We start from the raw sequence: 108358 nt of genomic DNA, 5'->3' as shown, positions 1-108358 counted from the left end.
AAATAAACTGAGACAAGATGCACACACACACACGCGCACGCACAAACACACACACACACACACACACACACACACACACACACACACACACACACACACACACACACACACAGTCCTGACCTAAACCAGGCCTAAATGAGTTCTGCCAGCTTCTCTCATGTGGTCTCTCTGTGACGCTAGCTGGTCTGACTGCTAGCTTCGTTTCCCCTCACAGCTGCTCACCATCCACAGGCCTGATGAAAGGCTGCCTGTCAACACAGGGACAAAGACAGAGAGGCCTTGCCACATGTGTAATTAGCATTGCTTCTTTCACGAAGATTATAGATTATCTTGAGGAGATAAATGACTGGTTCATTGTAATTTGTCGAACCCAGAATAGGAAAGTTGACAGAGAGAAACCACAGAATGTAGGATAGCAGCCATCCCTAAAGGGATTAGATGCAAAACATATTTAATTTCAATCAAAATATTCTTTCGGTCATTCATTGCAATAGGTTTGATTGATACGTACATGATTATTATAAGGCTGCATACATATGTTGAGGTTGTAACTGAACAGTCCCTTACAACTCCTACAGTGTGTTTTGCCTGCTGTTCATGGCTCCACATCCATACCTCAAATCAAATGAGAGGACGCACAAGGAGAATGTTCAATCTTGTTTTACAAATTTTACAAACAATGATCACATATTCATCTTCTGAAAATAACATAAACAATCTACTTTGTAAAATGAATTAAAATATAAACAAACTGACATTTGAATTTTCTTCATTAAGGCTTGCACATTAAAACATTATGAAAAAAAACAGTAATAAAATAGCTTATCAAATGCATAGCATTTTTTCTTAGATACACACTGCACTTGTGGTGCAATTAGAAGACATAAAAAAGTCTACATATGGGATAAAGCATACATCATCATACCAAAGCTGGATGTGTCTCTTTACTGTAAATTAGCTTTTGGCAAACCCTGCAAACCATAAAAAAGGAACATTCACTCAGTAAAATGCCAGATCTTAATGTAGCTTGTAGATTGAATTTTCTACCATAAATATATTTACTTCCATGGCATGATTTTGTAAGACCAAACACAATTATTTCCACATGGTGGATATTGTGTTATGCAAGGAAACTCTTGAATTCCTCCAAATGTCAAATTTAGAACCGTTAAAAAGCAGGAGAGTACAGACTTTAACCTGGGCTAGTTAATGATGGAAGGTGGGACATGAAAAATGTTCTAACTCCTTTATATCAAGACCCAGCTGCAATTTCCAACAATAAAAACACAACGTTCTTCCAGTCTGAACTCTCGTTCCACATCCAATTCCCAACAAAATCCCCATCATTGTCTGGAATGGAGGGAGTTTCCATTTGAAAAAACATGCAGCCTTCCAATGGAAAATGAAAAAAGGCACTTTAGAGATGCCTGAAGCGAGATTCATTGACTAATGTGTTAAAATGGAGAAGTTATAGAAGATTACATTCCAAACAAATGATGAAGGCATAGATAGATAGATAGCTTCACATGCCAAAAAGTTGCTCTCAGATCTTGCTCTCTTAATTAAAAGCCTCCCTTTCCTTGTGTTTGTACAGAAAGCTGGTATGGTAGACAAATTGTGTGTTTTTTATTTATTCAGGTATTTTTGTAATGTAATTGGGAGCTAAGATATATAAGGTGAAGTAACCAACAGAAATGACCAGAGATCATTTTTGCATTGTCAAATGGAGATGATCACTACTGTACTGTACTACAGGGGTCCATGGGGACTTGGCTTGCCCTAGAGCAAGGCACCAAACCCCAAGCTGCTCTGGGCACCTGTCCATGGGTAGCCCCCTCGCTCTGACATCTCTCCATTAATGCGTGTCTACGTGTTGTTTGTGAGTGTGTGTATTTTGGGCTGGTGTGTGTAATGTGTGAAAACAACAGAGTGAAAAAAATGTATTTCCCCTTGGGGATCAAAAAAGTATGTAATAAACAGCCATTGGTCACTTTTCACTTTCCCAGTGGCCGCTCCTCCATCACTCCCTGGACAAGCAGTGTATTATCTTGTAAGGTGCTTTGGCAAATGGAGTCCCTTTGTGACCTCAGGCTGCTTTGGAAAAATGGGGCCGTCTCATTGGCCTCTTCCTGGACAGGTCTCCCGAACACATCGTCCTGCCCCGCCCCGTCACTGCCAAGAGACGTCTGGCTGACATAGACGACGATGACATCCCCGCTAAAGTTCATCACCTGACCGCTGGAGATGAAGGTGGTGTTGTGGTCCCCAGACACCTGAGCTGTACGGAAAAATGTGGGAGGGAGAAAAAGAAGAGACTGTGAGAAGTAGAAAACACATCAAGACGGGGGCTCAAGAGTAGTAAAAGGGTGAGATGTGGGACACAGTTTTTGGAAAATATTTGCCTGGTACATAATTTTTTTTTTGCCTTTTAAAAAAAGTAAAATGCCGGGCTAGAGAAAAGTGGGCTAGAGTGACAAAAGCCTTGGTTTCATGACAAATGAATCAACATTTCCCACTCTAACTGGTATAGAAAATGAGTGGAATGACACCATATTGGAAAATGAGATATATATATATATATACATATACACACACACACACACACACACACACACACACAACACACACATACACACATATACAACCGGTCAAAAGTTTGGGGTCACTTAGAAATTTCCAGAAATTTAGAAATGTCCATTCCACTCTATTACAGACAGAATACCAGCTGGGATCAGTTGCATTGTTTTTTTAATCAGGGCAGCAGTTTTCAGATTACATTATGTGCTTACATAATTGCAAAAGGGTTCTCAACTGTTGTAGAAAGAAGTGGCTGATCTTTAATTTAATATCTACATTGCCCATTATCAGCAACCATTCATCCAATATTCCATAGGCACATTCTGTTTACCTATCTGATATCATTTTAAAAGGCTAACTGAGAAAAAAACAATGCAACTGATCTCAGCTGGTATTCTGTCTGTAATGGAGTGGAATGGACATTTCTAAATTTCTGGAAATTTCTAAGTGACCCCAGACTTTTGACCGGTAGTGTGTGTGTGTGTGTGTGTGTGTGTGTGTGTGTGTGTGTGTGTGTATATATAATATATATAGTACAATTGTGTAAGAGAGACTTTTTTTCCCCTCAACACACAGGCAGATAGAGCTTTCCCTATTCATGATGTCAGTGAAAAGGGACTATATCTTGGCTAACCTCGGATGACAAATGGACAGCGGGTGGGATGACCATGCAGGATGACCACAGAGAGGCCACAGCTACATAGACCGCCATATCATATCCTTTCTGCCTTATTTGTTTCAGATTGTCCAGCACTTTTAGCGTGAGAAACTCAAGACCTCTGAAAACAAGTCATTTATCAAGGGTTTAGGGTTTCACAGACATGGCTGAACAAATGCAAAAAAAGTGCCGTTCAACTCTCTCTAACCTTTATGTTCTTCCAGTACTGTAACATGTTTCTCCAGAAGAGAACGTTCCATGGTTTGTCTCAACATTATACCTGCCGCAAAATAATTTGTACAAACTTGCACTGATCTACTGATGTACTGATGAATGTAAGGTTCATATATGGATTTTAGCCCACCAGGTGAATTAGGAAATAAACTGTTTTTCTTTCGTAAGCCATCTTTCACCACATTAAGCCTGTGGTTCCTATTTTATCCAGCATCCTGTCTGACTTTCCAGCCGGCAGAACAAGCCGTGACTCACAGCTCATGCCTCATATGTTCACACATGTGCATGGACACACACATAATCACAGTAAATCTAAGCAAACAGGCTCTAGCAGACACTTTAACACATACACACACTCACACACACACATACACTAAAAAGCACACAAAGCTCTAAAAAGTTGCAAAGACAGACAAACACAATCACACACTCACAGATGTGTATTTCTTGTGTTCCCCATCTGAGAGCCTTTCCCGGAATACCAGTCTGAGAGGTCTAGCTCAAAAATATGTCATTTCACCACAACTTTGAAAACAAAGCTTGATGGAATCTGCTTGGGTTCTTCTGTTTATCCTTTCTTAATACCAAGCTGATTTTTCTGGATGCCCAACAATTGTGTCATTAGAGTCTCCTGACAGGGTTTTTAAACCAAAGACTACAGTTGAACTCTTGTAGAACCCCTTTCCTATTCACACTCAAACAAAACCGCAATTGTACACAGTCCTCCCCAAAAAATCTTGCTCATTTTATACAGCTTACAGTTTAATTCCTTGACCAGTAAAATATATCTGGGTCATTACTACTTTTGAGGTGTCCTTGAACAAACACATTTAACCCTCAAAACTTCTGCAGTGGAGTATACTGTACTTTCTTCTACAGTATGCGCGAACTGTGGGAGACAAACAGAAAGAAATGAAAAGTGAGGAAGAAAATTCTGTTGGACAGGTGAAACCTCCAACCCCTTGCTTGACCTTTAAATAACACATACGGGAAGTCCATTTAATCGGCTGTTATTACTGCATGATGGGAAATGGTGTTAATTTCAGGCCAGCCAGACTGTAATTAAAAAACCCAGTCATCAGTGAGAGTCGAAAAAACTCTTCAGATGCTTGTGTGCTTGTGTGTGTGTGTGTGTGTGTGTGAATGCCATCTACAAAGCTTCTGTTTACCCAGAGTTCCATAGGGTTGCGCAAAGTGACCACAGCTTTAATTGAAGCAAGATGTGTGCAGCTTGAGTAATACTTTTATAACCCTGCCCACCCAACAAAACACACACACTCACACACACACACACACACACACACACACACACACACACACACACACACACACACACACACACACACACACACACACACACACACAACTGTATGTTAGAGTGTGGTTCTGGTGGTTCTCTAGTTCATCAAACACTCACATATCTTATTCCTGCTTCCTGTGTGGTCCCCCAAAATTCATAGTCCAGCTATCAATACTGGCTTTAATAAAACATATTTCTTGGAAACTAGCACACACATCTTACACTTATGCTGAAACCAATCCTGTTATTAGTTGTGTTCAGCATGTTCACCTAATAATGCCCCAGTTTGAGCCAACCTCTCTTCCCATCAGGCTGTTCCGATAATTCTGCTTGGATAACTAACCATAACCACTCAGTGTTTGAGGCACAATACATAACTATGTTTCCTGGAGATTTTTCACTTTGGCAGTGTGTAAAGGTCTCAGTGAGAACAATACAAGTTCAACCATGTGACAGTAAAACTTTCCATTAAAACCAACATGAATTTCATTCTGTTGTTCTTGGTCGCTAACCCCACCTATTCTGGGGAGAGAGAACTCTTCTATGTAGTATATTAAATCATGTATGGGTATGACCCTGTGGTTATACCCTGTGTCCACCTGGCAAACACAACTGTGGTCCCACAGTCTTTGTAATGAGCCATTATCCCCAAGCACACAACCTCTGTGCATTCAGTTTTTATTGATATTGTTTAGTGGTGATATACAGGAAAAAATCTAGCTCCATAGCATCTCTTTGCATTGCCCCAAGAGAGTTAAAAAAATTAGCTTGACTTGAAGCTTGAGCTTGAAGGTGTGACTTTTTAAGTCACTATCACGATACACAAACTTATATTGTGAATTTTGATGTTAAGTCAAACGTACTACTAAGATTATTTACTTTATTTATTTTAAGTTAAAAGTATGACTTACAAAGACGATGAAAAAAAGCCAAGATTATAAAAGAACAAGACTGTATATCATTATTCCGACTTTAGCAAGTAAACCTTTTTAAGTTGTAGTATCTCATTATATTTAGTTAAACTTTACCAAGTATCTCATAATTTTGACCTGCCATTTTATAATTTGAAATCATTATCTCATAATGGGCCCTATCTTGCACGCAATTGCCTTCGTACACCGACGCAAGTATCATTCCTATTTTGCACTCGACGCACAGCGGACTTTTCCCTCCACAGACGCACGTCGGTAAATTAGGGAATGTATTTGCGCTTCCCGGGGCGGTTCAGCCAAAAGAGGAGGCGTGTTCAGGCGCAAACGTTACGTGGTCTTATTTTGCAGTTTCAGAAAACAATTCCGCCACTGACCAGGAAAAACCTGGTCTAAAGTCAGTGGCGCTAGTCTAAAGTCAGTGGCGCTAGTCTAAAGTCAGTAGCGCGTTATTCAGATGCTATTTTAGGGGCGCATGCTTGGCCATAATGTAGTGTGTGCACAACGCGCATACACTTCTCTCATCTACAGCAGTTCCCATTTTTGAAAACCATACATAATTACAAAGAAAAATATTACTGAAAATGCGCTTCAGGTGTTTGGATAGGTCAGGAGGCACTTACAGTCCTCAAAAAGTCGCAGCATTCTTTGTGGCTTGTTGTGTTTTACACATTTCCATGAATCATGGATGTGTTGATGACATAAATGAAGAAATATTAGAGGACTTAAGGAGACGTGATGTTGAACTACAGTGGGATTGGACACTCCGACGGAATCTGGTCCGGGAGTTATGCGCAATGCGCTCCTGATGGAGCGGGTGGACGGAGATGGAGTGGAGGGGGGGGAGGAAGGGGCACAACAGGTGCAGGTGGTGCGTTTGGAGCATTGACATATATAAAATGGACCAATAGACCCCGTTGCTCTGGACGGAGACCAGTGAAGGCTATTAGAAGCACTTTTCCGGTGATCTCTTCCTTTACTGCGCAGCCTCCAACTGACAGAGACAACGTAAATGTGACGTGAGCAATGTGTCTGAAAGTTGTAAGTCTTCTAGTAGCTGTGCCAAGAGAAATCTCAATCATTTCCAATCTTACAGAGACGGAGAGTGTAGGTATATGTAAGGAGATAACATAAGCACAGGCTAATTATTGCTAACTAACATGCTAGTTAACATTCGTAATTAAACCTAAACAGCTAATGTAAGTCGAAACTGCCTGCGAGCTTCTCCTGTACTATACGGTAATTCCTCTACTGTGCGACAGTAAGTCACTTAGTTATGACACAATCGTTAGCGTATTTTTACAAAAACGTCTGCTACGGAGCCATAACGTGAGGTACAAGGTAATGGAGCCTTTTATACATTGTCGTGTTTCTTTAGAACTAAACAATGGACAAATAGAGTCTTTAAATGCTTCAGATGTAAAGTTATTCGCAGTCAAGTGACGTAAAAAAAAAATGGCAGTGGAATGCTAACAAGAGGTGATACCTTTGTAGCAACAAAATGGCGCCATCGGAGGTTCGCATTCAGAAGCGAAGCTTACCCCCTTGGTTTGGAGGCCCACGCTCCATGGCTGCAGCAATCCTCTCCAGACTTGAGGAGACGCGCCCGAGAGGCCGCAGCAACATCGCCACCCGGTCAAGACGGGCATTTATTACTTTGCCGCATCCCGGACAGCTCCCGCTGGCGTGCGCCAGGCAAATCCGCCGTCATAATAGCAGTCCGCCATGGAACAAGCGCGCCTGCTCTTAAAGGGAATGAAAGATGACGCTCTGATTGGTTATTTTCACGTTACGCCCAAACCACACCTAGCTACTTCAGACCAACCCATTTAAGATTTGCGTCGGGCGCAAGAGTCATTTATCCCGCCGTTATAATAGCAACAGCGCCAGAGATCCGCCCACAAAGCTACTTGCGTTTGCCGTTTCATACTTGCGTTTCAGATCGTTAAAATAGGGCCCAATGTCTCACAATTAGTATTTTATTTTGTCATTCCTATTATTTCAACTATGTTTTAATTTTTCTGGCACAAACATACATTTATTACTCTTTTATTATAAAGCAGCTGGAGAATGACAAGCAGGAGGAGAGGGAATGACACGCAGCAAAGAGCCACAGCTCGGAATCAAACCTGTGCCGCTGCTTCAGCCTCACCTTCTACCTTCTACCGTGCAAGCTAGATTTCACCCCAGCATATTTGACCTAAGGGGGGACCAAGTCAAGTTTTGCATTTTCACCCACCTGAGGTAAGAGTTGGTTCAGCCAGCTGACTATGGAGGCTCTCAGGTGAGCACTCCAGTTCTGACTCCCCAGAGGAGAGCTTGTTTCCCCTGCTATCCCCCCAGGAAAGTCCCTGGCCTTGCTCCAGGCTCAAGCCTTCAGGGGGCTTGTCCAGGTAGAGATCTCCAACAGATGAGGAAGTCATCAAGGGGCTGACAGAGGTCATGACAGAGATTGTACTGTTCTCTGTTGAGGTGGAGTCTGTGCTTGCCAGTCTGTATAATTCCTCCTGTTTTACCAGTGAGCTGTCAGTCAGCTGAGGTTTGAACTCTGCTCTCACCTGAGCCTGAGACAATGGCAGGCAGAGTTCAGGGAGTGTACTGGAGGGAGGGATTACAGAGGAGTTGTGGAGGAGTGGAGGAGAAAGGGAGACAAGAGATGCAACACCTGTCCCACTCCTGGACAAAACCATCTTTGTTTGATTTCCCTCACCCCTTTCTCCACTACTGTCTGCTCTTATAGTCCCATGTTTCTCCTCTTTCCCACTCTCATATCCATCCCTTTCTCCATCCAGCCCTCCACACGAGCAGGTTCCTGGAGTCCCGGAGCTGACAGCCTGGCTACAGTCCTCATTCTCCCCTACTTCCAATGGCTCGCGGACGGGAATGACGCACACACAGGAACCTGCCAAAAGAGGAGACACACTCACAACCTCCTCTTCCTCTGACACCTCCTCAGGTTCTCCAGACCCTTTACTCTGATTGGCCATCACTGTCTTCCCCTTGTTCCCTCCTTCTTCTTTCATTTCCCCCAAGAATGGCAGTGAGACCCTGACATCGGGAACAGAAGTGGGGAAGATGCATGGGAGCTCATCAGCGGGGCTGTGGGGTGCTTGGCAGATGAGTTTGGTCGTCTCACATGGTGAACATTTGGGGCCTCCTCCTGTTCCTCCTCCTGATCCACTGTGGTAAAGAGGGGCCAAGGTCTCCTAGAAGGACAGGAACAAAGAAAGGCTCATTGTAAATAACTAATATTTTGTGCATGAATAGTAAGAAATATGTGGTTTCCCAAACCCTACACCATGTAGTAATAGACATAAGAGCTGCATTTGTTTCTATTGTTTCATTTGATGATATATTTCCTAAACAAATCTAAAACGTAGGTGGGATCACTTGCAATAACTTTGGTTTCTGTGTATTCCCACAGCTTTTTAACTGAAATTCCACTTTACCTGTTGTATCCTAGTCCTCTTTAGATTCTGGACACAGGATCGCAGATTTACTAGACAAAGAAACAACATATTTAATATAGGCCCAGTTTGTACCTCAAGTAAAATCTAAAGAAAATATTTCCTTTTGATATACCATAATGTATAGTTAGTTGTGTGCAATGTGTACCACTTGAGTCAGTTTTGATCCAATGTCTATGATGTATGACACCTTGAAATCATAAACCCTTGTAATGAACAATAATAAAACATCACATCATAGCTAGAGGAGAACTTCAAGATTAATATGATTGTAACCTACCAGAGAGTAATTTCAGTTTGTCCTTGTAGCAGAAGAGGAGCAGGATAAGGAGACACAGAACAGTGATGACTGAGAGCACGGAAACGATAACCCAGGAGGGTGCTGCAAGAAAGACGAGTTCAGAGCTTGCTTTTCTACTCTACATCTACTGTCAGTCGTAAACGTCTGCCATAGTTATAAAAAGTCATAAATATCTGTCAAAAATGCAATAAATCAGACACTTTCTACATTTACAGCAACATTTAAAGTAGCAGAAATTATATTTGCTCTATAAAAGTTAAATGTGCATTAAATTAGCTCTGTATGGTGACAGTCTGCGGTGAGTGTGTCCATGTCTTACCAGGGGTAAGTGGTCCACACACTGCATCAGCCTGAGCGCTGCCTGGCTGTGTTTCACTCCTGCCCTCATCCTTACAACTAGAAAAGAGGATGAAATACAAAAACACAGAGTGAAGGGGAATATTTGTTTCCATGCTGTTTTGCTGCACCTTTTTAATATTTATCTCTAGTTGTTATTTTTATACTGATCTTGGTATTGTTTTTTTTTTGTTCTTTCCTTGTAAAGTGCCTTTGAGTACCTTTATAAGCACTATATAAAATAAATGTATTATTATTATTATTTGTACAACTGGAGATACTACTTGTTTTTTTCATTCCCTCTACATCTTACAAACCAATCTGCCGGCCTTTACAGTTAGATCTGCATTGACAAAGGTAAGAAAGAGGAACAGATGAAGAGAAAAACCTCTCCCTCCCTTTTTTCATCGTCATCATCATTATTATGGATCCGGACGGCAGTGGAAGCTGGTGTCTGGTCCAGGGTTCCAGGGGAAGTGGTGTGAGCATTACTCATAACAGCTGGCTGGTGGTTAGGTGAACGACAACTACACAATTGCATTTTCCCTTCACGACACCAAGAGATTCCAGGCTAAAACTCTGTGTGTGTGTGTGTGTGTGTGTGTGTGTGTGTGTGTGAGTGTGTGAGTGTGTGAGTGTGAGTGTGAGTACACTTACTTAGTCCATTGTTTGCATTGTTCGGCAGTGTTGCCAGCAGAGAAGAAGCCTTTCTTACATGCAACACATGTCTGCCTTCCATTAGTAGAATCTGGAATGAATGACAAACATTGGAGTATATCTCTTAGTGACACTCCGCTTTAATTGTTTAAGGTGTGTTTTGTGTTAGTGTGTCTCACCGGGGTCCACCTCAAGTCCATATCCAGCACTACAGGTGGGTATCCTCTCACAGTACTCACAGTTGATGGGGTGGCATTGGAGGCCGGCAAGGCAGCGACACGGCTCCTCCGCCACAGGGTTTTCAGGCCTCTCCATGAAGCCCTTAACTGGCGGTCAAAGGGGAGAGTATTTTAGTGCAAAGGTAGTCCAAATCCTTGAAAGGAATGATCATGTGTGTGTGTGTCATCTCAAGTTCCATGCCGCAGGCTGATCTGTCTATCTGTGTTGCTGCTTGGGTTTGGAAGTTTTGGAAGTGGCTTACAAGTAAGTAGAGATCAGTTTGATAATGACACAAATTGGTGCAATTTTATTTTAGCATGTTCAGGCCAAGAGACACTTTCCTGGGGTTCACCTCATCATAATTATACACAGGGACATTTTCTGTGATGTTCAAAACATTTTTGAATACAAAAAGAGAACATCAAAATCAATACAATGGTACTCCAATAATTAAATACTTTAATAAACCCTTCATCTTTATTTTTGTTGAGATTGTAGTGTTCTTGAGGGCTTTGTTGTACAGGATAGTTTTATACTCAACATTTTTGTTCTCCAATGCAAGTAGACATGGGTCGACAAATTATTTGGAAACAATATGGTTAAAGACTTTTTCTTATTGTATTGTTAAGGCATAAGTAACAAAACTGTGTTTACACACACTTTTTAATACTTTTTTGTTATATTAATATGCTATCCTTGTTCCAGCTGCAGGTACTGACCTGGGTCACAGAACTTTGGCTGAAGACAGCGCTTCTCTTCAGTCAAGCCGGGCTGGTATTCTCCACGAAAACATTTAACACATTTAGTCTTCTGGGAATCAGTACAGTCGTTAAACACACGGAAGCCTGACCAAAAAAAAAAAAGTGAGCGAGAAAGATACAGAAGGAGAAAGAAAGACAGATGGAGTTAAAAACCCATACATAATCACAGTAACCACTAACAACTTAATGGAAGAAGAGAAAAGGAAATTCACAAAATTAGAGCTCTTTTCCTCTTTTAAATAAATGGGTACTTCTTGTGGATCAAATGTCAACCCAAATTGTGTGTGTCAGTGTGGTAGTGAAAACATGTGCACATCTGAGCAATTTTTAACCAAAATTTTCCATTTTTAAACATCCTTCCTCTTATGATTTAATTTGATCTTTGTGAATGGAAATCTATTTTTACATTATGCTGCTTCCACTGAGTAAACCAGATATGCAATATACTCTCTTAGGTTTTACTTCGATCACTTTCTGTATCTGTTTGTGTATGCTATTACCTGGTTCACACTTGTTGCAGCATCTGGAGTCTTTTAAATAATGTGTTTCCTCACACTGGAGAGATTTGGAGACAGCATTCTAAAAAATAACAAGACATGAAATGTTTAGTTTTTTTATGTAGCAGGAAAGCCCTTTTATGACACATATTCAAGGAGAATATGTAAAAAAAAAAAAAAAAAAATGACTATCATTCTTTCTGAAGATTACCAAATTATATGATTTGCGTGATCAAAAACAGTGATTATCCATCAGTGCTTTTTTCCTCAATGCATGCCACACTTTTCTATGACAATCCTTCTCCTTCTTCAGTTCATCTTTCAAATCCATACGTGATATTTTGAGATGGCGGTGAGTAATGAGAGGAAGAGGATGGTTCAAACATTTCCAAGACATGCCAAGGAATTATTTCCACATTCTCAGAAGCACCTGACCACAGCAGTGCACCGCACACCCTCCGAACCAGCCAACGGAACCCCAATAGCAACCAGTTACATGAAGATAACCAACTGGAACTAAACACAATCAACTGCTGTTGGCTCAGAATTGATAAACTCTCAGGAGATATTCTCCTGATCCCCACTAGTGAGCGGTTGAAGGAAAATGCAAGGATTGGTTAAACTTGTCCATTAAAGGTCCCATGACACGGTTCTCTTTGGATGCTTTTATATATGCCTTAGTGGTATGCCATACTGTATTTGAAGTCTCTTTCCCGAAATTCAGCCTTGGTGCAGAATTACAGCCACTAGAGCCAGTCCCACAATGAGCTTTCCTTAGTATGTGCCATTTCTGTAGCTATTGAGAGGAGAGAGGGGGGGGCCTTGACCAACTGCCACTTTGCTCATTTGAAAGCCATGATGTCTCTCTCTCACGGGTGGGCCAAATTCTCTGGGCGGGCAAAGCAGAGAAAGGGGAGGTAACCTTGCTCCTTATGACCTCATAAGGAGCAGATTCCAGATTAGCCCATCTGAGCTTTCATTTTCTCAAAGGCAGAGCAGGATACCCAGGGCTCGGTTTACACCTATCGCCATTTCTAGCCACTGGGGGACCATAGGCAGACTGGGGGAATGCATATTAATGTTAAAAAAACCTCATAAAGTGAAATTTTCATGCCATGGGACCATTAAGTAAATAATGAGAATAGACAGCTGTTAAGCTACCTTGGGGGATCATTCTATTCTAACCTATAATGCTAAGTCTCCTGCTGTCATTCAACAGTGTAAGATTTAGCATTAGCATGGAGTACCAGAGCTCATAAACATGGAAGTAAACAGTGAAACATCTGTGCATGTTTTAAACAATAAATGGGAACTGTAAAAGACCACGAAGGTAAGCCATGCAGGCTCTCACACACACATAATGTACACACCCTCCTGCCACCCTAAATTAGAGGCCAGTAAACTCCTTGCCACATTGCTGAATTAGAGAATCTGGCTGTTATGATAGAAAGTAAAACAAAGCCACAGTGTCTATATATACACATGTAGAATAATACAACCTATAGCCCTGACTAATCTCTGACCAAACTCCTTTTTCTCATTCAGCCCTTCTGAAAGATTTTTTTCCCCATGAAATTATAGACTTATTCAGTCATTCACACTACATGCACAAACATGCTGACATTCATAAGTCTGTCTGCCATCAACTTATCATCAATGCTATATTTTCTTTCCCACAGTGAATCTGTTTGACCGTAACTCAAATGTCAACGGTCCAAAACAAATGACACTTAGTTTTACAAAAAAGTTTCATGTTAAAATATTAACAAACACCATATCAGTTTTGATAAAACAATAAAATTATGTAATGTAACTCTAACACTGTCTTTCACACCCTTTCCTCCTCTTCCCCGTGTATTTGTTTCTCACACCTTCACGTTAAGCCCTGTTTAGTCTCAGTGTCTGTCTGTCCAGCCTCAGGCTACAAGAGCACAACATGCACACTGGCAAGCGTTTAATTACCTCCACTAAGCCTCTCACACATCACCCAGTCTTTGTTTTAAACTCTAACCAGAGAAATAATGATGCACAGCGCTCATAGCTCGGACTGCAACATTAATGAGGACCATGTGCTGAAGCAGACACAAGTGACAGACGTAGGGAAGGTTCCCATGCTAAGAGGTTCAGGTTTGTGTACTGTAGATAGATAGGCAGAGATGTGGAGAGACGTAGAGAGACACATCTGTAAAGCCAGTGGTGGTCAATCCGTACAACTGGGCCAGAGTGCACAGGAAGCCAAAAGAATGCTGGAAATTTTATTTTTGTTACCGCCACATCTAAACATTGGGTCTTGGTTATGCGAGGCAGTATGTTTTAAATCACTAAATACATATGTTAGAGGAAAAGAGCTGATCCACCCTATATGATTATAGGTTATTATGACGGTCAAGACAGAACATCCAACCTCAAAGCTAACTTTATCTGCCGTATGGATTCAAATATACACTTATGTTTGAGTGTGTGTGAGTCTAACAGAAAGAAAGAACTAGGGGAGGGAAAGGGGGAAATAGTCTGATGAATGGATAGAGTAGGGGGGATTGAATGGAGAGAAAAAGACAAGGAGTATTAAGTGACCTGTTGCTCCGGTGATATTCAGTAACTACCCTTTTTTAATCATCTTTTCCTAGCTGTGTGTTTATCTTAATACACTTCACCAGTTGTGTGATTCTATCAAACAGGAGCGTGATACAGAGTGCATTCCATTTGCTCACAGAGTACCAGAGAATTTGCATAACGGCCACAGCAGCCATTGGCACTGAGCCAAGAGAAGCACAGTGTGACTTTATCCAGTGTCACTTTATCCACGATAAGGTGCTGTAAAAGAGTAATGCACAATTCAATCTTTTTACAATACTTGAGCCTGTGATTATTCTTTAAAAGCCATAAAAACAAATCCTTTAAAGTGCCACCTGCATTATTTGAAAAAAATCCTCCTGATAAAACTTCCAAAACTTAAACTATATGGGCATCTAAAAGATTTAGTGGATTATTACTCAAGTCATAATCAAACAGTTCGCATTGTCTTATCTATAAAACCTGTTTGTGCTTTTCATGCCACCCAGCCAATAACAAATTGGTATCAAGTGACACTGTAGGATTTTCCAGGAAAAAAAAAAATCCTCTACAGTAGTGCGAATATATTGACGAATGATGATGAATTGCAGCAGGACAAGTGGCTTAATACTAAAGAAGAGCTGGGAAAGACTGCAGTCTTTATTAATCATTTGAATGCCTCTGTTGTCTGTGTAGGTAAATCAAGTTTGGATCTGCAGGCCTGAGGCAATATTCTGTTATTGCTCAAGCCGAGGTAGACATAACACTGCTTACTGACGTGCCGGTGGGGGGATGAATAAATGGATACTAGAGAAATGATTAAAATGAATCAGCGATTTTTGTGAATGTTAGATGTAGGGAGTTAGGAAATAGGTAAATTGCTGATGGATGATTGAATGACAGATGGTCAGATACATGAATGCATGGATGGCTAAAGAAGCCGGCTAATAAAACGTACAGGAGCCATGTGGGTAGGCAATTAAATGAATCCACCAAAGCTCTGCTTATTCACAATGTATTGACTTTTAGGGTCTTGACATCTTGAAGTAATCTTGTATTGCTCAATGTCACACAGGCAGTTTGAAATGAGTTTGGAATGGATTGGATGAAGTGGTTGAAAACCAAGAAAAATGAAGGGGAATTCTTTGGGGATACTGTGCGTCAGTAATGGCAAGACCATGGTGAGAACAAACCAAAGCCAAAGGTTTGCAGTGTCACCTTAAAACGTAGGTGAAAAATATCTCTTCCCTTCCACACACTGACTCGCTTTCCAGGCATTACACGCTTGCCACTACTTGAACAAATGTGACTTGTGGAAAAAAAACAGCTTTCTGTGCCATTACCTCTCTGGAACTCAGGATAGATATGGATGCAATGCTTTTCCTAAGCATTATCTCTTGCAACACATTTTAGTGAAGCAGAGAAGAAAACAAGGGAAGAAAGAGCGTCTGTTCCAGACTAAGTCAAAACGATGCTGGTTTATGGTAATGCAGGCAAACATGCAGTGATAGATCACTGGTGCCCAGCAGTCCCACCACTACAACCACATCTCATAAACTACTCCACCTGGACGGAGTTAGCTCCTTGGACTAAACAACATGGACAACAACATGTCATGGGCCATTCACTTTTTTTCCTCAAATTAAACTGTGTGCTTTACATAATGGTGATAGTGAAACATAATTTGATCACATTCTCGCAGTCCTTTCTTCTAGGGAATAAATCCCTAGAATATTTTTGGTTTCAGTGGCTATCCTTCTGGATCTCGGTTAGGACCCTTTAACCCTTGTGTTGTCCTTCGGGTCCCAGTGACCCGAAGGACAACACAAGGATTATGTACTTCCGTTTACTTTGTTGAGAATTGCTCTCTAAACCATGTTTCTTGTAAAGTAAGTAAGTAAAGTTTATTTCTAGAACACATTTAAACACAGTTTAAGCTGACCAAAATGCTGTACAAACAAGAACTAAGGTGCTGTATTAACCCTTGTTTAGAGAGCAATTCTCAACAAAGTAAACGGAAGTACATAATCCTTGTGTTGTCCTTCGGGTCACTGGGACCCGAAGGACAACACAAGGGTTAAGGACTCTGTTCCTCACTTTGGAAGCCTCTCCTTTGGCAGAGCTAATGAGGTTCCTGATGAGCCATTTGGCCAGCGCCGGGGCCCCGCTGGACCGGGAGAGAATGTTTGGTAGAGGGAGAAGAGCATCCAGTTGCCAGCGGCGTTTTTGCGGTCAGAACAGGGGAGGTGGACTCGACCCAAACACAACTGTTTCCAGTCAGTGTCCGGGCGTAAAAAATCCAACCTCCCCATTTCTCTCCTTCTCTCTCTGACCAGTTCATACTAATCATAAGACGTGATGACATGTTCTGGTTTACTGTTACATACCTCCATTGCCCTACTCACGAAAACAAAACATCATGATTGTCAGTATTTTGGCATTGCCTCACATTCAAATAAAACTTTAGCGTATACAATAAAGAGTATAAGTAATACGTAAATAGTAAAGGCAGAGTATACAAAAAAGTAATTATCAACTCTTGTGACTATTAAATTCACTCCCTCGTTATGTTATCAGGGAAATTAAACCTTCTTTTTATAACCAGAAGTGTTTTACCTGTGCGTAAAAGGTGACGAGGACGCATGTTATCCAGCCTCGGACTATCCAACTTGTAGACAAGTTCAGTCTCATCTCTGCTGGTTAATGAACACTACTTCTGAGGCAAACTTTTCTTTCTTATTCAAGATGACGACCCTTTATATCGAGATCCGATTCTTCTTTAGATTTCCTCACAGTAAATCACTTATTCTTGTGTGCATAAATGCGGCGGAGCCTCCACACCGTCTCACTGGGCATTCTTGCGCCTTCATTCCCGGTAAGGCAGCTGCAGTTCCCACCTTTCTTCTCCTCTCATCTTCCTCCTGCGTTCACCCACGCGTTGTGGAGTAAGCTGCATGCAACAGCTTGTAAAAAACTGGCTGACTTAGGGAGGGAGGGATCTCCTCCCACGTTGGTAAAAAAAAAAAAATAACACAAGTTCACCGCGCACCTCCCTTTTCCCTCCTGGCTCTAAACACTCTCTCTGAAGGAATTAGTGTGTATATGACAGTTAAAGTAAGTTGGCCTGATTGTTTTCAGTGATTATCATGGTAACAAACTTTATACACTGGAATTAGAAAAGTACTGTTACTATGTGTCTCTGATAACCAACATGTTTAGCTGTCCAACAGCCTGCACAACTTATTTACTTTGTCAAGGGGCACTTTTCATGTGATTGACCAAACAAGTTACATTATGATCTCATTCCAGAGATGAATACAGATGACCCCACGCACAGGAGGCAAATCATGTGGTCACTTTCATAGATAATTCCTGCATTTGCCATTCATCATAGAAATGGATGGGCCGGTCCCAGCATAGTTCATGGAGCGTGAGTCCTGGAATAGCCATGACCATTTCTACAGTCTCAAAAACCCATTTATTTAAAAAAAAATGTGACTGCCTCCAGGAAACAGTTGTTCTCCGCCCCCATGGGAGAAAGAGGAGATACAGTACTGAATTTGCATGGCAGATTAGATCAGCCCACCTTGGCAAGTCAAGAGAGGGAAGGTTTGAGAGAGTGGAGAATATGTTCTCTTGAAGGTGACAGTTATGCAAATATTATATTGCATGCGAAGGCCCTAAATGGAATAAACAGGGCACGAGAGAGAAGAGGATCGGTGCGGTAAAAGGAAAAATAGGAGATGCAAAATGAAGCAATCTTCATTCCTGATCAGAGTTAAAGTTTTTAAAGTGGACATAGAAAAGAAAAAAAGTGACTAACATGTCAAAGAATGTGCAGTAAATGTTGCATACTGATATTTCAGAGGTTTAAAAATAAGCACACATTATGACTAAAGATCAACATTGACTGATGTTCAATTGAGGTGTAGGCTATAGACACACAAATAACTTTTGAACACATAAGAAGTTCAATGGGGAGAGGAAGAAATAATGAGGCTTTTAAGCTGAGCCAATGGAGGTAATGGGCTCTGTCCTCCCTCTCCCCCTCTTCCCGTAAGAACATGCTGAGGAAGCTGTTTTGTGGTGGAGCCTCTGCAGCTCCCACAGTAGCAATTAGGAGCCATATTCAACTCTTATACTGTAGCATTCAGAAACCTCTGCTTGACTCTGAGCGCACCTCAATAATTCACACCAAAGTTGACCCCTAACAACAAAACTGAACTAAAAAACAGAGAAGTCACTGTTAGGCTCCACTTCAAACTTAGAAGTTGGAATGTAGCTTGTTTGGATGTATACCAATTTGGATCCACTGCAGCAGACACCATGCTGGTTAACAAGAATCACACTTCACATGACCTGGGTCAGAGGGTTGTGTTGCTTAGCTTCACTTAAAACAAGTCAAAGTTCATAAAGTAGGCCTATTCCAGCTCATATAGGCTACACAAAACCCACACACACACGGCCACTGAATGGTTTCCATTAAGGTAACACACACTCATTCCATAAAAGAAAGCAGCCACAGCCTGTTTCGGTACCATGATTTTGGAGGAAGCTTCAAGGGTTTTTTAAAACACTGAAAAGGACAGGGCTGAAAAACATGCATATGGCACTCACACACAGAACAGAGCGGAATAATAGCATTAAGGCTTAGCCACCATGTTCCGGTAGGTTTAGGGTTGGATCTGCATTGCTTCTGCTTGCTTTGGAAACAGATGTGATCTGTGAGTCACCCAAGTCACCAATGTGAGTAAGAGCTGCCTGCTGACGCCATTTCTACACGACACAAAAATGCTGGGAGAATTTTGAACACACGCAGAAATACAGGTTCACACCCAGATGTGCATGGTATAATCACCCTGAAAAGTCAAGGGTCTTGGCTAACAGTAGGTTGCTTGAACACACAAAGTCCAAAACTAGGAACGCAAATCACCTATCAGGCATCTGTCTCTACACACATATCTACAGACACAGGAATGGGAACGAACAAACACAAACACATGCTCAATGATGTTTTTTGCCCCCAACGGCTCCTTCCAGGCAGCGCTGCGACCACTGCCTCCAAGGCACCTAACCCTAACCAAAACTAGTGCCTAATCCTAGTTAGCTCCTTCCAGGCAGGAAGGAGCTGTTGGGGGCAAAAAAACACTGACACACACACACACACACAGCTGCAATGTGCTCTAGTTCCACCCTGTCATGTATCAATTATTTGTCCACCTGGCACGTTATCAGTGATGAGTGTTGAATATTAGCCCAAATATGCAAATTCTGTTCTTTATCAAGAGGCGTTCACTTACTCACGTAATGTTCAACCACTAAATGAGTGCAGCTCCACAATGGCCTGCCTTACCCATTTATATTTTCAACACTTAGAAGAAATGTGCTGGATTCCACTACAGGTCAATCAGACAAAACAAGTCTGTTATTGACAAGGTTGAAATTGCAACATAATCTTCTGCTAATTAACTTTTTTTTTTATTCTTATGAGGTCCTTCTGAGGTGCACAGGTGTTTGAATGAGATCAATTGTCTTCTCTTGATGATTTAGGCCAAAGTTAACCATAATGATACTAAGTCGGAATTTACTTAAGGACAGAAAGCATGTATTGAGAGATAGTGCAATCTTGATGGCAGATCTGAGCTTTTACTTCTGTACTTATTTGGAGTAAGTTGTTGGGAATGTCCCTTAAAATGGACTTTGGTTTGTTGTATTAAGCAGACAATAGACCACATCAAAGGGTTGAATGTGTGGGGCAAGGACAGCAGGAGTGTGTGTTTGTCTGCGTAATGACTTTGTTTTACAACCTTCAACACCTGTCGACACTTTGAGCCATGAGCCATAATCAAAACTTGAGACACCAAGAAGACTAAAAGCATGCAGACATTCAAGGAGGCATCCAAAAGTATATTTAAGTACACAACTGATCTCCATCTTTTATTACACCATGACACCGATTTCAAATATACATGAGTACCATCCTCTTCAGTTCAGTGTATGATACAGTTATTTACTGTTTCTCATAGCGCATATTGAAAGAGAACAAAAAAAAGAACCAAATACCCACTTTAGAAAAAAAAGGTACAATTATCAGAGACACTGCAACACAGAGACAAGATGCAACGGACAGAGAGGGAATAATTATGATCAGTGTTCTCTTTAACTTCACATTGCCAAAACGGATAAACAATAACAGTAGTGATAATGTTCATTATGTATAAGACTCTAAATCAAAACAAATATATACTGTATAATAAAGAACAAAATAGTAAAGTGAAGTGCAAATTTCTTTGGATGTCAGAATAAGTTTTTTTTTTTCATTTAGACATAAATAAGTTATAAAATAGAAGCTGTCAAAACAAACCAGCGACAGACTTTAAAGAAATAAAGGCAAGACAATTTTCCTCGTAGCTTCAAGTATGCAATACTTCTGAACCGTACAGATACACTGTACAAGGCATTCTAAACAGAGCCATTTAGTTGTCTTTCAGTTATTCTATAACAAATGCAAGTGAATGCATCTATCGCACAACTCTTCTCTCCAAAATGTCGTTTTAAAATTCTAAATGAAATCCAGCATCCGGCAGAGTTTTGTTTCCTAGAGACGAGTGAAGCTCTTCTGACACAAGAAGTACTGCGCTGAAATCAAATTTTAAGTTGGTGATACTTTCGAGTCCTGAAATGTCCAGGACACAAGTCCCTTGTTGTCACTTTGGGTGCATCTCAATACTGTTCAGTGTCTTCCTCTTTCTCCCATCTTTCTGAAATGACAATGTTGACAACACTGATTCAAAAAAGCAAACCCCCTAGTCCTGGACAATGCTTTCGCCATGATTAAGGAGAGGAAAATGAGCAGAGGGGAAAACCTCAGCTTTCACTGCAAAAAAACATTGCTTTTCATCTTTGAAGAGCATGGAGTCCTGCTGCACTGGAGATTTTAAATCAACACAACTTTCAGCAAACCTTGATTTCTTGAAATTGAATAAGCAATACACGTGGTTTTCTGATATTTAAAGCTGAACCAATGCTTTTTTTCCCCCCAGTAGAATGAAATGCTCCCGAAGACAGCAGGAAATCATCAGTTAATTGCAGTGGTCGATCAGTTAGTATTGTGATCACTTCTTTCTCTGGAAGACGTTGGCCAGCATTGCACCAGAGGTAGTTAGCTGACCCATCTTGCTCAGGAACTTGGTTTTGGCATCCTCACCCACCAAACTGGAGGCGATAGACATGGAGCTATGGGGGGGGAAAGGGTGTAAAGGTTGAATTTGGGGAACAAGGTTAACCCTGTCTTATTACCATATATGGACTGTAAGACAGACACACGCAGAAATACAGTATAAGCACAAAAGTAGATAAAAATACTTCTGCCCCGATCTGTTGACAAGCTTATGTCAGCCTTTACTCTACTTCTTTAGAGAGGAAATACTGTTTGCTAATACAGCCCCTCCTGATTTTACAGTCTAACGGCTCCATAACTTCCTCTTTTGAGTTAGCTGGTATTCAGACTGAAACAGTGGCCGGTTACAACCTCTGCAAAGCTGCTGCATTGCCCAACAGAAAGACAAACATCATATCTTAACACTCAACTAAAGCCAACGAATGTAGGGAGTTCCGACTGCATTGAATGGTGAACAACATCACATGACTTTATACCATATAACAACTTGACAATTTCTTTTCAAAATGGCTTGTGGCATAAAGGTCTCAACTTTTCCTGTGTACTGTGTACCAGTTTGACTATTTCATATATCTTTCTGAAGAAATGTGCATAAGCATGTTAAATGTAATACACTGGAGAATGGAAACAAAGGCTACAAAGAATTACACCAATGGTATGTGATGCCACTTCAAAGTCTTTCTGACTGCATTTTTCACTAAGCTGCGATAGCCACAACATATCAGGGCTTCCAAAATATTTCATACTATGAATAAAAATATATTCTAAAAGGTCAAAACTCCTTAGAAGATGCTGCACATGCTGTGAAAATAACGATCCAAATGATCAATTATAGTATGAGAAGTCAAAGAAAGACTTGACAGACCAAAATGAAAGAGGAACAAAACAAAATCTCTCGGCACAGAGTTTTGAACCTCAGAGTTTAACTTAGGGTTTTTGGGGTGGAACACACCCAAAACAGAGCACATGTGTGCAGAGAGAAGCAGACATATACACACTTCTTACATCCATACTGTATATGCAAACTTCTCTTTTTAATGAGCTCCAAAACACATGTTGACAAGATGGGAGAAACATCTTTTAAAAGACACCCACAGTATGGCCCATGTCCCAGCCTCTTAGCTTTACCAAAACAACTCCCCTCATTTTTCTGCTCTCTCTCTCTCTCTCTCTCTCTCTCTCTCTCTGAAGATACCCACATAATGAGTGTGGTTCCAACACTCTACATGTTCTCCTCTTCCCTGGGGATAAACCCACAATACGGGCCCAGTTCCAACACTGTTAAATGCCCCCTCTCCTCACAGTAGGACTACTTCTTCCCCCTCCAAATTCTTCTTAACTACTGCTTTAAGGCCATCGCTTGTTGCTGTCACTGGCTCTCATGCAATAATAACCAATATTTTTCAAATTATTTCAGACAAAGTGGCAGTGTGAATGAGATGTTCTCACCCTTGTGCGTCTGCCATTCCTCTGTTTTCCACCTTGATTTCACACTCCTTGATCATAGAACTCAGAATAACCTGTGCAGGATATGACAGAGACAGAACAAACTGAAAGGTTAACTTCCCAAAAAGTTCTTTGTAAAAAAAAAAAAAAAAAAACACCACCTGAATCTCATGAGTTACTAAAAGCATTTTAAACTACTGGAGTGGTAGACAGAATGGCATATGGTCTAATTCTGTCCCAACGGGACTTTTATGCATTTGTATGTTTTTTAATGCTTTAAAAGTTCCAGTTTGGAAAATAATTCCTGTCTTAGAATCTGGTATGCAGACTTCACAGAAAGAGCGGATGTGTACAGAGGAAAAGAATCAGCTGATCATTAGTCAGCCTCGGGAAAACGCTCACATGAAATGGATCGCGTGAGATTCTGAGACACAAATAAAAATGGCAGAGGTGTGTGTATGAGTGTGTCTGAGAAAGAGGTGAAGAGTCAGGCTGTCTGTCTTCACCGATATTATGCGAGATCCGTTGAGAAAAACAGACAGAAAGAGGGAGACGGTCCGGCCCATCAGTGCGTGAGTATGCGGACGAGAGACTAAATACGCGCGTGCATTGTGAGTTTTAGATACAGTGTCAGTCTTAATACGTGTACGGAATCCCCCCCTCTGCGTGCAGGAGTGTTTGCTGACCTCGTGCTCAGGAGAGAGCTGCTCCATGTCGGCGCGGAGACACCTGAGGCCAGGCAGGAAGTGGTTGACCATCACCTCCTCAGAAATGACTGCACAGGAAGTTAAGGACGGGAATGAAAAACTAGTACAGTTTCAAATGCCAGTTGATCCAAATCACCTTGCAGCCCCATGAATGCATTATTATTGAGTAGGAATCAAAATGCTATCTTGTCACTATCTGGGCGGGTTTCAAAAAGCCAAATGTGGGTGTTCCCTTTAAAATGAAATGATCTGGGAATTTAATTAATGAGAAAAGACAGCAAAACCAACACATTTTTAACTGAAAATAGCTGTATATATAGCTTTACAGTGCTAAACTGCTCATGGTCACTGTAAGTAAAAAAAAAAAGTAAAAACCCTATTTTATACATTTTAATAACTCTCTTATGTATAAATCTCAGAGTGGAGATGTAATGCCTTATCTATCCAGACGTGGATATGGAAACTAAAAAGATGGTGTTTTTAAGGCCAAGCAGTTGCAAATACTTTTTTTTGGATAGTGCTTCCAGGCATTACAGAGGGGTGGATTTTACTTAAAGATAATTTTAAATATAAAAAGAAAATCTGCCAGTGAATGAAGTGAAAATATTTTCATTTGATTGTACAAACCTTAACATATATGTATTGCTATATGGCACCAAAGTAGGTTGACACAAACTCAAATTTTCAGCACAATGGTACTTTGTCCAGGATTGTATGTATTCTGCCACCTGTCATAGCCAGTGGAACTATACGCAACACAGAGTGAACAAATCTATATATATAGAGAGAGAGATAGGAATGCACAATTTCAGAGCTTTTCACACTGATTACACGAGAAAGAAGTGCAGTGGGAGGTAAAGCCTCTGAGGTTAGGGCTATACCTCCTGGACACTACTGCACTGTGAAATCACAGCCTGACAAAGATCCACAGGAATGAACCTCAGACCAGCTGTCCTCTACATGTGTATGTATGCATGTGTGTGTGTGTGTGTGTGTGTCTGTGTGTGTGTGTGGGGTGGGGTTGACTGAGAAGAGTGGAGTAGAGAGAGGAATAAGAGTGTGAGAAAAGGGAAATAGTAAGAGGAGAAAATCACAGAAGAGAAGGGTGAAAGAGACAGAGCAGAGGTAATGTAAACGTGAGTCCTATCCTGGGAACTGTTACAAACAATTGAAGTTGATGTTCAGTCCCTCTCTCTCATCCTTTCCTTTGCTCAAACAGCCCTGTAATTACCTCTAGCCCCAAAATAGTGGCAGCTTATTTTCCCTTTCTCCTCCTGCCAAATGACAGGCAAACTCTGCCAACACACACAGCGAACCACAAACTCAGGCACCGGGGCCACGCTGATACGTACCATACAGGCACATTCAGGAGAACATCTAACCAGTGCAGCTAGCTTATTGTAACGGACCTTCCCACTGACTCACAGTTACAACAGCTAACCCTGAACCCAAGCCAACCATGAAACAGACTTCTAGTAAATCCTTTGGAAATAGATAAAAAAGTATGTGTGAGCTGACAAGGGAACTGCACATTCTTTCCCCCTTAAATTTCACAAGATTATCTGGCTGTTAATTTATAAGTACAGTATATAGCTAGTATCAGGACTTTAAATAAAAGTCCTCCTAGAGGAGGTAAATCTAAGCTGACCAATATGTGGGCCCGCTTACACAGACCATTTGGTTTGACCTATAGAAGGATACAGCAGCAGGAGAGGGCACTGTAGGCCTCAAACAGCTGGGTGGCGATGTCAATCCTCTTGCTCTCCACCGTCTGGCTGTTGTTAGCCAGCGCAAGCTTGTGTAGATGCGGTAACACGACTGGAGGAATAAAAACAAAATACAGACAAAAAGTTAGTGCACACGAGAGGCAGAGTCCAATAAAAAGAAATAGATTAGACTTAGTTCACTATTGGAATCTTTTTTTAATTGTATTTGTGTCCTTACACTCATCTCTAAAGCGTGGCTCTGCATTAGGTCCAACCCTTCCAAACGTCCTGATGATCTCCATGTGCAAAGAGTGCTGATCATGATACTGAGGGTCTTCCAGGAATGATGCCAGCTGCATTTTTACACGCTCCAGCAGCTACACACACGCACAGAAAGGATGTTTGTACATGTTTTATAGTGATTTGTCACATTATTTATTTAAATAAATTCATCTTCAGCATATTAGCCACGTGTGCAGTCAGTTTCCTACCTCTTTTTGGGTGACTGTCTCCATGATGGTACCAAAGGCAGGGATAGTAGATATCCTCACTGAGCTAAAAGCAGCAGGAGAGCAAGACAATGGTTTGACCATTCATAGTCACTGTTACACTATTTTAGGCAGTCTCCAATTTCTCAATAAGAGTGCCTTTAAGCAGGAATCAGAATTAGTAAAATATTATCTGCACATCATTTGCAGATTTATTTGAAAAGGTTTAAATCATGGGATTGTTTAACCACATCAACCACAACTAGTGAGCCTCAGGTTACATCAATAGTAGGGAAGCCCCAATCAGGTTTCCTGGGGCTATTTTTGCACCTAAACAAAGTTTCCTTTTCTTTTTGTCTGTCACGTAACCTTGTCTTGTCCGTCATGTACCTTTTGTCTGTTTGTAACCAAAACTGTAAAGCGTCTTTGAGTGTCTAGAAAAGCACTATAAAAATGAGTGTATTATTATTATTTTCAGATTTTTTTAAATAATGTTACTAACTCATGCCTGATAAACATTAATTCTAAAACCACAAAGAAATAGTACTACTTTGGTTTACACATGTTCTAGGTTTTATTTAACTATAATAATGACATGCTAGTAACCACAGCGATGACTGAGTTGGTTGCTCACATATTGGAGAGCCATACAATAACATTTGTAACTTTGTTGATCTACTAAGTTTATATTTGACTGGGCAGTTCTAATGATCATCTGATTTCCATTGATCTATTTAGATGTTATTTTCTTAAAATCTGGCCAATCAATTGACCCATCAAATATATAAAAGGTACACAATAGGGATTATTTGCCTGATAACCGATAAAGTTAATGAATTAAAAAGTGCGCTACTTAGGCTCCACTACAGCTACACTCCTCTGCTTGGGTTTCACTCCCCACTGAGTCTGACTTAATGTCCCGCCCACAACACTATCGGACTATCTTTTACTGTATATTATGTTGAAAGTTTCCAATGTATTAAATAATTGCTTAAAGCATTTAAACAAAGTTTTGTGTTGGAGTTTGTAACATTCCAAAATCTTAATTTTGACTTTAACATTTTTATTTTCACTATAAATGCATATCGGCTCCAAATATCGGTTATCGGGTTCATTAACCGGTATCGGCCTGATCGGTTGATCCTTAGTACACAAAATTACCTATGTTTCAAAACCTTCCTCGTATCGTAATTCTCTACAACATAAAACTAGCTAAATGGTGCTAATAATAATTTGACCCTGATCTCCATTGAACCCTAGATTAGATCTTTAAAGAATATTCATCACATTATAGTTGAGCTAACAATCCCAATAAAAGCTAACAAAAAATGTTTTAAATTAAAAATACTAAAACATAATAATGCATAATAAAAAAATATCTGCCATTACTCAATGATTATGAAGAACTGCGATAAGCAAGATTAATGGGTGCTGGTAGGGTGATGTTAGATAATCATTCCACTGTCAGGAGAAGCAGGAAAGACCAAAAGATACACTTGAGCCATCTTGAACTCTATAGTCCACTGATCGTGGACACAGCAAGATACGTGAAGGATACCATGCCAAAAATGGTACAATTTTAAAATAAATATATGTTGAATCTACAAGTCGGGTCAAGTGTGTACCCATTAGCATGTGAATTTCAATACAGAGAATGAGATGAGAAGGGCTGCATTCCAACAGTGTTACCACTAATTTCATCAAATTGTCTAATCACAATCATGAAAGCCGGATGTACACTGGCAGCCCAAAGGGTTTTCTTTTTGCTTGTAGAAGAGATAATCTTTGAACAACTGTCAAAGCATTGCATGTTTATACTGCAATTAAAAAGACAAATGTGTGCCACAAGATCAAACTAGGGGAGAATTAAATCTTCATCCAACTTAAAATGTTGTAGCCAATCACTGGGGATCCAGATCAGAGGATCATTGAATGATGATACAGGATACAGGAAGAGAGGCAAATTACATCAGGCTCTAGTCTCCTCTCCCACTACATAGTTGTGGTGGTTAACGAAGCTGCCTCTGATTTACCCTCAGATGTACTGAACGGTTTTGTTGTCACAAGAGCTTTTTTTTCCATTCAAGCTCAGCGAGACACATTTCTAGGAGGACACTGCTTCACACTGTAAGGATGCAGCCCATAAAATGACAATGTTTACAGAGAGGTTTTCTTGTGTCGATTGACTCACAATTCAGGCCCACTGCACAGAGTTATAAGGGCCGGAGCCGCACGGCGATCTACTAATGCTTCACTCATGCCTCGGAGAACCAACTGCAAACCCACCACAGAGCAGGATGAGAGAGAGGGAGAGGCAGGGTGGGAGGAGACAGAGACAGGAGGAGGGAGGGAAAGATAGAGGGGGGAAGGGAAGAGGTAAAGATGATATGGAAGATAGAGAGGGAGAAAGAGGGGGAAAATAGAGTGACAGGATAAAACTGAGAAAGACGGGGTGAAAATAACCAACCACTAGCTGACACATCGGTCAGGAGGAGGGGCCCTGCTTGAACGGAGTTGGGTGGGGAGGAAGAGGGTGCGGGTTACAGATGAGCATGCTTGGACTGTGCTATTGACGAATGCAAGCAATGTGCACGCACAAATCTGAACTGGTTAGTATTGCAGACTGATGAGAGCTGGCGTGGGTTAGTGATGCAAACATGCAAAGTGTTAGGGTTAACAGGGGCTGTGCTGATAAACCACCCCATGGCCCAACCTAAACCTACACAGGAGCAACTCCACACAACCACTGACAACTATACCATTCAAAAGGAGAATTATATGGAGAACATGAAGAATCTGAAATTGTAAGAAGTTGATATCAAATGGAATAAATAATTTATCAATGAAGGTAGTGTCTTGAGAAATTGTTTTGTGCTGGATTTGCGGCTGGCAGGTACAGACTTGTTTCAGTGTGATAGTTCTCAGGCGGCAAAGAGAAGGGGGGAGAGAGACGCGGTGCGGTTTATTGTTGTTGTTGTTCCACTTACATTTCAGGGTCGGAAGACAGTGTGATGAGAGCCGGCACCACTCTCTGAGCTACCAGCGTCTCATTCACCCCCTTCACGAGCAGCTGTTCGGATTGGACAGAGCCAGGCGTGATGTCACAGAGGTGGGCGGGGCATTGGGACAAGAGCGAGCAACACCGCCAATAGATAGAGAGAAAAGGGAGGGGAAAAAAAGAAGCAAAACACAAAAGGAGAGGGGAAAAAGAAAAGAAAAAACAAACACAAAAAGATAGGAAGAAAGTGATATACAATGCCAAAAACCATAGCTGCAAGGCACGGAACGGCACTGCATGTATCGAGCAAGTGTGTACACACACACACAATCACTATCACAGACACGCAAACAAAAACACACACACACACACACACACACATACATGCACACGTATGTATGCAGAAGGAATGGCGAAGCCAACATAGCTAAACTGCACAAATAATTTTACATCTCTTTCCACAGACTCCAGGTCAGATTAGTATTTAATACATTTTAAATTGATAAAATGGTTGACAAATCTGATCTGAGATCTGTGGTAGAGGACCACAATTCAACCCACAGTTTCAGCAATGGTGGACAGCTAGTCACTATGGAATGGTGACAGTGGGGTGTGTTGGGAAAGGGCAAGTACTTCACAAAACGGGGGCATGAATACAGCCTACCACTCCTCCTCCCCCAAGTTTAGAACAATGATACCTAGATCATCATTCCAATATTTGACCTAAAGTGTGCACAGATCTCAAAAGGACAGGGAGATGTGATATGTTATGGTGGTTTAGGCCAGGACTTTTGCCTTGACAACGTGGCAAGAACAAAAACAAGGAAACTGTTGTCGCCCTTGACAAATAGTAGTAGTATTATATTTCAACAAGAAGAAAAAGTTAAAAACAATATTCATGAGAAAACATTTCTGATTGAATTATACTTTCCAACAACACTGAAAAGGAACAGGCCTTGAACTCTTTTTGACTATATGTTCAGGTTGCTGACTTTAGTCTTTCTCTGACATGCAGCAGATATTTATATAGTCCACTCTGAGACCAGTGCACAGTGAAATGTCTGATGTCACTCACTGACTAGGAGGGTCTAGTCATACAGATTGAACCAGGCCACTTATGAGCTACAGTAGACTTTATTCACCAATTGCATGTTAAACAGCAGGAATAGCAAGCAGAGCTAGCACATGTACAGCAAAAAGGTAAACATGAATATAGTATCTATAATGTAGGACTGCACAATTGTGTATGACTGCAATTTTGTCTCAATAATACACTACATATAATTATATTAAAAATGCATTGTCTATTGTGAAATTTAGATGCTTTAATAGGATAATTAAATAATTACAGATAATCACACAAAACACAACTAATTAATCTAAATGACCATTGTATCCATAACTGTGCAGCCGTGTTATATTCTACTACTATATATAGCGTAAACATTTACTCTTATGTCTTGCTAACATGTAAAAAAGAACATGTGTCATTGTTGATACAAATTAAGGTAAAATTTATATCTGATAAACAATCCAAACATCTGTGTGTGTGTGTGTGTGTGTGTGTGTGTGTGTGTGTGTGTGTGTGTGTACGTGTGTGTGTTTTCTACCTCAAACATCCGTGCTGCAGTACACCGTACTAGTGCAGAGGTATGGACTACCCCATACCACAGAACAGTGAGCAGCAGTTCATGGTACACTGGGTTGGCACTGAAAAGAGAGCATAACATAAATACTGGGTAATATTGTGGCAGCTGTCAACCAACAACTGACTTTCAAAACTGTGAGAGAATAGTTTTTTTTTTCCTGCATTTCAATTAGTCTATACAGAAGGAAGTGTGTGTTTAAGCAAGTCGTCATATTTTTTAAGAGGAGATATTTTGTATCACAAAAAAACAACAAGTAAATACAAATGCAACATATTCAATCTGCTGTTGTAAAACTCATTACCTAGACCATTGTTAACATTGTGAATGTGTGAAGCTTGAATCTAGCATCACTCTGAACTTCACCATCATATTACATCAATTAAGATTTTCAGAGCAGTTACATTACTCAAGCATGTTAAAATTTGTTTGAAACCATCTGTAATAGTTTTTAACATATCAGCTACTAGAATTGATCAGCTTTTATGTGTGTCAGCATCGGTTTTTCTCAAAGATTATGCCATTTGTTGCGTGCGTGCGTGCGTGCCTCACCCCAGCTCTACAAAGGAGGCCTTCAGGCTGTCAAGAGGTGCATGGGACAGAGACAGGGTTGTCATAACATCCTCCAGGAAACCCACCAACAACTTGCGATCTTCATCCTGTACAGAAATCATAGAATGTTTATCAGTTACATCATGTAGGCAAGAAATACATTAGAATCTACATTATAATATGTACATATGTGTGCACGTTTCTACAGATCAGTTACAGTATTTGGGGACAGCATAAAATCTTTTGTCAGCATGAGTTGTAATGTGTTGCTCTGAACAATGTTTTGTTGGAAGTGTTGTGTTGAAAGGTAAATTAATTTATAAATACATTTTGTGAACCTAAAATCAAAACAAGAAACAAAAACATGTGGTGGCTTGATGTGTTTTTAGTTTCTTTTAAGTGGAATTTCCCTTGTGACAAAGAAATGACTCAAAATGTAATGTAGTTCACACTCTACATAAATACTATGACATAAACGAAAGAATAGGGGCCAAAAATACTCAATACATCAACTTCAATTCACTCACTCTATTATTTGGCTGAAATCTGCTATTAACTTACCTGGTTATAACAAGTAAGTACTCCAGTGGCATAGATGGGGACTGTAGCTTTAGTGAGAATATCGTTCCCTGCTGAAACATCTGACAGAGGAATAAAACAGAACAAAATAGGTAAACATTTCCCTGTATGCACAATTTTGGGTCACGCATGCACGCACGTACGTATTTTAATAACTTCTTTATTTTTGTTTTAATGATTTAGTTTTTTAACTATTTATCTGATTAATTAGTCAAAATTCTTACTGTCGGTTAACAGTTAAACAGTTAATCATTAACTACCCTAACCCTATATCATGTGAATTACCATTATCTGCTTTGCCCAATTAATCAGGGACATTACAAATACACCAACGTACATTTAAACATGACAGGACATGATTAGGTAAGGTACAGTCTAGTATATTGTACTAGGCATTTGGTAGCATGACGGTGTCTGTAACAAAGTGTCTAGCATGCATTACATCCTTGTGGTTTTACAAAAATCTACTGAAAAGGATGACTGGGTCACACTGACATAGGGCTGGGTGATAAATCGATTTCATCGATTAACTCGAATGTGTAGTTAACGTTGATTTGTTTAAATGAAAAAAAAAACGACGCTTCCCTCGTCCCCTGCCTGTCATGATAACAAATTTTGCTGGACGATAAATTGTCCCAGAAATTATTGCGATAAACGATAATATTGTCGTTGAGAGACCATTTTCATCTAATATAATGATAATGGCATAATAATGCAGGTACACCTTTTCAAAGATCAATAAACTTTTATTTCTAAAGAATATTTAACACTGGAACTGGAAGACATTTTAAATATCCACAATATGTCTTTGATCTCTTTAGTATGTCGTCTTTCACGCTATTGTTTGCCGTTTGTGACACGTATGTTCTCCCAGGTAATTCATAGCCTGCTGGCTGTCAAATGTTTGCAGCATTCCTCGAGTGTTTGTGGGATAGACTACAGACTCTGTACTACATTTAACAATTATTTAACACTAAATATTACATTTAAATAATATATAATAAATAAATTAAATCTATCTATATGGCTATCTGCCACATGGCGAGTAAATGTTTGTAGCAAAATAGTTCTGTTTTTCAGTCTTCATTTTGGCGAAGGTGCGGCTTCTGCTCCTCTGCAGGTCGGGCCCACACACACACACACACACACACACACACACACACACACACACACACACACACACACACACACACACACACACACACACACACACACACACACACACACACACACACACACACACACACACACACACACACACACACACACACACACACACACACACACACACACACACTCCGTGTCCGCGGACAGCTGTAGGCTTGTACCGTTAATGTTCTGTGCATTGTCAAACACATGCAGCCACTTTCCTGAAACCGCTTGCGAGACTGACACAAGTCCACAGCGGTGTGTATGTCCGAGCCTAGTACCCTATATTTATCCGAGCCTGTCCCCCCCCCCAAACAAACAAGCATGCAAATGGTAATTATCATGGCCAGAAAAATTATCGAGCTCATTTTTTTTATCGTGCGATTAATTGATTTATTGACTATCGTGACAGGCCTACCCCTCGGGGCTCCCGTAGTTCTGAATGGGCTCAGCCCTCCCCCCGCTAGGGGGGGGGGCGATACTGTGAACTTTTTACTTGTAACGTCACCATCATTGAATCATTTTGTCATTTCGCCTTTAGTTAGTTGATTATGATTAGGATAAAACACAGGACAAAGATTTTAGGCAAATCGAAATGTTATTTACTAACTAGAACAATATAAAACAATGTAACGGTATAAAAATAATAAAATAATATATGTGTATATTTTTGAGTTCCAGTGAAACAATTATGATTTTTTTCAACTGGCTGAATTTATGATAGTAGTTCTATCAGTCTGCTAAAATTGCCTCTCTGATCACTGTGAACAGCATTGCTTAATGCTGGAGATTACCTGGATACCTGAAAATCCTCTGCCAGAGACTCTGTCTCTGTGTTGGGGGTCTGGTTTGGGGTTCTGCCCCCTCCTCAACTTTTTTTGCAGCTCGGAGTTCTCTCTCGGGTGACTTAATGCTTTAATGTGTTTATGCAAATTGGTGGTGTCACCACAGTGGCAAATTACTTTTTTTGCACACATCACATGTGGAAGTGTCTGTATCAGCTGGAGTGAATACTCAACACAGCGCTTCTCCGGCAGAGCAGGGAGCGGGAAGGGGCAGAGAGAGAGAGAGAAAGAGAGAGAGAGAGAGAGAGAGAGAGAGAGAGAGAGAGAGAGAGATGCGCTGTTTGCACACTGTGCACAGATTTGGAGAGACGCTGTGCTCGCATGAACTCGGATAGAAACTAGAACAAAAGTATCGATCTCATCACAACAGTATCGATCCGATACCAATACTCATCTTGGTATCGATACTATCGATATTTAGATCGATACGCCCAGCCCCACCCCCCGAACGTTTGCCATAGAGATACACAAAAAACATGGCAGCGACAGGGACTAACATTAGTTCTTTTCTTACTAGTCATTTCATTACTTACTTAACCGTAAGGACCGGCAGCTCGTGGTGCTCTGTACCTGGCTGACAGTCACCTATTCTCGGATAACTGAACCACCAACTACAGCTGACCTGACGGAGCACCATCCGGAGCACCAGAGCTGGTATTGAGGAACTCTGTTGCGGCTCAACACATCTACTATACCGCTGGTACGACGATCTGTGACGGAGGTCTGTAGCTGCTTGAACAACTAGCAATCGCCGCTTTGTAGCACGGAACTCCTCTTCGACGTTTTTTTTTACCGCTAGTTACTATGAAGGAGCTTGCTCCAGGTATGCTGCATTCAAGAGACCATGGGACTTTAATGTACGTTACTCAGCAACAGGTGAAAATAGGGGCAAAGTTGCGCGACTAAAGTCAAAATGATTTGAACTTTTGGCAAGGAACGAGAAGTGAATTACCTGTATGTGTGAAAACAGCTTTATTGAATATATATCTTAATTATATAATTTTGTCATTCCCCCCCAAAACAATGGTAGGGAAAACACTCAAAATAATTTATATTTCCACACATTTGGCATGAATAATCATAATGGTATACATGCCCCATGTGTGTGTATGAGTCATAACAAAATAAAGTTAAAACTTGTTTTGAACAATTTCTTTGTCATCTGCAGATTGATTTTAAGGAGGGAGGGGGAATCCATTTAAATCTTAAATCAGATTTTTTGTGAAGAAATTGGGGATTTTTTTTTTTTGGCCATATCACCCAGCCCTACACTGACATAAACACAGACTAGGAACCAGTACAAAACACATTTCATAAATGGCCACAATACCAAAGCTAAATCACTTGGCAGCCAGTTCAGACCAAGCACCTCTTATAACTACAGAAACATGTCCGGAATCCATAAAAAAAAAAAGAGGGGAACACCCATAACTGACTCCAAATAGCTTGTTTACATCAACACTGTCTGCGCCTGAACTCCACCTACCAACATTCTCTTGAGAGAGCTGAGAACATCTTACAACAAATGCACATCTGTGTGTTTATGTGTAGGTTTAATCTGCACTCACCAACATTCTCTTCAGATAGTCGGAGGATCTCTTGAAACTGTGGTTTAACCTATAAGGGTCATGAGGATAAACAAAATGTCATCACTACATTTATAAATATCATTGAAATTTAAATGAAAAAGTTACTCTGTAGTGAGTACTAAACAAATATTTCAGAAAAAAATAAACAGTATTTTGCATCATTTCTGACAGGTCTAATGTTGCTTAAGTGAAAAGTGAAGTATTGCTTTGTGAGAATTTTAGATAAATGTGTGAATGCTAGGACATAATAAAACAAAAATAGTGCATACATTTCAAACTTAGAATTTAGACACTTGAAATGGCTGAAAATGTATAAATAGTAGCACAGTATTTTGCGTTCTCAGGGGAATGTTTAATTTCTAGTCATATAGGGCTGGATATCGTTCAAAAATATTCGATACCAATACCGTGACTTCAATACCTGTTCCTACACTATGCTTTTTTCTATACCAATTTTATAAAACAAAGATAAATTACTGTGCGTAACAAAGTTTTTCCTGCGCGTCCCTACGGCGTGTAACGTTAGACAGCCAATCATAAACATTACATCTTGGTAGATGCATGTTGCATGCTTATTGGCTTACTGACGCTAATGAGATTTACACCTTGTGATGAATGACCAGGCATTTTTTGATACCCTGTACTTTAGAGGCAATTCGGTCAGTGCCTAAAAAGTATTGAATTCGGTACCCAGCCTTAGAGTCATATGGCTCTACCTTAGTGTTGGTAAAAATCTTGCCGAAGGTGCGACAGAGCCTCCAGAAGAAGCGAGAGAACTCATGTACGCAGGTCGATGATGTCACATTGATACGACCCACGATCTCTATGAGCTGCGGGAGGCTGGAGACAGAGCAGAGCAGGGTGTGTGATTGTTTGTGTATGCTTTTGTGATACCATGTGCAAAGCTGTCTGTGTATACTGTATATATGACTTGGGTGTGTGCATTTCTCACAGTTGGTTGACCACCCATAGCAGGCTGTCCCAGCCGGTGGTTCCTTCATGTTCTAGCTGGTAGTCGTAGAGTAGCAGCAGGGCACTCAGCATCTCCCTGCTGCCGATGATGGTCGCCACGTCCTGGAGGGGAGAAGCTGGCCTGGGGAACCGGGTCACTGCAGGACCAAAGACACATGAACAGAATAGAAACTAAGGAAAAGTACCGCTTTAACAATTACTACTTCATCTTGTTACTTCTGTGTGTGTGTGTTTGTGTCCTACCCTCTATTGCAGGTATGTCTCCGGTGAGTTTGGCTCTGCTGGTGAATGGTGCGCTCTGCAGCACCACAGCAAACAGAGGAGGGGTGAGAGACTGCAAGGCCGACAGGAACACGTGTAGCTTGTGTTCATCCAGACCGTGCTCTCCTTGCTACAGAAAGAGGGAGGTATAGAGGGAGGTACAAAAGGCAAACGAGAAATAAAGAAAGCAAAAGTGAGGAAGTGCAACTAATTGTTTGTATGGTGCCAAAATCTGTAGCTTGGAAATAAAGTGTTGTTATATGTACCATCAACACAACATTAATGCTTTTGTAGATTGCATTAGTATGTAGTAATGAGAGAGATCAAGGAGGACAAGAGGCTATTCATATGGTGTGTTCATCCAGACTTCTTTATAGGGTAGAATATACACATGTTCAAAATACACATTGCTTGTAGTATTGGATACTTTCCTTACAATGTTTACCTACATTACCAATGACTTTCTGGTACATATTTAAAGAATGTTGCTATAATTTCACACATTTGCTCTGAATATTCTTTTCCTCTCATTTACTGCACATCACATGTCTTGAACATACAGTGTTGTACACATCATTTGGATGTCTTTGGCTCAACAAACTCAATGTTTTACTATCAGGAGGGGGGGGAAGAAAGGCTCCAGAAAGGTTTTAGGTCCAGCCATGAAGTTACAGTACATGCACACAGGCACTTACCATAAGTAGTTTCTCTATACGTGCCAATAGAGAAGGGATGAGTGCAGTTTGCAGGGTGCCCAGCTCTGTGGTCCAGGCAGCAAAGGCAGGAATGAAGACCTGGTGGACTGCACTGACCACCCGCTCTGATGGGTCCCCAAGTGACAGCAGCATCAGCTCAAAACCCTGGAAGACACACAGTTATGTGCAGGAGATGAGCATGAAGATTTACATTCGATTTGAGCATTTTACAGGAACAGCAAAGTTAACCCCTGAGGCTATTTTACTGTTCGTTTTTACATTGTTGCTGTAACACTGTTTTAAGAGAAACAGAGAGTTGAACACTTTACCTTTGCGTTCTGACACACTTTCCTCTCATAACACACATACCTGGGAGTATTTGTCAGGGTCATCTATGTAACCCATGATGATACCTAGACTCTTGACCACAGCCTCTCTGACCATGTCAGCCTTATCCTCAGCTAGCATCTGCTGCAACATGGACAAAACCAAGGAGCTACGGATCTCCTTCTGCAGAGACAGAAAAACAGCAAAACAGATAGAGAGCTCATTTATATTTTGATTAATCTATATTACATGTAAAATCTCTTTTTAATTCTGTATGCACAATTTGCTCTTACAGGCAGGTATGGTGCTAAGGCTCCACAGGACTCTGCCACCAACAATCTCCTCTCTGGATATTTGTGGTTAATCTGTAGAAGAAGAGTGCAAGATTTAAAGGAAAAAGTGTTAAAAGAAATACAGGAACAAAAGTTGAAAGGAAGGGAGAAGTAGACTGGAGGGCAGCCACCATGGAATGGAAACAACTTGAATATCATCAACATGCTGACCCTGTGGAAACCGCTATTGGTCTTTCTCAGCCTCCAAACTTCTGGCAGCTGTTGTTCCCATAAATGTGTTGCATGAGGTGACAAGGAAAACAAGACCGCTATCACATATAAGTCAGGGACACCATGGAGGTAATGATAGTGATTTTCAGTCAGAACATGCAATTACAACAACATTGAATTGGCATGCTCACTAAATACAAGACACAACTCTGATTTGTTTCTAATATATTGCACAATGAAATATTTTTGCATTAGAACTTTGAACATTTCTTGCAAAAATAATTTGTCGTTAGTACTAATTTCCTTTAAGTCAAATCTACATAGGTAAGTGACAAAGGGGAAACATCAACAAAAATAGCCATGGTTATTATTGCTATAGTCTCTGTACTGAAATAGAACAGAGAAACATCCCCCGCGAAGTGGAAATTAAGTGTCACAGAAGGCTTAAGGAAAAAAAACAACAACTCAAAAACAAAAAAAATGTCACAATAAAAAAAAAGTCAACTTGGGCAAGTACTGCATTTGTGTGGGCGAAGCCCTTGTTGTATTACCACTGCAGAAAATTAGCGAAAGCATATTCAATAACAAAGGCCACCTGCAATGTATGCACTGTACCTGTTCCCAGCACTGAGGAAGTAGTTCAGCCTCGACACGTGTGGGACCCACGTGCCTTGCAAACGCAACACACCCTGTCAAGATCATTTGTCTTAAAAACACACACACACACACACACACACACACACACACACACACACACACACACACACACACACACACACACACACACACACACACACACACACACACACACACACACACACACACACAGAGAGAGAGAGAGAGAGAGAAACATGAGAGAAACATAGGAGACGCTGCTGAATAAAGTCATAGTTTTCTATCTTGGGGCTAAACAATCCTCAGTAAGAAGTCAATCAGCCAGCATAATGAATATTGCATACTGTTCTGTCTGTACACACACAGAAACACACACACCTCTGCTCATCATCTGGTCTCTTGATTAGGTTGAAGAGGATGTGGAGGAGCTGGTCTCTCTCTTTAGGCTCTGGGTGAAGGCAGGCGGTACATAAGATGAGTGGGATCAACTCCTGAAGGAGAAACAAGGAGAGAGAAACAGAGAGAGATGTGGCATCAGTTTAGATTACTTTGCAAAAAGAAAGGGAGGTTGAAACACACAGGCAAAGCATTGTCGGTAGCAGTCAAGCAGGGCCTGGAAGTCAATTGAGGACGGGGAGTAGGAAACAGGTAGGTGTTCATTAAAAAGAGGAGAGAAAATTGGAAAAGTCACAGGAAAAAAAAGAAACACGGGGGTCACCTTTGAAACAAAAAGGAGTCCGTCAACACCAGTGAAAACATGCTTACCTTCAATACCTTGTTGATGTTATACCTTGACTCATTTGTCTTTTGAGTCACGCACATACAATTAGAGCCACGTACTGTAGAAACATAAATAGTGCATGCACACACAGCTGCATTTAGACAGACACATGTATACCTATTGAACTAGTTCCCCTACTACAACACAGCTCTATCCCAGAGTTCAGATAGAGTTTACGGACCTTCCAGCCAGAGGGGAGAGAGCTCAGCTGCCCTTGATACAGGGCCTCCATGGCCAAATTGTGGTCAGCCCTAAATTCCCGCCACACACACACCCAAATTAGAGAGTGCATACAGAGTTAAAAATATGTTTTTTCAAACAAACTATTTTTTTCCCAGGAAGATATCATAGTTTCCTGCCAAGTGCTGGAAGACCGTGCAAAACCCCAACGCTGGACAGACAGATGGACTTGACAGAGACACTTGGGTAAAGATAGGCTGTGATGAGTCACTCGCTCAATGCTGGACCAGCCCTCTGAAGTCAGTGCCATTGGCTATCTTATAAAAAGTAAAAATATGGAATTTAAGCATCAGTGGGTCATTTTAAGTGGTTACATAACAAGTTCAATATGGGTGAAATCAGTTCAAGCGTCAAAAAGCTACAAAAGACTACATATTAACTGAATTCGGGCACATTTAACTGTCACATTGAATAATCTTCTGCGCTGGCCTCTGAAAATACCATCAAGAGAGATTTTTGGAGACTTGACAGCACTGGCCTGATAAAACAAATAAAGGAATTCAGCACACATCTGAAAAGCCAGAACCCATGCTGACCCTGTTCTATTTCTGTGCATACTCCTGTGTTTCTGATGGGAAGACTTCTTCAGGAGGGTAAACATCTGACCAGTGCTGGATAAACATTGTGGGCAGGTAGAGTGGACAGCACGACGCCAGGACCCAGAGGCCAAGGGAACTGATGCTTTACTTCAAAGAGCCGAGGGACTGCGCGTTCCAGTCCGAGGACCACTATGTGCAAGACTCTGCATCAAATGTTGATTTCCACATTCACATTCCATCTTAACAAGTCTTATCTGAATCTTTATTATAAAATGGAATTTCTTTGTTAACCGTCTCGCATTCAAATAATCAAATGAAGTGCAAAAATGCTGTGTTTAACATCAAAAGAACATAAGAACACAGGAGATTCCCAGATACACTGATGAATATCTCGTTTGCAGCTAAATCCACACATACAATCATCATACAATGCAGCGTCACTATGCCCTAGTGGGCATTCACACCAAGAAAAGTAATCTGAAAGTGACGTCCTGTTATGTAGACTTTAGAGTAGACTTTAGTATACTTTATATTTCACAATTTCTGTTTTCGGTCAGATCGTTCACAGATTTTGACGTTTCCGACCGCACTTGAAGGCAGCTTATTTCACGGGGGAATGAGAGAGAAAAAGAGAAAGAGAAAGAGAAAGAGAGAGAGAGAGAGAGAGAGAGAGAGAGAGAGATAAGAGATGAGCGAGACTTAGCTAGTGCTTTGTTGTTGCAGGAAACATTCAGCTATTACACAAACTCCCAGACAGTTCAGTGCTTGTGTTTTAAAACTTTGTTGTGGCAGCGATAAAGGCAGGGATGTTTCCTGTTTACCGTACGGGAATCTCACACCACCTCAAACCATAGCTCAAAACACACCGACAAGTCTGATCGCTGGTTACATAACTGGCTACCACAGCGTGACGTGGGGTTTTGCGTTTCTCCAAAAGTTGAGTCGGTCTCAACTTTTCGCCGCCGGCCCACTGCGTTTTTTTGAGTGTCGCCCCCCCCCCACACACTAAACACACTACCCCCATCCAAAACGAATGGAAAGACCTGCGTTTTTGCCGGACCGTCTGTTGGCCGTCGCAGGCAGTGTGATATTCTATGGGTTATGATTTTAGATTTTTTTTTATGTGACTTGCTACACATGCTTCTCTCCTCCAGGTGCCTGTTGTTTTCAATCGATTTCCTTTTGTTTTTCATCCATACTGACTTTCTACTGCATTATCAGACAACCCAGAATTTGAGAACAAACACACAGCAAATGTCCTCAACGTCAACTCCTAATCTTTTGTCTCATAACAGCCCTGATAAAGCTGTCAACATTCTTTGTCTTGCCAGTAGTTCGTTAAAGATCACAGTTAATCTGGCCAGTAGAAAAAGGAAGTCAGTTGTTACAGCATACATTTACTTTCTTCATAGTGATTATTCTTGAAAAGCACATATTTACTGTATATGCAATAGGATTAAGAAAATAGTGCAGTAGCTGATGACCACAAATCAAGCCTCTTTCACTAAAAGAAAAAGAAAATACAACCACATTGCATAAATTACAGTACAGTGCAGTATATTGAGGAAAAACACAATGTTTAATGATTTACAGTGTCTGATATTACAGCCAGGTGGCAGGCAGAGTTTTAATGCATCCTTCCAACGTTTCAAGCCAAACACCTTTTGTTCTTAAGTGGGTGTCGCATTCAGACAACTAAAGGTGTGTCTCCAGGCTTGGGGTGGTTAGAAAGCTTCAAGTTGCGAGATGGAAGTGTGAGCAGCTGTGTGTGTGTGTATGCAATGTCATGGTTGAATCTAACGGATATAGTACAAAGTCCACACCACTCAGACCCAGAGGCTAAAATGTTCTGCTGTGTTTTAATCTTCGCCATCCCCCAGTTTGTCTATCTTGATTTTGCAAAAAGATTAAGCTCTCTTTATAACTGTCAGAAGTTGACTAAAACAACAACAACATTGTGATATGCAAAGCAGCCTGACTGAAAACTACCCTAACCAGACTTACCTCTTTCAAAACACTCGTGTTCAAAAACACACATTTTGTCTTATTGAGTTTCAACACATGGGGCCCTGTTTTAACGATCTAAGCGCATAGCGCAGGTGCGTTTAGGGCGTGTTTGTACCTTGGCGCATTGCTATTATGATGGTGGGTTTGAACCGTAATATTTTTATATTTAATATTTAAATATTTGCATGTTTGTGTGCTGCTGCGCTTTCCTGTGTGTGTGTAACAAGCATAGTGTGCGCGCGCTGTGTACGAACCTAGGCACATTTGACTAATTCGCTGTTAAAATAACAATGAAATGCTGCGCTATTGACTTTAGACCAGGTTTTTGTTGGTCAATGGCGCGATCACTTCCCGCTGCCTCAAGATAGCAATACGCCAAGAATTCACCTGAACACACCTCCCTGTAAGACCAGCACGCCCATGGGTGCAAAGATGGGCGCAGGTGCATTTGCTCTTTAAACGACGTGGGCGTAGGACGGGAAATTGACAACTGCGTCGGTCTTAAACTAGCAAAGACACTTGCGTCGGGCTTTGCGCTGCGCCGGGTGCAAGATAGATAAAATTCTGGTGCAAATTACATACAAATGGACACACACAGTAAACAGAACACCTGTGTGGGTGTCTGCATTATAGCTTTCAAGAAGTAATAGCTTGTTGATGTCTAATCAATTTTACTGTAAAGTCTCCTTCCCTGCTCTTCTCAGAAGAAATGAATATTCAAATTGTGAAAACAAAAGCAAACATGTTCCCCAAAAAGCTGTTTTACCTTAACCTGGAATATCACTGCACACCTCATATCGAGGACTTAAAAAAAAAAAGCCATATAAACATGAAGCTACTTTTAAATAGGTTGCTAGAAAATGTTATCAGATTAATTAAAGTCACTCCAGAATCTCAAAAGCCACTTCAGCAAATAAATCAGATGAGGAACCAATCAGAAAATGCTAGAATAAAGATACATACATGACCCACCTACTGTAAGGCTAAAACTGCATACATTAAACCATCTTTGCATACTAGTTCAGGTTTTGGCTATAAATCCATTTCTTTTTATGACAATGCTAGATAGCATAACGTCCTTAACATTTTACAGAAATGTCAGAGCCAATTATAATTAATGAAAATAACAATTCTGGCAAGTCAGCCCCGAATATGGCAGCAGTTGTAGCGAACAGGAGCTGGGCATTAGTATATTTTAGGTCTACATGTCATGTGAGAACCATGCAGATGAGTGTGTGAAAGACTCACCTGGCAAAGATGTGCAACCATTCTCTAGAAGAGAGGCATGCATGAGAGTGAGAGAATGAGTGAGACGAAAAGAGAAGAGTAAAAATAAAACCAGTAAATGCAAAAGGCAAAACACCAGAGGAGAAATGATGACGACACTGGTGAAAACAAACGCCGTCATAAAAGAAGGTGAAATTCCCAATCAATAGATAGACACAAGTCAGCTGGGTGTTTGCAGGGTTACGAAAGTCTATGATTGGCACTGCAAATGTCTAAATGAGCGCTTTATTCCTTAAGCTTCCTGTCAGAAGACAGGCCGAGGGCGTAACAAGATGAAAGGTGCTAAGTGCAGCATTAGTACATTAGGTTAAATTGAGACATTAGTATGATTATCATAAACAAACCAGCAATCACACCAATTACATCACAGCCAAGTACACTACGCTGCATGTGAGTTGGATTTTGGGAATGCCTTGTGGCACAAACCAAGAAGAGGGTGGTGTTCTTTCAAAGCAAACATCTTTCTTACAATAACAGATGGTGAAATGGGTGAATCACCAACAGAAAAAACACTTTCATCATGTTTAACCCCTTCGGTAAGGGTTGTTAAGAATTGGTTCACTGCCCATTTAGGAAGACATAGTTTGGATGGGAATTTGCAAGCTGAAGATGACTGGTTTCTCTGTAAGGTTCCCGAAATGTTCACCTTGCTTAGCCCTGCTGCTGTGTGTGTATCTATTGGATCCTACGAGCAGAAGACTGTGATGATGACAATAATGGACGGGGTACAGGGAGGAGGAGAAGAGGAGCTACGGAAGTGGGGTTACCTCTCGTTTAGCAAGCAGGACGTTAGGGACGATGTGAGGGAGGCAGCGGCCCAGCATTAACATCACACTCTCCTCGCTGTCTGCTATACGAGACACCTGGAAATGAGAGGAGGATTATGTACTGTACTGTATGCTGTCATGAATATACTGTTTGTGAGTCTACGTGAAAGTGTGCTAACCTCTGCTCCCAGGCGGCTGTCGGAGCACATTCTGCAGAAGGACAGCAGGGCTTGCTGGAAGGCCGGGGATAACTTTCTGCGACATCATAAACAACAAGAGACCAAAAACAGTCACTACTGTCTTTACCACTTCATCTGTACTTCACAACAACTCTGGAGATTGCCCTGACCACTGAATGATTGAGGATTGGACTGGGCCTTCCTGCCAGAGAGCTTAGGGCAGCCAGTCTCCCATGTCACTGCCGTGTATTTCAGTGGAATAAAACAAAGACATCTATAGACAGATGGAGTTTGGCTGAGACATTATTGGGGACCTGTTATAGCAGATGATGACTAACTGGGTTTTGCCACTCATGTTTTGGAACTGTACATGAATCTGATAAAGGGAAATATATAAGAATATATAGGTATATAGTAAACACAGTATTCCATTGACCGAATGATTCACTAGATGTCGGAGCACTAAATATACTACAGCATGGCTGGGATTTTGGTGAGAAAAAAAAAAAATTAATAATAATAATAAATAAATAAATAAATAAATAAATAAATAAATATATATATATATATATATATATATATATATATATATGTGTGTGTGTGTTATGTATATGTTCATATATTTAAGAAGAAAAGTGAAAAGTTCTGTGCTGTTGTATTGTCAATTTTGGCTGCATATGCTGATAACTACATCCATCTAGTGGTTACATTTAGTAACTACACCAAGAAGGGCTGTGTGGCAGTAACATGTACAGTTCTGAGTCTGTATACATTTTCTGTATTCTAGATTCAAGTAGGGCGGCAACTGCAACGATTATTTTCATTATAGATTAATCTGGCGATTATTATCTTGATTAATCAATCAATTGTCTGGTCTATGAAATGTCAGAAAATAGTGAAACATGTCCATCCCACTTTCTCAAACTCCAAGGTGATGGCTTTAATGTCTTGTTTTGTCCAAAATCTAAAACTATTTAGTTTAAGATGATATAAAACAAAAATCTCCATATTTGAGAGGCTGAAAACAGCATTTTCTGCCATTTTTGGATGAAAAATGACTAACGATTAATCAATTATCAATATAGATGGCGATTATTTTCCTGTCGATCGACTAATCCTTGCAGCTCTAGATTCAAGAACCTTACAGCAAAAATTTGCAAGGATTGAGTTTGAGAAACTAACGTATCATCCATACAGTGTACCAAGCAACGCACCATCGACAAATTCAACATTATTGATACAAGGATTGCCATTTTTTCTAGCGTCTATTTATATCCGTCTATACAGGAGAGAACAGAATTTTCTGGACTCACCTGTTAGGTTGATCAAACTGGACAGGAGGCCGACTCTTAAGCTTGTTGTGGGACTGTGGGTGAGGGTGTGAAATATTCTGAGAAGAGGGAGGGTCTGGGTTAGTTTCAGGCTCTGAAACCCTCCGGATGTCCAGATACTGGCCGTTATCTGTAGGAGGCTGAGGGCAACATGAGATTAAGTTAGAATAAATGGGTCAAACTACATCAAGAAACGTGTAAAGGTTCACTTTCTATCACTTTTATTTATTGCAGGACACTGGTACTAGTAACACAAGCCTCTGTATTACATATTCAAATTGACCATGTACCACGGCGAGAGGGTCGATGGAGGAAGTGGTGGTTGTGGAGTTCGATATATTGTGGGAGCCCAGGTCCAGAGTGGCCGGAGGTGGGGAGGAGACAGTCCTCTTCAGTGTCTGAATCTCACTGTGACGTAGGGGAAAGGAGACATGAAAGAACCCTGTCAGAAAACACTACATAACTTGTGTTAGTGAAGGAGTGAGTCAACAAGACAAAGCTCTTTCATTCAAAAGCAGTGGTAGAGCAGTTATGTAAAATGCCTCAACAATTTTGGATTGTGGTAAAGCTAATTTGTCTGAATCTTAATAACTCCATGTGGAAGGAAAATAGGTTCCACTCACGTAACAGAGCAGTGCTTGGGGGAAATTTCCATACTGGTTCTACCTCGTGGCCTGTTTTGGTCACAGTTATGGTAATAATGTGCTGAAAATATTTCTAGATTTTCACGCATGCCTCTAATTTCCCCATAATGGTAGTTGTGAATGATTTTGTTGTAATGGCATATAACTGCTATGTATTGAGAGAAACTGGGTCAGCATCATAGCATTCCAACAGTAGTCATATGCTTAATATGATATATAGCACATCACAACTGTATGCAGAGTCATAGCCAGTAGTACTAGTCTTACATAATGACGGATTCATTTATATATTAGCATAAACATGCACTCCGGCACACACCTCTGCAGTTTCTTGATCTGCTCAGCTAGGCTCTGCTTCTCATTGGTGAGGAGGCTTATCTGGTACTCCAACTCCTGGACAACTTCTGTCTGTTGCTATAGAGAGACAAAAAGTTTACACAGACAATTTTTTTTTCCTCAGCTCAAGAGTAGGTACTTCAATAAGTCAAAACTCTTCATGACTTGGTGACATATTTTACTTTATTGAAAGAAGCAGTCCCTTTTCAATTACTTCCACAGCCTTTTACTGAAACAATGGGAATATAGAGGGGGCAATTAAGTTTTTCAACATTGTATCCAATAAAATATATGAAAAAAAAAAAATCATCATTATAGCTCTGTAGACCACTACTTTGCTTTGATAAATAAAAGCAGTTGACTGTCAGGGGAAACTGGCGCTGTCTCTCAAAAAGTGTGTAAAGCATGGTTTCAGCTAGTCCTGTTTACACGATGACGCTCTTGGGTGAAAACGAAAAAATATTTTATCGGATGTGCCTTTCGTTTATACGGCGACGGCGTTTTTGGGGTTTAAAAACGCAAAAAAGTGAAACCACCCTCCAGAGTGGAAATCTTAAAAATGCTCCACCGTCGCGTTACCGTCTAAAGGGTAAAAACGCAAAAGTCTGAAGACAGAGGTGTGGAGAGAGACGAGAAAAAGGCGTCTGTTGTTATGGAGTAGGCTACAGAAATTATAGGCTCCTGTTAGAATTTCAATGTAATGGCTCAATATTTAAAATGATTTCAACAATGTGGATAAGGTTGTTATAGTTCGATGACGATATGTAGGCTATTCATTTGAGCCAGAGCAGGCGACAACGTTGCGGATGAAGAGAGAGAGAGAGCAAGAGAGAGAGAGAGAGAGAGCAAGCGAGTGGCAGCGGCCAGCGGGCAGAGGAGGGTCTGCTTCAGCCTCCTCTGCCCGCTGCCTCTCGCTCTCAAGCAGCGGCTGAAGGGCCGCGAGACTCAGGGTGTTGGTGGTGCTCCCGTGGGTGCTGTGTTGTGGCTTATCACGGTCAACTGTGCCGGTCATCATCAGACAAACATGCAACTCCACCTCCTCGTCTTTTCAGACAAGCTTTTGTTGTTCGCTTCGGCATGTTTTGGTTTCGCGCTACTAAGGAGAGAAGTAGAATGAAGGTTCTAGGCAGGCGGGTGCCTTGGTGGTGTTGTGTAGCAGTGCCACCTTGTCACCTGGAGTGACTACTACATCGAATTTCACACAGTTTTGCGTCACCATATGCACGCAGATTTCCCCCCCATAACGCTCGTCTAAACGCAGAATAAAAAGTGATAACGCAACGCCACTTTTGCGTTTTCTCTCCAGATCGTTTCCGTGTAAACATAGCCTAACTTTATTTATTTGCATGACTTAAAGAGTCCGAGCAAAAAGGGCAGTGTGTCTATGATAATAGAATACCCATTTCTACTGGAATAGCAAAATAAATCTGATCACAAAGCTTTTAATGCGGCCGAAAGCAAAATACCCGACCGACTCACTCATTAAAACAAATCCAACATTGATGTATGGAAGGTACAACTCATGAAGAACTGTACATCCGTGAATTACACCCATACATGTACATACACAGCGACACACAAACCTGATGTAAGAGGTCAGGCTTCTTTGGGGGATCTTGGGCGATGCAATTTCCTGGAAGATCGCCAAAGTCCACCCCTACTGACACATCAACCGTGTCCCGAGGAGAAGGGACGGAGACACCACAGTTCCTGTAGAGATGTAACAGGTCGGGGGGTTTTGGGATGTTGAGGCCGACATCATCCCACAACTCAAAGTCCTGGAAATAATTTTTTTTAAAGCAAATAATTAAACAAAACTCATTTGTGGTGGCAGTGGGCGTGTCCTCTGCATAGATGAAGCAGGACACCGTGCAGGCTCACAGGACTGCCGATCCGAGTTGTTGAATTGATTTATTTACAAGACCCTATCACAGTTCTTAGACCAGTGACCTCATGCGTACATGTCCGATACCTATTTTGCCTTAGGAATTAAAAGATGTTCTATGAAGTAGCAGGCAGAAATAAATTATAAAAAAGGTGAATTTCCTTCAGAATTGTCATTTTGTCTTAAAAAGATACATCCAGAAACATCTTTACCTGATCATCGTTTTCATCAGAGAAGGTGATGGATGAGAGTTTGTGGTCATGTTTTAATAAATATTCATTCACAAGGAAGTTCAAGGCTCTTTTCTCCAGTGGGCGTATAGGCTCCTAGAGAGGAAAAAGAAGCTGTGAAATGATTCACTCAAGACTTAGGAGTGATATCATCACAGGGGTTTAAAAGGAACACATTTACTCTAATGTCTTTATTTACTTGAACAAATTAAAGGAGTTCATAAATCTGTTCATTCTCAACACTTGTTTTCCCACCTGAATTTCAGGACTTGACTTGAAGTTTTTTCTCTCCTGAGAGGTCACTTCGCTCTCTGAGAAATTGAGAAGATTAAAGATGAGTTTGAAAGGATGCTGAGTGTTATTCATCTAGAGGAATTCTCTTAGGAAAAAAAAAAAAAGAGAGAAAGCTGTAACAAAAGGGGGTTCAGGTGGAGAAGAAGTTAAAAGTACGCCACACCTGCTGCCTGAGTCAAGTTGGCGCGCAGAGCCTGAATGGTCTCCTTTGCTTTCCGTAGCTCAAACTCCAGCACTGGACAGGAAGTGACAACACACACACACACACAGGAAATGCATCCAACCAAAGACAGGGAACAAACAAAACAAAGATGGGCATGAAAAACAAAACAACCACACAAAAGATTGTAAGAGTCATAAACAAAATAAAAAAAATAAAAAAGGATACATGCAAATCATGGGTCTAAGAAACGCATGCAGCAGAGGATCATGGTAAAGCCGGCTGGATGATGTAATGCATTGAGATGCATCTCAATGGTAGGATTTCCTGCCCTTGTTTTCCTCCCATTTATAGCACTGATGTGACTGACTTGAAAAATTAAACTTTGGACCAAAGTTACTTCAAGCCGAGGTGAACAAATCTATTCAAGCTACTGAAATGTAGGCTTGATAATCTAGGAGCTGTCTGACAAAGGATTTTTTCCCAGGAAAATGCCTTACTAATAAGTAATTATATAATTTGGTTTCAAGCCACTCAAAGGACAGCCACTGCTTAGGTTTTTACTTCTTCGTATAGGCCATCATAGTGTGAACACAATCTAAGCTATAAAACTCAGGTTTCAAAATGTCATTTAGAACTTGGTAGGGTACTGTTTTAGACTTGTTTTCCGTAAAAAGAAAATCATAATAACACAAGCAAGCTGTTTCGGACGTCCTTTACAATCAGAAGCAGCAGACATTTGAATAAAATTGTTGATTTGTACATTGAAATTTGAAATTCTAAACTAACACTGAATAAAGAAAAACACACAAGATCCTTAGACACGTTTAGATAAAAAACACACGCAAAACGTAAGAAGCGATGGAGCAGGAAAACTATGTTGCATAGCTGTGCACTGAAAATCTGCCATCTGATGTCTATTGATGTTCCCAAATCTGTCATTTAATGTCTGTGGTTCAACAGGTATTGTAGAAGATTCCATACTTAAAATACCAGTATGAAGTGCAAAAGGCAGTTAAAAAAATGTCATCAATCTTTCAAAATAAAATGAGTAATTTTCTGTGAGGTGAGGTCATAGTCAATTTTCAGTTTCTACAAATTTAAGAATACTAGAAACTGCAAAAAGAAATTCCATTAACACATTTGTTGGACTTTTCTGACCTATTTCACCGACTCCATCATGCCTAACCTGTCCAGCAGACGAGAGTGCACAGGATGCAAGCGCAACAAAATGGAAAACCAAGAACTGAATAACGGGGAGAAGGTTTAAAAAAAAAAAAGCAAAAAGCTAGTCTAGGATGGAGTGACTTGTCCAGTATTGTTAACTGGGGTTTGATCAACGTCAGGAGAAAGCCAGAAAACCCAGAGTCAGACAGCTGGGGGCAGGCGTCTTGGCAAGAAGAACAGGTTGTGGGGATGAGAGTGGGGGTGGGTGAAGAGGGGGAAAAGGAGGGGGACGGTGCCAATATGGTAATAATAGTCATTTTAAAAAGATATAATTTGTAGTTGGGAGCATGAAACCAACATCTCTGCTGCATGGTTTTAACTGTGCCCTTACTATGCATGTTTTCATAAACTGATAAAAGCCCCAAACCATAAGCAAGCTAGTTTCATGTTTACATTTTAGGTGTAACCACCTACTTCACTTAAGACTTCAACCTTTTTAAAATAGTCATCATTTTTCAACTCTCATAATGCAATAAACACATTTACTCACATTTACAATTAATAGACATGTAGACAATCCTTTTACCAAACAGGAAGACACTACTTATCATGTTTAGCAGTCATGTACAGTACACAGGGAGGGGGGGGGGGACAATCTAATGTCAAAGAAAGAAAACACATAAAGCATTAAATGTGCCAGTGTGTGCACAATTCCATACTGCAGTTATGGATTGGGGCTTTTCAGGACTTATTGACCAACACTTACCGATCAAATGAGTGGATGACTACAGAAAGCTGGTAATGGATAATGTTAACCACTGTACTATGGCATAGTGTGCAGGGCTAAAAAGTAATGTTGGCGATTATAAAGTAGAAAGATGAAAACAGGAGGCAGATTAGGTTTACATAATATGATTTGTCCCTGCATGACAGCACTGTTCCATCTGCAATCATTGTAAAAGTAAAAGGCTTATTCATCTGTTGTTTTACTTTAGTCAACAGCATAAAAATGCTCATCACAGTATCTGAAAACCAACAAGCTGCTCGTAACCGAGCAGCTGCTCTTCAGACCAGCGCTCTGTGATGAGGCGCCATCGCCATCAAACAATGCTGAGACAGGTAGCGAAAAATCCCACAGCCTGACTCAGCAGTGTGAGAGTTGATGGGAAGAGGCAAGAACACCTCTACCAAGTTAAAGAAAGAAAGATACAGTATGTGGTAAGTGGAACATGTTGACAAAGAGCCAAGCCTTTTGAAATACACGTTCTGCTAATTAACTCTATTTCTACGGCCAATTTGAAAACTACATACAAAACAGTATGGTAGTGTTAAAACACAACAACCCCACTGTTTAGTGTGGATACTGACATCAAATGTGTAAAAAATATGCTCATTATTATTTTGCCAATGTGACAACATCAGACTTAATACTTATTTCACTTTTGTGGTGGCTTGGATTAAACTGTGTTTGATGCAGCTGTCATCTTCTTTGTTTCTATGCCACCCTCCAATTCTGTCCCATGGTAAGCCAGGTCTCTTGCTTTGAGCCCTGGCAGTACGGTTCATCTTACCTGCCACCCGCTCGTCCGACTCTCGGTTGCCGTCATCTGAGTAACGGGCAAAGTCCAGAGAGTCCAAGGTGCTGATGCTGCCTGCTCGATCTGTACAGAGACACAGAGACAATAATGACACAAGTATACTGTAAAATCTGCACAGTTAGAGGAGTCCACTGGCAGCTCACAGAGCTTAAAAATGTGACAATGCACTGATGCTGGAGAAATGTTGCTTTATACTTTCTCTTCTCTGAAGGGACAGGGTCAGCTACATAACAGAAGCCCCACTGCGGTAGGGATTCAGTATTCTGCTTAAGGACTCTTAACCAAGATGGAAGCATGCTGACATTGGGCTGGAGTTAAAGGATGGTGTGACTAACCACTCGGCCACTCTTCTGCAAAACAGATGGAAACTTTATTAAATTCAGCTAAAAGCAGAGACCTTTAAAAACAATGTGGAAGGTTATACTTTAGCCAAGAAACATATGAGTCACACTGCACATGTGGGAAAACAAATCAATCAAAACATTTTAACTTAGTCTCGCATTGCCAGACCTTCCTCCACAGTGCTGCGAAGGAGGGTCTGGCTAGTCCACACAGCATTCCGGGATGGGAGAAAAACATGCTCTGGTTTATTGGCATTTTTTTAAACAAATGACAATCGCCATGGGTGGCGCTAGGTGCTGGACAGAGCCACATTGCCGCTGCAAAATAGCCTCAGGAAGAAACTTGTTTGGTGGAACGTGTATGTTCAAAAGTTGTTTTAGTCGTGCAACAGAAAACTCAGATTGGACAGATAGTCTAGCTAGCTGTCTGGATTTACCCTGCAGAGTTTTGAGGAGCAGTTAACATTAGTCCTCATAAATCGACCAGAGTTTAAAATGCCGTTTACAAAGAAAGCGGAAGGTAATGGACATCCGTTCCGAAAAGAGGTGCATCCGGCGAAATTATATAGATATAGGCTAACTTCGCTGAGACCTTTACTTAATGGAAAACGGCCATTTCCAAACTAACACCTCCAACCAACAACCTGCTAAAAGTATTGTTTACTCCAAGAGCACATGAAGCGGATACAGAAGCATCCTTGTGCTCCTATTTCACCGAGGTAGGCTGGCCTGGTAGCTCAGCCACCGGTGTTAGTTTTCCTCCACTTCAATACAAGTGCAATATTGGACTATTTGTTCTCTGATATCAAGATACAGTGGAAGGTCAAGCCAAATGTAGCATGTAGACTAGCTTTGAAACCATGGCTTGCTTTACTTAACAAAGCTAAGGGGCAGTGACTCAGTAACTGTGTAAGTAATGAAGCTGAGAATAAAATCATTGATTGATATTTTGAAAAAAACAACTGTAAAAACACTTACAGGTTGAGACCTTTGGCTTTTAGGTCGCATTAAAGAAAAGTTTAAAAGCAAACCATTGGGTCTTTCTCAATTAGCTCACACCAATTAGTGACCTTGATTTCTCTGACTGAAGAGTACTGTGTTTTGTCGGAGTATGATGATTAATATCAATTGATGTTCGAAAGGAACTAGAGAAAAAAAAAAAAAAAAAAGCATGTTGCTTTGGTAGTTAGAGCAAGGAAAAAAGTTAAAGGAAAATCAGTGTGCGTGCCTGTGTGTGTAATGCTCAACAAGAATCATTTCTTTAACTAAATACTGGATGGTAACAACCTTACATTTGGGGAGAAAAGCATATAAAGTAAATGCATATGGTTAGTGTGGTTGTGTGTGTGCGTCACATGTTCAAATGTATGACCATGCAGCTTCACAAAGCACACACACTCTCAGTCTTGTGACGGTACAGTGAGAGTGTTTCTGAATTGGCTGCGAGTATGACAGTGTGTGTCATTGTTCGGTCATGCTGACATCACGTTAACCCCATTTCCTGTGGAGAAGGATTCCAACTGTCCTTACTTCCTGATAATGTGAGGAGTTTTGGGGTTTTTGGTTGAATTCTATTTGGTGAACCAGTGGTTACCAGAGGGTTTGTATGTGTTTGGGTGCGTGCGTGAGGGGAAAGAAAAACCTGTAATTCCACAAGGTGCGGGAGCATGCACAGGTGGCTTGTGTGCGTATGCCCTTATTTGCAAATAAACAAGTTAGTATTTCTTCCTGGCTGACCTTTCAGTTCTGTGCCTGTGGTGCATATTGTCTGGCCTGTGATGGAACTGACACTTCAGACTGTCGCCTCGTCATTGCACTGCTGCTGGGCAGCGCTTTGCCCCACACGACGCGCGACGCGCACGCACACACACACACACACACACACACACACACACACACACACACACACACACACACACACACACACACACACACACACACACACACACACACACACACACACACACACACACACACACACACACACACACACACACACACACACACACACAGCAAATGAGAGTTTATTTGTACACTGAATGAAGGATGCCTCTTTGTCGCTGGTGGTTTGTATTGAAAATACTAATCTTACAAAAACAACTGGGAGACCAACAAAAGCTTTTTAGAGAAAAGAAAGTGGAAAGACAAACATAAAGAAAGATATATTTTTCTGCTTTGGCAAATATAAAAACAAAGGAGATAAATTGGAGACAGGGAGAGAAGCAAGACTTTAGTCAGAGAACAAAGAGATACATTTAAAAAAAGCTGATACAAATACAAGACAAGGAGAAAAAAAAAAGATGGATGTCAGGAGGAGGTAGCCAACAAGCTCTTTTATTGGGAAGGATGTCTTGCCAAGACTGTCAGCTATTTCAAAAATTATAAATGGGATGAAACAATGGGAAACAAATTATAAAAGGATGCACATGCAGGCACACAAACCTGTGTTTGTCTGAAAATATCAACATTATGAAAATATAGCCTATTCAATGGAATGTAACAATCAATATGCCTGTGTATACTGTAAACTGGGCATGATTGTCACCAACATGGTTCTAATTTTACAGACACAAAACACACACACTTCAACAATATCATTAAGAGCTTTCTCGCACAATAACAACTCCCTGTTTTGACATTACAAAGAGAGAAGACATGAAAAAAGAAAAAGTGCATGTCAGGTTGGGCCAACTAATAGGCAGTGCTACTAAGGGAGAGGTACATACATAGTAGGAAGACCAGGCTGACAGTGGTGTGTGTTTGGCCTGGATTGCCATTGTGCCAACTTTACAGATATGTAACAAGCGAGCACAAATTAGCTTTCCAATTCATTTCCTGAGATTATACTGCCACTTTTTGGTATCCCATATTATGTCATGTGTGGCAAACCACACCAACTTCTTAAATGTGGCATCTTACCGTCAACCTTGCATGCTACCTCAAAGGCTCCTTGCATCATATGAGGAGATATGTACCTGACTAGGCCGGAGAGAGAACCATTCATGCCTCCATGCTGCAAATTAGCAAGGTGGTGAGAGATGCCCTACTGTGTCATGTGGTTCAGAGCAACAGCTGCAGATATGATGCTGCTTGTGACACAGCCATTATCCATACACACAATGACTGCAATCAACTGCTTACGGCTGCTAACAGTCTCTGGTCGTGTGGAGTTTGTGGAATCAGAACCCTTACCAAATACATGAACAGTGCTATTAAGGCACTGTTTATAGAACTAAAGGCTGAGCATAGAAAGACCAGCCAAGTAAACTAGCATCACACTATCTATCTATAAAGGATAACTATCTGGAACCCTAAATGTGTGGTTATTATCATGGCGTGCCATGTCACAATGAGTTACACAGTCCATGCAATCATATGAAACCCCACGCATCCTTCCAAAACCTTCTGAAAGCATAACATTCTGCAGACCAAAATTATTCCAACACAATAAGACATTAAAAGGACTGATATAGGTTGTTTCTTTTGTAGGGCAATAATAGTGTACGGTCCTTAAGAATCACGCAGACAAAAGCAAGGTATTGAATGTTTTGCTATCGTTTGAAAAATCATATTGCAAATTGGCTGCTTTACAACAACAGAACAGTTGACAACAGAAGACATTCGATCAGTATCCCCTTGCCTTCCTCAACAAATACTTAACTCTATCTTCTACCCTCCAAACATGCGGAAAACGATCATTCCAGTGATCACATGAGTTCTTGGCTATGAGATTATGCTGGAAAAAAAGTGACATTGCCTCAAGTCCATCGCCTTCTCCCTCAACAACTTCCATCAGCTGATTTTTTTTTCCTTTTCCTGTCTACATATGGTAGATTATATTTATCAGGAATGTGGCATTTCATATTCTTATGAACCGTTACTCTCATCAATAGCTAACTGAGATCACTGTTTCTCCATGACTTTCCTCCCAGTTTCACAACAGGGGTGCTGTCATGCTTTTCGAAGACATCATCATAAAACAGTTATTCTGTGACCGTGCTCCAAACCTTTTGGGATTTTGTTAATGCAACCACCAGACCTTTGCAACACACACACATTTTTGTTTGCTTCTGTGGTCTCGAAAATGTATATAGAAAGTCAGTCTACACAAGTATTTAATTCGACCTGGTGGGGTTATATACGGAATATATTAGTTGCCTAGACCCACACTCAACACTATACAACAGTCTCCCAAGACATCAGGTTGTTGTCAATTGCTACAGCATCTAAATAAGGGGAAATAAATCTTCTGATTATAAAAACCAGATCCTCTCTTTCTTCAGCACTGATATGCTGTTGTTCTCAGCAGGAAAATTGCTGAAAACATTCATCATCTCGCCTTGTACAAATGCAGTGCCGCTGTCATACTCTGATCCCATCAGAAACTTAAACACGGATTTAAATCCTGGAATTGATAAGGAGACTATCCTCAAATGAATGACCACATCCACTGGTTTTATTGTACTTAGATTATCGACAAGATGTAAAGAGCATCTGCTTTCATGGGGACTGATTAACAGAAATGAATACCAAATACCTTTTTTTTTCCAGTGGCAGGTTAAAGTGATGGTTCGGAGTAATTTCACCCTAGGGTCCTTTGTACCATGACCTCGGGCCAAAAACCCCCCCAGAAGCTTTTTTCACCTGGGTCGAACATTGGGAGAGTTAGCTAGAGTAGCGTTATCAGCTGAATAGCTTAGCGCAGGGGCTAATGGACCCAGGTTTGTATCTCGTAAATGACCTCACTAATAATGCCTGAAATGATACCAAACTTCTACACTAGTACAAATAGGTTATGCATTCATAAAATGATGAACGATTGGAAAGTTTGTAAGTACACCAGAAGTTTATGTAAATAACACTTGCTTGCTGGCTTCTGCTCTCTACTGTTGTTGTTGCTGCTGTAAGACAAGTGCTTAGGGCCGTCTACAAATTACAACACCGAAAAGAGATACAGCAAAAATATTTAATAATTTAATTTTTTTGTTTTAAAGTAAGTGCTTTAATATAACTAGCAGGAGACAAGTTATAATTGAGGTAAGTTTGGAGACATTACCTTATTTAATCATTAAATTAATACATATTTTCAGTCAAAAGGGGCCAGAAGAAAAGCTTTTGTCACTCACATTCCCTTCAATGTCAAGCTCCCCTGCTCCCACAGTTGACTTAAAGTTTATGGTAATACTACTCCTGCTGCTCTATAGCAGGCTTTATTTATTTGTGACTTGGGCTGTCACCATGGTTACAATTATCATGGTATGTGTGTTTATGGGTCCAGTTTTTTAAGTCCCCTTTAAATGCTGCAGGTTATTCCCATACAGGAGTCACTTAAGTGGAGGACGGTGCTACAGATATACATCCTTGACCAATAAATCAAAGTAATATTTATCTCCCTGGCCTAGAACCAACTGGTACAAAGCAACAAAACAATTAATATAATACACTGTCCTCTTAAGCAAGATGTGGAGACACAATTCCTACAAACTGCAGCCTTCACTTCAAACTTGATTCATTAGCAATGCAGTTCAATGCAGTATTGCAAAAGCAATTTGTACAAGCCTTCTCTTGTTTCTCATTTTTCTTTCTGTAGCTGATCCTGACCTCTGACCTCCCTCTGCCTTATAGGGCTCAATTACATTAGAACACTTCTTATAGTCTGTCTTAGATAATGCAGTCTGTATGTCAGCCGAGCAAACACAGCTGACCCACGAAACCCGCTTGTTGGCTGCGGGCCCTAGACCGGGAGGGCAGGTGCAGCAAGAGGATAACGTTATCTCATGATCGATTGGCTAAATCCAAATCCAGTGTTTTAAGATAACGTTAGCTAGCCATTGGGCTAACGTTGTATAATGCAGCATTAAAGACGGAGCTAGCTGACAGTTACGTGACTAGCACTGGGAGCAGCTAACATTACTTACGCAGTGGTCCTCCAGGTCCGAGTACCTGGTCCCTGGCAGGCGGAGTGCCGCTCTGTCGCTCGAAGTTCCCAGGGTTAGAGAAATAATCCCTCAGCCTCGGGAGCTCTCTGCCTGCTTCTAACAGTTCTGTGTGAAACTCCAGGGCCGTGAGAATGTATTGGTCCCGTAATAGCTGAGCAGCGATACCATCCACTGATATCCGTGTCTCGGCGGTGCCTGCCATAGCGGAGGTGGCCGCGACCGAGACCGAGCCCTCACCGCTGGGGCTCGTCCGGTTGCTAGACAGCAGAAGCGTCGGTGGCTCGGCGTCCGCAGGCGGAGAGAAAGGATTACCTGGTGGCGGCCCTGGCGCCCCTTCACTCGGGTTTCTCTCTGTGTGAATTGTTTCATTGGGGCGCCGTTCAGCCTCTTCCTCAGAATCACTGAGATTAAACGGGTTGACCGACGCCATTTTTGCACTATAAAGATGTTTAGCAATCTAAGCTAGCAAAGCTAATCAGACCCACTTCTTCCTGAATGGATATCAAGCTAGCTATGGTTTGGTAGGCGGCTTTGACAAGGGGAAAAAATGCGAAGCTGTAATTGGTCAAATTTGAGAAATGTTCTCCCAAAGCCCGCCTATTACCATGGGATAATACAAAATGGTTGGATAACGGCGAAACAGAAAGGAAGACTGGGCAGGGCACATTTGACAGCTGATAGTCTATGCCACAAGCTGTGAAAATAACAATTTCCGGTGAAACTACACTGTAACACATACAGTTAGATACTAAAAGTAATTACAATTTTTTTTATTAAAAGTCGTTTTAAAAAAATATACAAGGAAACTCGCTGGGAAATAAATGTTAACTACAGTACCCACAATTCAGCTGCAAAGTACGCACGTCAACGTAGATCACAACAAGGAAGTGGATACTCATGGTGTCTGAATTTCTTGTACTAATCTTCTTACTGGAGAATAAGGGACAGTAAAAGGACGCACTTAAAGATTACGTTGATCTTGTTTTGTACAACAAAGCCTCGGTCGGGTTTTCTGGATATTTAACTGGCCATCTACGAAGATACAGTGGAATCTAAATCAGGTGAAATAGTTGATGTTTCTGTTCTCCCATTCATTCATCAACGAGACAGCGTCCCCCGTTTTTATTGGGGGATTCCACTGGCGTTACATAGTAGTAATGCTAAGTAATGCTTTTTGCGTGGCCTAAAGATGTTACTGCTTTTTCCACTCCCTTGTTAAACAAGCTTGACTGCTGACCCAATAGGTAACTTACTATTGAAATGCATCGAACTAACTATAAACTCATTATTTCTACAAATTGGCTATTGGCATATGGTGACATAAGGATTACCCCTCCCTTAAGTAGACTTCACATGGCACACACACTATGGCTTAACCAGTCTATATAATACTGAACCCTTCGAATACCTTCTTTATTTGAAGTAACATCTTAATCCTGAACTGTATAACTTTGTTTGTCCATAGTCATTTTTATTCTGTCTTTATTTCTGTCCCCTTCTTTCACCTGCAAATACATTAAATCTTCCTTCCTCCTTCTCCATCCTCCCTGGTTGCTCTGCAGACCCAGCTCGGTGTTGACACTCAAAATGAGGATGATCACCTTCCTCCTAGTTGGACTGATAGTCCATGTGGTTTTCTTCCTTTCTATCTTTGACATCTACTTCACCTCTCCCCTGGTCCATGGCATGACACCCCAGGCTACACCGCTGGCACCCCCCGCCTCCAGATTGGTGTTATCGGTGGCCGATGGTCTCCGAGCAGACAGTCTCTTCACACTCCTCCCCAACGGCTCATCCAGGGCCCCATACTTGAGGTTGGCAAAATATAGAGTTGAGCTTCGATATGGTGTATTTTAAGGGCTGCACGATATATGGAAAATATGCGATATGCAGTAATGTTGTTTAATATCGCGATAACGATATTACTTGCGATAAATAAACTAATATTTTAAGTGTACTCAGTTCTGCATTTCTGCTGCTTTCAGTATTCTGCTAAAATACAACACATTGCTTGTAGAAGAAAATAATTTTCAACATTCTTTTATTTAACAAATTAAACATTGAATTGAATATAAAAGGAAGCACTAAAAAAAGAATAACAGTTACATTTTAAAGTGTAGTTTTCTACTAAAATGTTCTTTCAACTAACACAAAAAAACCTCTGAGTGTCTATTGCGATATGTCGCAGCCTTTCGCGATGTATATATTGCGACAGTTGATATCGCAATGATGATTAAAAAAAAAAAGATATATTGTGCAGCCTTAGTGTGAATTATTACCGGAAGCAGTGTGTATATATCTGCAATGAGGTGTGTGTGTGTGTTTGTGTGAGAATGTGTGTCGTATTTATTCTCATGCTTTGTTCATAACTCCTGAGTAAGTGGTGTTTGTGTGTGCCACCTGTGTGTGTTTCCCAATATCAGGAGTGTGATGGAGGAGAGGGGTACCTGGGGTGTGTCACACACACACGTGCCAACTGAGTCTCGTCCCGGTCATGTTGCTCTAATCGCTGGCTTTTATGAGGATGTGAGTGCTGTTGCTAAAGGTAGGTGTGCATGTTAATAGAGAAAAGACTATGTGTATGTGTCCATATGGGTGACTACTGTTTGTGTCTGTTTGTGCACTCACCTTTTCCGTGTGTGTGTGTGTGTGTGTGTGTGTGTGTGTGTGTGTGTGTGTGTGTGTGTGTGTGTGTGTGTGTGTGTGTGTGTGTGTGTGTGTGTGTGTGTGTGTGTGTGTGTGTGTGTGTGTGTGTGTGTGTTCAGGGTGGAAGGAGAATCCTGTAGAGTTTGACTCGGTGTTTAATGAGACCAAACACACCTGGTGCTGGGGCAGCCCTGATATTCTGCCGATGTTTGCTAAAGGTACACAGGCACACACATTCACACACTCACACAAATGACACAATCAGAACCACCAACCTAATCAATATAAAAGCAGAAGGTCACAGATAAAGATTATACATTTAAGCTCAGTAATTCATTTATATTACTCCTCATTGCTTACATTTTTTGACTACTTTAGAACAAAACTTTTAAAACTCCTTGTAACAAAGCTAATTTTGTGCTGTGGTTCTTCCAGGTGCTAGTGGAGACCATGTGTATACTCACACATACCCAGCAAAGGAGGAGGACTTTGCCTCCACAGACGCCTCCAGGCTGGACACCTGGGTGTTCACTCAAGTCAAAGTATGGATTTTACTTTTTAATGATAATGATGCATGTTGTGATGAATCTGTTGATAGTAACTACTGATTAAGTCAAATCATTTTACATAGATTATTTTTTGTATAAAGCTCATATTTTCCACTTTCATATTCATTGTTTTATTTACGATGTCATGTTTATGTCATTTGTGGTCAAATAATGCATTTTCATGTCCTAAAATGTGATGCCACGTGAAGTCATTACTAATGATTATACAGTATAGTACTGCTGCAACAAGCTTTATTGGAAACGTGTTGTTACTGTTAGTGCCAGACTCCCTTGGAACAATCAGTAAGGATTTGCATATGGCATCTTAAATAAATCCAACTATGTTTTTCTTTCTGCACTAGTCGTTCTTTCAGTCAGCAAAGTCTAACTCCAGTCTGAGGGCCAGTCTGCTCGAGCGTGGGAATATCTTTTTTCTACATCTGCTGGGCATCGACACAAACGGACATGCTCACAGACCAATGTCACGGTAAGAGACATGTTATTAGGAGTTCCTGTTGTTTTGATTGCACTATACATAACATAAAATAAATAGTGATGTCATTATCTTGATTATTGTCAATAATCTTCATTTTTGTCTTTTGTCAAGGGAGTACCTAGACAATATTGGTCTAGTAGACAGTGGTGTAGCTGAACTGGTGTCTATGGTAGAAGACTTCTTTGGTCATGATGGCAGAACAGCCTATGTGTTTACCTCTGATCATGGCATGACAAACTGGGGTAAGGCTCTTGTTTGCGTTTGTGTGCCACTGCTTTTTCACTGTCTGGAATGAAAAAAAAAGAATAATTCTGTTCTTCAGCATATAAATTCACTGGAGGCTTTTATATCATCTGTTGTTTCTCCAGGTTCACACGGTGCAGGCCATCCCTCTGAGACCCTCACCCCTTTAGTGGTTTGGGGAGCCGGAGTTCATAATGCCCACAAAGTCAGTGAACCCCAGCCATTCAACGATGGCTACCTCCAAGGTGCTAAACACATGTACTGTGCTCACAGCTGCTTGCTTCAATGTCTCTCAAGCTAGATTTTTACTTCAGTTCAGTTTAGCTTTTCCATACCCATTAAAGATAAAAAAAGAATGTTCTCTTTTTTGAATTTTACACTATATTTTTTTATTGACATTATTGATTTGTATCCCTACTGCTTCTCTCAGATTGGAAACTGGAGCACCTTCGTAGAGTTGACGTCAATCAGGTAAGGACCCGGACCACCTCACTGTTTAATGATGTCAATGTCATCAATTATTACCACTATATATAAAAAGATATATGAAAGCAGTGATCTCACAGAACAACAGGTAGTAAATTGAACTATTTGTTATTGTTTCCTGCAGGCAGACATCGCTCCCCTCATGGCTTCTCTCATTGGTGTGCCCTTTCCTGTTAACTCTGTTGTAAGTCCAGAGATAAATTAAGAACAGAGGAAATATTCTAGTCATTTTTTATCTTAGAAGGTTGTCTGTAAGTGTTCACAGCATTATTAAAATTGTCCAAAATGGATTTCGAAAGAACACTCCAATGTATGTGACAATCAATCAGTTATACTGTTTAAAGGGGCGCTATGCAGTTTTGGCAATTTCTTCGCTTTTTGCTCACAGGTTTCTCTATAGAGCTCCCCCTCTACAGTTTCGGAATAGATATTTGGCGGCTCCGATGTTTACTCGTGTCTGACTCCTCACTCGGTCAGTCTGCCGTTTGCTCTTTCTCTGTTCCTCCGACAAAGCTTTCCTAGCTTTCTGCTTCTTTTTTGCCGGCCCAGCCATGACGATAGAGTGAAAAACTCCATCGCTACCTTGTTCTTGTGCTAGCCAGTTCCTGAATGGGGGCATGTATGTGTCCAGTGCATGCAGTGCCGTGAAGCAATTTCTTACATCGCGAGACCTGATATCACACGATACTCGCCGGCCAAAAGTTGGAAGGGTGGTTTTTCCACTCACAGGCGCTAGGGGGGAGCAAAGAATTTCTAATATAGGAAGAAGTTCCACTCCCTCGTTACTTCCGGCTTCTGAACTGGTTGCAGTTCCACCAGAGTTCCATATAGTGGGCGCTCACAGGCCAGTGCAGAATGAATGGGACTCTATGGAGCTATACCCCTCAAAATCCGCTTTTCTCAGGATATAATTTTTTGTCTAGTAATGTGAATGTTGCATTCGAAAAGGGAGGCTAAGAAAATACACAGTGCTCGGTGTCAGATTTTTTTAAAGTCGCTTTTTCATTCTAAAAAGCCTTTTAAAATGTCAATGAAGTCATACACATATACGGCCGGAGATACTGCTTTACGGCAAGCTCTGAGTCACTTCCTTTGTTCTCTCGAGGCATCGACAACACAGCTAACAGGTTAGGCTCTCCCTGTCATTACACATGCTAGAAAGAGGTTTGCTGATGTTTTAAAGACCACGCCGAAATATTCACTCTGACATTCAAGCTCTGCTTCGGAGGCCGTCAAGCTGGATCTCCGATCGTAATCAGACCTTCACTGACCAATCAGCATTCATTAGCAGAATGCTAGCGTGTTATGGGCAACAACGACTCACCCTGTAAGAAATCAAAAGGACATAAGTACTCGTTCATTCAACTTTTGACCTATAAGCCATGTTGAACTTGCAAAAACTACAATCAAATCTGAGGTTTCTCAACGACAATCGGGCGAAAGAGACAAATTTAGCCGTCTAGCTCCATAGAGTCCCATTCATTTTGCACTGGACCCCCAGTGGAACTCTGGTGGAACTGCAACCAAATTCGGTACAATGGGGCTGAATAGGGAGTGGAACGGATTTCCATAGACCGGCTTTGGGGGGAGCGAGCATTGACATATATATAATGGACCAAAAGAGCCTGTTACTCTGGACGGAGACCAGTGAAGGATATTAGAAGCACTTTTCCGGTGATCACTTGCTTTACTGCGCAGCCTCCAACTGACAGAGACAACGTAAATGTGACGTGAGCAACCTGTCTGAAAGTTGTAAGTCTTCTCGTAGCTGTGCCAAGAGAAATCTCAATCATTCCCAATCTTGCAGAGACGGAGAGCGTGGGTATATATGTAAGGAGATAACATAGGCACAGGCTAATTATTGCTAACTAAAATGCTAGTTAACATCAGTAATTAAACCTAAACAACTAACGTAAGTCCAATCTGCCAGCGAGCTTCTCCTGTACTATACGGTAATTCCTCTACTATGTGACAGTAAGTCGCGTGGTTATGACACAATCGTTAGCCTATTTTTATAAAAACGTCTGCTACGGAGCCATAACGTGAGGTACAAGGTAATGGAGCCCTTTATACATTGCTGTGTTTCTTTAGAAATGAACAATGGACAAATAGAGTCTTTAAACGCTTCAGATGTAAAGTTATTGGCTGTCAAAGTGACGTCAAAATGAATGGCAGTCAGTGGGATGCTAACGGCGGGTGATCACTTATTAGCATCAAAATGGCGCCATAGGAGCTACGCATTCCAGACGCTCGCTTACCCCCTTGGGAGCGAGACGACCACCATTCAACCATTCAAAAAAAGTCATATAACCATTCCAATGACTCTGCAGCTGTTCAGTTAAAGTAAATTAAGCTAAAAAAAAACTGCCTTGTTCCCCTTTAATAGAAACTATGCATCCAAACATCTTCATCTTTACCTTTTATGTGTATTTGTGTCTCTTTCAGGGTGTGTTACCTCTTCTCTATCTTAACACCAGTGACCAGTTTAAGGCAGAGAGCATGTACACCAATGCTATTCAAGTACTAGAGCAGTACAAGGTATGAAAGCATTCAGCTCTGCTACGGTATTACTGACACACTGACCATAAGTATGTCACAAAGGCCACTTGTCACTTCATTGTTCAACTTCAATAAATATGTAGGTATTAATAGTAATACAATTGTAACGATATTATCAGTTGAAATTGTACTAATATGTTGGTATTACTAGATATCTCCAAACTATTCATTTGATTTATAACAATGACTTCACAATGACAGCTTTTAACACTGCATCATTTTTAAGGTCTAAGTTGTAGTAAGTCTTTTGCTGCACATGTCTTGTAATATAGTAATTCAGTTATATAAATCTATGGTGACTGAGTTATATGTGTTTTTATAGATGAAAATGGCCCAGAAAAAGGAGACAACCTTGTCTTTTTTCTTCACCCCTTACCAGTAAGTACAATTAGTGAGTTAATAACTTGTAATAACTGTAAATTTGTGAATTACTATTAGTTTTTATTTGCTCAGTCTATAAAAATATGCATTTTTACCAAGGGATCCTGAGTGCAGTGTGCAAAGCTTGACGATATTTTTCAGTAAAAGTATTAAGTGGCAAATGCTGAAATACTCCATTGCTCCTATGCAACAAAAAAAATAAGCAGGCCAATGTGTTGTTGATTATTGTTGTTGTGTGTAAGTATAAAGCCAAATGAAGCACGCTTATTTGGTAATAGATTTCAGCCCACATTTAAATGCAATGTCACACACTCTGTCTTTATTGCTTTGTCTCATTGTTTTCCCAGACTACTGACTGAGTCAAAACAAGCAGAATTCATCCACAAGGCCAGAATACTGATTCAGCTGGAGAAGTATGAAGATGCTGTGAGTATTTGGAAAAGGATAGAATGCATCACAGTTGTACAAGTGGATTAAAGCACTTAAATACATTAAGCTGGTGTTGGAACATGTTGTAGTGACCAATGTTGTTGTATGATACTCTATACTACTGTATAAAGTTAGTCACTATTATGCCTGATGCCAAGGGAACCGCCTAACCTACTGGTAAATGTTGTCTATATCAATAAACCTATGTATGCCTTGTCCTTTTACTTTATTTTGTTAATTTATAATTCCTTGCTGATTAATCTTCTTTCCTCTTTCTCAATAACATATTTGCTTTTGCTAAAGCACTCCCTTTCATTCCCCCTCGTCTGTCTATTGTCAGATCTCTCTGTGCCGATCTCTGATATCCAATGCCCTGGAGGGCCTGGTCTACTACCACACCTATGACAGGTTCTTCCTAGGCTGCAGTGTGGTGCTGGGATTTGTAGGCTGGACCTCATATGTTGTCCTAGTCATACTGAAGACTCATGCCGGCCTCAACAGACACCCCAGTCTCCTCAAACAGGTTAGGTCACTATAATCCTTCTTTCTTTGCCTCTAAATAATACTTCCACCAAGACAAGTTTATTAACAATGTCCTGTTGAATTATATTTTTTGGTGTTTCTCCTGTGTATGTGTGCAGATTCCCAGCCACACCCTGGCCAGGGTGTGTATATGTGTGACAGTGGTGATCACTGTGTTCTTGCTTATCCAAAGGAGCCCCATTACTTACTATATTTACTGCCTGCTGCCTGTCCCTGTGTGGTACTCTGTCCTTAAAGAGTGAGTAACACACATTAAAGAGAATGTAAAATAGATTAAAAACATGAAACGTGCACACATACATCACAGTCTAATCAAACAAGTATAGTGCCTGCATGCTGTTCTCAGAGAGTGGTGGAGCAAACGCCACACACACACACACACACACACACACACACACACACACACACACACACACACACACACACACACACACACACACACACACACACACACACACACACACACACACACACACACACAGGATGTCAGCAAATATCAAAACACATCAAGGGAGATCTCAACAATCAATGAATATAGCAGTTTTTCATTGGATGTAATTCACCTCACACATGCTTGTTCATGGATGTCTGCATTGAGGTGTTGATTAGATCCTTTGAAGTGGTGTTGGATCCATTCATGTTTCTCCTCTGTAAATGTATGAAGGGATGGCCTTGGCCGTTTTATTTCTTTTCTCCCTTTCACCACAGGAAATATAATCTCATTAATGATCCATTTTAGGTCCGGAACTCTAACAGATTTGGTTCGCTCAGCTCCCTCTCTGCCACTGTGGAAATGTTTTGGCTATTTTGTGCTGGTGGCATTTGGGATTGAACTACTGGTAGGAGTCTTTAATGTCTTCTAATCTACAGTTAGAGGCATATTTCTGCTTCAGTGCACTAATATAGACTTTAGTTGACCTCCACATATATTACAAATTATATAGGGCTCATTCTGTTTACCTGTGCTACCCCCAGGTGGTGAGTTTCTTCCATCGCACCATGCTGACTGTGGGCCTGGCTGTCCTCTCTCTCTGGCCCTTCCTGTCTGGACTTTTTGGCAAGGCCAAGGTAACTACGTCACAGACCACCGCTCCAGCAGTCACAGTACTGTACACAGGAAAAATAAATATACATATATTTGAATATTCCCACACTAAAAGGTTATGGAAAGTGATGTGTCACGAAGTTTGGGAATCCAAGGTACAGTTTCCTACAAATAAAGCTGTCCACACTGTAGCGGAATTTCCTGCTCACAAAAGTCTTGACTGATGGAATATATTTAGTTACCAAATGGACAATCAGTGTTTTTTTTGAATGTGTCATAACCTCAACCAACAGATAAATTGATATTTGTTTTTAAATATTTTGATAAGTAAATAAGGAGGCTTGTATCATGTGGACGCACCCACAAGTGTGTTGTCATTACGTAGAATTCCTCATGGGGGCGCCAGAAAGTACACACTATAGCTTTAAATTACAGTATGACATCACATACAGTATCTAACTATATGAATTCCTTGTCTCTGTCCCTGTGTAGTTCCGTTCATTGAGCTGGTGTCTGGGGTGTCTGTGTCTGGCAGCTTTCCCCCTCATGCCTGTTGTGGGCAGAGAGCCTAACATACATCTGGTGTGAGTGCTTCCTCTATTTGCTTACATTTATCAGAAAGTTTACCACAGTGTCTTGTCGTTGCTGAACTCAAAAGCCAGATTAAGATCGGCCAGTTACAAGGAAGTATTTACTATTATATTATTTTTTTATCTCTATACTTAAGAAATCTTAAACATCACCACTGGGTGGTGAAATTAGTTAGCTAGAAATCATTCAAAAAATGATGTGGTTGGAAATTAATATTAAGATGTTAATACAAATATATATATTTTTTTTCGATATCAATATATGTATATCAAAATGAGGTAAATGACAAAGCTTCATCCAGAGCCATAGAAGGCAAACAACTACTTTCACAAGCTAAGCAGGACTTTCAATAGCAAGCAAACTGAATATGATATGTAATATGGAGGAGTCAGAGACAGAGAATCTCAATCAGATAAACTGCTAATTAACAGCAGTACATGTCTGTAATACTGAGGTGACATATGATGTTTGTTTGCTCAGTACCTGTGCAGGTCTACTCACTCTCTTCACTTCAGCCTGTTACCTCTGGTCATCAGGACAGAGAACGCCTCTGCACCTCAGTGACAGACTGCAGTTTGTCACCCAGGTAACTACAGTACAGGTCATGTTGTCCGTTCTTTTGTTTGTCTCATTTCATTTTCTAAAAAAAATAAATGCTTACCTGTCAAACTCTGCAGATGCTCCATGTGGCAGTGTGTGCATACATGCCATCTCTCACACACTCCAGCCTGCAGCAGAAACAGGGCCTGCCCCTTCTTAATCAGATCATCAGCTGGACCACATTAGGTAGGTAGGTGGGTGGGATTGAGCACAAGATACTTGTGACCTGTCCATGTTCAACACTTTAGAATTTCCTTCTAGGGAGATTATAATAATATTTATGTAAAAAAATATTATAGATAGATATTTAAGATTTAGATACAATTATTTGAGTCCTGGCTATATCCCATCTCTTTAAAAGGTAGAATATGTAGTGAGTATGGAACACACCATCCAAAGTTGGCCCCTCAGTTGGCACAGCAGTGGTCGAGTGAGCTAGAGAGTGAATGAAGAGAAGGAGGGCCGTACAAAGCAGTAATCAGAGGAATAGAAGCTTCTTCCCATATTATTTTGCAGCCATTATGTTCTAAGGCACAAATAAACACAACCACACCTATGCGGGAAGGTGCCCCATTGTGAATGCAGAGCTTCATCCTGACTGAGTTAGTGAGTAACCCTTTAACCGACAACAAGAATTTTGACGGATTTAATACTATCAGTTAAACACAATATTATTAAAACATAAAAAAAATATTAATGATATGATAAATTAAATATATTATTAAATATATTATTAAATATATGATAAAACAAAAACAGGCTATACAATACATTTCTTAACGGCTAGTTAACTTGCTAGTGCTAACTTTGAACTACCAAGTTGCGTTTGTTTTCTGCACGCAGCTCTCTGCTGGATGGCGCTAACAACAGAGAGCTATGCCACATATGCCAATATATCAATTGCCCCCCCCACCACAGACACACACACACACACACGTAGGGCCCAAAGGCTCTTACCACTCCCAGAAACATCCCTCACATAGCAAAATAAATAACAAAGAGAGAATCCAGGCAGAGCACACTGCAGATATAGACACCACACTTCTAGTGATGATTGAGAGGAATTACTTTTGTATTAGTCTATACATTGTTTTTGAGGAAAGCATTGCATATTATACCTTACTTTTTAAAAATAAAAAAGTTACGGTTAAAATGTCTCCCTCTAAGCTCAGCACACCTCACCTGTCTCTTGTCTTCTCTCAGCATGTTCTATGCTGGTTCCACTCTTGAGCTCTACACGTCTTTTCCACCGACTCCTCAGCATATTCCTCTCTCTCACGGCCACTTATCTACTGCTCAGCACTGGGTAAGTCAAGAAATATTACACACAGCATCACAGCAAAGTTACAAAATGATCAAATATCTAATGGGTGTTTTTTCCCACCCAGGTCAGAGGCATTATTCCCCCCTGTGTTATCTTGGTTGATGTTTGTGTGGATCAACATTGAACAGGAAGCTATGCTCGCTCAGGGTGTCTCTAGCAGACAAGAGGTAAAAGCATGACATGCATGTTTTTAAATTTAGATTTAGATCAGCATAAACTACATGACAAAATGATTGGCAAATTTCAATAGTCAGACAAGTGTGTGACTATTTATTGTGCTTTCATACAGTATGTTCATCTATGTATAGATGTTTTATTTATATATATATATATATATATATATATATATATATATATATATATATATATATATATATATATATATATATAAATTCTGGAGCCTCTACTTATCTGGGCTGACGTGTTCTGGTGTTAACATTTATCTACTATTCACGCCTTTAATGACCTTTTCTTAATCAAACAAACCAGGAAATCTCTACTCATGGTAACATACTGTGATCTTTTTACATAAAGCTCAACATGTTGTTCAGAAGTACTGACTGATTGTTATCATCGTGTTTGGGTGTGTCAGTGAATGTTTTATTGGGTGTATGCGCATGTGTATAAGCATGCTTTTGTGTGTGTGTTTTCTTTCAGCTCTCCACTATTGATTTCTCTGCAAACATCGACATCACCAAGATCCGACAACTGAAGTTGGATGACATCAGAAGATCTTATTTTTTCGTATCCATGTTAGGGTATTTGCAACAGTGACATTAGCTGAAGCACACCAAAAAAAACACATAACACCCACCAGTGTATTTGGAAGTAATGCTTCTGGCTTAATGGAGTCTGCAGGTGTTCAGGCCAAACTGCATCCAATTAGATTATCATTTAAAAAAAGTTAGAAGATAAAATAAATGTTTGTGGTGTATAATTAAAAATAATGAACTAATTAGTTTAACATTGCTTCAGATCGTTCCTTGACTATGCATTTTCTACAGGTATTTTTTATAATAACAGCTTTCTTCGGCACAGGGAACATAGCTTCCATCAACAGGTAGGTAGGTGTGTGTGTGTGTGTGTGTGTGTGTGTGTGTGTGTGTGTGTGTGTGTGTGTGTGTGTGTGTGTGTGTGTGTGTGTGTGTGTGTGTGTGTGTGTGTGTGTGTGTGTGTGTGTGTGTGTGTGTGTGTGTGGTAAATGGCAGGAAGTGGGTTTTTTTTTTAAATACTGGAAGGAAATAAGTCTGTGAAATAACAGTAGACAAATTTTGTCATTATGTGTATTGTTTAAATCAGTAAGTCTCTAGTGTATGCCTTTGTACTTTATGTGAGGCTGCTTACATTGCACCACATACCGAAGCCATGAGAGGATAGGTTAAAGAATATTTTTTTGCAGTCAATGATGGCCAAAACCTAGGTTTATCTCCTACGTAGGAAAAGTTTGCCTCCTATGTACAAGCAGGCTTAATAGAGAGTGAGAAAGCCGTGCAGAATGAAGCGCTTAGTGCACAATACAAAATTCAGCATAAACAAAACGTTTTACCTTCTCAGTTAACTAAAAATGCCCATTGCATAACATAATGGAACTGTGCACGGGCGCCAGCAGAAATCTATTTCATAGTACCACCTGCATAGTACAACCAATCTAGGTTCCCACTCAGCGAGCGAGCAAGAGAAAGAGAGATTGATACATGTTTTTTGCAGTAACTTTACAGACCCAATAACACCATAAAAGTAGAATTAGCCCACCGCACGTATAAATTATGATGACAATAAATAGTTATCTACTAATGGTTTATGTAGTCACTTCCTCTGCTTCTTTCTTCTTTTTGTCTAGTTTTGACCCAGCATCTGTTTATTGTTTCCTCACTGTCTTCAACCCCTTCATCATGGGAGGGCTGATGATGTGGAAGGTAGCATTTTTTTTAAGACCACTTTCTTTCAGCACAAGAAATAAGTTCGCAAGAAAGGGAAGTAGTCTTGCAAATTCTGATTAAATATGTGTTAACCTCATTCTCAATTTGTTGTATTTTTTCTGGACTACTTCCTTAAATCTTAAATGTCTCGTCCTTTCTTCCAGGTTATCATTCCATTCATAATAGTGATGTGTACATTTGAGACCATCCAAGTTGCAACACAGCTCTCATCAAGAAGGTAAGTCCTTGCTGCAGCCTTCAAAATAAGATACTCAACTCTTCTGCTTTAGGATCCGTTGAGTCACAAACCATTATTGTCCGGTTGTTGTGGGACTGATGTACATGTGAAGTTTGCTCTTGGTGTTGGATCTACGATTGCCTCTCAAACACTTTCCAACAGAAGGATGCACTTCGTCTTGTCACACTCATACGCAGTTTTAAATTTGATATAGCCATTTGCTTTTTAGACTGAATTTGTGTCAGACCTAGATCTTAAACCATGAGTCAAATCAAATTACTAAATAGTATGTGTCTTTCTTTTAATGCCTCCACGACCCCCTAAAGGGAATTTCTTCAATTTGGCACAAACCCCCTCTTGGACTCAAGGATGAACTAGATTTTGAAGTGATGACATATTATACCCAAAAGGCAAAGGGTCAACTTCACTGTGACATCATAGTGTTCTGCCAAAAAAAAATTCTGGCCATTATAAAATGCCATAACTCAGAAAACTGAAGGGGAGACATTTGGTCGGATACTGATAAAGCATCCATGTTTGGCCAAAAAATACAATGAATACCTTATCAATACATTTATGAGTCTGGACAGACATTGATGTAAACTGCAACTTGACTGGTGGAGACATACTGTACAACCACAAGGCGGTAATCCTAGTTTGTATTATGTTGTATATGTGAGGAGGTTGTCAATTTACTTTCCATGCTGTACATGAAGTATGTGTTTCTGTGTATGTTTTAATATGGAAGATCTTGCTTGAAACACTTTCCTACCTCTGTGCTTTTGTTTCTTTTTCCTCTTTTCCAGTTTGTTCCTCATTGTCCTGGTCATCTCCGACTTGATGGCTCTGGTAAGGCTATGTGAAAGGTTGGAAAGGGTTGAATGTTGGGTTAAAGATGCACTGTGATGTTATTTTCCTGTTAAGTATAATACATGTGAACCCCACACAATCAATTTACAACTACTCCTCTCCTCAGCACTTTTTCTTCCTGGTGCAGGACTACGGCAGCTGGTTGGACATTGGCACAAGGTAAGTTAACTTGTAAATATAATAAGTCTTAATGAATTACTAATTAATAACTTGACTGGTATACACACACTGTCCCTCCTCCTTCCTTGTGCCTTCTTCCAGCCTCTTATTTTTTATCTGTGATCCGTACACTTACATACACACGCTAAACTTATTTCTCTGTCTCTTTCAGCATTAGTCATTATGTGATAGTGATGTCAATGACCATATTCCTGATGTTGCTCAGTGTGGTCACACACATTCTCACCTCACAAAGACTCATTCTGTGGAGGAGATCCAAGATGCACTTCCCCTAAATACACATGTGCTTTGGTGTGCATGTGCATGCACACATACTAGTTTAACCAAATGTTTAGTATTTATTTGACTTTTCTTTTTTTTTTTAGATAATTTTCATATGACATTCACCTTATTAAGCCAGGGTTTGTTTACATATGACATGGGATATTGTTTTAGGACTCAATATACTGTACAGTGCTGTGCAAAAGTCTCAGGCCACTTGGTTAAATTGTTTTGGAAATCCCCTCTTATTTGTCCTTATTAGTCAGATGCTTTAACTCATCCTCTCAGAACTGCTTAAGAAATGTAGTACATAGAAAAAATAAATTACTTAGAAGCATAGAAAATGACTTCAGGTTCATATTCTCAGTAGAAAATACAGAGTTATTTTTAACAGTCATTGCCTTTCTTGTGTTAATATAGAATAAACACTTATTTCTTAGATAGATGCTTTTAATAGGACATTTTCCTGAGTGGCTGAAGATTTTTGCACTGTACTTTTTGCACTGTATTCTTTTGTACAATCAGTTGCTGTTCCAACATAATTGTTTGTACATTAATCAGGGCTGATTTATGAGCCACCAAAAAAAGGTAAATTGATAACTACTTTGACTATAACTTTGACTATATCCAGTGAAGCTGCCTAAAACAGATCGTTGTTCAGAAGGAAAAGTTAGTTTTTTAAACGTATTGTTACTATGTTTGTACCAATAAAACTATGGGGGTTAATGGAAACAGGAATGTCCATAAAGGGACCTGTGTGTTGTACTTACTGCAACCATTAACAGAATTGAACTAGGGACCAGTGCAGTTGTTGTGCTCTGTTTGTACATCAAGGTAACTGTAGCCATGGGCTGGGCTTAGAAATTATGGGAAAGTAAAAGTGACCTGCATTCCAGGTGCACTCCTTTAGCCTCCAGTAGGGCATGAGCACACGGTGGCCAACACTTTGTGTGGTTGCATTTGAAAACTCGGAAATGTCTGTAAATAAGAATGTTGCTGCAAAAATGGTTATGTTTTAATAAAAAATGAAAAAGGTTGCTCTGATATGTGACATTATTTTCCCAACAGATCATTACTATTGGTAATGCTAATATTTGCTGCATTCCCTAATTACTGCTACCTTAAGAAAATTGTCTGATCTTGCTTTGTGGTCAGTGTGATTACAAGGGGTTTTCCTCTACTTCCGTGTGTCAGGAAATGCAGTCAGGCGTTTGAATACGTTAAATAAATAACATGTCCGTACATTTAAGCTTCATTGCGATCTCAAAGGCCTCCAAAGTGGAGTTGCAGTACATGTTCATGGGACATAAACACATTTGTCAACCTCACACCTAGCATAACCACATCCTCTCTCACTTCTCTTTTAAATTGGCCAATACTTTTAGTCCATAGTGTAATGTACAGCATGGACTGTTGGCTGTCTTGTTTTATGTACAGTATAAGTATGACTTATCTTGATGCAATATTTTAAGAACAGTATTTAAGTAAGATTTAATAGGTATCTGAACTATAAGATGTGTCTAGTAGCTCATGACAAACACGACTTCTGCAGATTATTGATTCTTGTTTTAGATATACAGAGATTTGTTTGGAAACTTGTAAATTATATTGATACTTTCACTTAAGTAAAATGTGTAATGCAGGACTTTTACTTGTAGAGTATTTTTTACAGTGTGGTATTAGTACTTTTACTTAAGTAAAGGATCTGAATACTTCTTCCACCACTGTTGATATCTAAAAAACACTTAACAAGAGTTATAAAATAGTTAAATGAACTTCTTGTTTGGATTTCAAACTAAAATGCAGAAGAAGCTTAGGCATTGGCAGCGCAACTGCATCTATCAACTTTGCATCGCTTTTCTTTCTTGGATGGCAGACGCTGAGAGGATGTAATGTTTTAAATGTAGATAAGATATGCATCTGCCTAAACTACAGCTGTTTAGACTTCTTGTAATATCATGGCATAGATGTAAAAGTTAATCTGTTTGGGTTTGACCATACCCAAGGGTGTATAGTGTATTGTAGTGTGTGATGTATATTCTTCATGTTTTGTTTGTCGGTGTCTGATATAATAATTATTTGTTTGTATCATATGTCTGATGTCTTTTTTATAAAGTGCCTTGCGATTGTGCCGCAAACCCAACTGCCCCACGGGGACAATAAAGTTATCTACTAATGGCAAGCCTAAAGACGTGCTATATGTACCTGCAACTGTGCACCAACACCTTTCCTCTATTACCCTAATCAATAAGACATTTCACTCACATAACACATCACATTCTAATGAGATCTATTTAAGACATATGGGGGGTGAACAGAAGGAGGAAGCAGCCAGCTTGGTGGTGCATACATGTGTGTGCAGTCACCTACTGTTTCTGACAGAGCACATATTCTCTCTCACACACACACACACACACACACTGAGGTTGTCAGAAACCACCGTTTCTGACAACACAGACTAAGTTTAGTTTCATAACCTTAACTTCCACATTAGTTGCTCAAATGCATCCAAGCAGAAACACCCACAGACAGACACACATACAGTCACTCTTTTGTCAGACATTTCACATGCCCGCGGACAAGCTACACTACTGCTTGCAGGAGATAATGTGATTTAATGTAGAGGACATACAAATATCTTTTGATTTGGTAAGCAGTTCTTCGAACCAAAAGGTACGTAAGTCTGGTTTTTACTAAAATTGTTCATTCGTGATGCAATTTCCACTACAGCATTGTTCTTTTGGTAATGATGACACTGTGAAAAATAGTTTTATTTCTAAACTTCATGATATTTAAATGCTTACTATTTCAGTTTTAGTTTGCTTTTAGTCCTAATTCCTGTTAAACTGATATTATGTTGCGACCACATGAAGCCTGTCAGACTAACATTATACTCTGGTTAATGTCTTGATCTGGATTATGTGTTGAAATATGAGTAACATATATTATAAGTATGTAATTATAAGTCTAATCTAATCTGTTTATTCTATAGTCAAATTTAATCAACTTGTTTTTCTCTTTTTCTGTTACTCCTGTTTTAACAGTCAAGTCAATTTTACTTATCCACCCTAATACTACAAATTTGATTTGGATAAGGAAAAACTCCCCAATATAACCCTTTAATAAACCCTTTCCTGATCTATTCCAGCATTACTATCCTCTCGTATCTGATGTGCACTCTTCTCTCTTCTTCCCTTTCTTTCTCTATTTAAGATGAATTCCACAATAAATTCTACGGCCACAGCCTCCATGATGACCTCCACCTCCCTACTCACAACCTTAAAGCCGCCGGCTGATGATACAAATGAGTACTACACAGTCCTTCTGGTCATATACTCAGTGGTTCTGTTCTGTGGTACCATCAGCCTGAGCCTGATGATGCACATCATGAAGTCCAGCACCGCATCCATTACCTCCATCGCTGTACTCAACCTCATCTTCACCCACTTCGTCTTCCTTCTCACTGTGCCCTTTAGGATTCACTACTACGCCACTAATGACTGGGCCCTGGGCCTTGGATGGTGTAAAGTGGTCAGCGGCATGATCCACATCCACATGTACATGTCTTTTATCTTCTATGTGATCATCCTCATTACGCGCCTGATGACGTTCTACCTCGAAGCTGAGCAGGTGGCCTCCTTCCAGAAGATTCACGCACTCCTTGTCAGTGCTGTGGTGTGGATAGTGGTGCTTTCTGTGGGCCCTTGCATTATCTATTTTAACTATGGCAAAAAATCAAATGATCAAAGCTCGGACACCAACAATACCACCAATGTGACACGCTGCTTCAAGTTTGGCAATGACATTGAGTCTGTTCATGCCCAGGTGTTCAACTACATCATAAGCACAGTCATCATAGTGGTGGCCACGGTGCTGACAGCCCTCCAAGCCAATGTCCTAAGGGTTTTATACAGGAAGCACCGCCAGGGATGCACCTCTCAGCAGGACTTTGGGGCTCAGCTGAACAGCCTGTGCTTTGCTCTCATCATGGTGGTCTGCTTCATTCCCTACCACATGTTCCGGCTTCATTATGTACAACACCTCCATCTGCAGAATGTCAATGAGGTGCTTCTGAGTTTGACCACCTTTAATTGTTTGGACATGCTCACCTTCTTGGGGAGGAGAAGCTGCTACACGTGCTTCCCAGCAGTGGTACAAAACGTATTTAGATCTTATTAATTATGAATAGGCTACCTAGGATAGTAAAATTACTCAATGCAAAAAAATCCTCACATTGTAGAAACTGGAAATGATCAAAACAGTTCTGTGTTTAATCGGCGAATCATTTCCGCTATATATTGCCTATATATTGTTGGGTAGTTTAATTTATAATAAAACATTGTATTTTATAAACTAAATGTGTTTTGTGTGCAAAAATCTTAATTTGTAAAGTAACTAGTAACTAAAGCTGCCAGATTAATGTAGTGGAGTAAAAAGTACAATATTTCTCTTTGAAATGTAGTGGAATAGAAGTAGAAGTAGCATGGAAAGAAAAGACTCAAGTAAAGTACAAGGACCTTAAATTTATATTTAAGTACAGTAATTGAGTAAATGTACTTAGTTACATTCCACCACTGCTTCATAGGAAAAGCTATTTAATAACTGTTGGTAGGATGTGTGTTCGGGGGATGGGTCAAGATACTTTATTTTACTATTTGCTTTATTTTGTAACTTTATTTTACTTTATTGTTCTTTATTGCCTTAGCAAAGTTTATAATATGATGATTGCTTATGCACATCTCTATAAAAGCTAGGACTGCAACTAAGGATTATTTTCATTATTGATTAATCTGCAGATTATTTTCTTGATTAATCGTCTGGTCTATGAAATGTCAGAAAATAGTGAAAAATGTCCATCCCACTTTCTCAAAGTCCAAGGTGGTGGTTTAAATGTCTTGTTTTGTCCAAAATCAAAAGATATTCAGTTTGAAATGATATAAAACAAAAAAGAGCAGGAAATATCTGTATTTAAGAGGCTGAAAACAGCATTTTCTGGCATTTTTGCATGAAAAATGACTTTAACAATTAATAAAATTATCAATATAGTTGGCGATTATTTGTCTGTTGATCAACTAATCGATTAGTCAACTAATCATTGCCGCTCTAATAAAAGCTGATACTATAATAGGCTAACAGCTATTCAAAAGCACATACAAACAATCATTAAAACAGATTAGATGTCCTACCACTGTTGTGTCATCTGCAGATTTTTTTTTTATGTGATGTTACTTACATGACTGTGTTTCTGTCTCTGTTCCTGTAAATTATTACATTGTATTTTTTTTTTTGCCATTATTTGATAGTTGAAAGTGTAGAGAGAGGAACAAAACATGGGGAGGGAGAGAGGTATGACATGCAGCAAAGATTATGTGGTATGTGTCTTAATCAGTAGGCTACCAGGGTCTATTACACAGTGTTTCTATACCGAATTTGACATGACTGGAAACTGTCCTTTGATTTTGACTCAAAATGAATGAACTCTTGCCACCTGCTGGTCTTTGTATATATTGCAAAGGCTTCAAACTTAAAATGTATAATGCTAGATTATGCCATTGGTCTTTAGGTTCCCTAATTTTTTTTCCAAAATGTGACTTCATGTATAAGACATGTAAGTGGAAATGAATGAATAAATATGTCACCGTGTTTGCTAGCACCCCTGTGTACTGAGTGAAATAAATGTCTAAAATTGTTACTTTAGTCACCATTATTTTGTGAAACATTACCTCAAACCCCCTGGATCTCTTACCTTCTGCCCTCGGAGGTGGTGTTAGAGGACCTGGTTGACACACACACACACACACACACACACACACACACACACACACACACACACACACACACACACACACACACACACACACACACACACACACACACACACACACACACACACACACACAACCACCACCACCACCACACCTGTTGATCCTTTCCTTTTGGTTTTTATGGCTCTGGGTTACTGTTTAACATCCCCACCCTACTTTGAGTTTGTTTAGTAAATCGATCTAATGACAGGGCTATGGTGGCGCCATCCAATGTGTTGCTCCATGAATAATAGGCTGCTCAGATCTCCAACCTTTCCTTTTAATGTTGTCAAAGACCTTTACAATTTTCCTTTTCTCAGTGTCAATTAGACTAATGTCGCACTGAGGGGCTGCTTACTACCAGAGTACAACGGTACACCTGGATAAATGCACATCCCAGACCGGACAGAAACACACGTAAGTCAAAGTCCTGCTGTGAAGTTTACTGTCATTGAAATGTGGCTGTAAGAACTATGTGGTAAGCTGTTAGTTTTGTGGAGGAAGTTAAGCTTACCTTAAGCAGCTTTTTAAGGAAGTTTGGTAACTTGCTGGTGTTCTGCTAAATCACGTGGTTTGTATTTTGGTGGAAACGGTGGTACTCCCCATTTACACACTTGAATTGTTTTTGTCTGTCCTGTAAAGAGAGCTGGTATGCTTTTAAATTGTAGGATAAGTGGTTGTAAGTCTGCTAGATTTCTTAGTTGTTTTGCCCAGTCTATTTAGAGATAGATAGTGATAGTGTTCTTGCCTCTCTGTTCGCAGCATTTTGTGAAAACAGATAGGACTCACTTTGTCAAGCATGCTTTGCTATAAGGATCTTGTGATAACCTATTTCACCTGTACAAGGACATCATGTGTAACAAGAGCAGTGTTGCAGAGCAGCATTAGGAAGATGGTAATACAGTCGCATTGTGTTTTCCTCCTGTGATGCAATACCAATATGATACTACCACTGTACTGTAAAGTACATAGGAATAACTTGGTGTCTAATAAAATAATACAAATACATTTCTAAAATATTTTATATGATTTATTTCTGTAATTGGAAATTAAACTGCCTTTCTGAAGGTTGCAATGGTGACGTTTTGATGAGACTATGTCAGAGAGTTGTGGATTCATTCTTGAGGCTGTGATGTGTGTTGTTGTACTGGTCTGCCTTAAATTGTGCAGGTGATTGCGTTCACCCTGTGTATACTGTTATAAAAAGACACATGGGCTTTACTTCAGCTTTTCCCATTTTTAGGGGTGAATGTTATTGACCAAAGTAGCCTTCGGATTAGCAGCAGATTAGCAGGAAGAATGAAGGAGTGTGACACTCATTAAACGCCCATAGGTCTATAGAAAGGATGTTGGGAAATTTTGCCGGTCCTGCATGTAACGCATGTAACATATAACTCTAAGATTTAAGGAAACCGTCACATGTTTCTATTCATTTACAAAAATCCAATATCATAACAATGGTTTGAGAACTGAACATTTCAACGGGGAAAAAAAGAAGCAAATGTTAGCAAATGATCCTTCAGTAGAGTTTTAAGAGTGAACAATATTCTACTGACCTTGTATTTGTTTTTACTATTGCGCAGGTATCAGGAAGTAGTGGTTTACTAGAGTCAGTTGGGTGGCTGATCATCATCTGCGACTATTAAAACCTCTAATCTAAATAGAGGCGACAGTATTATGGCCAGTTCACACAGAGATAGCCTCTTAGCACTGGGTTTTATGGCTTCAAAGAGCTTTTGGTTGCTAGGCAGACGCAAGGTTTCTCAGTTACATCCTGCTTGGTTTTCAGCTGAAGAAGTCATAATAGCTTTTATTCCTTTAACCTACATTCACATATAAAATTTCAAAATCAGTAAGCTTCTACGTTGTGTTTTTTTTGCCAGTGGATATGACGACGTACAAGGGGCTTTATATCCCTACCTACTCTGGATACAGGTTGTTGAACTTACTGGGACGCAGGTTTGAATTCCTTGGCTTGTTGTCCTTTCACTTAACTGTGGAGGGGAGGCTAATAGAGCCCTTTCAAGCTTTTAACCTGTTCACCAAGTAAAAATATAAAAATGTTTTTACTTGTCAATGAATACTGCATTTTATCTGATATTGTACCTGTCCTCAAAGCCTCAAAGCAAAATGAGCCTTGTTTTTGTTGTATGTTAAACCCAACTATATCACATAGTCTCTTAGAAAACTACAAAACTAAAGTACATGCAGTATAAATATCCACACTTAACCTCTTCTTTCTAAATACATTCAAGCCAGGTGCATACTTTCTAATCCTAGTTTAATGCAGATATAGTTTCATATATCTGTTGTGATGATTAATTTAATCTAGCAAACTCACACTACAGTGCTCTGTTCCCGTCCTTTTGTGTGTTAGGTAATTGTGAACGTGATTGAAAAGAGTGAATTCTTCTTCTTCACGCTCTACAAACCTGATGACTCAGAAAGGCCTGACCTCATGGTTAAAATGTAATCTCTCTCTGTCTCTCTCTCTCTCTCTCTCACTCTCTCTTTCTCTCTCGACTTGGTCACTCAGCCTTGCACAGGGTAATACTCATCACTAAGATGAGTATTACCCTGTGAACAGATACTAATTGCTCTCTCTTTATGTCCAGTGAGTAATCTGTGATAATGTGCATTCTGATATACTGAGCCTACAGTGACAATTTATTACCCCCATGGCCGCTCATATACTGAAGGTGTCTTGCTTACTGGCCCACTCATTACTGATGTCGGGCATCAAATCTCCCATAATACTGTCTCTTATCATTTACAGCCCTCTCTAATACAATGCCTCATACTGATTACCTTAAGGCCACACAATAAGATTTAGTGCAATGAAACTCCCAATGTAAAATGGGTGGGTTGGGACATTTTAACTGGTTTATGGTTGTAAATTACAGTGTGTTCACAACATCCCAGCCCTGGAAGAGGAGGCAGCTCACTGACAACTATTTACCTTGTTTAAGAGAGCTCAACAAAGTGTGAGAACTATACAGTTGTGTTAATAATGCATGCTGCTGCTCATATTACTTTTACACAGCAGATTGGCTCATCATTCTTAAAGGAAAAGACCAAAGACACAATAAGTGTATCATCTTGTCTGAACATTCTCACTAATCTTACGCAGCAGTACAGATGTAGATATTTACTCACAAATGATGACAGAAAAACTGCAATAAATCCAGGTTCTAAAATTAAACCCACAACAAATATTCCATTAACTAAAATACAAGTAAAAACACTGATGTTTCAACTAGAGTGTGGCGTTATGGGGTAATGTTTGCATGTCTGTTCAATAATGTTTATATGGCCAGTTAATTTAAATATGTATAATAATAATAAAATAAGTTGGATATAAACTGGAGGAGTGTGTTTGTGGAAGAGTTATCAGGGTTTTTCACTTCACTTTGTGTCTTCATAGATTGTATCTGCTGGGGTAGTGGTGCTATTACTCCACTATTGATTAGATTAGGAAGCCTGGGAGGACACACAAACACACACACACACACACACACACACACACACACACACACACACACACACACACACACACACACACACACACACACACACGAATGCATGTGCCTGTAAGAACAAACCCCCTGTTGTGCGTGCAGGTACATGTGCACGGAAGCTCACCAGCATGCACATAAAGTGCAAGCTGTCCTCCAAAATCTGATAAAATCTGTCTCAAGGTAAAGAAAAAATAAAAAAGGTGCAGAGGGGGTGAAGGGATATTATCTCCTTCACCACTATCTTTCCATCCCTGTGATCAGTGTGTGAGAGAAGGACAGATAAGTAATAAGGTGAGAAGTCTTAGGCCACAGCTCCTCCCCTCTCCTTGTTTCTGGCCCAATCATATGGGATTATAGATCTTTTATGCCAGGTATCTCCCTTGACATGACTGTAAGAAGTAGATGAAGCAGAGTCCAGCAGATAGGGAAAATAAGAAACTAGAGACTGTAGCGTGAACTGAGAAGAGAAGCAAAGAGAGGAAGAAGAAGGTGCGAGGAAGACCAAGTGGAAACAGGAATGAAGTATCCTACTGCATCTCAGAGTAGATCGCTTTTAGATATGGAAGTAGCAAACTATTGTGAAGGCCTGGATCCATCATTCAGCATGCTGGGCTTTGAGAATGCAGAGGTGCTCTGTGGAGGAGGAGGTAAGTGTGTGTAGCCACCTACACACACACACACACACACACACACACACACACACACACACACTGAACAGATGTATAAACAAGGCATGCATATACACTAATTGAAGCACAAACCATCTATTTTTCAGCATGTTAGGTTGGACATGCTCACATACAGTATGATACGTAGATACATAGACTGATAAGCAGCTCACTCACAAATCTATTCCTGCAAAATGGCTTAATATGAAGAGAGAAATAAGGGAAGCTTTGTACTGTGTATCTGATAAATCTGTAGCCTCACACTTAAAATTCTGTTTAAAGAGGATCTTGGATTGGTCATCTACCTCAGAACTGGGTGAGGAGGTAGACTAGAATTTTACTGATGAAGTGAGACCAGCTGAAGGCAAATTAGTGCTATTTGCAGAAAAGGAAATAAGAAGGGTTAGTTTTCACATAACAAGCTAAATTAAGCAACGGGGAAAGTCATGACACTTTAGTGTTGGCCAATAGTGCGTGCATCCAGTTGTCTGACTGATTGTGGGAAATTAATTCCACTTGACTATTGCTTGTATATGGGTATGTGAGTGGAAATCTGTGGTCGTGAAGGAAAGAGAAGGGTTGGGTAGGGGTTGTAAAAGCATGAAATCAGAATGTTGATAAAAGTGTTTGGGCAGGAATTGCAGGCGTGTGTCATAAAATATGTTTTTTATTGAAGAGCAAGCACACATCTAGTAATTCACTGGTGTCACCTCAGCATGTGAACGGAAAGTTAGTCGTACATCGACTCATCTTGCCATGGTAATGCCTGGTGTGGGACTGAGAGGGATGTGAGAGGGGTTATGTGTATGTGTCTGTGTTGATGCATTTTGAGTATCTACCTGCACATGCTATGATGTCGTGTTGTGTTCTATTTGGTAGCCTTTGACTGAACGATAGATATGCAGACAATGATTATGGTTTTGATTATGATTATGACAGCTGCTGCTGATAATAATGATTGTGATGATTATGATAATGCTGATGATAATGAAGAGTTCACATCAAAAATAAAGACATCAACAGTAATGTATAAAATGGCTGGCGATTGAACTGCCAGTAACGTCTGTTTTTAACCCAAACCACAATGTTTTTCTTAACTTAACTAAGTAGTTTTTGTGCCTAAACATAACCAAACTGGACCGTTTCACAATGTTAACCATTACGTTCTCTGGTTTAGATATGAGGATGGAAAACACTTCTGTGTGCCGTTTTTCCTGCCACCGCTAGGGGTGCTAATTTATGAAACATTGCTATGGGTCATATTAGAGGGTAGGAATAGGCTACACAGCCTATATCTTCCTATGGTTTAAAGGACTTGTTGGAAATTCTACACACAGTGGCTTTAATTGGATGAAATAGAGCAGTGGACAGCCAGTAATATGGTCTAATTACTAAACCCTACTGAACTATTCCTGGATGTTTACTGCAATAGCCTACTTCAATGTTGTTTGTTAGTGTATTTATGTGCCAATATATGTATGAGCATGTGCATTTACCTGTGTGAGGTTATTGTGTGTGTTTCAGACAGCATGCCGACAGAGCCGAGCCTGCCAGTCGGTCCAGACGGGGTCGGCAGTAACTGTGCCATCTGTGGAGACAAAGCCACAGGGAAACACTACGGAGCCTCCAGCTGTGATGGCTGTAAAGGCTTCTTCAGACGCTCCATACGCAAGAGCCATGTCTACACCTGCAGGTACAGATAGCAAAAACTTACTGCGTAAGCACACACACACACACACACACACACACACACACACACACACACACACACACACACACACACACACACACACACACACATATATATATATATAAAATACACAGCATTTTTAAAATCATGCCACACTTACATACTTATTATAGCCTATATGGGGAAATTCTAACAGTATGAACATGCATAAGTGTAAGTACATGTACATGTGCACCCTTATGATCATGTGCAGATCTAAATATAACTCTTCTACCATTAATAACTTACCTTTCATGGTGTTTCACATTAAATTACTGTACACTGTGTCATCAAGTCTTGCTCTGTAAAGCTACGTATATATTATTTGTATGTTCGCTGTATGCAGGTTCAACCGACAGTGTATTGTGGATAAAGATAAGAGGAACCAGTGTCGTTTCTGCAGACTTAACAAGTGCTTCAGGGCTGGCATGAAGAAAGAAGGTAGGGAAACCTCCGTCCTGCTCCTTGGACAAGAGAGAAAGTAGAGACCATAAATGTGTTTTTCTTCAATCTAGAAACTCCACTAAAAGTTTACATGTAGAGATACAAAATAGAAAGTCAAAATTATTTGGATATCTTGTTATTTTTTGTACCGCTGCTGATTTGCATGGCATATTGCCAGTGGTATTGTATTAGATAGCAGTATAGTTTATTTTTATTTTTTTCCCCTACTAAGACAGTAGAGAAGTACCGAATTAAAACTAGTGGCACTTAAGGAGAGGCTTTCTTCAGAGAATCTAAAAAAGCTGCCTCAAGATGGTTGAAATTGCCTCAGCCATAAAATAGGTCATTACTTTGTGTGTGTGTGTGTGTGTGTGTGTGTGTGTGTGTGTGTTTATGAGGGGAATAACCTTGGCAAGGAGTTTTATAACACCTAATCATGTGTTATTCAAACATGTTGTTCTGGATTGCAACTGGTTAACGTTTGACTTGCTGATGCCAGCCTGTATGACTATTTTCCTAAATATTAACTGGCCTAGCGGCTGCTGTCATCATTTGCATTTAGGACTTTCCCCCAACTCTTAACACTGATAAATACAAACTTCTTGCAAACACTAAACCAGGATAGATACTTAAATATTAGTAGGATTGGTGGACATATTCCAGTTTAAAAGATTGTTTACAATAAGTAAGTACAGAAGTGCTCTCTCTTCTTCCTTGTTCCTTTTTATTACTCTTTCTGTTTCTCTCTCTCACACACACACACACACACACACACACACACACACACACACACACACACACACACACACACACACACACACACACACACACACACACACAAAGTAACTTTAGCTCTCTGCTGCATTTTAGCTGTACAGAACGAGAGAGATCGGATCAGCTCCCGAAGAAGTATCCCTGACAGCCAAGACTTGCCACCCATTACTATTTTGGCCCAAGCTGAATCACTGTCCCAACAGGTGACAATCCCCTTTTTTATTCATCATGTCCATGAATAAACTACAGTACTTGCACAAAGAAATCAACAGATTGTGACCCAGGAAACCATTGTTTTCTGTCTCCCTCCAGATCACTGCTCCTATTGGAATAGTAGACATATCTGAGCAGAAGTCAGCCACTATCGGAGATGTATGTGATTCCATGAGACAACAGTTGTTGGTGTTGGTGGAATGGGCTAAGTACATTCCTGCATTTGGAGAACTGCCACTGGATGACCAGGTAATAGGGCTTTGACGCAGAATGGGTCAATTTTGATTAGGCAATTGCTCGCAGGAATAAGTCATCTTTGTGCACACTTTAATGCCATGTCCTAAGTTTAAACTAATACCTCTCAGACGTCAGTACTTTAGTTTAACAACATACTGAAGTGTTGTCTTTTTATATCAGCCATGTTTAGCTTGTTTGAGTGTGCTCGCTGCTCGAACAAATGGCTTATTCAGTCGAAGCACTTTCAGCTGGGATGAAAGAAAGATTCTCTTTAATCAACCAATGCACCTTGGGATGAAATAATATCAAAAGCAATAATTAAGTAAAATGTCATAGCTCTTACTTTAATACAAATACTACATAATGTAATGCACTGCAAGTATGGCCCCTCTGTGATGTATGTAAGGGCAAAAGGGGAGGCATTGATGCATAGTTTGTGTTCTTTGTTTAACTATGTGTGTGTGTGTGTGTGTGTGTGTGGTGTGTGTGTGTGTGTGTGTGTGTGTGTGTGTGTGTGTGTGTGTTGTGTGTGTGTGTGTGTGTATTTCCAGGTGAGTTTGCTCAGGGCTCATGCAGGTGAACACCTTTTGCTTGGGGTCGCCAAAAGATCAATGCCATTCAAGGACTTCCTGCTTTTAGGTATGAACTCACTAGTAGATTTTAGGTGGTGCAATCAGGTGGTTCAGCACTAAAGTGTGAAGACTGATCAAATGGGTAACACACTTTATAATAAGGCATACAAAAATGTAGTTACTAAGGAACAAATCAGGAATGAGCTAATAATTAATGAGCTGTTAATGAGCCGTTCTGAAATAAGTCTGAGGAGGACTATGTAGTAGAGCATGATGAACTGTTTGCTTCATAACAGTCAGATAATTAATCATCAAGTAACGAGGGACTACTTAGCAACTACTCTGATGTAACACTTTACTTGAGGGGGAACACAAAGGGTAAGTAATGGTTAAGTAATTGGTAATGAATGAGTCGTTGCTAGTTTGTGCTACTCAGTGGCTGATTTATTAAGGAACTACTCATAAAGAAACATCATTGAACTAATCATTACCTAATGATTCATTAATGTAGTATTTCCCAGTCTGTTCTCTAGTAGTCTCGCTTTGCCACACGCTGCAGAGCGGAGGAAGGTCTGGCTACTCCACAGAGGATTCCGGGATGGGAGAAAAACGTGCTCTGGTTTAATGGCGTTTCTTTAAACCAATCACAATCGTCATGGTTGGCGCTAAGCTCTGCAGTGAGCCGCTGTAAAATAGTCGTGCGAGAGAAAACTCAGATTGGACAGATAGTCTAGCTAGCTGTCTCAATTTACCCTGCAGAGATCTGAGGAGCAGTTAACCATAGTCCTCATAAATCCACAGGAGTTTAAACTTCCATCACAAAGGAAACAGACATCGGCGAAAAGACATGCATCCGGCGGAATTCTCTGCGGCACCGGCGCAATCCCGGAAGTGGAACGTCAAGGATATAGACTTGTTCTCTAGTAACCCATTATTATCTACTATATATATACCTTAAATCATAGTTATTCACTCATTAACAATTCATCAATTATCAGGTTGTTCCTCATTCCGGCTTTAGTCAATACTAACATTTTTGTGTACTCAATTGTAAAGTGCCACCGATCAAATGTTGTGTTACCTGACAATGATTAACTATAGGTTCCTATTTCTTTGTGACTTCAAAAGTGTCTCTTGTAAATGGAATTACTCATTACCTAGATATGTACCAACATCATACAGGTCTGTCAACTGCATACACTCAAACACTTTATGCATTGCTACTATGTCTTAGGACCTTTACCATTTAACGTGACTGAATCTCTTAAATAGGCTTGATAACTTTTCTTTCTCTCAAGGCTATGCGTATTTCCCTAACATTTCCACACAAGCACTCTACCCTATCCACATCCACATACCCTACCTTCTTCCTCTCAACTTCCCTTAACACTGGCACTAACTGATACTAACTGTGTCTGTAGGTATCGGCTGTGTGATCCACAGAAACAGTCCTGAACAAGAGATATATAAGGTAGCCAACCGAGTGCTGGATGAGCTGGTCCAGCCCTTTCAGGATATTCAAATAGACGACAATGAGTATGCAGCGCTCAAGGCTATTGTCTTCTTTGACCCAGGTAATAAAAAAAAGTACTGTTTAGTAATTGTAGCTATTTGTAAGGCTCAGTTCATGACAAATATAACGTTTACTCTTCCGGGGGGATGAGCAGTTACCTTGTTTTTTCAGCTTACCCTTGCTTCTTCATTTAGGAACTATAGTCTATATGTATTTTAATTTCTGCCTTGTTACATTAAATTAAATGGAATACTGCTTTAGGTTACAGAAACTACTTGGGCAAGATTAGATACAATTCAAGGAATTGCCATTGGTAATACCTTGGCACAGAGTTAGGGTTAGGCATTAACGATCTTAAAAAAAAATACATGACATAAATGTCTTGTTTCCAAGTACATTCATAGAGAAATAGATCATAAAAGCCAGAAAAATAAATGAAAAAGTTATGATTAGTAAAAGATTGAAAATAGCAAACTAAATATTTGTAATGATCCTTGTCCAATACCTTTTGCCATTTTTGTCCAGATCACCCTTTTCCCAACCAGTCCCATCCATCTGGTTACATTTCCCTCAATCCTTATTTATTTATTTTTTATTCTATCCCCATCTTGTCCCTTATTTCTCTCCCCTTCACTAAATCCCCTCATTTTAACCTTCATGCCCCAGTTTGACCATAATCATTCCATCAATTCCAGTCATATCCTCATATCCCCCACTGCCCCTCAATGCATACATGCTTTGGCTCCCAATCTGCAGATGCAAAGTCTTTGCGGGACCCATCGAAGATCAAGGCCATTCGTCTGCAGGTAGGTTGATCATTTGACTCTTGTAGCCTATACAGAGCTGCAGTTATTCTCTAATATGTTCAATTATAATTTCCAATAAACAGTGTTAACGGGGAGCTGCCTTATTATCACTGTAGATTATACTTTTAATTTTAGTCTGCATTTTTAAACATTTGTAAATAATGTATCCATGAGCTTACAAGGACCAAGGCAGTTTGCTTCACTGATGGAGACTTGGCCTTCTGTGTGTGTGTGTGTGTGTGTGTGTAGGTCCAGATGAGTCTGGAAGACTACATTAATGACCGTCAGTATGACTCCAGGGGTCGTTTTGGAGAGCTGTTGCTCCTGCTGCCCACCCTGCAGAGCATCACCTGGCAGATGATCGAACAGCTCCAGTTCATTAAGCTCTGTGGCCTGGCCAAGATAGACAACCTGCTGCATGAGATGCTGCTGGGAGGTGAGACTGGGTCGTGTATATGCTTGTAAACCTGCAGAAAGAGAAATAGGTTTGACCTTCAGCAAGACCACCAAACGCTAGAGTGGAGCTATTCAGTGATAAATGTGTAGCACTAGACAAGCATGAAGCAATGTAAAAAACAAAAAGTATACATACTCAGCAAAGTTTTCCTGGATATATACTGTACAATTGGTAAAAAGTTAGGGATTTTGCAGAGAGATGCTATAACTTTGTATAATCCACATAGGCAAAGCCAAAATAGACAACTTGCCACATGAGATGCCTCTTGGTGACAACTGCAATCACATCTAAATGTGTATGAATAAGGAAGTCTGTAGTTAAAGGTAGAATGCATCAAATATATTCTAAGCAGCAGGGCCATGACAGACAACTCAAGCATGAGATGAGGCGAGGAAATAAAGTACTAAGTCATCTCCAAAAATGTCTTCCATTTTTCTCCATACATGCTAAAAACAACTCCAGAATATGACAACCTGAAGATGGTGTACAGAAAGAGCAATGTGTGTTTTATTTTTCAGCATCCTGTAGGAATGTGAAACTAACAAAAAACCTGCTATTTGAGATAATATTATATTTAGAAATGTGAATGTGAGGCTGAGAAAACATAGTGATGCCGACATACATATATACAGTTCGAAACCAAAAAACAAGTTATCCAAACCAAACAATTAAGAAAATGAAACTAAATTGTTTCCTTCTACAGCTTATAAAATATTACAAATAATGGTTCTTTAACATGCTACAGATCTGCTTAAATAGATTTCTCTGCTTTTTAAATGAAGTTATGTAGACTTGACTCAATTATGAATATATAAAACATGCACACATGTAAAAACCCTTTTGAAGGCACAGTCTTAAATAAACTCTGCATACATTTGTAAAACTCAACTCACTTAGATAATTAAAAGTTTTTTTTCTAGCACTGTTAAAACCCATGCAAAGGGAACTACCCATTGTTCTTTTTGCTCCGATGAAGGCTTGTAGTTGACATGCCAACATGTGCAAGAATACATCTGTGTTTTTGAGCATTTTATTAAGTGCATGAGCCCTTGAACGTCACCTGAATTAATTAACATATTTTCTAAATGAGCTATAAAACATCTGCCATAAGTGTATAACAAAAACATTGTGTTCTTGGTTGTGTTCAGGCCTTACGTCAGAGCCCACACACGTGCACCACCCTGCACACACCCAGCTGGCCCAGGACCCTTTGACTGGACACACACTGGTCATCAGCACCATGCCTGTTGCTCACACTCCACATATAGGTAATGGCCACATACAGTGACAACTGTGAAACATGCAGGCAGTCCCACAAACCGAATTCACTGAGACAAGCACAAACCCTCTGACAGACAATTTATCTCTTCGCATCAAATGTCACAAAATTGTGTGCCAGATGGGTTCCATTAACTTAGTTGAAACGAATAAATAGGCATTTCTGAATGTGAAAGAAAAACATAAAAATGCATTCGGCAATATTACACCACCTAATGGCCTCACAAGATTTTTGGGAACTGTATCTATAAAGCAGCAGCTAAAGATGTAACATCGTGGGGCACAGTCAGTGCATTCACACTTTATATATACAATATTACTTTTTTTCCACACAAAAACATTTTTAATTTGCAAAAATATAAAATATCTCTCTGTCCCTGCCTCTCTCCCTGCAGCCTCACCAGACACTCCCATCCCATCGCCCCCTCAGGGTCCTGCCCCAGAGAAGTACAAACACTTTCCTCCAGCCAGCCCCTCGCCTAACACACAGACAGATCTCTGACTTCCCCCTGCACCCTGTCAAAGAAGCTGACACGGGCATAGTTTTTCTTGTCCCCTATTCATCATCCCAGTCATGGTATAAAGATTATGAAAGCTATCCCTGTTCAGTGTCTGTGGTTGGACTTTACCCTGCTTCTTCTCCCTCTGACTCCTGGTGGTGTTGCAACAATAACCAATACATAATTAAAGTTGCTGTGTGCAGCACTTTCAAACTTCAATATGTCACTCTCTAATGCAGTGAACTAATGAAACACCAAACTAGGGTTTGACAAAATATGCTGTGCATTTTTGTGGTCACCTAAAACTAATACACTGGTTTTTCCTTCCAGTATCACGGTTTTACAACACTTCATGTCAATAAGGCACATGCCCATAGACATAATGTATAACAACTGTAAAACTAGATATTAGTCTGTTAAAAAAATATGCAATCTTAAACCTTTGCAATGTTTAAAGTGTAGTTTTATTTTATTTTTTATTGACTAATGTCTTGTTTGATTGGGCACAGATGTACAGAAAATGCCCAGTCCTTATGTGCAGTCCGTCACTTATTATGCATATTAAATGTTAAGTCCTGACAATGGTAAATGTACGAAATACTATCTAATCATAAATTACAGAGGCAACAGCAATGGAAAAAATTCATGGCTTACTGTTAACAAATTACAGCTGGCCATCGAATACAAATCAATGCTCTGTTTTGTTCATACAGTATGCATCAATGGGGCCCAATACTCATGTAAACTGGTCTAAGATCAGTAATTGTGTTCTAAAGAACTTCAGAGTTGACATATTATGGAGTATACAGAGGAAGTACAATAGCCTGTGGCCAAGATCAACATAATAATAATAATAATAATAATAATAATAATAATAATAATAATAATAATAATAATAATAATAATAATAATATGTATAGCTTATAAATACCTCATGTTAAATGCATAAAAGAAATGTGGATAAATTGTAATATTTTAAAAACTTTCTGTATATAGTCAAATGGATGATAGGAAATATTTGGATCATCAAGGTGTTTTGTTACAGTATATTCACTTTCTACAATCGACTGTTTATTTTAATTTAGTTTTTTGTTGACAATGTGTACATTCCTCAATTTAGGCAGTATATTGATTAACATTTTATTTTTTAGTTTTTTATTTGCAATAATTTGTTTGAATGTGGATTAAATGGAAATGCATTACATTGTGTAGATACAGCAAGAGATTTACAAAAGTCCCAGTATGGTATGGCACAGTAGCACCCTCTTGCTGTCAAGAGAGGAAATACAACAGGGCAACAGACGTAAATGGACTATTTTTGTTGTACATGTTGAATGCGTCGGTACACCATGTGAAATGAGTATGCATTCATTCATTCATTCATTCTTCAGTTGTTTCTTTATGTAGGGAAAAGTAAAGATGTGAGATGGAAAAAGAGAAATTCATTTTCAATCAAAGATGAATCTTTTGCCACAGCAAACCATTTCAATAGTTATAGCTAAAAAATAAATGGAAATTGACGTTTTTTTCACATTTGATCTTGAAAGGAAAACAATATAGACAGACAGATGATGATAAATTGACAGGATGTATTTCAATATGGTTTCTCCACATGCAAGAATACAGAGTGTGGTTTGTCCATTACTTCCGTCATGGAAGTCATCATGCTCCCCGACAGTTCCATTGGTTAGGGGGTATACAGTGTGTATCTAAAGCCTTATTGGCAAGCTATTGAGACCACACTGTTGGGTGATGCTGCTCATCTAAAATCAAACTAGTTTACCCAACCGTCTGAGAAAACACACTTCGAGAGTGTAGTGCGTATACTGTACCACATATATATATATATATTACACACACACACATTTTTTTCCTGGCTCAGAATGGGCCTGTGTGTGTGTGTGTGTGTGTGTGTGTGTGTGTGTTGGGGGAGCGAGCATATTAAAGTGTGGGGTCTGGGTGTCCTCCCCCCAGGGTTATTTTGAGCATCAAAGACTTCATTTGCTGCATTCTGATACACTTGTATGCACCAATTTATGGTGGGAATACCTTTATTTATCCTATGAGATGGAAAACACAAATGACATTCAAAACATATCAAATATATAATGGAATATAAAGCAGTAAGGGGGCTTTCACATCAGGGACCTAAGCCTGGATCACAAAACTTGACCCCAAACAAGGACAAAATAAAATAGGCTACTTATATTTGTCTTAAATGTGCGGTGAAGGGAGGATATTGTCATTAGTGTAGGCGGCGCATTTGGGCATGGTCGCTATACGCACACAATACACTCTGCGCTCAGTGGGTCGATGAAAGATGAGAAAACGCTCTCTCCATGTTCTGCAGTGTTAGTTTAGTTTGCTGTCACATTACTCGACCCCGTATTTGTGAATACAAATATCTAAAGTGAAAGTTCTGTCACAAAACTATGTTGTTGCGTATCATTGCACATTTTTAAGTGGGTATATGTAAATCCTGGAGATTTCTTAGTGGGTATATTGCGTATACCTGCGTATCACGTAGACTACACCACTGCCCCTAAAGCCAAACTAGATTGTAAAACGACAATTTAAGCTGAAACTGAGCTGTACTGGGGTCAACTGTTATTTTGTTTACGTCCATCCATGAACAATCCTTTTCCTATGTGTATGTGTGAGTGTTTATGTGCAGTGGATGAGACCAGGGGATAAGGCTGAGAGCTTTATTCTCTGTATATTGTTGTGTGACTCAGAGAAAACACTCAGGTTATTTATGGTAGAGCAGATGATGCTGTCTAGAATCAACATGGCCAAATCCTCCTATCAACTTGATAATGGACACGCTACCTGGCTTAGGTCAAAACAACACCACTCGCAATGGGAGGATGTGTGTATGCATATATACTGTATGTGTGTGTATGCTCCTACCTGCAATTTATTTATGATCTGTGCGGGTGCATGTGTGTACATGTGTGTTTTTGGAAGTGTGTGCATGTGTGTGTACCCAGGGAGCTTTAATCAAAGGCCCATAGTGTGGAGATGTGGGGGCCTTGTCTCTTTCCTTTTCCTCAGATAAAACTGTGTGTTAGCATGCCAGTCACATATCTCATCTGAGACACACCGCTCTCCTCCCCACACCTCGCCGCTGCCCACAATGACAGCACGCTATTACACACCAATATGATGCTTGCTCCACCTGAGGAGGGTGACGAGAAGTAGAAAGAGAAAAGGACGGACAGGAATATGAAATGTTTTGTTGTCTTTTATTATATAGTTGCATCTAAGTTTGACCTGTTAATTGAGACTGTGATTTGTTTTTAAATAATCCCATTTTCTACCCAGGCTAGGTGGTGATCATGTGTATTTGTACTTTTCTCATACATTTGTTTTGACTTTTGATATTGGTGCAACACATTTTAAATGCATATAAATACTAAAATAATTAAGAGGCTCTTATTTGTTATGAGACATGTCTAAACAATAATTTACTCTCAACTCACCTGCTAAATGAAAATACATTGATTGATTTATTTTCCTAAATTAACTGTACTACAATTATTGAGTTATCAGGTTAGTGCTTAACTTCATTTTTGCATATACTGTATTTATTTGATCATTATAGGGACTTATACGTTTGCAAAAAATGTCCTATATTGAAGAAAGTTATTTCCGCATCCCTGGTCATCTTTCCATCAAATAACTGATCCATCTGTCCATCCAGCCATCACTCCATCCATCCATTTTCTTTCATTACCACTAGATGGCAGTACAAGTCTGTAATTTCACAATAGACAAATTGCCCTTTAATGGCTGTTATCAATGTACTTTGCCCTTCCTCTGTCTATGTCAAAATAATACAAAATGGAAGAACATTTTTCTTTATTTAAAAAAAATGAATCATATTTTAATGCCATGAGCATTACTTTCTTACTTGGTTGCAGAATTTAAGATGGCACAGTGTATATCAATCATTTTATTTCAACACTTTTTAACAAAAGTGAGAAACATACTGACATACGTTTTTTCAAAATATTATAATATGGTTATTTGCATCTGCAGTTTAACACCTGTTAAGAATGTTACATTAAGATGATCAAAATAACAAAGATTATTTTAATGTGAGTATGTTATAGCATTTTTGTAATTTAGCTTTATGTACACTCTGTTTTCAAACTGTATGAATAGATTATTGTCCAAAAAATAGGCATTAAAGATTGCAAAGTCACACATGTATGCTGGGTAAAATTGGCACAGTCTGAAATGAATGGCATGTGTCAGCGTTCCCAGATTTGAGCGGGAGATTGCAGGCTATCATTCCCCACCAGTGCATTTACCCATAATTCCCCTCTGTCTCAAACATATCCGATGATTCCTCCTCTAGGTGAGCTGTATGAATCTCTGCCTCCAACTCTGGAATGAATTTAAAACCTCTCCTGAGTGATTTTCTGTGTCTCCATCCTGCGACTGTGTGTGTGTGTGTGTGTGCGTGTGTGTGTGTGTGTTGCATCCATGTATGGTTTTTGATTATACCACAGCATGGGTGAAGGGAAGGGAAATACAGTGACAGCTTCATTTCCAAAGCTGAGTTCACATAAATGAGGGATTAAAGCAAGCAAGAGGGTTAAGGCTCACCTCGGCCTTCAATGACAGCGTTCCCTCCTTAAAATCACTCTCTTCAACTCTCTGTTTGTCTATTTCTGTCTCACCCCAACTTTACTTTTGTCTAACATTTTCTTCCTCTTTTATTCTCTCATTCCCTGCTTGGTTATCTCTTTGTCTTGCTCTTGCTCATTTGGCCCGCAAAGATAATGCACCCACATATAGGAATTTAAAGAAACGCATACTGTACTGTTGACTCTACAGGCACAGTGATTTACACAATTGCAGGGAACTGGGGTGCGCTCTACATCATGATGATGGGAACCAGGTTAAGGCAATTAAACTAGGGGTTAGGGCCAGACAAGGGTGTGTGTGTGTGTGTGTGTGTGTGTGTGTGTGTGTGTGTGTGTGTGTGTGTGTGTGTGTGTGTGTGTGTGTTTCGGGTACATTAGGGAAATGAAAAGGGGTGGACCACTGATGCCTTCTGCGAGGCAGACTTGTTAGAATAGGATGAATAGAATAGGGATATAAAAAAGACAGGAGACAGAGGAGATGACAGGGTGGAAGATAAGATGAGTAGTGCAGTAATGAAAACGGTCCTGTGTACCCCGAGATTACATAGGGAATGAGATTGGAGAGAGAGAGGGAATGAGAGAGAGAGAGGCTGAAGGGGGTAGAGGGGGAAATGGGTGAGCAGAGAGTATGAGAGGGAGTGAAAGAATGAAGAAAGATGATGGACCATGGTGAAAGTCAGCTGGAACAGACAAGGTACTAGTGTGAAAGGAAAAAATGGAGGAGAAGAGAAGAGAAGAGAAGAGAAGAGAAGAGAAGAGAAGAGAAGAGAAGAGAAGAGAAGAGAAGAGAAGAGAAATTACAACTCAGGACAAAGCAGCCCCACTCTGAATGATAAGTGTCTCACGCGCTGCGGGTTATGGGAAGTTCACACAAACAAATGACTCCCATTTGCCAGAGGCGAGGGACACAATTGAGAAAGAAGGGGCGAGAGAGTAAAGGAGGAGAAGAGGAGAGAGGGGATAAGAAGGAGGGAGAGGACTAAATACCAGAGCCATGATTTCAGATAACTCCATCTGCATTGAGGGAATGCTTACCTTTTTACCCCCTCTACTGTAATGCTTTCACGGCTTTGCAGCGTAAACGAAAGCACCTTCAATCCAAAGGAAATTAGGAACCCTGTAGTGAAGCGCAGTAAAAGTCTGCGCTTGGTTCCTTAAATTATAGGGCACCTATGGACCTTGGTCAATAACACTAAAGGTATTGCAAATTGTAGCGTGTAAGTGGGATATGTTTTGCACCGTAAGAGATGATATCAAACAGTAATAAGGGTGCATGAATACTGACCTTATTTATACACTGAGCAACCTGGAATTAAAGCTAAGTATTGCTGGATACCGCTCTATGAAAATGCCTTCACTATAGTTGTTTTAACCATTTGGCATGCAGACCAAAAAATCAGCAGGTTTTCAGGCTTTTTAGTTAAATTAGATGCTGAAGTGTTTGGTTCGAATGACAACCTTTATACTCAAAAGGACCCCCTTGTTAAAAGCATTGAGTTTCAGACCCAATAGCTTTAGTTTGATAGGAATGGATACACTGGCTAGCTTTGCAACGCTGTACTAAAATAAAGCAGCGCTTTAAGCTAAATGCTAATGATAATGCTAACATGGTGATGTTTGGCAGATATAATGTTTACCATGTTCACCGTCTTATTTTAGTGTCAGCATACTAACATTTGCTAATTAGCACTAAATATTAAGTACAGCAGAGGCTAATGGGAATAAGTTCTGTAGGTATTTAACATATTGGTCTTATTGAAATTTGGCCAGATGATGGCACCAGATGAAAAGCAAAGGGATCACCAAATTACAAGTCATACTGAGGGGAACATATATGTCTATCAAATCTATATACCAAATCAATCTTTACAATAGTTTCCCACAAAACATCATGGTGACACTAGAAGGAAAAATCAGGAGATCACCAAAGTCATTGGACTTCATTTTCTGGGAACCATAAATGTCTGTTCATTTGGTGCCATTCCATTTGGTAGATGTTAAGTTGTTGAGATGATAATTGAAAACTTTGCCCTGCTCCTCAAGACACAAAAACAAAAATGTCAACCTCATGGTGGCGCTCGAGGACAAGTCAGGGAATCGCCAAAGTCAGTGGGATTCATCCTTTGAGAAACATGAATGTCCTTACAAAATTTCCTTGCAATCCATCCAATAGTTGTTGAAATATTTCAGTCTGGACCAAAGTGGTGGCTCAACCAAGCAACCAACATTGCCGTTCATAGAACCATGGCACTAGCATGGCTAAAAATATGGTTATCTATGTAAGAATTAAATCAAATCCACCTTACCTTCCATTGGGCCATGAGCGATGAGTTGGTATGTCATGTAGGCCTAGTATTCCTGCAGATAACAAAAAGAAAATATGATGATATGCAAAGACATTTCCAGCAGGCAAAATAGTGCTGTATAGTAAAAAAAAACTTAAAAAAAAACTTTATCTACTATATCAAAAACGTCATCGTCAAATCTTTTTTTTCCCCCAATCTGTTTATTACATTTTTCAACAATGATGACAAAACAAAAAACATTGCAAAGGTGGTCCAAGCAGGATATCATGCAGATGTTACAACAAAGACAGAGTACTATTAAGACAGTACAAGCACTTAGAAATAAGTAAATAATAAATAAATAAAGATAAATAAATAAATAAATAAATAAAAAAAGGGCTGTGGACCGGTCTGTTGCTCCTCATATCATTTCAGTAGGTACATCACTCAGGGATATTTGGAAAATGCACGTCCCGGATGTATTGAAATTTTATTTTATTACATTTTCTCAGCGAGCCCCTTAGTATACATCTAATTCTTTCCAATTTGACAAACCCAAGAACTTCCCTTAACCAACGGGTATGTAGAGGTGGTGCCGGAGATTTCCACTGTAATAAGACATCATCGTCAAATCAAAGTGTTTGTTTTCCCCCTCTGAAAATCAAGGAGGAAGTGCTTTTGTCCATTTTTATGTTCAGCAATCAGGAAGATATCCATCACAGAGGAGGCAGAGATGACAATTTCCCCAGTGACAGTCACATCAATAGTCCATAATGTGATAATGCAGTCACAGGACATGTTGTGTCTTGAGTAATTGGTGACCCTCACTTTTTCTCAACTGGAAAAGCTTCCTTGCTCTTTCCATCTTCATCGCTCCATCCACCCAACTCACTAGCTGGATGCAAGAAGTTCCAGAACATTGTCTGGACATTTTCAAGAGACATTTGGGGAAATTAAAGTATACTATATACATTTATTAAAAAGGCAGAGGATTAAGTGCAAGTGGAGTTGCCAATTGCTTCAGTCGAGGTGGCATGGCATTTGGTTGACATTGGAGAATGTGTGCAACTGTCAGTGTGAATCAGGGCATTGCTGAGTAAATGAAGTTTAATCATGAAACAGAAAATAAGATCTAAATTCACCTGAAGAAGATCAGTAGAATTAGACAATAGACACTTTTATCTCCAGTTCACAAGACTGTTGGGTCTCCATTTTGAATTTTATCATCAGAAACAAACCAAGTGTAAATAATTTGCCTTTCATAGCAGAGGCAAGGCCTTTCATTTCCAAAACAGCTCTGAATATAATTATTTTACCCCGAAATTAGAACTGAGCTCACTTTAAAAGGTACAAAGGAATTCACTGTTAGCGTGTAATTAATTTGATATTACTATTTACCTTTACATCAGTTAATTATGATCTCTATAGAGGTGTGCGTTACACACAGACACACACTTCTATCGCTATGTAGAGAGAGACAGTGGTGGTAAAAAGTGTGAATTTTACACACATGACTTCCTGTCCTAATCAAGGGCTTTCTCAACTCCTATCTGAAAGACACACATGACTGGCTCCTTCAGCAGGATACCTACACACTGTGGATGTGTGTGATGAGACAGTCAGTGTATGTGTGTATGCATGCTTGCAGAAGCTCACCAACCCAGCAGTGGAGTGGTAAAGGATATTAGGCCGCAATTGCGAAAAGATTGCAAAATGTGACATCCTTAATAGAGAAAGATTACTGTGCGCAACATCACTTTGATTTGAGCTGCATACATTTTCCTCACATAGACAGGCTTCTGGACAGCTCTGCTCTCTGAGCTCTCCAGACTGGATGCTTTAGCCTTTTAGCTTTAGTTTGTGTGTGTGTGCATATACAAATGTGTGTTAACATGAATGCGTGTGTATTTGAAAGCAAGAGAGTGAGACACAAAATGTTCTTTTCAACGATCATTTTTGAAGGATGCATTTGTTACACCTGTCAGTTTTTTTTTTCTTTTTTAATTTACTCAAATGATTAGTTTTTTTTTCATTGGTTAGAAAAGCAAATTTGGAAACCGTCCGTTAATCAACACTGACACAAGAAGCTTTTTAGAGCCTCATTTGCGTGTTGGTCAAACAGAATGGGCAGTAAGGAAAGGGAAATGGTGGGAGTTGGAGGTTGTTTTCATCGTTTTCCCACCAGTTTGTTCAGCAATAAATATGTCAACTATGCTATGATGCACATATAAGATTAACTAACAAGTAAATGGACTTCAACCTTGCTGCTGCATGGTGGCAAGATGTTATATGTCATGAATATGCCCAGTTTCAGGCTAGATATAGTTGAAAATGTTTGGATACAAATAGAACTTTCAAATTAATTACTTCATAAATGACTTCCTTGTTTTTACATCAAATCAAACTATGATGTAACTATACTAAATTCAATCAATCAATGAAATTGTATTTAAAGTTTAAAATCACCATTAACCATGGTCTCAGTGCACGTTACAGTTAAAGGAACACAGAAATATCAGACAGCAACAAAACAACTGAACAGCATTAAAGCAGTAATAATATATAATACAAAACCAGCAACATAAGAGAGTAAGTGAAAAAGGTTTGTTTGTAAAGGACGCAGAGAGGATGGTGTGTTATGGTTGGCTGTAGTATGATGAGTAGATGTGGGTTTTTTAATCTAGATTTAAAAATGTCAACCGAGTGAGCTTCTTGAACATGTAGAGGCCATTTCAAAGATGAGGAGCTCGGAAGGAGAATGCTCTATAACCAACTGATTTTTTTGGTTACTAGGGGAATGACCTGGAGACCAGCATCAAGGGAGAGGAGAGAGCGTGCCGGTGGATATGGTGTAATAAGCTCAGATAAATAAGGTGGTGCAACTCCATGCTAGGCCTTATATGTTCAAAGATATATGTTATATGTTTTTATATTTTTTTGTTCTGAGCAAGTTTAGGTTGAATAAGTGAAAAGTTGTGCTACAATTGTAAAAAGTCCAACAGTTTTTGATTTCTTTTGATACCTTAAAATAAACACTGCTGTCAATCGTGTGTGGTACACAATGTACAATTTGTCAGTAGCCAACCCTTAAGGCCAAATCATTTGGTTAATTAGAAAACACTTCCTAGAAGGTTTACCTCTCATTTCCACCTCGTTGAAATAACAATCTCCGTCACAACAGCCTTCAGTACAGCTGGTGGAAAGTACAGTATCAAATCTAGAAATTATGCCAGGGGAGGAGATGTCAAAATAAAAGTCTCCCGCCTTAGGTCAATTTATTCTCAAATCCCTGCGGTGGACTATCAGTATCAATCAGAAATAAAGTTTGTTAGTGCAGAGCCTTGAATGTGAGCAGGACAAAAGCACCAGGGAGGTCCTTTATTTAGCTAATTCTCCTCTATTTGAGATGTACATATTTCTACAGTGCTTTGATAAGGCCTTGGGGACATGCATGTTTTAATTAGACCTGAGCAGCCTGGTTGAACAGTTCATAGAAAACTTTGAACATTTTTGCTGAAAGCCTTTCTCTCTTTGTGACAGGCAATGTGTAATTAGCGGCATATGTGCATTTGCATATATGCACCCTGTGACATGTTGCATCTTATTTGAATAAGTAGACATGTCTCAATGTGATATCCCTGAAGTGAATACATGAATATGAGCTGCTAATTATACCAATCTTGCAAATGATCTATTTAAATATTAATATCTTTTCACTTTGCATTGTTTGCTGGGAGCTTTTTTAGTCAGCGAGCTGTGCGTGTTTGTTTGTGTCAGTTCCACCTAGGCTGCGGTGGGTATTGTCCTGTGCGTAAAGAGTGTACGTGTGTCACTGCATGTTGTTTCATGTGTGCAAGCATGAACTGTTTGGATGGCGTACATGGTCTCCAGTGGAGACAGAAAACGTGTGATTCTCATTGTTACACAAACAATAAAAGCCAATCAGTGAGGCCACTGTGTATGACAGTCTGTGAAACAGGAAAAGAATCAGTTTGTGATTCAAGCTCAATCCTCATGGAGGTGTGCAGCATCCACCTGGCAAACAAGTTGCCATGTTTTCTTGTGGAAACTTGATCATTGTGGTAATAATGAGATGTTGTCTTGTTACCCAATCTTTTCTCATTATTTTACATTCCTTGTTATTTCACGTAGCACAAATGAAAATGTACATATTTGGCATGTTGTAATAATGAATTAAACATTCCTCTTAAAAAAGTTTCAGCACATTTAACATGGTTAGTGCTCTCTATAAACTATTTAGAAATGACGATCAGGATTGTCTGGTTGGTCTGGATGACAATACCAACAATGTCTGACCAGAGTATTTCAGTAAATAATCATTTACATTTAGAATGCCTTGTGATTGTAATATTTTCACTGCATACCACCAAACAACAAGGCAAACAACTTCATAAATGCAAGAATGAATCATATTTACTGCAGCTGAAAGTGCAAAAAAGACATAAATTGCAGTTTATACTGCAATTTATGTCTTCATATGTTGCAAATGCCTCAGTGTACGTAAAATAAAATTGTTTTTCAAACTTACTTTAACCACTTGTAGGACCAGATGGGAGTGGTTTACCACAAATAATAAAAATGAGCAATGCTGCAAGTCAACTCAACACTATTCAGACTGTCCAGGTAAACCAAATCCATGTAGTACAGGTAATCCTTTAAAAAGCCATGTGACTAATGTTTGTAATGCCTGTAGTATATTCATATAAGAAAATCACTGATAGAGACGCTTTGTGCAATAAGATATCCACCTACTATACACAGTGTTCTTAGTGTGTGTTAGGGTGTGTGTTACTTTTCCAGCAACATATCAGTACACATGACATATGTGCTAATGTAAATCATGTATAATATTTAACCAAACTGACAATAATATTACTTTACCAGTGCAACAGCACAAGAATGGCAATAAATCGCTACGTTTGGGCAGGTGAGAGAGTGAGAAAAGAGTGAAAAGCGAGGTTGTGACTCATTTTCAAAACCTTTAATGAAATCTTTGAAAAAAATTATGATTCTGTGCATCACTGTGTTTGAATGGTTCGGATGTAGTCATGTTGACCATTTGTAGCACATGGCAGTTATAGAGAATAACAGGAGGGAGGTATTGATGCACTTACATTGGAGAAAGTAATGATTCAAATACATTATTATATTATATATAAGGCTACCTTGACTTAACTCTTTAATCAAAGTCAGATTACAAACAGATTAATTATACCACACTGTACAGTATGCTTAGTTTATCTTCTGCAGATCACACTGATATCTTTTCCCTTGTTCTATGTGTTTGGGGTCAAGCCAGCTGCATGGCAAGAATGTATGAATTAATTTAAATGTTCACAGACTGACGATATGTAATTGCACTCATCTTTTGATTCTCTACACTGATGCTTGCTGCTAAATGTGCCGGACAATGAAAAGCCTCTGGACAAAGCGAGGCTAGGCTGATAAACGCTACTCAGCTTTAATTGCATACTAGTTTTGTAAGGCAATCATGAGGTCATCTGTTTGAAGTGGATAGGTTTGTTTGATCCATCTTTGTGTGAGTGAGTGCACGTGGGTGTTCGGATGTCTTATCATCATATACCTGCTGGATTAAGTCAGGCATAACGAACCGGGGGAAAGCAAAATGTGTTTTTGTGTGTGCATGTGAAAGCAGACATAGTGAGGTTTAATAGAGGTCTGTCTAAGCCTGCACTGCGCTGCAACAGTCAATCAATCAGCAGCGCAAACTACAGGACACTCCTGCCTTCAAACTCATTAAAATGAGCATGGCATAACAGAAAAACATACCCTTCGCAAATTAAGTTGTGTGTCCTAATTGTTTTCGTGTTTGTGGGCCTTTCGACAACTTCAGAAGGCATTTGCTGTTGCTTGATGTATGCTTGCTGCGCCTCAGGCAATGTTTTTTATGACCATTATTATTCAAATGAGCTAGAAATGTGTTTTGAAAGTCCTAAATCATTGAGCATGAATGGCTACCCTTGGCGTTTATAAATGACTTTCCACACAAGCAAACCTCCGTCTGCATGGCTTACTCCACTGAGCTCATTTGGGTATTTGAGTTCTGTCAACAGAATTTGTGTCAGTTGTCCATTGGCATGACAAGTTGCATTAGAAAGTTTGACAAGATTTTTCACAACTGTTTTCGACTTTTTGAGCGATAAACAGTGTTGTATTGGTAAATAGAAAAGTGGGTAAAAAATGAGCTCCAGTTGATGATCAGCAGGTGAGAAGCCGAAAAGGGGCTACATCTTCCGGTAAAATACAGTGGCTTTATTGTTGTATACTGGTTTCTACTATATAATCTATAGAAAGACACTGATGAATACAATATCACTGCGTAGCCATTTAGTGAAACTGACCCTAATATGCACAATGATATAACAAGGGCTGCAACTAACAAGTGTTTTCTTGTTGATTATTTTCTTGATTCATCTAACACCCACTTGCTATCTGCATATGAATGCAGAATCTGAAAAAGATTTTGATAACGGAAGCGTTCTGGTTTCCGTTTGTAGTCCAAGTCGTATTGACCTATCACATTAGAGTGGACTTTAGTTGCAGGGGAACGTTCAGCACCAACTAAACGTAGCAAAACATGTATTAAAACTGAAACGGTGGTGCGTTGAACACCTTGTTTTGCTTTTATATCACAAGTTTACATACATGTCGCTGCTTATTGGGTAACACCTCTGACACACCCAACAAACAAGATAAATACCTCAAAGCCAGTTGCGCACTGTTTCACACCGTTTGAGGAAACGTGTCACACAACCCGGAAACCGTAGCAAAACAGTGCACGCCAATTTGAGATTAACAATGTGCCCCAGGTAAACAGTCCATGTGGAGAGTAAAAGATAGATGCGAAACGCATTGGCCAAAATGCAACATCTGAAACCATTGGTTATCACCTGACAACATTTTAGCTTTTTAAAATGTTTATCTGCACTCATATGCATATATCTCTTCATAGAAATTAACCAAAATGTCATCTGCACCTAAAACATCTACAAAAAGTATTGACTCAGACTGTAGGCCTAAACATTGACCGGCCCGTTGCCCACAGAGTCTAAATCGTCGTCAAACCGTTTGCCGATGAGTTCCAAGATTGTCCTAAAGCCTGAGGTTTCATATTTAAATAGCTTGTTTAGTTCAACCAATAGTCAAAAACCCCAAAAGAATCAGTTTACTATCCTAGCAGACTATGAAAATAGCAAATATTCATACTTGAGAAGCTGCAACCAGTGAATTTTTGGCATTTTTGCTAAAGAATGACTTGTTTCCAAAATACTTTCTGTCAATCAACTAGTCAGTTAATTGACTAATAGCTTCAGCTCTAGTTTTAACGACTCAATCTCATAGTGCTGCAGAAAGTGTACAAGTGAAAGTGACTTTGTATATAACACTGTATGCATTGATGTGTGCATTTAACCTTTTTTTCATTATACAATAATAGTTGTTTGATAGAGTTAAACTCTTGTAAATGAGTTATGTATCTATTGGTATAGCATCTGTTTATGCTCATGTTTTGTCTACTTATAAAAAAACTTGTACATCGTACATCACACTGTAATGTATATCATGAATTTAAAATTCTACACAATTTACCACTTCACTTTGATTTTACATTTGACAGACTTAAGCAACTTTTCTAAGATGAAAACCCTCCTCAGCCACAGTGGCTAGAACAGAACTAGCTTCTATCTCTGTCGATGAGATTTGGTTTGAAGATAATTTTATATCGCCGTAACTACCCCAAATCAGCGTAAAACATTCTGCTTACACTAACACAGAAGCCACACACACACACACACACACACACACACACACACACACACACACACACACACACACACACACACACACACACACACACACACACACACACCACATCTTGATTAGGTTTTCATAAAGTCTGGGACTATGCTGAGTCTGTAATTGACTTTGACAGCAGAAGCCTCCATGTCCTATGGCTATGTTAAACGAACAATTTACATCTTCATTTCAAATTCTACATGGATAAAAAGCTATTAATTACATTAGTCTGCGAAGAGTCATTCCAGCTGTGTAGAATATGTGTGTGCATCTCTGTCTGTGTGTATCTCCCATCCTTACACTTATACACTTTTGCTCATTTGTATATTAAGTCTTGAGGCGAAACAATGCCCAGTAAGTGCTTCTCTGGAGATGAGTTTATGAGCGTGGAAAGGGCTTTTATTCATGTGTATTGCTTTGCAAAGCAAACACACCGGCTACTCCTATATGAGCATTTTATAGACATGGGGACATTTATTAAATCTATTGACCTGGCACTGGTTGCAGAGGCGTTGACCCTTAACACTTCTGCCCATTCATTGCTTGTAATGATGTAAGTTAGGAGTTTCAGAATATTTTACCGTAGCTTGTAAAATACAATCGCTATATGAAGTCATTTCCAGTTTAGACGCTGTTGCTTAAAGGAACAGCAACGAGCAAATAGATAGATAGATCGATAGATCGATAGATAGATAGAAGCAGAGATCAGTCCAATCAAAGTGGGAAAAAAACATTCATAACCATAAAGGGGGGAGGAAAATGTTTTTGCATGGCGATCAAGCAACTTTTCTCTCTTAGAGTGCTTCCTGTCAGCTTCAAAGAGCGCTTTAAGAGGCCGGGAAAGTGGCTCTCTGAACAGCAGCGAGAACAGAAGCATCTCAGCCATCATCATCCGAGCCATCTGCGTGATGGGGGGAACAACACAGACCGCTGTGTTTGCTTTGGAGATAGAACGATCAAAGAACAACACTAACCATATAATGAAGGGACAGATGGATGAAGTGGAGAGCGAGAGAGGGAGAGTGAGAGAGAGAGAAATACAGTGAAATGAAGAGAGAGCGAAAGGTGTAGACAAAATCTAACTGCAAATGCAACAATCTTTTTAGAAAAGAGAGAGAGAGAGAGAGTGAGAGAGAGAGAGAGAGAGAGAGAGAGAGGTGTGCAGGGGGGATATGATGTGGGGGGATATGATGTGGTGAAAAAGTGTGAGCCATCTCGTCGCATGCAGACTGCCTGCG

General features: G+C 39.9%; 5 protein-coding genes across 16 annotated transcripts; 3 read left to right on the top strand and 2 right to left on the bottom strand.

Moving 5' to 3' along the window:
• Positions 1 to 408: 408 nt before the first annotated feature.
• On the bottom strand, positions 409 to 17426 carry tnfrsf11a (tumor necrosis factor receptor superfamily, member 11a, NFKB activator). Its single transcript, XM_039790671.1, has 10 exons — positions 17106 to 17426; positions 11940 to 12018; positions 11398 to 11523; positions 10639 to 10785; positions 10460 to 10550; positions 9786 to 9862; positions 9446 to 9547; positions 9148 to 9197; positions 7938 to 8904; positions 409 to 2278 (listed from the first exon to the last, which is right to left on the bottom strand). Exons 1-10 carry the CDS (start codon positions 17178 to 17180, stop codon positions 1995 to 1997), a joined length of 1998 nt encoding a protein of 665 aa, XP_039646605.1. The 5' UTR covers positions 17181 to 17426; the 3' UTR covers positions 409 to 1994.
• Positions 17427 to 20395: 2969 nt separating this feature from the next.
• Positions 20396 to 59012, bottom strand: relch (RAB11 binding and LisH domain, coiled-coil and HEAT repeat containing). Of its 9 annotated transcripts, none has more exons than XM_039789800.1 (32): positions 58452 to 59012; positions 52166 to 52255; positions 49431 to 49502; positions 49229 to 49284; positions 48956 to 49069; positions 48442 to 48636; positions 46842 to 46936; positions 46169 to 46286; positions 45861 to 46018; positions 44548 to 44623; positions 44369 to 44464; positions 43563 to 43586; positions 39126 to 39238; positions 38748 to 38838; positions 38133 to 38180; positions 37923 to 37994; positions 37672 to 37812; positions 37303 to 37467; positions 36590 to 36737; positions 36327 to 36483; positions 36091 to 36214; positions 35354 to 35402; positions 31774 to 31853; positions 31213 to 31319; positions 30625 to 30724; positions 29004 to 29086; positions 26020 to 26083; positions 25767 to 25905; positions 25524 to 25640; positions 23802 to 23890; positions 23119 to 23189; positions 20396 to 21725 (listed from the first exon to the last, which is right to left on the bottom strand). In XM_039789800.1, the coding sequence occupies exons 1-32, from the start codon at positions 58900 to 58902 to the stop codon at positions 21605 to 21607; spliced, it is 3624 nt and encodes a 1207-aa protein (XP_039645734.1). In that variant the 5' UTR covers positions 58903 to 59012; the 3' UTR covers positions 20396 to 21604. The 9 variants fall into 9 exon arrangements, 8 of the variants coding, with proteins under 8 accessions (XP_039645734.1, XP_039645735.1, XP_039645736.1 ...); XM_039789801.1 differs by lacking the exon at positions 29004 to 29086 and adding an exon at positions 28208 to 28290; XM_039789802.1 differs by lacking the exon at positions 43563 to 43586.
• A 168-nt stretch (positions 59013 to 59180) lies between these two features.
• Positions 59181 to 74868, top strand: pign (phosphatidylinositol glycan anchor biosynthesis, class N). Of its 2 annotated transcripts, none has more exons than XM_039789809.1 (29): positions 59181 to 59533; positions 60035 to 60286; positions 60896 to 61017; positions 61238 to 61336; positions 61554 to 61660; positions 62029 to 62153; positions 62274 to 62404; positions 62531 to 62650; positions 62836 to 62876; positions 63016 to 63075; positions 65337 to 65429; positions 65773 to 65828; positions 66179 to 66257; positions 66601 to 66783; positions 66902 to 67041; positions 67543 to 67642; positions 67779 to 67871; positions 68341 to 68432; positions 68920 to 69025; positions 69117 to 69225; positions 70243 to 70345; positions 70428 to 70530; positions 71021 to 71107; positions 71368 to 71423; positions 72204 to 72279; positions 72447 to 72520; positions 73327 to 73369; positions 73518 to 73549; positions 73722 to 74868. In XM_039789809.1, the coding sequence occupies exons 2-29, from the start codon at positions 60060 to 60062 to the stop codon at positions 73843 to 73845; spliced, it is 2781 nt and encodes a 926-aa protein (XP_039645743.1). In that variant the 5' UTR covers positions 59181 to 59533; positions 60035 to 60059; the 3' UTR covers positions 73846 to 74868. The 2 variants fall into 2 exon arrangements, with proteins under 2 accessions (XP_039645743.1, XP_039645742.1); XM_039789808.1 differs by having other exon boundaries at positions 73497 to 73549.
• Positions 74869 to 76233: 1365 nt separating this feature from the next.
• LOC120551950 (probable G-protein coupled receptor 141) lies at positions 76234 to 78189 on the top strand. Its single transcript, XM_039789545.1, has 2 exons — positions 76234 to 76504; positions 77045 to 78189. The coding sequence occupies exon 2, from the start codon at positions 77045 to 77047 to the stop codon at positions 78008 to 78010; it is 966 nt and encodes a 321-aa protein (XP_039645479.1). The 5' UTR covers positions 76234 to 76504; the 3' UTR covers positions 78011 to 78189.
• A 1584-nt stretch (positions 78190 to 79773) lies between these two features.
• On the top strand, positions 79774 to 93869 carry hnf4g (hepatocyte nuclear factor 4, gamma). Of its 3 annotated transcripts, none has more exons than XM_039790905.1 (11): positions 79774 to 80052; positions 85350 to 85514; positions 85897 to 85991; positions 86865 to 86971; positions 87081 to 87230; positions 87770 to 87857; positions 89212 to 89364; positions 90060 to 90109; positions 90359 to 90545; positions 91715 to 91834; positions 92240 to 93869. In XM_039790905.1, the coding sequence occupies exons 2-11, from the start codon at positions 85351 to 85353 to the stop codon at positions 92344 to 92346; spliced, it is 1221 nt and encodes a 406-aa protein (XP_039646839.1). In that variant the 5' UTR covers positions 79774 to 80052; position 85350; the 3' UTR covers positions 92347 to 93869. The 3 variants fall into 3 exon arrangements, with proteins under 3 accessions (XP_039646839.1, XP_039646838.1, XP_039646837.1); XM_039790904.1 differs by having other exon boundaries at positions 79775 to 80052; positions 85346 to 85514; XM_039790903.1 differs by lacking the exon at positions 79774 to 80052 and adding an exon at positions 83246 to 83800 and having other exon boundaries at positions 85346 to 85514.
• The last annotated feature ends 14489 nt before the right edge of the window (positions 93870 to 108358 follow it).

Source organism: Perca fluviatilis, chromosome 22 (assembly GCF_010015445.1).
Source record: "Perca fluviatilis chromosome 22, GENO_Pfluv_1.0, whole genome shotgun sequence".
In the NCBI taxonomy this organism is placed as follows: Eukaryota; Metazoa; Chordata; class Actinopteri; order Perciformes; family Percidae; genus Perca; species Perca fluviatilis.
This window is presented reverse-complemented; position numbering and strand designations above follow the sequence as displayed.

Bases quoted from the DNA above. Each gene is read 5' to 3' on its own strand.
- tnfrsf11a (XM_039790671.1), bottom strand. From the start codon at position 17,180: ATGAGACTGAACTTGTCTACAAGTTGGATAGTCCGAGGCTGGATAACA. The intron at 10,551-10,638 runs GTGAGACACACT...CATTCATTCCAG, and splicing joins TGGACTTGAGGTGGACCCCG to ATTCTACTAATGGAAGGCAG. The intron at 9,863-10,459 runs GTAAGTGTACTC...CCTCTTTTCTAG, and splicing joins CAATGCAAACAATGGACTAA to TTGTAAGGATGAGGGCAGGA.
- relch (XM_039789800.1), bottom strand. From the start codon at position 58,902: ATGGCGTCGGTCAACCCGTTTAATCTCAGTGATTCTGAGGAAGAGGCT. The intron at 52,256-58,451 runs GTAAGTAATGTT...GTCTCTGTACAG, and splicing joins CGGACCTGGAGGACCACTGC to ATCGAGCAGGCAGCATCAGC. The intron at 35,403-36,090 runs GTAGAGCCATAT...TGACCCTTATAG, and splicing joins AGATTTTTACCAACACTAAG to GTTAAACCACAGTTTCAAGA.
- pign (XM_039789808.1), top strand. From the start codon at position 60,060: ATGAGGATGATCACCTTCCTCCTAGTTGGACTGATAGTCCATGTGGTT. The intron at 61,337-61,553 runs GTACACAGGCAC...TGGTTCTTCCAG, and splicing joins TCTGCCGATGTTTGCTAAAG to GTGCTAGTGGAGACCATGTG. The intron at 62,651-62,835 runs GTGCTAAACACA...TGCTTCTCTCAG, and splicing joins CAACGATGGCTACCTCCAAG to ATTGGAAACTGGAGCACCTT.
- LOC120551950 (XM_039789545.1), top strand. From the start codon at position 77,045: ATGAATTCCACAATAAATTCTACGGCCACAGCCTCCATGATGACCTCC.
- hnf4g (XM_039790903.1), top strand. From the start codon at position 83,671: ATGAAGTATCCTACTGCATCTCAGAGTAGATCGCTTTTAGATATGGAA. The intron at 86,972-87,080 runs GTGACAATCCCC...GTCTCCCTCCAG, and splicing joins CTGAATCACTGTCCCAACAG to ATCACTGCTCCTATTGGAAT. The intron at 91,835-92,239 runs GTAATGGCCACA...CTCTCCCTGCAG, and splicing joins TGCTCACACTCCACATATAG to CCTCACCAGACACTCCCATC.